General features: G+C 41.4%; 37 protein-coding genes and 1 non-coding gene across 38 annotated transcripts; 22 read left to right on the forward strand and 16 right to left on the reverse strand.

The window, feature by feature from the left end:
• Positions 1–22,306: 22,306 nt before the first annotated feature.
• Positions 22,307–23,443, reverse strand: KY384_004461 (uncharacterized protein; the record flags this gene model as incomplete). Its single annotated transcript, XM_044812967.1, has 3 exons — positions 22,307–22,700; positions 22,769–23,334; positions 23,387–23,443. 3 exons carry the CDS (start codon positions 23,441–23,443, stop codon positions 22,307–22,309), a joined length of 1,017 nt encoding a protein of 338 aa, XP_044670387.1.
• Positions 23,444–23,973: 530 nt separating this feature from the next.
• KY384_004462 (uncharacterized protein) lies at positions 23,974–24,530 on the forward strand (the record flags this gene model as incomplete). Its single annotated transcript, XM_044812968.1, has 4 exons — positions 23,974–24,013; positions 24,074–24,142; positions 24,194–24,309; positions 24,357–24,530. 4 exons carry the CDS (start codon positions 23,974–23,976, stop codon positions 24,528–24,530), a joined length of 399 nt encoding a protein of 132 aa, XP_044670388.1.
• A 304-nt stretch (positions 24,531–24,834) lies between these two features.
• Positions 24,835–26,674, forward strand: KY384_004463 (uncharacterized protein; the record flags this gene model as incomplete). Its single annotated transcript, XM_044812969.1, has 4 exons — positions 24,835–24,846; positions 24,908–25,056; positions 25,106–25,185; positions 25,245–26,674. 4 exons carry the CDS (start codon positions 24,835–24,837, stop codon positions 26,672–26,674), a joined length of 1,671 nt encoding a protein of 556 aa, XP_044670389.1.
• Positions 26,675–26,804: 130 nt separating this feature from the next.
• Positions 26,805–28,031, forward strand: KY384_004464 (uncharacterized protein; the record flags this gene model as incomplete). Its single annotated transcript, XM_044812970.1, has 2 exons — positions 26,805–27,272; positions 27,342–28,031. 2 exons carry the CDS (start codon positions 26,805–26,807, stop codon positions 28,029–28,031), a joined length of 1,158 nt encoding a protein of 385 aa, XP_044670390.1.
• A 651-nt stretch (positions 28,032–28,682) lies between these two features.
• KY384_004465 (uncharacterized protein) lies at positions 28,683–29,343 on the reverse strand (the record flags this gene model as incomplete). The annotated part of the gene is made up of 3 exons (XM_044812971.1): positions 28,683–28,840; positions 28,898–28,946; positions 29,095–29,343. 3 exons carry the CDS (start codon positions 29,341–29,343, stop codon positions 28,683–28,685), a joined length of 456 nt encoding a protein of 151 aa, XP_044670391.1.
• A 1,738-nt stretch (positions 29,344–31,081) lies between these two features.
• KY384_004466 (uncharacterized protein) lies at positions 31,082–33,346 on the reverse strand (the record flags this gene model as incomplete). The annotated part of the gene is made up of 1 exon (XM_044812972.1): positions 31,082–33,346. The coding sequence occupies one exon, from the start codon at positions 33,344–33,346 to the stop codon at positions 31,082–31,084; it is 2,265 nt and encodes a 754-aa protein (XP_044670392.1).
• Positions 33,347–34,624: 1,278 nt separating this feature from the next.
• KY384_004467 (uncharacterized protein) lies at positions 34,625–35,938 on the reverse strand (the record flags this gene model as incomplete). The annotated part of the gene is made up of 3 exons (XM_044812973.1): positions 34,625–35,020; positions 35,078–35,224; positions 35,807–35,938. 3 exons carry the CDS (start codon positions 35,936–35,938, stop codon positions 34,625–34,627), a joined length of 675 nt encoding a protein of 224 aa, XP_044670393.1.
• A 1,667-nt stretch (positions 35,939–37,605) lies between these two features.
• On the forward strand, positions 37,606–38,317 carry KY384_004468 (uncharacterized protein; the record flags this gene model as incomplete). Its single annotated transcript, XM_044812974.1, has 5 exons — positions 37,606–37,636; positions 37,842–37,873; positions 37,932–38,090; positions 38,145–38,239; positions 38,293–38,317. 5 exons carry the CDS (start codon positions 37,606–37,608, stop codon positions 38,315–38,317), a joined length of 342 nt encoding a protein of 113 aa, XP_044670394.1.
• Positions 38,318–39,015: 698 nt separating this feature from the next.
• Positions 39,016–40,820, forward strand: KY384_004469 (uncharacterized protein; the record flags this gene model as incomplete). The annotated part of the gene is made up of 2 exons (XM_044812975.1): positions 39,016–39,559; positions 39,610–40,820. 2 exons carry the CDS (start codon positions 39,016–39,018, stop codon positions 40,818–40,820), a joined length of 1,755 nt encoding a protein of 584 aa, XP_044670395.1.
• Positions 40,821–42,216: 1,396 nt separating this feature from the next.
• KY384_004470 (uncharacterized protein) lies at positions 42,217–44,393 on the reverse strand (the record flags this gene model as incomplete). The annotated part of the gene is made up of 3 exons (XM_044812976.1): positions 42,217–43,460; positions 43,510–43,612; positions 43,668–44,393. The coding sequence occupies 3 exons, from the start codon at positions 44,391–44,393 to the stop codon at positions 42,217–42,219; spliced, it is 2,073 nt and encodes a 690-aa protein (XP_044670396.1).
• A 924-nt stretch (positions 44,394–45,317) lies between these two features.
• Positions 45,318–47,019, reverse strand: KY384_004471 (uncharacterized protein; the record flags this gene model as incomplete). Its single annotated transcript, XM_044812977.1, has 7 exons — positions 45,318–45,639; positions 45,887–46,032; positions 46,083–46,240; positions 46,282–46,513; positions 46,569–46,809; positions 46,865–46,891; positions 46,946–47,019. 7 exons carry the CDS (start codon positions 47,017–47,019, stop codon positions 45,318–45,320), a joined length of 1,200 nt encoding a protein of 399 aa, XP_044670397.1.
• A 2,330-nt stretch (positions 47,020–49,349) lies between these two features.
• Positions 49,350–51,908, forward strand: KY384_004472 (uncharacterized protein; the record flags this gene model as incomplete). Its single annotated transcript, XM_044812978.1, has 3 exons — positions 49,350–49,523; positions 49,570–50,319; positions 50,367–51,908. The coding sequence occupies 3 exons, from the start codon at positions 49,350–49,352 to the stop codon at positions 51,906–51,908; spliced, it is 2,466 nt and encodes an 821-aa protein (XP_044670398.1).
• A 1,644-nt stretch (positions 51,909–53,552) lies between these two features.
• KY384_004473 (uncharacterized protein) lies at positions 53,553–55,364 on the reverse strand (the record flags this gene model as incomplete). The annotated part of the gene is made up of 1 exon (XM_044812979.1): positions 53,553–55,364. One exon carries the CDS (start codon positions 55,362–55,364, stop codon positions 53,553–53,555), a length of 1,812 nt encoding a protein of 603 aa, XP_044670399.1.
• Positions 55,365–57,092: 1,728 nt separating this feature from the next.
• KY384_004474 (uncharacterized protein) lies at positions 57,093–58,833 on the forward strand (the record flags this gene model as incomplete). Its single annotated transcript, XM_044812980.1, has 3 exons — positions 57,093–57,135; positions 57,196–58,520; positions 58,570–58,833. 3 exons carry the CDS (start codon positions 57,093–57,095, stop codon positions 58,831–58,833), a joined length of 1,632 nt encoding a protein of 543 aa, XP_044670400.1.
• Positions 58,834–61,650: 2,817 nt separating this feature from the next.
• KY384_004475 (uncharacterized protein) lies at positions 61,651–64,033 on the forward strand (the record flags this gene model as incomplete). Its single annotated transcript, XM_044812981.1, has 3 exons — positions 61,651–62,736; positions 62,787–63,077; positions 63,125–64,033. 3 exons carry the CDS (start codon positions 61,651–61,653, stop codon positions 64,031–64,033), a joined length of 2,286 nt encoding a protein of 761 aa, XP_044670401.1.
• A 554-nt stretch (positions 64,034–64,587) lies between these two features.
• On the forward strand, positions 64,588–66,499 carry VMA2 (Vacuolar ATP synthase subunit B; the record flags this gene model as incomplete). Its single annotated transcript, XM_044812982.1, has 8 exons — positions 64,588–64,689; positions 64,748–64,832; positions 64,889–64,908; positions 64,961–64,996; positions 65,046–65,207; positions 65,258–65,574; positions 65,622–65,896; positions 65,949–66,499. 8 exons carry the CDS (start codon positions 64,588–64,590, stop codon positions 66,497–66,499), a joined length of 1,548 nt encoding a protein of 515 aa, XP_044670402.1.
• Positions 66,500–66,762: 263 nt separating this feature from the next.
• Positions 66,763–67,540, reverse strand: KY384_004477 (uncharacterized protein; the record flags this gene model as incomplete). The annotated part of the gene is made up of 2 exons (XM_044812983.1): positions 66,763–67,065; positions 67,151–67,540. The coding sequence occupies 2 exons, from the start codon at positions 67,538–67,540 to the stop codon at positions 66,763–66,765; spliced, it is 693 nt and encodes a 230-aa protein (XP_044670403.1).
• Positions 67,541–67,864: 324 nt separating this feature from the next.
• On the reverse strand, positions 67,865–69,001 carry KY384_004478 (uncharacterized protein; the record flags this gene model as incomplete). The annotated part of the gene is made up of 3 exons (XM_044812984.1): positions 67,865–68,161; positions 68,222–68,546; positions 68,604–69,001. 3 exons carry the CDS (start codon positions 68,999–69,001, stop codon positions 67,865–67,867), a joined length of 1,020 nt encoding a protein of 339 aa, XP_044670404.1.
• Positions 69,002–70,665: 1,664 nt separating this feature from the next.
• On the forward strand, positions 70,666–73,155 carry KY384_004479 (uncharacterized protein; the record flags this gene model as incomplete). Its single annotated transcript, XM_044812985.1, has 3 exons — positions 70,666–70,712; positions 70,792–71,291; positions 71,339–73,155. The coding sequence occupies 3 exons, from the start codon at positions 70,666–70,668 to the stop codon at positions 73,153–73,155; spliced, it is 2,364 nt and encodes a 787-aa protein (XP_044670405.1).
• Positions 73,156–75,481: 2,326 nt separating this feature from the next.
• On the forward strand, positions 75,482–78,679 carry KY384_004480 (uncharacterized protein; the record flags this gene model as incomplete). Its single annotated transcript, XM_044812986.1, has 6 exons — positions 75,482–75,502; positions 75,525–75,934; positions 76,041–77,259; positions 77,304–77,648; positions 77,700–78,477; positions 78,534–78,679. The coding sequence occupies 6 exons, from the start codon at positions 75,482–75,484 to the stop codon at positions 78,677–78,679; spliced, it is 2,919 nt and encodes a 972-aa protein (XP_044670406.1).
• Positions 78,680–79,056: 377 nt separating this feature from the next.
• Positions 79,057–79,611, reverse strand: KY384_004481 (uncharacterized protein; the record flags this gene model as incomplete). The annotated part of the gene is made up of 1 exon (XM_044812987.1): positions 79,057–79,611. One exon carries the CDS (start codon positions 79,609–79,611, stop codon positions 79,057–79,059), a length of 555 nt encoding a protein of 184 aa, XP_044670407.1.
• An 879-nt stretch (positions 79,612–80,490) lies between these two features.
• On the forward strand, positions 80,491–81,564 carry KY384_004482 (uncharacterized protein; the record flags this gene model as incomplete). The annotated part of the gene is made up of 4 exons (XM_044812988.1): positions 80,491–81,047; positions 81,120–81,182; positions 81,251–81,417; positions 81,470–81,564. 4 exons carry the CDS (start codon positions 80,491–80,493, stop codon positions 81,562–81,564), a joined length of 882 nt encoding a protein of 293 aa, XP_044670408.1.
• A 306-nt stretch (positions 81,565–81,870) lies between these two features.
• Positions 81,871–82,869, forward strand: KY384_004483 (uncharacterized protein; the record flags this gene model as incomplete). The annotated part of the gene is made up of 1 exon (XM_044812989.1): positions 81,871–82,869. One exon carries the CDS (start codon positions 81,871–81,873, stop codon positions 82,867–82,869), a length of 999 nt encoding a protein of 332 aa, XP_044670409.1.
• Positions 82,870–83,661: 792 nt separating this feature from the next.
• Positions 83,662–86,199, forward strand: KY384_004484 (uncharacterized protein; the record flags this gene model as incomplete). The annotated part of the gene is made up of 1 exon (XM_044812990.1): positions 83,662–86,199. The coding sequence occupies one exon, from the start codon at positions 83,662–83,664 to the stop codon at positions 86,197–86,199; it is 2,538 nt and encodes an 845-aa protein (XP_044670410.1).
• A 181-nt stretch (positions 86,200–86,380) lies between these two features.
• KY384_004485 lies at positions 86,381–86,471 on the forward strand. The gene has a single exon. It is a non-coding gene; the product is annotated as a tRNA-Val (tRNA).
• A 1,979-nt stretch (positions 86,472–88,450) lies between these two features.
• Positions 88,451–89,044, reverse strand: KY384_004486 (uncharacterized protein; the record flags this gene model as incomplete). The annotated part of the gene is made up of 1 exon (XM_044812991.1): positions 88,451–89,044. The coding sequence occupies one exon, from the start codon at positions 89,042–89,044 to the stop codon at positions 88,451–88,453; it is 594 nt and encodes a 197-aa protein (XP_044670411.1).
• A 1,495-nt stretch (positions 89,045–90,539) lies between these two features.
• Positions 90,540–90,946, forward strand: KY384_004487 (uncharacterized protein; the record flags this gene model as incomplete). The annotated part of the gene is made up of 2 exons (XM_044812992.1): positions 90,540–90,740; positions 90,785–90,946. 2 exons carry the CDS (start codon positions 90,540–90,542, stop codon positions 90,944–90,946), a joined length of 363 nt encoding a protein of 120 aa, XP_044670412.1.
• Positions 90,947–91,607: 661 nt separating this feature from the next.
• Positions 91,608–92,245, forward strand: KY384_004488 (uncharacterized protein; the record flags this gene model as incomplete). The annotated part of the gene is made up of 2 exons (XM_044812993.1): positions 91,608–91,838; positions 92,024–92,245. 2 exons carry the CDS (start codon positions 91,608–91,610, stop codon positions 92,243–92,245), a joined length of 453 nt encoding a protein of 150 aa, XP_044670413.1.
• A 1,906-nt stretch (positions 92,246–94,151) lies between these two features.
• On the reverse strand, positions 94,152–95,261 carry KY384_004489 (uncharacterized protein; the record flags this gene model as incomplete). Its single annotated transcript, XM_044812994.1, has 3 exons — positions 94,152–94,643; positions 94,702–95,145; positions 95,199–95,261. The coding sequence occupies 3 exons, from the start codon at positions 95,259–95,261 to the stop codon at positions 94,152–94,154; spliced, it is 999 nt and encodes a 332-aa protein (XP_044670414.1).
• An 836-nt stretch (positions 95,262–96,097) lies between these two features.
• On the reverse strand, positions 96,098–97,780 carry KY384_004490 (uncharacterized protein; the record flags this gene model as incomplete). Its single annotated transcript, XM_044812995.1, has 1 exon — positions 96,098–97,780. One exon carries the CDS (start codon positions 97,778–97,780, stop codon positions 96,098–96,100), a length of 1,683 nt encoding a protein of 560 aa, XP_044670415.1.
• An 863-nt stretch (positions 97,781–98,643) lies between these two features.
• On the reverse strand, positions 98,644–101,456 carry KY384_004491 (uncharacterized protein; the record flags this gene model as incomplete). The annotated part of the gene is made up of 3 exons (XM_044812996.1): positions 98,644–99,636; positions 99,686–101,350; positions 101,403–101,456. 3 exons carry the CDS (start codon positions 101,454–101,456, stop codon positions 98,644–98,646), a joined length of 2,712 nt encoding a protein of 903 aa, XP_044670416.1.
• Positions 101,457–102,089: 633 nt separating this feature from the next.
• Positions 102,090–105,552, reverse strand: KY384_004492 (uncharacterized protein; the record flags this gene model as incomplete). The annotated part of the gene is made up of 2 exons (XM_044812997.1): positions 102,090–105,434; positions 105,493–105,552. The coding sequence occupies 2 exons, from the start codon at positions 105,550–105,552 to the stop codon at positions 102,090–102,092; spliced, it is 3,405 nt and encodes a 1,134-aa protein (XP_044670417.1).
• A 241-nt stretch (positions 105,553–105,793) lies between these two features.
• KY384_004493 (uncharacterized protein) lies at positions 105,794–106,302 on the forward strand (the record flags this gene model as incomplete). The annotated part of the gene is made up of 2 exons (XM_044812998.1): positions 105,794–106,147; positions 106,198–106,302. 2 exons carry the CDS (start codon positions 105,794–105,796, stop codon positions 106,300–106,302), a joined length of 459 nt encoding a protein of 152 aa, XP_044670418.1.
• Positions 106,303–107,465: 1,163 nt separating this feature from the next.
• Positions 107,466–107,900, forward strand: KY384_004494 (uncharacterized protein; the record flags this gene model as incomplete). The annotated part of the gene is made up of 2 exons (XM_044812999.1): positions 107,466–107,677; positions 107,726–107,900. The coding sequence occupies 2 exons, from the start codon at positions 107,466–107,468 to the stop codon at positions 107,898–107,900; spliced, it is 387 nt and encodes a 128-aa protein (XP_044670419.1).
• Positions 107,901–108,165: 265 nt separating this feature from the next.
• KY384_004495 (uncharacterized protein) lies at positions 108,166–108,702 on the forward strand (the record flags this gene model as incomplete). The annotated part of the gene is made up of 2 exons (XM_044813000.1): positions 108,166–108,386; positions 108,459–108,702. The coding sequence occupies 2 exons, from the start codon at positions 108,166–108,168 to the stop codon at positions 108,700–108,702; spliced, it is 465 nt and encodes a 154-aa protein (XP_044670420.1).
• Positions 108,703–109,023: 321 nt separating this feature from the next.
• Positions 109,024–111,045, reverse strand: KY384_004496 (uncharacterized protein; the record flags this gene model as incomplete). The annotated part of the gene is made up of 5 exons (XM_044813001.1): positions 109,024–109,227; positions 109,407–109,601; positions 109,650–110,085; positions 110,151–110,831; positions 110,885–111,045. The coding sequence occupies 5 exons, from the start codon at positions 111,043–111,045 to the stop codon at positions 109,024–109,026; spliced, it is 1,677 nt and encodes a 558-aa protein (XP_044670421.1).
• An 859-nt stretch (positions 111,046–111,904) lies between these two features.
• On the forward strand, positions 111,905–112,375 carry KY384_004497 (uncharacterized protein; the record flags this gene model as incomplete). Its single annotated transcript, XM_044813002.1, has 1 exon — positions 111,905–112,375. The coding sequence occupies one exon, from the start codon at positions 111,905–111,907 to the stop codon at positions 112,373–112,375; it is 471 nt and encodes a 156-aa protein (XP_044670422.1).
• Positions 112,376–112,665: 290 nt separating this feature from the next.
• On the forward strand, positions 112,666–117,720 carry KY384_004498 (uncharacterized protein; the record flags this gene model as incomplete). The annotated part of the gene is made up of 5 exons (XM_044813003.1): positions 112,666–113,265; positions 113,322–113,671; positions 113,966–114,932; positions 114,980–115,497; positions 115,605–117,720. The coding sequence occupies 5 exons, from the start codon at positions 112,666–112,668 to the stop codon at positions 117,718–117,720; spliced, it is 4,551 nt and encodes a 1,516-aa protein (XP_044670423.1).
• Between the last annotated feature and the right edge of the window lie 21,569 nt (positions 117,721–139,289).

Genomic DNA, 139,289 nt, shown 5'->3' on the forward strand with positions numbered 1-139,289 from the left:
GTTAGAATATAGTAATTAAACTTTTAAAATTATATTTAGGTTTATAATTACTATATACCTTAATACTTTTTAAAATAAATTTATAGAATATATAATTATTTCTTTTAATAATATAATAAATTCTAGTATTAATTTCTCTTTAAATAAAGTATAATATAAATATAAACTAAATAATAATAAATTACCTATATTAATTAAGTATATTAATATAATAGAAAACTATAAAAGAATTAAAAAAGAAGCCTTAGATACTATAAGCTTTATAGTAGCAGAAATAAAACTATACTATAATATATATTATAATTTTTTTATTATATAAGAAGGAGATTACACTTTTATTAAATTATATAAAGGTTATAAGCTACTAGGAATTAATAATAAAAAGTTGTATAATTAATATATAAGCTTTTTTAAAATTATTAAATATTATAGACTAAACACCTATAAGCTATAATTACTAGAAAATTAGAAAACATATTTTATTATATCTATAATAATACTAGAACTAGCTCTAAAAAGTAAAGACCTATATTAGAAACTATATAATAATAACTATTTAAAACCTATAAAAAAATATAAAAATAGGACTAGTAATTATTTTATAAAAAAGATCCTTAATTATAAGGTTTTTAGCCTTTTAGGTAATAGTAAATATAAAGAAATATAGTATTTTATTAAATAAAAAGGATAAGGTTATATATAAAATAAGTGATAGCTATTTTAAGGTATATTTAATATAAGTAATATAATATAAAATATAGTTAATAAATATAAGTTTACTTATAGCTAGCAATTGCAAGTTAAATATTACTATTATAAAAATATTATAACTTAAAGAAATAGTTTAACTTAGGACTTAAAACTAAATATAAACTACTATATATTTCTATTCGCTATAAGTTCTTATTTTATTATTTATATAGAAATTAATTTAACTAGGATATTAATATTTTAAAAAAATAAATTAATATTAAAAGCTTAGTAGTATAATACTCTAAATCCTTATTTTAACCCTTACTTTTTAAAGAATATATTAGTAATATTATATTATTTTTTAATTATTAAAAGATAAATAATATAGGTAGACAATATCCTAATACTTATTAAATATATATATAATATATAAGTAATACTATACAAGCTAACTAATATATTAAGAAACTACTTGCTATTTTATTAATATATATTTAAACTTAATAAAAGTAATCTATAGCTTATATTAAATAAATACTTTAAATAAAATAGTAAAACAATATTTATTATTAATAAATAAACTATAAATATATTATATTCTAAGCTTCTAGGGAAGTTAAAATAAGTATTTAATAATTATATTTTATATAGAGTATTCTTTTTAAAACTATCCTAGAAATAAAATATAACTATTTTAAATTAATTCGTTTAAAATTATAAATAATTATATAAAAAGTATTAATATATTATAATAATAATAAAATAAATTATATTAGGATAAAGCTTAAAATTAAAAGCTTAGAAACATTAGCTATAGTTAGAAACTTTTTTAAAGAAATAGCAAAGCTATATAAATTACCTATTACTAGTTCATAAATTAGCGGTTTATATCCTATTTTAAGTAAGATCTATAATATAATAAATAAATTTTTTTATATAAAAAAATCCTATATATAGAATATAAATAAAAATATATATTATTGCTTTTCCCTTTAATTAATAAATAGTATTAAATAAATATCTTTAAAATATTATTAAATAAGAATTAAAATTGTATTATTAGAATAAGTCTAGTTACCCTTTATAATTATAATTATTTTATTAGTATTTTTAGCTTTAAACTAGAATAACTATATCTTCTTCTTTATTAGGCTTTAAGTAATTAAGGCTATACTCCCTTTGCTAAGGAAATACACTTATAAAAAATAATAGAATAAGATAATAATAAATCTATAAAACTTCCTTCTATAGAAAGTTAACTTAAAAACTATAAAAAAAAGGATAATAAATATTCTATTACTAATTCTTTCTTAAGTACTAGGATAAAAAGTATTAATTTAGTATTAAAAAATTTATTATTAGAAAACTTAATAAATAAAAATAATAATTCCAATCTTAATATAAATTTAGAAATAGCTTAAAAATATATATTTAGAAAATATATTATTAATAATATATTTAAAATAAGATAATAAAAAAAAAAAAAAATTTTAATATAAAAAAAAAAGAAACTAAAACTAGTAAACTATAAGCTAATATAAAAATATAATTAAAAGGATATAGATACTTAGCCTCTATTATACTATTATTTATTACTTAAATAAGTAGTATATATATTAAGGAGTAAAACTTTTTAGTTTATACTATTAACCTACTAAGAACTAATATTCTCTACTAAAGGTAGCTAGCCTATATAGGCCTAGCTAGAAATATTTATATAAAAAAAATAAAGAAAGTTTAACTAAATATTATTACTACTATTTACCTAGGATTTTATTATATAGTTCTAAAATAAAATTAAAATTATATATAAATATAATAATTTTATTATTATATACTTATATATTAAGGCTAAAAATAATCTTTAAGTTATGGAATAAGCTTATAATAAAGAAAGTCTTAAATAGAATTTTAAAGTTTAAGATTTTAGCTAGTTAAAATTTATAAATATAAAAATAATAAATAAAAATAATAAAAATACCTTAATAGAAGGGGCAAAAACTTTAAAAAAGAATTAAATAAAATAAAAATATTTATATTTATATAAACTTAGTTTTTAGCTTAGCTACCTCTTAGAGGGAATCTATTATAGTAATTAAAAAATCTAAGTTTAGCTATATAAAATAAGCTATAAGTATTTTTAAAAAATAATATTATTACTTACTTTAAGTAATAATTTAAATAATAAAATAATTATATTATTAATAATATAATATAAAAGTAATAAAGGAATAAATATAAAGAAAAAGATAATTTCTTTTTTAAATTAATAATAAGTAAAATATCTTTTACTATTGCAGAATATAGTTTTAATTTATAGCAGTTACACTATTGTAAAGCAAAAAAAGACTAAAAGTAAAAATAAACTATATTAAAAGTAGTTCTTTATATTATTATTATATTGTCTTATAGAAAGTCTTTTTTAATTCTACTTTAGGTAAAAATTACTTTTATTATAAAGATTAATATATCTTTATAATCTGCCTTTAGTAATATTCTTTTATAATTAACTATTATTTATAATAACTTATATAATACCTTATTTTAAGCAATTATAACTAAGTAATAACTTTTTTAATTTCCTTTTTTTTAGTACTTTCTTTACTAGAGTTTTTCTCTTTTAATTCTTTTTTATTAAGTTAGTTTAAAATATTTATAGCCTATATTCCTTATTATATTATAAGCCCTACGCCTAGATTAAGCTTATTATCTATTATTATAATATTTTTTATAATTAAAAGTAGTATTTTCTAAACGCTAGCTTAGTTTATATCCTTAAATATATTTAGACTTTAGAATATACGTATTAATAAGTTTAATAATATTATCTTTTTTTTTATTTAGTTTTTTTCTATATTATTTAATTTTACTTAAAGCTTAAATTTATATAATATTAATTTTATTTAAAATTTAGGGTTTAGCTTAAGCTTTTTTATTATTGCTAGCTTATTTATATACTTATTTATATCTACTGGCCTTTTTAATATACTTTACTTTTTATTATTTTTAGTAGCTAAATAAATAGTATAAGTAAAAGTAGTTTTTATTTTTTACTAGTATTTATAATTTTTTATTATAATTTTTATTTCTATATCTATTTTAAATTTAATATTATTTATTATTATTCTTTATTTATATTTAATTTATTTCTTAGCTAAAGTATTTTCCCTATTAATTTTTCTTTAAGTTTTAATAAGTACTATAATACTAAAATATAGGCTAGATTTTAGTATTATTCTTTTTAATACTAGCTTTTAGGGTTTAAAATATAGTATATTAAAACTTAATTATAATATTAGTACTTTTTACTCTAAATTACCTCTAATACTTATGCTTTTATATATTATATATTTAAGAAGTTTTACTTTTTTAATTTAAGTAATTTTTAGTTTTTAGTTAATTAGCTACTAAGAATTCTTTACTAAGCTAAGTACTAACAATACTAAGACTACTTTAAATAAAATTTACTTTTTTTTTTTTAGCTTAGAAGCTAAATACTACCTTTTAAGTTTCTTTATTTATTGCCTTGCTATTATTTAAATTTTTTATCTTTTTAAAATATTATAATATTAATTTATTTTTATATTAGATTTTCTCCTAGGCTACTTACTTTTTATTCTTTATTATAAATAATTATAAATTATATTTAAACGCTATTATTCTTTATTAGTTAGTTATATTATAGGGTACTTTTACTTTATACTTAATTGTTTAATTATTAGTTATTAATAATTTAAGATTTTATATAAAATAGCTTTTATTAATTTATTCTATATTTTCTACAAAGAATTTTCCTTTAAAAAATTTTATTTTAATTATAAGCTTTATTTTAGCTTTTAGCTAATCCTAGTATTCTTATATATTTTTAAATTTTTAATTAATTAAGGTTAAAAGACTATAAATATTATTATTTTATAATAGATTTCTTAGCTTCCTTATTACTAATTAGATATATATCTTTTAAGTTCTTATTCTAGTTTAAGTTAATTATTCTTCTTTTATTATTTAAAACTTTATAGTTAGGTTAAAAGTTAATAAAGTTCCTATATTATACTTAGGTTTTTATTAAATCCTATATTATACTAAAATTTATATATATAATATTAAATACTTCTACTAAGCGTATAAATTAGCTTTTAGCTATTATAATAAATGCTACTAGTAAATATTTCTTTTATTCCTTTTTATTTACTTATAAAAATAAATAAATAATAATATAATTAGCTTTAAGCAAATTTATTTAAAAAAAACTAATCCTTAATTCTAGTAGTAGTTTCTAATTAATATAGTTTTAAAAATAATATTTTTTTTATTAAACTTTAATTAATTTTCTATAGAAGTAATAATAGTTCTTTTTTAAAAGCTATAAAAGCTAAGCTTTTACTACTTTTATTAATCTTTACTATAGGTAGCAATAGCTCCTTTTTAAAAGCTAAATTTATTATAAGTATATTTCCTATAAGTAGATCTATTTTTATTATTACTTTTATAAAGATATTAAAAGATATAGCCTCTATTTTATTTTATTTACTATTTAATTTAGTTTTAATATTTATTAGTAATTTTACTTTTTTTTTTTTATCTACTTTTAATTTATATATATTTACTTATAAAGTAGTATTATAAATATTATATACTAGATTATTTAAATTATTTAAATTAATAAAGTTATTTATTAATATTTTAGCTATATAATTTATATTATCTTTATAATATTAAATTTTATCTACCTTAGCTTTAGTATAATTATATAGACTATATTTTTTTAAAATTTTAAATCCTTAGCCTAGGATATATTTAAAATTTTAAGTTTTAGTTTTTATTAAGAAAAAGATATTTAGGGTAAACTTTTTATATAAAGTTCTATATATTATATATATACTATTTATTGTTGCGAACCTTATTAGTTTATTTTTTATTATCTAAGTAATATCCTAACTATATAGATAGTAATAAGCTTTTAGCCTTTTTTTTTATTTAAAAACTATTAAATACTAATTAAAAAGATTTATCTTATTAATATTATTTACTTAAAAAATTATTATTTATTATAATAAGAAGTAGAGGCTTTTAGGTAGTTATATCTCTTTATTCCCTAGGTTAAAGCTAGGGATATTATTGTTTTAATATTGTAAAATTTACTTTAATAAATCTTTATTAAATACTAGGTTGCCTAGGTTTCTTTTTATTTTATTATTTAAAAGGTAATATTTTATAAGCAAGTTATTTATATAATATAAATACTATTTAATAGTATTTTAAATTATATTTAAATATTAGTATAGTTTTCTTTCTATATTATAATTATTAGCTAAAATTTTATTAATAAACTACTTTAGGTTTTCTTTTTTAAACTAAATATTTTAAAAGTTTTTATTATCTAAGTTAAAGAATATAAAAATAATTTTAATATTTTTAACTATAGAAAATCTAGCTTAAGAAATACTTATTATTTACAATATATTATTTACTAATATTAAAAGCTAATAAGTTATAAGATAAAATAATATTTTAACTATAATATATAGAGTATTATATAGTAGGGGCCTTACTAACTTTTATATAAATTAAATATTATTACTATTAGTTAGTAGTAAATAAAATTCTAGGCAATTTATACTAACCTATTAAATATTAATAAATAGAAGCTAGATTAATAATATTAAATAAATAAATATTTATTTATAGTCCTAAACTTAATTATAAAAGTTAGTTTTTAATAATTAACTTAAAATTAGCTCTAAATTCTAACTATAATTACTTGCTAAATTTTTTAATATAGTTATTAATAAGATCTTTTACATTTTTTAGGTTACTTTTATTATATTATATATTATATATAAGGCTAAACCCTTTCTATTTTATAAAGTACTATATATATTTTTTATTTTTATTTTTTTTAGCTTCTAGATCTTATAATTTTTTAATTTAAAAGAACTTTAATTTTATTTTTTTTATTATTATCTTTATATTATATTAAGGGTAGAGGCTCTTTTTAAGTTTATTTAAATAGGTTTTTACTTAAAGGCGCTAGCTCTAGCATTGTTATTAAAATAACTAAGTATATCTTTTAAATTAAAAGTAGCTTTAGTTTATAAGTATTTTTATTTATAGTTTAAATAATTTTAAATAATCCTACTTACTAATTAGTAAATTTTTTATTTTTAACTTTTTTAAGATTATATCTAGAATATAATTTAATAAAAGCTTTTTTATTAATATTTATTTAAAGCAGCTTATAGTTTTTATTATAATAAAACTTAATTTATATAACTATAAATATAATTATATTTATTATTTTCTTATATATCCTAGCCCTAGTATTTATAATATTTATTTAGAATATATTATTATTTAAAATCTATAACCTTTTATTTAATTTTATACTATAAATAATTTTATTAAAAAATTTCCTTATTATAATACTTAAGAAGTTATTAGTTAAGCTAATTATTAATTTATAGTCTTAATTTTATTTAATATTGGGATTAATAGTTAAATAATAGTATAAAGCTATTTTTAATATTTAATTTATTTATTTAGACTAGTTATTAGTTTATAAATAATAGTTAGTTAAAGTAAATATCTTTATACTTAAGATTTTAAAAATTAACTTTTAAAATATAGTTATAAATTTAAAATTATAATTAAATATTATAGTAACTAGTATTCCTTAGTTAGTAAGGGATAGAAGCAATACTCTTACCTATTTTTCTATTATTTAAGTATTTTTTCTAAGTATACTTTTAATTACTTTTATAAATTTATAAGTTATAGATAAAAGTTAATTAAAACTATTTAATAGAATTAGTAGCTTTTATATAAAATTAATTATAATTATATAAAACATGCGTAGTAGTATTAATATAAACTATAATTAACTATATAGTATATACCTTTTAATTTAATTTAATTAATATTAAAGGTAATATATAATATATAGTTTTAGTTATTATAAAAAATACTTAATATAATATATTTTAATAATTTACTTATAGTTATAAGCGAACCTATAATAATAATATTAATTATAAGCCTAATTAAATATTTCTTTTTCTAAGCCCTAGGGAATATATAGTTTTAGTCTATTATTATCTAGGTCTTAATAATAAACTAGATTTTTCTTTATTTAAAACTATAATAACTTTTTATTAAGTTCTTTATTCTTTTCTAATTTAAGAAAATTATATATTTTGCTTTAGCTTAAGTCTTTCCTATATATTTTAATTAGTTTAGTTTTAAATTCTAGAGCTATTTCTATACAAGTTATTATATAAATAAAAATGTTATCTAGGACTCTATTTGCTTTATTATTTTTAAATATTAAACTCTTATTTTATACTAAGTATAAAAACATATTTAAAATAGTATTTAACCTACTAGGACGTTAGTATATATTTAATTTATATTATCTAAGATATTACCTAGCTTTTATAAGGTAAAGGTTAAGCTTATTTATAAATAATAAAGTTAAAGTAGTTGCTTAGTAAATTCCTAATATAGTTATATAGTCTATATAAATAATAGATAGCTTATTTTTCTTTTATTTTATAATATAGTTAATCTTTCTTAATATTTATACTAGGTAAGCGATTTTAAGTTCTATAGGCTAGTATTACTTCTCTACTTTATTAAAAAGCTTAGATAAAAATAATATAGGTTAAATATTAGCTTTAATAAAAGTATTACTATTTAGATCGCTTTTTATATAATATAATATTATTATAAATCTATACTATTTTAATATATTAATATCTATATATAATTAATATATATAATCTTTATACTATAGATATTCTTTTAAAGTTATAGCCTACTATAGTATTTTAAATAAAATTCATTTTTTCTTTATACTCTAGTATTTTATTTTCTTTAAGTAAGCTTTTTTTTTCTTTGCCCTCCTTTATAAAATATCTTTTAAATAGTTTAGTTTTATATTTAATAAGCGGTTTTATTATCTTAGAAAACTATATAATATTTTATTATAAAAAATTAATAAGGCTACAATATAATTTAAATAATTTTAAAGTATTAAGGAAAGCTATATTTTTAATAGCTTTAATATACTTCTTTATTATATATAGACTAAAACTATTAATTAATAGTTTTAAAAGTATTATAGAAAAGTATTTAATAAAAGATTTCTTAGGATTAAAAGATATATATAGCTTAGTAAATAAAGAAAATACTAATTTAAAGTATTTTAAATACTTTAATAAAGTTTTTAAGAAGATAATAATATTATTAATATAATATCTTATAATATTTTATTATAGTTATAGTTTATTATTTATCTTTTTTTAAATATATAGAATAGATTTTTTATAATTTATAAAAGCTATATTAAAATACTTTAATCTTTTATAAAAAATTATTATTATTTTATATTATTTAGAAATTTTAAATTAAAATAAATAGAATATATTATTACTATCTATTATAATAATATACTAATAGCTTTATAGCAAATATATAATTTCTTCTTATTATAAAAGAAGATAGCTATTAATAAAAGTAATTTTATTAAGCTTCTAAATATTTATAATAATTTTACTTTTCTAAGTTAGCTTCTTCTCTAGTTTTTTATAAACTATTTTCTATACTATAAAGATTAGAGAGCTAAAAAGTATAGGATATTTAGTTTAAGATATTTTACCTTCTTAATATATTTTATTATACTTTTTATTAATTAAAGCTTTAAACTCCATATTTTATAAGTAAACTTTATAGCCTATTTTAGCTAATAATACTTTTTAATTTTTAATAAAAAGTATTTTTATTTATTTATTTTTTAAGATATTAATAATATTATTTATATTTTTAAAAGTATATAAAAATATTTTAATTATTACTAATAACTACTTAGAAGTATTATTATCTCTATAAATAGTAATACTATTATTTAATTTTGTTTTAAGCTTAATATTTATTTCGCTTTTTATAACACTATTTTTTAGAATATTATAGTTATTTTTTCTACTTTCTATATTATTTTAAAACTTATTTTTTTAAAGTTTCTTTATTAACTAGATATACCTTTTAATCTTTATATTTAATTATATATTTAACCTTTTCTTAGATAGGAACAATTATAGGTTTATTTATATTATTATATACTATAATAAAGTTTACTTCTAAATCTATAAAATAATAGAAAGCTTTTTATATTATAAGTTTAAAAAAAAAATCTTAATCTAGGAAAGTAGCTTTTTTTTTCAAAGCTATTAAAATATAACCTATAGTATATAAGGGAATAATTTGCCTTTATTTTAAATATAGGGTTCTATATACTTTAATATTATCATAGGCTATAAAATATATATCTACTATTATTCTTTAATAAGTATTAAAAGTAATATACTATTTTAATATTTTAATTATAACTTATTTAGGACTTAAGAAATCTATCCTTAAGAGTATATTTATTTTAAAATTATTTATTAAATAGAAAATCTTTAAAAATTTTATATAGACTTTATTTTTTTCTAGCACTTTTTTAATAAAAAATAAGAGTAAAATATAATTACTAGTAGAATAGTAATTAGAACTAATACTTTTTAAAGTTACTAAATACTTATATATTAAAATTTTTAAGTTAAGTATATAAAGTTTAATAAAATAGTAGTTTATTAAGCTTATCCTATAATTTATATTAATATATACTTAGTTACTACTTTTATTAGGAATAAAATAAATAGTAGCTATAAAGTAGTATTAAATTTTGAAAGCTAGTTTATTACTATAGACTTAAGAGGCTATAAACTTTATAATTCTTAAAGCTAAGTTAAAGTTTACTTCTTTTCGCCTTTTTTTTATAAAAATTATTTATAATTAAGTTTTAATTTCCTTTAAATCTTAATTTTCTATTTTTATAAAGTTTAAACTAGATTTAAATTTTTTAATATATTTAGTTTTACGCTAATACCTTTTATTTTTAATATAAGTATATAAAATATTATTAGACTTGAATTTAAAGTTATATTATCTATATTTTAACTTATATCTAAATTTATTTATAGAAATATAATAGCTAATTACTATATTTCTAAAATATATTCTTACTTTTAATCCTTAATTAAAGTTAGAAACTTCTTTATTTTTCTAATTATATTAATATATAAAATTATCTTCTATATTTTTATAATTTACTATAGCTTAAAGTTAATTTTTATCTATATTTGCTTTAGTATTTATTTAATATAAGTTTAGAGCTATAAAATATATAGCTTTTTATATAGTATAATTAATTTAAAAATTATTAAAATAAGCTTCCTAAATTTAAAGCTATTAAGATTAATAGCTTATATTTCTATTTTAGTAATTTATATTTTAATAATATTAATTTCTATAATTATATTAATAGTTTTACTAATATAAGAAGCTATTTTATTAATTACTTATATAGCTACTATAATTATAAAAAGTAGTTTATTCGCTAGTAGCTCTTTTCTTACTAATTATAGCTACTATAAAGTAGGATTTAATATTAGCTATAGTAGGGCTAGCGCTAGTAAAAGTAGCTAGAAGCTACTTTAAATTTAATAGTTTAAATATAAATAAGCTAATAGTATATTAGGATAAAAAAAATAGGGGTTACTACTATAAGAAATTAGGTAATAGTTTATTATAATAGTAAAGTTTTATTAGTATATTCCTACTTCTATAATAAAGTAGCTTTAAATTAGGCTATCTATTAAAGGTAGTTATATTCCTTAATACTTACTAAAAACAAAATAATTAAAATAAACCTTAAATAAAATATTTACTATATTATAGTTTTCTTTTTTTTTCTTTTTTATAATTATCCCTTTAATATTCTTTTTATTATAAATTATATACCCCTTTATATTCCTACTTATATATTATTATAATATAGTAAAATCATTTTTTTATTATTAAGCTTGCTAGTAAAAGCTTTAATACTTAAGCTATTTTTTAATAAAGGAATTATTGTTTAAAGCTTAACTACTATATTAGTTTAAGCTTAAGTATATTAAGTAGATTTATCTATTATACTAGCTTACTCTATAAATTTAAAGACTAACTATATATATAATATAGCCTCTTTTTATTCTAATATATTTTCTAGGGTATAGTATTACTCTTATAATTTCATAAATACTAATAAAATAATTAGCTTAAATTTTTTTTTATAGTTTTATAAAGAATTATATTAGCTTTAAAGGTAGCTATATAAATTTTATATATTTATCTTTAAAAAAAATATTAAGCTAGAAATTGAGTACTAAGCTTTAAAAGTATAAAGCTATATTTTCTTTAATTAAGTTTTTACTTTTAACTTAAGCTTTGTCCTTAATATAGTGTAACTAAACGTAAATATCCTAGTATATTTGTTCCTTATAAGTATAGATAATATCTCTATTACTATATATTTCCTTATAATTAAGCTAAAGTAAGCCTATATTAGCTACTTTAAATAGTCCTTTAAAAGCTCTAGTTATAGGCGCTTTAGCTATAAAATTAAATTCCTTTTTATTATTACTTTCCTTATAAATATTTATATTAATTATATATTAATTTATAACATATTTAACTTAGTTTACTATTAAGGTATCCTAGTAAGCTTATACTATAATATAGCTAATTACTCTTTTTAAAGTTTTATTTAATATAATTAAAACCTCTAGTTATATATTTTAGCTTATAGGCTTTTAAATATTAATATTTTAGTTAGGGAACGCTATTTTCTAAGTATTTTATTAATTTTAATTAAATATTTTTGAATTTATTTAATTACATATTATTAATTAATATTATTAGATTATTTAGTTATATAAATAAAAAGTTATATAAAATTAATTTAATATTATTACTTAATATCTTAGTAATATAGCTTTCTTTTACTTATATTAAATTTTATTTTAAAGGAGAAATTTCTATAAACTAGAAAGATTCTAATTAAATAATAATATACTTTTATTATAAAGCTTTAAGCTATTTAAGCTATAAATAGTATACACTTTTATTAAATAACTTAAGTGTCTTTAATATTAATTTTTTAAAATAAATGATTATAAACCTTTAACTAAGCTCCTCTAAAGTTATAGGCTAAGTATTAAATTTAAAAATATTAAAATAATTTTTTAATAACTAATTTTAAAAGAAAATTATTCATAAGAATAATATAAATATTTTTTTATAATTAAAAACTACTTAAAGCAGTAGCGACTTTATAAAGTTACTTATAAGTTAACTCTATAAAAAGGTAATAGGTTTTTAGGTTTATTTACTTAAAAGAGATATTTTATTTAATATTAAAATAGATATAGACTTTATTTAATATACTAATAGCTAGTTAGCTTTAGGGATTTTTTTTAAAAATAGATAGGCTAAAACTACTAATTTTATAGTTATATAAAAATATAAAGTAATTTTTACTTAAAACTATTTATAATAATAATATTTTAAACTATTAAATTAATAGAAAAGTTCTACTATTTTCTAGAGTAGTTTTAGTTTTTTAATATTTAAATATAACTTTAATTCTATTATTAAAGGATAATAAATATAATTTTTAAAATAAATAAAATAAAGGTAATTATTATTAAAAAAAAGTAAATTATAAGTATAGTATTTTTTTTTTATATTTATAAGTATAAGTTATATAGTAATTTAGTCCTATTTAAGCTATATATATATAAAGTAATAATAAAGTATATTTACTTAAAAATATTAAGAGTTTTAATCTAAGAAATATAGGCTATATTTAATTTAATTATATATAACTCTTAGCTTTTTCTAATAAAAAATACTATTATTTATAGTATAGTATTAATATTTACTAATTATAGCTTATTTTTATACCCTACTTTTATATTAATTTTAAGAAGTAAGCAAAGGATATATAATTATTTTTAGCAATTATAGCTAAAAACTATAATATTTATTATCTAATAAGTTTAATAAAATACTAATAGGCGCTCCTAATATAGAAAAGTTAATTTAGTATTAATAGGCTTAGAGGAAATAAATCTAAGCTTTAAGAAAGGCTAATATACTAGTAAAAGCTAGGTATTACTATTAAATATAGCAGTTATATTATTATAAAGTAAAAAAAGACTAAAAGTAAAAATAGACTATATTAAAAGTAGTTCTTTATATAATTATTATATTATCTTATAGAAAATCTCTCTTAATTCTATCTTAGGCAAAGATTGCTCTTATTATATAATAAATATATTGCTACCAAATATAGCGGTTACGCTATTATAAAGTAAAAAAAGATTAAAAGCAAAAATAGACTATATTAAAAGTAGTTCTTTATATTATTATTATATTATTTTATAGAAAGTCTTTCTTAATTCTACCTTAGGCAAAGATTGCCCCTATTATATAATATAATTATAATATTTATATAAGTAAAAGTATATAATAGCCTTAAGTTATTTTAAAATAATTGGTTCTAAATACACTTCTATATTATATATAGTAAATTACTTAAATATAGATTAAAAGGGTAATAAAAATAAAAAATATAAAAATAATAGCTTTATAGTATTTAATAAGAAACTTTAAAAAATATTTATTTATATTATTATATTACTAAAAGCTAAATAAATTTAAATAAATAAGTAAGTTAAATAATTTAAAATAAAAGTAAAAAGTATAAATATATTAATACTAGTAGCTAAAAAAAATAAATAAAAATAACTTAAGTACTAGAAAGAATATATTATAATAATAAAATGACTTTAAAATTTATATTTAAATTACTAAAGAAAAGCTATATAAACTATAACTAAATAGAAAAAATACTAATAACTTTAAATAATTATTTTATTAAAATAATTAATATTATTAAAATAGTTATACCTAAATTATATTATTATATTACTACTTATATAGATAATAAAACTATTATATAATCTTTTAAGGATTAAGTTAATAACTAAAGTAATATTAGTAAACTATTAAAGAGTAATAATATTTAGTTAAACTAAAGAAATATAGAAGTTACTAAAAAAAATAAAAAATAAAAGTAGCTTAAAGTAAATATATACTATTAATAATATATTATTAATAACTTAATAATTCTTTTTTTTATTTAAATTAGCTTAATATAAATATATTTATTAGTAATATATTACTAGTAATTTAATTTAATAAATTCTTTTTTTTTCTATATTTTTTAATATAATTAATAACATATTAATTATTAATTTAATATTTTTTTTTTAATTAACAATTCCTAATTTGTGCTTTTTTATATTAATAGCTTATTACTTTTCCTTTAGCCCTAATTTAAATATATAATATATATACTTATAATATATTATTTATTAACTATATAATATTAGTTATAATTATTATTAATAATTTTTTATTTATAGTTCCTTATAAATAATTATTATATATAAATACTTATATTGATTTTAATTTAAGCTATATAGGAGTAGTAGTATTTAAAGGGAAAAGGCAACTAATATATAAATAATATATAATATATAGTATATAGACTTAAAGTATTTTATAGAACTTATTCTTAGCATATAATATAATAATAATTAATAATTACTAGTTCCTTATTTTCTATTTGCAATTGTACTTGCAATTGCTACCTATTAATAGTATTAGATATTTTAAAGAAGTTTAGTTTTAGTATAATAATCTTCTATATTAAAAATAACTTTAATTTAATTAATATTAAGGAAGTTAAGAAAACTAAATACTTTCTTTTATTAAAGGCTTTAATAGAGTTTATTCTCTTTTTATTATATCTTTTTAAATTATTAAAAATAAGATATTAGCTAACTAAACTAGAAGTTACTAGCTTAGTCTAAGTGCTAAAAAAAGTCTAGTATATAGTTAAAATACTATATTAAATAATTATTTATATTAATTATATTACTATTTTTAATATTATTAAATAAACTATATTTTCTAGCTCCTCTATTAATAAAATAAACTTATACTTAATATAGGCTTTTAAATATTTCTCCTACTTTAACTTTAATATTAAATATATATTAAAAATACTTATAATAAGATTAACTTTAAGTTCTAGAATATTAAAAGGAAATTAAATATTTAGCTTATATATATTACTTCTATAATATATATAAATAAAAATTTTATAAAAAAACTAATAAAAAGGTATAAAAAAGATAAAATATAGTAGTATATCCTTACTATTCTATATAATAAAAAAAAATAAAGATATTAATATATTATTAGTTTAGAAGAAACTATTATATAAATTTAAAGCTTTCCTACTAGAAGTTAAAAAGCTAATTAGCTAACTTATATATTATATTAATAGAGAAACAAGTTATTGCCACTTTTATATATTAAAAAAACTTTTTAAAAATATCTTTAATATTATTTATAATAAGTCTTACCTTAGCTTTTAATATATTTATAAATAAGTTTCTTTTAGCTAGTATGTATAATAGCTTTTAAAATATTTTAAATCTTACTTTAAGTATTATCTATAGTATCTTATTTACTAGACTTAATATTATTAGCTATATAGCTTACTTTAGTTAATTTTAACCTTTTTAATACTTTTTTATATAATTATAATTAATTTTATTCTAGCTTTACTCTTTATTAATAAAAGCTTTAATTATATTATATTTATTATTTATAAACTTAGTAAGTACTTTACCTTAATTATAAGCTCTATTAAATAAATAGTTATATAATAGATTATAACTTTTATTAAATAGTTATAAACTATTAATTAAAAATTTTATAGGTTATTATATTAAGTTATAATTAAAAATTCTTTTTTAAACTTTAGATATAACTTTTCTAGTACTTTAATATTAAGTTATTATACTTAATTATATATTACTTTTAAACTAATAGCTAAAGTAAATAATTAAACTAGTTTATTAAGATTATATTTCACTTTTTTTTTACTATACTTAAGAATTCCGCTAACTAGCCTTAAGTTCTATTAAAACTATAAGTTTTTTTTAATAATTTAATCTTTAAAGCTATTAGAAAAATATTAAATAAAAATATTTATAGATTTAGATTATTATAACTATTTAGGCTTCTAAATAATTTCCCTAGTAATATTAATTATATTAAAGCTAAAATTGAAACTAAAAACGCTATTAACTTTATAAATATAAATTATAAGTTCTATTATAATTATTAATATTAACCCCTTTATATATAGGAAAGAGATTTTACTTTTTTATATCTTTATTATAGTTATAATATTTTATTTATTATATTAAAAAAATATAGCTAGTAATATATTAAACTATTTAAAATTCTAAAAAAAGTTAGAATATTTATATACTAGCTTAATATTCTAGAATACTAGAATATATATAATATCTTTTTTATTATTTAACTTAAACCTACTCTTAATCTTTAGACTAATTCTTTTAAACACTTTAATTATATTATCTTAGTTCTATTTTTATTAAAAAAAATACTAATAAATATAAGTTATATAATATAGAATATTTAATTAATAAATATATTATTCTTTATAGCTAGAAACATATTCTTATTATATAGTACCTTATTTGCTAATATAGCTATAGTTTAGAAAACAATTAGTAGTATAGTATTAAAGACTTTAATAATATTACTAATCTTATAAAGGAGTATAAAAAAGCTATAAGGAACTAGCTTATCTTTTCTACTACTCTAGAAAAGACTATACTAGAATCTATTTATAATAAATAATAGGTTCTATCTTTACTTTATTAGTATATAAGTAGAAAAGTACTTTTAAACTATATAATATATAAATTCTAAAGTATTATTTAATAAAAGTATTAATTTTCTTTACTTTATTAATATAAACTATTATAATTCTAGAACGCTTTATACTTAATATATATAAGATAGGTATTAATATATATAGGACTTGCCTTATTTCTAGTATACTAGCAAATAGATTTTATAATTAATACTTATTCTAAACTTTGTCTTATTTTCCTATCTAGTTTATAATAAATAACTTTTTTAAATATTATTAATAATTTTTTCTTTTTTTTAAAAAAAATAGATTAGAAAAGTTTAATATTAAAGCTAAGGCTATTTTAATTAAGATTCTAATTATTAATTTAAATATCTTTTATTAAAAACTATATTATTAACTTAGTAATTATTTTAATAATTAATATTATTATAAACTAGTATTTTTAACTTAAATTTATAAAATTTATATAAATAAATTTCTTAATATTTATTTCTAAAACTTTAATAATTATAATTAAAAATAATAAATAAATTAAATTTAATATTATTATAATAAATAACTTATAATTAATATTATTTAATAAAGTATATACTTTTAATAAAGAAATAATACTAATAAATACTAAATTAGAAAGCTTTTAAATAATTTATTAAATATTAATTTAATTAATAATTTAATTAAAAAAATATAAATATTAAAAACTAAATAATATAATAAAGTTTATAAACTAATTATTAATATAAGTAATAACTAACTCTTAGTAATAGCTATTAAAAAGATAAGAAAACTATTATTTATAAGTTCTATATATTAGTATCTTAAAGACTAGAAATCTAAGAACTAAAGCACTCTTATACTTGTTTCGCTAGAGCATCATTGCTCTACGTTGATGTGCCACCATCACAAGCCGGTGCATCATTGCTCTGCATGCTTCGACCATTATCACGGGCAGATGCCAAGGTAAGGTCTTTTTCAAGGCTTGGAGATCTCTTGTCAGAAGCTGCTGAGTAGTCGAGCGTTATCAATACCTCTTCCAACTTTTCTTGGCTACCGCCCGCTGGTGGCATTCTGACAGAGAAGCTCCCAACTCTGATTAAATGGAAGTGGGCGTATAGCCCCTTACCCATTGGACTTGCAATGAAAGTCACAGTCGTTTCTCCTTCTCTGCCTCATCAATGCCCCAGCGGCACAATTGAGAGCCATAGCTACGACGCTTGTAATCAAGATGGCCGTGACACATTTCAAGTCGCAATTGGTCATTGCCATACACATTGTTGAAGAGACGTTTAAAGGTACGATAGCAGCCTGTGTAAGAACCCATGCAGCCTGGCATTCCGGATTGAGGTCCCGACGGACCAAGCCCAAGGCCTTTGCAGCCTCAGTTGCATCGTCTTGTGCTAATGATTCACGGTCAGCCTACCATGTCACTACCCTTGCTTCAGAAGCATGTATATCTGGCCAGCTTACGAATCCTGCCTAGGTATGGGGCCCCAAATTTCCGCTTATTCATGTAGGTGAAACTCCATGTAGTAAGTGCGACGACCTTTGTCGTTTTAGGACCTTCTAGCCTAGGAGCCTCCACGACCACAGTGCGCTAGTCTTCGGCACGGACGGGATCAAGATAGCGTGGCCACAACAATTCTCTCCATTTCGAGTTGACCACAGGGAATGCCTCTCGATGTTCTTCCACCCACCGTCCTGCAGGGTGATGGCAAGACCTGTGGATCTCCATCCAGGTCAGCGGAAGAGGCAAGGCGTAGAAGGCGTTTCGCTACCACGTCTCCACCGACATTTATACTTGTCACGTCACAGTTAGCCAATAAAGAATATGAGTATATCGAATGGAAATGCGCAGAGCATGTAGTTGGGAGGCTTTTGTGAAGCACCTAGGCTCAACCAACGGACAAGGCTGAGAAATGAAGCGGTCGGCTCTACGTCACACGCGTGCAAAGCGTAGTGAAGCGTTTCACTTGTTGCAGCACCTGCGACTCGACCTCATGGTCAAGCAGCATCGGGAGTTCTCTTGATCACCTCAGAGGTTCGGATTTCTCAGGTGATCCTTAACGACTTTGATAAGGTCCTCACTAAATTAAGCCCTCATATTTAATAAAACAGCGCTTTCGGGCTTGTAATCTGGCGTGAGAGTTCTTCGACGAACTAAAGAGTCACGACTCTTAAGCTGAATGTTTTCTTTCAATGAGTGCAAGCAATATGTTATGCCACCGATCTGCTCCAGTAAACGGTCTTCGACGCTAGTGAAACCACTCGACAGCAATTCAAGCTGTCATTGCTTTCAATGACGGATAATTGCAGCACCAACAATAATGGGTAATCAAGCATCCTTCCTCCCTGACTCAAGCAAACCCCAGTACAGATAGCGATTATCAGCGTGATCGTCCGCTAATGCCGCGAATGTCATCCACAAAGAAAATCGCGCTGATTCACAGAGATCAATTGGGTTCCCCAATACAACATCCATGCACCCGCCGAGAGACCAATTTGTACAATAAGACCGACAGCACACACGACACATCGTTTAATAAGAAGGGCTGGGATACAGTACCGCGTAACTCCGTAATAGTAGATGGACTATCACGGCTGCGGACTGTTCCTAGTCTACTCTGCCGCGATCCTAATCGCCGGGGAAGGACCCTCGGGCGATTGGACGAGGGCTGAATGGGTCGTTCCCTCAGTGGGTGATGACGCGCAAAGGCTGGCTATAATGGACCATGCAGAGAATCCACGATAAATTTACCCACCCCTCGGACTCACCCCTCGGGAAGAAGACGCCTCTCGAAAAGGCTAACAGGCCCGCAAACATCGTTTTGACGAAAGAAAAATGAAGAATGAAATTTGAACTTAAAATAAATGGGCATGCCCGCAGATTCGTATCTACGTTCAGATATTATCTTCCAAGTCGGTCTTAGTAAGCCATGCCAATGATATCACGAATTAAGGAACGCAAAATTGTCCTCACTTAGGCATGTTTTGGCTTACTACACGTACTGCCAATCATTGACTTCGTCCCGCTCTTGTTGTACGCTGATTTGCTGAATAGCGATCTCGTTCATACACTTCCTACTGGTCGTTAGTCCATCGTGTCCTTTTATAGCTGCCAAGCGACTAATGGACCTCGATGCTTCTGCTGATCCAAAGTATGCCAAGCCATAGGATCATGTGTGCATGCTTCTATGATTAAATATGCTGTGGAGCATGCCTGTGTGATTGCGATGGGGCTGAGTGCCGACCTCCAAGTTGAGTTCTGCGAGATTGGGAATTGACCACAGCCAGCGTCAGACACGCCAGCATTCATCCAATTGACATGGCTTTATCGTGCGGCATATATCGTTGCAAGCACGATTCTGGCCCCGGCTATTTGCGTCCCTCCTTAACGGCCGCAACGGCTCCACACGGGAAAGCCCGCTGCCGGTACTTTGCTAATATGGATGTAATCAGATTGTTATTCCTGCGTGAATGTTGAAGTTATGGCTGTTGCAGATACACCATGCAATATGGAGAGCTCAAGGAAGAGAGGAGCAAAAGTGCTTCCTTGCGGGTGACGTAGATTTCTTGATCTCCTCGTAATCCTGAAGATCTGTGAGCGATGCAGAGCCGGATCTTTGCCAGAGTATTAGTATGATCATGAAGGAGCGAGGACAGGGCCACGGCATTTGGGAAGTGTCGATAGCCGGACTATGTTTTTCAGATACCCGCAATGAGATCCTCAGCAGAAGCTCGCATTGTGAATTAAAGGAGGATCACTCGGCATCGAAAGGCGACACACATAACAGAAATGGGACTGTGTTTCTCGTGAAAATGTCCAGTGTAGTCACCGTGTTTGTCCATTCCCCTTTCAAGCAGGTGCAATCCAAATATCAGTTCACACTATGGCGCACTCTCCTGCAGAGGAGCCTCTATCCACCCTGGAGGTGCACGAGATATTCAGAAAGCATCTTCCGAATCCACTGCATGTCAATCCTTCCCACGGTGCAAGGGGAAGGAACCAAATCGATCAACAGGCCCTCAGAGACATTGAAAGACCCCTCGAAGCACCGTATTCAGCCAGTCGTCGCGAGAAGATGGACAGAAGGATGTTTCGTCTTCTCTCAGATCCACGCGAACAGCCCATTGTGAAACCTAGCCTCGATGTTTCGCGCATGGAGAAGGAAAGGAAGGAATGTGAAGACACGATCTACGACTTGAGCTCACAACACGGACGTCAACGTAGAGAGGGATCGACATCAGTGGGCCGCGACTGCCGTAGCACACCACAGCCAGGGCCTACGCAAGCAAAGGCCACAGGAAGTGTGCATTCTGACAACTCAGTTCGCACCCAAAATCGGAAGGGTCGATTTCCGCAAGTAGGATATAGGGCTTTGCCTAGAACCGACACGATTTTTGCGAGTTGTGCTTGGGATTCCTCGTGAGCTTGCAATGTGGTGATGCCTGTGAATTATCACCGAATAGATCAGATAGCAAAATCTGAAGCTGATAATGGCCGGCCATCTCGTGCTCCCACTGTACTTGGCCAGTCCACGTGGAATAATTTGCTGGTCTTCTCGTTCCTAGAAACACTCTCGATCCAATGGGCTCACACAGCACCTGATGCCGATACAACCCAACAGTCACGTCGGTATCTGTTTCTCTAAAGAGACATAATGTAAGGATGTAGGCATCAGAAATGAATTCGCGGCACGGCACGCGAACGTTGATAGCCTAATTGATATGCCATGCTGCCGAGCTGACAACTTCCGCCATCCAAGTAGCTTCTCAATGCTGTTTTGGTAGACAGGACCATCTAGAATCTTATATCGCGGTCGAATCCTTTTCTTGCACAATCTGAAGGAGCGGCTCATTTCGTGCAACGATAGTGGATACTACATTCCTGCTCCTTATATTCAAGGACATTGCAGAGTCTGTCCGTTAGAGGTTACACTCAACTTCCCCATCCAGATTGACCGTAAGGTGTCGCACCGTAGGGTGTCTGTCCACCCCCCAAGCGCTTGTAGCACCGCCGTTGAGATAAGGCGTAGTGTAGCCATGGTCTCCTCCGGCATCCGGACTTCGCGGGCCATTGTCATAGCCACCGGCGTCATTCATGTCACCATTAGTATTAGTGTCACCTCCATCTGACAAATCTTGTAGCACGGTAGCAAGTTTCTGCTGAAGGACTTTTATACCTTGTTGGACTATGCTGTCCGGTTCGAGATTGCCAACGCTTTCTATTGAATAATAGAATTGCGACGCCGTAGCATTGTAGTCAAAGGGCTGATCTTCCTGGGGAGGCTCCTCCCACTCAGCATTCTTCGATTTTGGCCTAATCTTAGTGTTAGATTTGCTTGCAGAGAACAGAGTAGGTTCTGAAGAGCATTGATACCGACGTACCATTCTTTCGCAGGATCTTCCTCATACCAGTAATCCAAGTGCCTCAATTTGTTCCACGGATCGTACTCAAAGCCGATTGCACTTGTTGGTGCCCACTTAGCATGCTCTTTGGCAATGCCTTTCTTTGCAACGCATTTGAAGTCTACTTCTTGGCCTTTTCTCAATTTGCAGATTACAACACCAAGTCCTGCACTGTCGGAGATCACGGGTTTACCGACCCACTCATTCGGTCGTGGCTCGGCAACAACTAAGTCCCTAGCATACACTCTCATGATATCATCACCTGTGCATTTCGCACGCAGACTAAGCGTGACAGAGCAATGCTCGCAATACTGATCGCAGTCGCAATCTCGGGTATAGAGGACGTCCTCGATAGACTTGCTGTTGAGCGGAATAAGGCCTAGGCGATGGGCGATGAACTCGTCGGGTAGCACTGATGTATTTCCATTAATTTCGACAAGGTCTATAGCCATGGTAGGGATTTCCGAAAGCATAGTTCGGCGTAGCGAGTTGGCAAAGGCGAGGGAAACATTGTTGAGAGTGAAGTCGACATTGGCGTTGCCCGCCTGCGTACATTTTCAGCATTTGTCAGGAAGTCGGGAATCAAACTTCGCTGACCTCTCGTACGGTCACCCGTGGACCGATCTCATCAAGGTCCATATTCTCATATTCCATGTCCAGCGATCACTTTCGGAAATGCGGCGTCAGTAGCGCAGGCGAATGAGCGCTTGGAGATACTCTTGAACCTTAGGAACTAGAAGCACAGCATGAAGCACGCTCCACTTTCAATAACCCCATAGTTATTGTATCAAATATTGTGGTTCCGAGGCGTCTGTAAGATGAATGTGAAATGTTGGGAAGAAGCCTCAGAAGGGCCCCCTCGGGCCTCGTGGAGTAGGCACTATAAATTCCGCCTTTAGGCTAGCGCGCCCGGGAAGGCCGCCTTGTGCCAGCTTCACGTGTGGCGACCCCTTCAGTCACCAACCGTGATGCTCAACTTATTTTCATTCTTGACTCCTTCCACGTTAAATCAAGGCATGGAATCTTCCAAGTGACACACGTGTATGGAGAACCTGCCACTACGCGACGCGACGCCAGGGGAGGTGCCAATCATGTGCAGCCCCCTCTGCCAGGAGGCCCTCAGCTACCGCCTCAAGTAAGCCGATCTGATGCAAAGTAAAACACTTCCAGAATTGACTGGTTAGATGTTCACCACCGCAGCGCAACTGCTAGACTTGACAGATAGTAGGCTACTTTGTGTCTAAGCAAGTGTTCAGAAGAGCGACTGATTAATTTCCCTGTCAGAAAAGCTCGTTCTTGTGCTGCGTGATGGGAGAAAAATCACCGGCATATTAAGGAGCTGGGATCAGTTCGGTCAGTCCGAAGATCTGAATACGCGTCCAATGTTGCTGAGAAGATCTTTAGCAAACTTAGTGCTCTCAGAATCACAAGAACGCATATATGCTCGTACTGTATACGCCGTCGTTCCTCGTGGCATTTTCCTGGTTAGAGGAGAAAACGTCCTTCTCCTCGGCGAAATTGTACGCTCATCTAATTAAGTGTGGGGTCGCCCTGACGCAACATCTAGGACCTCGATAAAGATGACCATGTCCCCGAATCTTATCGGCAGGTTAGCGAAGATGAAGCCAAAGAGTCACAAAAGCAAGAACAGGAGGACGGTAAACGAGAGGAGAAGTCGAAGGCTAGAAAATTGGCCAGACTGGGGTTTGAAGCAGAGCATGCGGGCGAGATGCTCCTTTAAGGCGACACAGTACATTGAAGCAGCAGAAACTGAACTGAGCCATCATTGTCAATTCAATTGTCAACTGGCCAATCATCAAAGCGCCACAAACGCATTTACATTCAGCTCAGACTATGACATGGAGTCGGAGTGGGAGAGCCAATATCCAGGGCTGGATGGTGCAATTTTTGGCGACCCCCGAGAGCTTCCGATCGAGGCTCTCCGCCGTCCCGCGGGCCGCACCTTCAATTACCTACCTCCAATTGTCCCTAATTCTCGTTCCCTGCAACAAAATATCTGACTCATTGGAAAACTACATCTTCTAATGTCTCCGTTGGTGAGTGAACTGGCCTCCTGAACTAACTAGGTATTTTAAGTCCAGCTAACCCTGCTTCAAGTCTAATGTAGAGCCAGCCATCGATGTTGTCTATCAAGTCTTGAAAGACGCACGGAGCATTCCCACTCCGCCGAATGTCGTTCCCATATGGACAACAATCCCAGCGGATATCCTGACACCAACTTCCGCATACCTCAAGCTTTCTTCAAAGTGTGTAAAGCCGCCTACTAGCCGAGCTTGACAGCTCACTATCTATTAGATGTGTATCGGAGTATTCCTTTTTATTCGAGAGCGCCGCGACATCAGAAACCCTTGGGAGATATAGCTTTGTTGGTGCAGGTGGGTGGAAAGAAGACCATTCGTTCGTTGCTGCACCGTGATACTGAAGGCCTCTTTAGATCCTCACAGCATTCTTCAAACCGGCCCTGGTTATGGGACTGCTGGCGACCCGTTGCCCGCTCTTGAGTCAAAGCTTGCTAGCTTTCGCGAAGCAATCGTACCCGGGGCGACGTTGCCTCCAATGCTGGGCGGGGCAATTGGATATGTTGGGTATGATTGCGTTCGCTATTTTGAACCGAAAACTGCGAGGAAGATGAAAGATGTTCTACAAATACCCGAGTCTTTATTCATGCTTTACAATACGATCATAGCTTTTGATCATTTCTACCAAGTCATCAAAGTCATCACATACATCGAAATCCCAGAGTTACCAATTGACAAAGCTACACTGCTTTCAGCCTACGAGCATGCAAAGCAGAAACTTGAAATCTACATAGAAATTCTTCAATCACCTGAGACGCCACTTCCACACCAACCGCCCATTACACCCAACAATACCTACACTTCAAACATCGGTCAATCTGGCTATGAAGCGCATGTCGGAACATTGAAAGGGGAAATTAAGAAGGGAAGCATAATACAGGCGGTTCCGTCCCACCGCATCTCGCGCCCGACAGACCTCCACCCTTTCAACATATATCGCCAGCTTCGCATGACGAACCCATCTCCATACTTATTCTATATTCAATGCAACGGCTTTCAGCTCGTTGGCGCGTCTCCAGAATTACTCATCAAGCGCGAGCCTAATACCGGCCGGATCATAACTCACCCCATTGCGGGCACTGTAACACGAGGCGCAAACCCTGCCGAGGACATAAAGCTTGCGAATGAGCTTCGAGCAAGTGTTAAAGACAGGGCGGAGCATGTAATGCTTGTTGATCTTGCGCGGAACGATATAAATCGTGTCTGCGAACCAACGTCCACAAGAACTGATCGCCTAATGGTTGTGGAACAGTTCAGTCATGTACAGCATCTGGTCTCTCAAGTCAGCGGCATATTACGGCCGGATAAAACCAGATTTGACGCTTTTCGCTCGATCTTCCCTGCCGGGACAGTGAGTGGAGCACCAAAGGTGCGGGCGATGGAATTGATTGCAGAGCTGGAAAAGGAAAAACGGGGTGTTTATGCTGGGGCTGTGGGCTATTTCGGGTATAACAAAGTTTGCGTACGAACAAATGAGCAGGGGAACGGGGAGACTGAAGAGATCGAGGGGGCAATGGATACGTGCATAGCTTTGCGGACGATGCTAGTGAAGGATGGTGTGGCGTATTTGCAGGCCGGAGGCGGAATCGTTTGGGATAGTGTTCCTGACGAGGAATGGATGGAAACCATGAATAAACTCGCTGCTAACATCAGATGCATTGGCAATGCGGAGAGCAAGTATTCTTCACAAAGCCAGGAGCGCATCCCAAAGATGGGAGAGGCAAACAATGTGGCTGATCATGGGAATCAGAACGGACATGCCCATATAGACCTAGTTGCCGGCTGAATCTAAGAGCTTTGAACAAATCTTGATATGTCCACTCGAATGACTTGCTACTATTCCTCAACTGTGGCCGCAAAATTTTCGTAGACGAGGTTTGAGATCTCGGCATGAACAATCTTCCGAACGCTTGAGCATGCCCTCTCAAACACCGACCGTCTTCTCCTCCACGGAACTTGCCTACCTGCACTCCTCACTTGCTGCTTCACCACCGATCCGGCCTGATGCTCGGGCCCCAACCACCTTCCGGCCGCTCATTGCGGAAACAGATCTCGTCCCTTTCGCTAATGGCAGTGCGCGTCTGTGCTTTGCCGATGGTACCGAAGGTATTGTTGGCGTGAAAGCCGAGATAGAGACGACTGTCACATACGGTAGCTTGAGAGGTGGCGATCGCATCGATCCGATCAAGCAGGATGATGCTGAGAGCCTACGGCTGGGCGAGCACGACTCTGTTGAGGTCACGATCGATATACCTGGCCAACGGGACGACGATCCCACAATCCATTTCCTTTGCCAAATGATCCAAGAAAGTTTCGTCACGGACAGACATCTACAGCGCCGTCTCTATATCAATGATCACTGGCATTGGAAGCTCTCTATTGACGTGCGTTTGCCCCCATATACGCTTCATGTTACGCTAGCTGCATACTAAATTACTGACATTTCAGTCCAGATCCTCCTCCTCTCTCAACCGCTCTCCTACCCTCTTCCCCTTCTTTCCCTCTCCACGCACCTCGCTCTGCTCTCCACACGTCTCCCGGCCCTGATATCACGAGGCGAAGAGGATCCGCTCTTCGACGATGACTGGGATGCCGCACTACCTCTCTATACTTCTCCCTCTCCTACCTCTACCCCTAGGATTACCAACACCATCTTGAGTCAACAAACAGCAACTACCAAAAACAGCCGCAACAAGCCCCCCGTACATCTGCTCGTGATCTCCGTAGCAGATAACATCTTTTTCGATCCTTCACCTGAGGAATTAGCTGTCGCTGACTCTGTTGTTGTGATTACGCTTACTACAAAGGCAAGAAAGAGGAATGAAAAGAGTAAAGCTGGAGAGGATGATGCGAAAGGCGGGGAAGGGGTCGAAGTGCTGGGCATACGCACGCTAGACCCTCCAGCAAGAGGAAGTGCGAGCTCATTTGCTGCCTTGGCGCAGCAGAGTGGGCAGCCTGGCGGTGAGGGGGGTGGGAATGAAGATGAGGAGGGTGTCTGGAGACCGAAGGTAGGGGGCATGAAGAGAGCGGTGTTGAAGAAGATGACCGAAATGTGCATCAAGCGGAGAGGCGTGGGGGAAGAAGTGATGGAGGGGTTGGAAAGTTTTGCTCGTCAGGGAAAGTATCAGATGCACGTGTTATGAGACATCAAAGAGCAGAGTCTATACGTTCTAAAGAGCTGCGTTTGCTCCCGTGTACTGCACAAACGGGGCGAGCATTGAGTGGAAAGGTGAAGAGGCCATACATAGTTGTAGCCGGCCCTAAGTTGGCCTCTTGAGAAGCAGATATCGAGTCTCTCGGTCTCGTTGGACTGTGGGAAGCTTTGTGGGTCTGAAGAGGACGACTAGCCGAGAATCATCTCCGGGTGGGTCGACAGATCTTGTGGTCACGCACGATAGATGAATCTTTGATATTCATTTGTATTGTGCTATTACGCACAATATCGAGATCTCTAACGAGTGAAAGAAGATTCTCAACATGGATTTGTATTTCTTTCCTACCATAACCTCAATCCTTCTGAAATCAAGATATGATCAAGAGGGGTGATAGACTGCTTCTCTAAGGCTTGTGTTTGCATGAGCGACCCTTTACAAGCACCCCAAGATTTTCTTGTTTCATTTCCATCTCGGCTGACCTACCTCTCAGTGATATGATGGCAGAGGACAACGTCTCGCTAATGAAGCATCTCCTGGCTTAAACAGACATCTATATTGGGCTCAGTTGTTCATTTCCAATTTAAGAACATCAATTGAGTGCAAGTATGACTAAGATTGAATGGATGCTGCCTATGGTTTTCAACCTTCAGTCTGCTCCTCTTCCTTTCCTTGATTGGCCTCGTGCTCGAGGACTAAGTCGTGAATAAGCCTAGTATCAAAATATTCTCTAATTGTCGCAATCTTCCCATTGGAGTCGAAGCGGACAAGATCGACGAGTTTTAAAGTATGCCATCGATCTGAGCATCACGGTCAGAACACTGCCCTCCCAAATGCGGCTCCTTTTCTTCACGAACCTTTACCATACTTGGATTCTGCCGTACTGGAGTATTCCACGGCCGCCCACTAAAAATACTAACGTCAGCAAGCAAGCCATCGAACAAGATCGCCCGTAATCAAGAGAAGTGCTTGTGGAAAGGGTGTAGAGAGCCCAATAGCGATCGCGCTTCTAAAATTCTAGCAAACGCAGATACTCAGAAATCACAAGGCTCACAGCACTTTCTCCTCCCCCGATGACACGCTTGATCTCAAGCCTGATGCTTTCCCGCTTTACAGTATCCGAGATCCGCGCAAAGACTTTCTCGTTGAATTCCTCCAGAGACTTGTAGTGGCCAGCGATTTCATGATCTTCCCCAACAACCTCCACGTCGACCGGGTCAGCCATATATTCATGGAATTTCTCTGGTTGCGTTCGGGTGGCAAATATTTCCTCAATTTGATATGCATTGGGGTATGGACCCATGACTGCGGTTTGGGTCGGGCTGCCTCTCCTGATCTAGATTTGAAATCACAATGTATTGTGTGGGAAATTCCGGATCTATTGTGGTATCAAATCCCCGTGAAATGGAAAATTGACGCTATTTGATCTGCCAGTCGCGGTCTAACGACCCATCATTGCGTGTTCTTGTCGACCGATGTTGATCTACTTGTTTGCGTTCGGTGGCTGCCGTTCGTGATGAAGACCTGCCTCATTTAATGTCGAAATTTAGTATTGGGAAGGCTATGCCGGCGTGACTGAAATGATCAACGCATGAGCTAGCCAAAGTCTCTCGACTGGCCAGCCTTAGGTGCAATATGTGGAAAAGATCTTCGCTATTACCGAGACGTTATAAGGGATCGGCCTCCACAGACGGCTACTGCAGCCATTGACGCGAGACACAGTGGTCCAACAAGACGGATATGATCGGTCTTTGTTCAAGTACCTAATTTAACCAGAAACGTGACAGCCTGGAGAAGAAAAGCTTAGCAAGTACCAGAAAGGATCATCGCCTGCGGACTGCGGACATGCTCGGCCTTCCTAGCGTGCAGAACCCCAACGAAGAGATTCCTGCATCTTGAGGGCTTGATTCTCCTTGCTGTTGTCTTATACCGAGAGGGGTTGTTTGGTAAGTTCCGCATTCAGGCCATGTTGAGCACTCGAAGCGCTAAGCGAGGGTCAGTAGTTGGTAAACAAGACTATTCAAAACAGACGAAAAAGCATTGCAGAGTAAAACACATGAGAATGGGTTTCAAGACTTGCATTACTCGAGCTACCTATCAGATCGGACAAGATAGCCCTCAGTCCCACCCCCTTTGCAACCCACCCACCGCATATCACAACTTTTCCATCACGCGCGTCCCACTTCGCCACAGGCCCAGGAGGGTAGAGCGATGTAGGTAGCAGCAGTGGTATACAGTTGTATCATTTCCTCACATCGAATAGGTAAAGCGCGCGATTAGTAGGCCCATCAATTTCTTGTAAGATATCATAAGTGTGCTGGGTCGGAGAGGTAGCAGCAGCTCTAAAGCGCGCGTCCTTTCGACGACCGAGATCAGGTACAAGCTATGGGCGAACAGGCAGCCAAAGACCGCCCGTGACGCTCATCTCTCTGATTAAATACTTGGATGGCCAAGGAAGACGTTCGTGCCATCCGCACATCAATATGAAGAGTTCATCTAGCAATTTCCGGAATATGCCAAAGATCTCCTCGCATTGTTTGTCGATATCCATAGGAAAGTAGAGGGCCAGGCAAGTAGCTGCAGAAAAATCCATTCAAATGCGTGGGATAATCCTCGTAGTCGTAGAGGACCTCTGTATTTCTCAATCCCCGACACATGAAATCCGCCCAAGAGGCTTCGGAAGGTGAGCTCTCAGTGTACAATGTAAATCTCTTAAAGAGAAGCTTCCCTCGACATAGCGCAATAAGCAGATATTCCTGCGATCATCCAACCATCCATCCTAAGACGCAAAATTATTATTATATTGTATGTATTCGTGCTCACGAGCATGTCGAGCCAAGCTCCAGACATGTTGCCCAGAAAGCACAAAATATTGCATAGAGATAGTGCAGACCTCGTGCATGTCGAACTTTGTTCGCGAATATCACAGCTCTCCCTCAAGGAGTGTTTGCTCGATCGATTATTTGTGTAGAAGGTGGATCACGTTCCAAGATTAACGACCTCAATTATTCAACTCGAATTCTATTCTTCGTACTTATTATTTATCCGGTCTTTCCAAATGTTGGGTAGACACTTCTTCTCAATGTCTCAACGTGTGAGTCTTCCATAGTAGGAGCTCGCTGTCCCGCGAAACCTAGCTTCTCGTCTTGCCAGCGGTGCTCACCAGAAATACTTGATCGACCTATGTGGCGGTGTGCAGCATGTACGGGATCATTTGCAGCATCAACGAATGGGTTAGATCCAACGTGTTCAGCACTCGCGGGTGGCTCATATGCCGGAGCTGGTCCATCCAATACTGTCATAGGTCGAAGCTCACGTGATACGCCATTAGAAGGAGCAGGTCCTCCCTCTGCACGGACTTTGTTGCCGCGGGAAGCGAGCCAAACTGCTCGACAAATGCCAAAAAGCAAGATGATGAACCAAACAAGCAGGATGCATGTCGAGATGATTGCTTCTGTACGGATGCCGTCAGCAAGATGCTGGACGACTTTTGCGACTGCACCGGTGATCTTGCTCGTTGTTTTGTCACCTGGGTTGGCTAGAAAGCTCTGGCTTTTTTCGTTATCTGGAGAGTCATCGCCCATGGCTTCGGCGGCGCCCAAGCTGAACGTATCATTCGGAAGTAAGGGAAAGGTGACCTTTGCGTTGTCAGAAACCCATGTAAGGCCCTTCTCGATGCCCTGAATTTTGTAGCCGATGAGGCAATTGAACACTTCAGTAATGGGGTCATAAAGCACGGTGCCGCCAAAGGTCTTGTTGAGCACATCGGTGGTGTGATCAACAAATGAATTAAGCGTTTTGTTGACAGCACCCGTCGTTGTATTGACCCATCCAAAGACATCGTGATTGATGCCATCGTTGACGTTCAAGATTGCGTGGTTGGTGTCATTCGACCAGGATGCTGAAGCGTTGTTCAAGGCGCCTACTACCTTATCTGAGAATGCACCAACCTCGTTTGCGAGCACAGGGACTTCCTTTTGAATTGCTTTGAGCAGTGCGTATTGACAAAGACAAGACAGCAGGCCTGTAATTGCCAGTGACAGTACAAGCAAGGCTGGTGTTGAAGTCGCGTACGCAACGACCCAACGGACTAAAACTTGGCGAGTAGTGTCCTTGACAGGACTCGAGAGTTTGATCCCAGCGCCTGCGGAATATGGTCGCGAAGCAATATAGATGACATCCATTGGGTCGAAAGAATGATCGCGAACTAGCCCAGAGCGTTCCTTTTGGATTCTGAAGCGACGCATTTCCCGATACGCCATTGGAATGCAGACAGCAATTGCAGCAATGACTAGAACAGCAATGAACACCTTACGGGCGTCGTATGCTAACTTGGCTAGACCGTCAAAGAACTTAGGTATCTCGCTATCGTCCGTGCAAAAGCTGAGTTTTTGCTTGTCTGGTACGGGGAGCATCGACCGGTTAAAGTTGAAATGTAAGGAGCCGTTGATGAGCTTCTTGACCTCTTCGAAAGGTAGTCGAATGATGTCATCAGTGAAGTCTTGAACCTCGTGAAAATCGGGGATTGATTTGTTGAGCTTCTGGAGGTCCGCGTCCAGTCCAGACGGGAGCTGGAGAGTGGTGAGTGCTTTCTGCTCGGCGTCCAAATTGATCTTCGGTATTTTTCCATCGCCGCCACCAAAAACCTTTGGGATACTGTTGAGGGCACCGGTGAATTTGTTGAAGTCGCCTTCGAACCCATCGACGGCCTTTCCAATGTCGTCGCTGATGCCTTTCAGCGTCTTGTTGACAAAGTCTGCGACATCTTCGATGACTTTCAACACAACATGCAGACTTCCACTAACTGCAAGAGTGATCAAGCACATGTATGTGGAGGTCAACATATTTACATAGAAGACTATCAACTCTTCGACGCCAGTTATGGTCAAGAGGAGGAGTGACATGAGGCCATGAACAGCCTTCTCTACGCCAGCAGCAGCCAGCTCATTTACCCCTCCTGAGAGGTAGTGAGGCATGGAAGCCATAGCACTGCCCATCGATTCATCTCCTGAGCAAGCAGACATCGCTTCGGTCTTGGCTGAAGCAAGGTCATGGTTAAGTCCAGAAATAGCAATAAGTACTCGAACGAGAATGAGAAATAAGAGTACGGTCCATCTGTTGATCCAGACTTGCGATAATCGAGAGCGTAATCCGAGGTACGGTGTGATGTTTTGAACTGTGTTCGGTGTTACGCGTGGTGCATTATCTTCGGCTGTGTAATAATCTCGCATCCCATGATCGCCAGCGGAGAGAGATGGAGGCACAACTGGGAATGTTGTGGCATGGTGATTCCCTGTGGAAGACATGGTGATAGTTTTGGTGTATTAGGAGTGCTAGATCTATCCCGCCGGGGGTACAATATAAGCCTATGTTATAGGTGAAACGAGCTGCACAACATATGTAGTATGAAATTAGAAACAGAGACAGTACTTGCTGCGCAGCAGCGGTGTTGAGTTGAACAAAGAGTGGATGTTAAATCATGGTTTTGGTAGAATGAAAGGGAAAGAGAGTGAGTACAAAGAGAGATGAAAGAAACAAAGCAGCTACGGTAACCGCACAAAGAGCGCCCAGGACCGGCAAAGTAAGAATAGAAACTCACAACACTCTAGGTCTCCACCACCAAGCCATGAAGAATATCGTGAGTGTGAAACAATAGCTTGCCATTTGCTCCGAGTGTTTCAAATCTGTCGCGTTCACGATTCTTCACAGGCCAGTCATTTGGCAGCCTTCCATTGGCCGAGAGCGCCTCCTCGTACGCGCGCCCTCAAGTCTATGCCGAAAATACTGGGCCACCTATGTATGGACTTGATGCCCAAGTTGAAGAGATGACCAGTTCTTGACTTCGTTTTGAGATCTTCTGTCGGCCAAAGAGAAGACCTGCGCGGTACTTTGACAGTACTGGCTTGCGACTCGAGGGCATCGGGATGCGGCTTTTGCGCCAGGCGCATTGATTGTCAAGTCACCATGGCGGTTTGAGATCAAAGCCTCGCCACAGGACCGTCGCGCATCACCATGACTGCCCCCGAGTCGTAAGGAGGCATCACGCTCGATGTTGTGTTCGGCGGCGCAAGCTGGTGATGATGCCTGAGGAGAACTTTAGAAATCAAGATTTGCGACCGAGTAATAAGGGTCGTGGCTGGGTCTGACGCTAAGTTCTAACGCTAATGCACGGCCTAGATCTTAGGCTAATGGAATATAGATAGATGCATGCTTGTCTAGAAGTAATAAATAAGTCCGTCGTGAAGGCACAGGTGCTCATTCTTTCTCCCGTAAATCGCCCGCGAAGCCATTCTGCCTTCTGACACTAGAGCCGGAACCCTTACTTTCTGACTTCCTATGTCGCTGTCACCGTAGGGATCATTTAGCGGCCTTTCTGCGACCATACCGCGACTATGTCTAGGTGTGATGCCATGCGCCTTGATCTTGTTGCCGTCAATGTCTCTAAAACCGACTGTCCAGCACTGTGAGCCTTGTGCACGGAAAGCGTAGCACTAGCATTGGCAGAGAAGTGGCGACGTGCCTCTCTCGGTCCTTTGGATGTTAGATCGAGCCTGTTTGGCAGACATCCCTTTCGCGCCATCTTTTCACCAAATCCCAAACCATTTCTTTGGTTGAGGCCTAACACCATTGTTCGGCAGCGTGCTTGCATCTACCAGCCTCCCACTCCTCTCATCGATGACACAGTGGCCATACTTTTTCTCGAAAGGTGGCCAATACTCCACTCCTTGATCATCCGGGTCACCTCCATGTGCCTTACGATAGCTAGCTCTTTTCTGTACGTCGTCTACCCCACGTTGGTTCTTTGTGTAGGATGGCATACTCTGCTCATCGGCCGACGCCCGCCATGCAAAGATGAATTGATAAAAACTGTCGAGCGGGTGCAGTAGTACCTGGCCTCGTGTGGGAAGCCCATTCTTGAAGGTTGTTGAGCGCTTCCAATTTTCCCACATAGTGAACGAAGCGAGCAGTGTAAGAGTTCCCTGTACCCCACATGTTAGATCCGAGCAGAAAGAGCGATGCATAGACTGTAGACATACCAAGGTGATCCACAAGTGTATCCATGTATTGGTGAGAAACCAGTGCAAGAATGTCCCCTTTGGGGGCATCATGTTGGGGTAGTATTTGGTGTTCTGTCTGGCAACTTGCTCATGGGTGAGTTCCGGGCCATAATTGCGTGGTACATTCTGCTTCAGCCGTCTGCCATGGGAAGGAGGATTAAATCGAATTGGTTTCTCGAGGGTTCTTGGTTTCGTTCGATTGGTAGAAGCATTGCGACATAGCAGACAGATTTGCGGAGTGGTTCGCAATGAGCCTAGTTGGATAGATGGCCGGGAAAACAAAGGCAACATTCTTAAGAACGATAGACGGCTAGGAGTTCTTAAAGCCATGTCGGCCGTGTATTGCTTGACATCAATCGAATCTCTTGAAGATCTTGATTCGCTCAAAAAGACCTCAATGCCCCCGACTGAGAGGGTGCACCCAATGCCACGTTGTGAATCTTTTCATATAAAGCTGCCTTCCTCCTTTCTATCCGCAAATTTAACCATTGTCGTTGGCATCATTCTATCTACAAAACTACCGTGGGTCTTCCTCAAACAAGAAATTTATGCCGCCGCGCCATCGCTTTTTCAATTCCTGTAGCCACGCAGAGAGATCTACCTACATCGATTCCTAGTGTTTCCATAAATTGCGCCGTCTACCAGGGATGCATCTACTTTTGTGTCAATATGTTGACATGATTTCGGCCTTGTTCGAGATCTACTTACTTTCCCCTCCCAAGTCCAAAAGGTAGCAGTGTGCCGCATATCTTTGGTTTCAATAACTCTCAGCATACCCGATACAGACTCTTCGGGGCTGATAATGCCGTCGACATCCATTCCTCCGGTTGCACTTGCCATATCTCTGAGATGAGTTAGCCTTTTCAATGAATCCTGAACAAAAATCACGTACATCGATACTTCGCCTGGATGCATTGCTAATATTGTTGTTAAGATTTTCTTGTTTTGCAATTCTGCGGCCAGATGCTGCAAGTCAATTATTAGTAAAAACCACCAGAGGTTTTTCTTCACCTTACTCGTAACATTTGATTCAATGCTGCCTTGGAAGCTGCAAAAGCAGCAAAGCTGTTGAAAATCAGTGAGCGAGACATTACCACGGTAGGCATTCCCATACCCGTCTTGGAATTGCCAGCTATTCGACGCTGTGGCGAGATCGCTGGACATGAAGACAATGGTCTTGATTGGTATCCGTGTACTCAGTAACTTTTGTGACGTGATAATGGGGCCAATCGTATTAGTGTGCAGATGCTCAGCGAATTGGCCGAATGATCTTAGACGCATTAGTTGTTATATGTTCCAAAGACAATCTCATCGTACAGCTCGCATGCCCGCTAAGGCGTCATTAGATGGGTTCTGACTCCGGATCCATGACATACATTCGGGTATCTCATTATGCCGGCGCTCAGGACGACGTAATCAATTCGGTCAAGGTTTTTCCTAGCAGCTAGATCTTGTGCAAATGACTAAGAAAGATCAGACCATGAGCCAAGAAAAGAGCAAAACGGTTTGTACGGTGATGCTTGCTTCATTGGATATGTCACATTCCAGAAGCTCGCAAGTGGCTCTAGGCGCTGAGCCGGCGAGTGACCACAGTTGAGAGGCACTTGCAGGATCTCGAATGACGGCATAGACCCTGTCTCCACGAAAAAGAAGCTGCCGAACAAATTCCAGCCCGATGCCCCTACTGGCACCAACAATGATCCAGACCAAGGAGGCTGAAGTATGAGCTGTATTGCTTAAGCTTGGCGAGAGCGAGGCGCTGTTACGCAGTGGGGGAGGAGAAAGCCCATGAGGGCTCTCTGATTTATAGAAAGCCACACTTGATTTATGAAGGTTTTTTCAAAGTGAAAGGCGAGAATTTACCAAGCAGCTGACCATGAAAACAGTCCACTTAAAACCCAGTTTGGTACGTCGATGGCATAGTCAGAAGTGAGTCGTTGGCTCAATTTGTGGACTAAGTCGCTACTAACTCACCGAAGCAGTACACTTGGCAGGTCAAATAGCTTGCTAAAATGACAGTAACGAGTACGTATCTGATGGACGAAGGCAGGCTCCACATGGCCGGGGGCATACCAAAAGTCTTGGCAAGAATTTGGGTTCCGAAGCCTCCCTATATTGCTTTAACCCCTGGATTAGACCAACCACTTAGTTGAATAATTGAATGCTTTGCCTATATGGCTGGCGGTCCATCTGATGGTTGGCTAAATCAAATCCCAAATATCCGAATTGAGGGCTTTCGGCTGCTTCCTGGTGTGTCTTCCGGGATTTCACGGAACCACCGGCGTATGAGAATTACAATATGACTATTGTGATTGGCTGACGATGCTGACAGAGGTGTGGCTGAACGACGGGATCTAGCTCTGTGCATTTCCCAGATCGTCATTGAAAAGAATATTTGTTTGCAACTTGCCCAACCCTCGTTCGTGATCTTAATCGCTCAATCCAACACACGACACTCCCTTCTCTCTGCCCATACATATACACACCTTCGCCGCGCACTCTTTGTCATGGCTCCAAAAAACGATTCTTTTAAAGATGGTAGGTGCCTTTGCCTCATCCGCGTTCGCCGAAAAGCTCTCGCTCCATCTACTCGTGGCAATGGGAGGAGCCAGCGTAGCAGATCAGCATCCCGCAGCACCGACTTTGGGATTGCATATACTGCCGACGCGAACATAGCTGCGCACTGTCTTTGCTTCTTTCAATTCCGCTTGTCGAGGCATTGACTGACAGTTGTCGACTTTAGGCGATGCAAAGAAAGGTGCAGGGCTATTCAAGGTAAAGCTTATAAGGCCTTCTTTATGTCTTCTTCAGGGCCTTCCTGACATTCCCACAGACGCGATGCGCGCAATGTCACACCCTAGAAGAGGGCGCCGGTAACAAAATCGGGCCAAATCTACACGGTCTTTTTGGGCGCAAGACAGGTCAGGTTGAGGGCTTTTCGTACACGGATGCGAATGTTCACAAGGGCATCACATGGAAAGAGGACACTTTGGTATGGGACGCTCGATACATTTATTCTCCGTCCGAAGCTCATGAATCCCGATAGTTTGAATACCTAGAGAACCCGAAGAAATATATACCCGGCACGAAGATGGCTTTCGGCGGCTTGAAGAAAGGAAAGGACAGGAACGATCTGATCACGTATGTATCCATGATCCCAAGTATCGCTTTCGCATTTGCTAAGTCTACAACAGACATCTCCGGGAAGCCACGAAGTAGATCAACTTCACCTTATCCATCACTCCACTCCGATACCCTGGAAAGTCAACTGTCCTTCTCGAAAGATGTATTCTAGGCGCTAGATTCGATTAGACAGGTGGTTGACTATCAACGAATAGACGTTGATCGCCTTTTTCCGCTCTTGAGATACTTCATCGCGACGTTGTACATTATCATCTACCCAATCTACCACTTCTTTATTACGGCATTGATTGTCTTGTCGAGTTTGGTGCACGAGAGACTGCTCTGGGTTCAGAGAAGAGAGCCCAGCAATAAGTTCGCCCTAGACTGATACAAATTTTGTAAGACGAATGTACGATATAGTTGAGAGCAATCGTAGAAGCCTCTCTAGACCATCATTCCCTATCCATTAAGCCAACCTGGTATAGCGTGATTGACTTCCCCTGCATGACAGGGGCATTCGGCACGATCATTGGATCAAATCAGCTGCAGGGCGGGGGTTGCCTCAAACACCAGCCATCGCTTTTCAAGACGCGACCGCCTTTCAGACCATGCTAGCATGCCCGACTGCCTGCCTGAGTCACTGACAATCTTTAATCCTCCATAGTGCGCCATCATCGAAACCATGTGCGAGGTCACATAGGCAACACTGACTGCGATCTTGAAGAGGCAATTGTCCTCCACAATTTCATCCCAAGAAACCCCTCCCTTTACGTGCTACAAGTCTTGACACAGCAATGGCGAGCTCACATTACACATCGCCACCTTCATTTGATGATCGCACAAGCCTTACCGGCTCTTTGAACGATTTTTCAGATTCTGACAAACAGCAGTCTCCAGTGTTTGGCCTCCCATCTCAACACTCAGGTTTCCGCGCAGGCGAACGGTCAGCTTCTGAACATGAAGAGGACCCGGAAGAGGATGTTGCTTCAGACGAATCACCGTGGTCACCTCCAGCATGGCGTCAACCCGCTTCTGCTGGTGGATGGTACAGACACCAGCCATATTCCCAAGACGTGGAGAGATTGAAGAGCAAAAGCGCCAGTAGAAGTAGGACAGGAAGCAGAGGGTTTAGCAACGAGCCAGATGACGACGAAGATATTACGCTGGCTGCAAAAACTCCATTACCGAGAGGCAGTACGAGTCCCGTGAGGGAGAGTTTGGCACGAGAGGCCGTCAGGAATTCCAGAGTAAATACTCCGCTGAGTACGCTACCTGCCCAACGAGAGGATATTGCAGAAGAGAATGTGGAGCCTGTCTCGAATGAGGGCCATCCAAACAGTTGTTCGCTGCTTTCTTCCTGTCTCTTCTGCTAATACTGACTGCCGAAGTTATTCGCTTCTCCTTGCGAGCAGATGTCCAGCAAAGAACGGAGCCCATCGATGCTGCAATCACATGGCTCCGAAATTACTATACTTCCGCACTGAGGTCATGGGCCTCCCTGATATCAAACGTCCTGATCATCACTCTTGCAATCTCAACCCTGCGCTTCCTCTTCAGAACACCCATCCTACCAGCAACCCCCGACTTAGTGAAAGTAGCGGGTCTCGCCCGCTCCTTTGAACCCCTAGTCTTTTACTCAGAAACTGGAGTACGCCAGATTGGTGATCTTCAAGAAACCGGCGTTGCAGTATGGGACCTAGGCGAAAGCGTTCGCTCCACTAATATGACTTCCGGGCCAATCATTGTGGATGAACTTGACGAACTCAGCGAATCCCTCAAAGGACTCTCCATCGAGCTCACTAAATTCTTCGCAAATGTCGACGGCGACATCGATGGCATCCTCATTGTTATGGACTGGGCGAAACGGGAGCTCGTAGCCCTTGACTCCCTCCCCAGCAATTCCCTCTCTTATGCCTTCGCAAACATCCACTCCCTCCTCTCTAACGCCGGAATTTTTGAATCTCGCTCTACGGGCCTGCAAACCCCCCTTGGCAAAATCTTCACTACCATCTTCGGCACTACTAGCTCTCAGCGCACGCATCAAACTTTACACCATACCTTCAACGAATTTCTTGAAGTGCTAGAACAAAGCATCAACTCCGAGCTCATCTACAGCACCGCCCTCTTCGCCCTCTTCGAGAACATCGACCGCCAATTCCTCAACCTTCAGCGCACGGTGATCCGCGAATTCGACACCCAAGAACGGCTAGAATCCGAATTCCTCTCCTCGCTATGGACGAGAATCATCGGTGCCAACACCCGCGCGCTCCGCAAATACGAGAAAAATAAGAACCTCCTCGCAAGCGTGCGGGCTAAGACTACGCAGAATAAAAGCTTGCTGGTCGAGCACAATGGGAAGCTGCAGGCGCTGAAGGGGAATCTGGAGGCGTTGAGAAGGAAGCTGATGAGTCCGCTTGTCAGTCGCGTGGAAGGTGGGGGGAGGATGTTGGGTGTGGAGGAGCAGATAAAGGGGTTGGATGGGACGTATGAGCACTTAAGGCGCGTGAGAGAAAAGCAGAAGGAGAGGGTCTTGGAGGTGTGGTATGGAGGGAGTAGGAGGGGTGCATCGGTGGTGGGGAGGGAGGAGATTGATGGATGACGGTCTTCAGTTCGCGGGACTTGAGTGCCTTGTTTGATTGTAAAGCGTATGCGTTGGATAGACGGACCGCTTTTGACGACATTATGAGATGAAGACGGTGAGACAGGAGTTGGTGAGTATTGATAAGGTACAATACTATCCCTTTTTGCCATTCACGCTCTTCAGTCATCCGGTCCCTTGATTTCTATTTCTGAAATTCCCTTTTTCTTTATCTGCCACGTTTCCTAAGCCCCACTTTCTTTTTGCACATGAATAATCAGCCTCATATTTTTCATGTGCTAGAAACTCCCCATCGATTATTGTCAAGGCACTCCTTTCCTTTTCTCGCTTCCTACTACCCGAACACGCCGCCAACAGTATAGAAAGGGCCTCTTTCCTAGGTTATAAACCCACCGCCTCCCAAGGGTGCAAAAAAGACCACCTTCCTGCCACACAGCTGAGCAGATGGATGATTTCCTGTCACAAACCAGACCTAGAGCAGTGGTGGAGAGGCATCAAATGCTCTCTATACGTCTGCTCGCTATGTACAAGTACGCTTATCACAACCCTGGCCCCCAGCATTGCATCCACCTATCTAGAGCAAGAGCTAGAACGGCCGGCAGAGAGCAGAGCTCTTCATTGCTTAGTTCCTAATACATAGCCTGCGTGTTGTCCCTGGTAAGAGGCGTTGCTAAGCCTTGAGAAGAGGAGTTAGTCTGGAGCATGACAGGCTCAAAGCGATGGCGACTGCGATTTAAGGGCAGGTGGAGCGTCGTTTGTGCTGAAACGCAGGGAGTTGTTTCGAAGAAATTCGGGAGTCTGCAGGTGCTTTGTGGGGGCAAGTGTGAGGGGAGGGGGGTTGGCGACGAGGCCTAGGTAAAGGTGAATGCTGATGATTGACGAAATCGGGCTGGGAAAGGCTAGATTCTCTGCGCAGAGGAGTCATCCTGAAGATAAAGATCTGTTGTTGTCATGTGAGAGGCGGAAGCCGCTCATGTTCGCATACAAAAGGATGGAGATGCTGAAGCAAGGACCTTTAAGGATTTTGAAGGACAAGGGCTTTGCGGGGAGAAGGATGCAAAGAGGAAAAGATATGGAGAGAATCCTTATGGCCCACATGAATGATTACGACGTCAAAATGCAAATTCGGCTCAATGCGCAATGTATTAACTCAATCATCCTCAGATGCCAGCTCCGATCAAAAAGATCCAGTAACGAGTGTTCGCCACACTTCGACCGACGCCCTCAAAGCACCTAAAAAAATTTGTGCCGTGTTCTCCCAAACTCCCCTAGCCTCTCTAGCAAAATGAAGACAAGTAGAAAAAGAATGAGGTATAATGAATGGTATCCTTTCCTCACTCTCAACAACTCCATCGCTGACATCGCAAGCTGACCCAATCCATCCTATTGCTTCTCCTTACCGATACACGGGTGCATACGATTCCCTATGCGTATCCTCGTATCGCTTATCCCTCCTGCCATAGTCGCCTTCGTACATTGAATCCCCACGTCTGGGAAGGCGGTCATCATAGTCTCGCCTTGGACTGGCACCGTAATTGCGGCTGTCATCTTCTGCCTTCTTACGTGCGCGTTCTCGTGCTTGATTATCGAAGTAGGCTTTAGTGTCTGACTCGTCCAAAACAGGCGCCGAGGCAGGCTCATATCCCTGCCCATAGCCTCTCACATCGGGCTCTGACCGTCTGAAATCTGCAGTGGTGCCACGGCTAAATGACGGAGAGCGCCGGCGACGATTGTTCCCAGCATTTGATCCAGCACGGTAGTGTTGGTGGATTTCAGGCTTGGGAAGCTGCTGATTGCCGGTGTTGATATTAATAGGTCGAGTACGATTGGCAGTTGAATCTGATCTGGCTGGTTTGCCGTTCATGAGAGAGTCAGCCCTTGGCTTCGAGGTCTCGCGTGGTCGAATCTCCTCGGGCTCATACTGTCGCCCACCTCCAACTTGGGACACATAAGGCTTTCGTTCACGCTCTATTGGCTTGGAGACTGGCGGCTCCGGCGGATTCATGTCATCTACCACCGCGGACTCAGGGACATTGGCATAAGGCGCACGCTCGCGCTCAATCTGAGAGTTGGGGTGAGAGGGTGTTGGAGATGCGAAGACCTCCGGTTCTGCAAAGCTAACGCTCGGACGAGGATTCTGGGGAGTGGGGGTCTCCTGAACGCTCGGCCTGTGCTGTGACGGAATGTAGGACTCCGCAACGTTTGGCTTAGGCTGTAGCGGAATGAACGAATCAGTAGTGTTGGTCTTCTGTGCGGATGGATCTTGACGAGGTTGCAGATCTTCTTGGCTTCGCTGCCGTGGAATTTGGATTGATGCGTGCTCAATCATCGAATCTTCAACCATATAACGCGTTTTCATGTCCTCGTGTTTTGGGAAGAGTCGTCTTGTGATCTCTTTCGGAAAGCGCTCCTTCTTGTCATCTGGATTGTTGATCGGCATCTCCAACACTGCTTTCTTGAGCCGCTCGAACTCTGCCTCAGGATGTGCAAGGATTAGCAAGGTCATCCATCTTTCGAAGCCAACCGGCGTAAGGCCGGGAATGTCGGGTCGCTCATCGTGTCTTTCTTGTACGAGATGATGCTGGCAGGAAAGATCTCGATACATGCGAGAGATAGACGACCGCTCGTCGTCAAATACAACTGAATAAGGTAAGCTACCGCGAATGAGATGTTTGGAAGGAGCACGTACCGGACCAAGGATACAGCTCAGTCTCGAGTTTGACATCGTCATAGTATTTCACCATCTTATCAGGCGTAATAACAATACTATGCTGCGGCTTGTAATCCTCAATCTACCCTACGTTAGATATCTGCAAAATCGTTGAGCACGCTATAATTGATACTCACAATGTGTACAGCTAACCCACGTAAAAACTGGCCAAGCCTGGCCGTCGCCTTGCATTCTTCGTCAAACAAGGGACCCCATATTTTTTCCAGTGTGGTTTCTTCTTTGCCAGAGTGCAGCCTTGATGGACCCTTGGGCCTCGAATACTGCTTTTCACTTGTGTCGCTGCCCTGGCTAAAGGGCGAAGGAGACCTATTGGGACTGAAGTGTGCTGCTCTGTAGCCTTTCGATGGGCTCATGGGTGGTTCAAATGGTTGGGCTGATTGTGGAGGGGGCGAAATTTGGTCGATGGGGTCGGAATGACGGTGTGGCGAAGGAGGGGTGAAGACACGGTTTGGCATGTTAGGAGAGGTGCCAGAGGTGGTGGTCGACGGCGATTGGGGAGGAAGTGGTTGTTCTTGTGTGGGCTGAGAGGCTAAAGGTGGAGGTGGGAAAGAGCTTTGCTGCGGTGGGACTGGGGTGCTGCCATCGAGTCCAGTGCTTTGGAGCTGCTTGATTACGCTTTGGGTGATTTGCGCAATCAGTTCTGGTGGCATGTAATTTGAGGTCTCGGCCTTATCAAAGGCACTTGAAACGGCCTCATCCACGTGCTTCTGTTGTGAGGCACGACGACTGTGATCTGTGGCCGTCATCGTAGGATTTTGTCGAAGAATGGTCGTCTCTGGCCTGCGCTGGGTAGCTTCATACGCCTCGAGGTTATGATTGTAATTCTGGTCGTGGCTGGCCATGCCTACACCATTGCAAAACCCTGCGGCCTCCGCGAGCTCAGATGTGTCCAGTCCGTGAGAAAGTGTTGGCTCGTCGACAGTTCCCCTAAAGTCTAGTGTTTACTTATTTCCTGAGGTACAGCCTTAGGTTCTTTGTAGTAGTCTGTAGATGTAGGATAGTTTGTGGAAGTCGAATCAGCAGTGCAGAAGAAGCCGGACGAAAAGCAAGGCTGGGAAAGCTGTTTGGTTGGAGGTGTCTGTCTGCTGTCTGATTCACAAGCCAAAGAAAGCCGACGTAGATGCGCAATCCTGCGGCTGGGCGATGATGTAATATTTGTTTTAAGGTTGTGTCGTACAGATTACAGTGGACGGACCAGATGTTGAAGAGTGGAAATGATGGTAGAGTGCAGTGGGGAGTGTTGAAATGACAGTTGTAGTGAGAGGAAAGGCTTGCCGTCCTCTTCTGCTGTGCTTCTTGAGCTTTCTGTCAAGCTCAGCCTTGAATCCTGTTTCCGGTTGGGCTAAAGTTGGCTTATGGGGGGGGATACGACTACTACTGCAACAGCAGCTGTGCATTATTTTGGCCGCATCAACTAGCCTCCTACTAGAGCTTTAGTAGCAGGCAATGAACAACTGCCCGTTAAGCCCCTGCTGGACGGCCTTTGGGTGACGCTTCTGCACATGGTGTCTGGCGATAATGGCTACTACCTTGGCCTGCAGAATCACAAGAGCCTTCTCCTTATCAACGTATTGGTAAGAAGATAGACAAAGTCCCCTGCCTTTGCGACGAAAGAGCCTGAAACGTCTCCTTCCTGACGAGGGCTATAAACATCCTCGGCCTGCCACCATGGAGCCTTATCTGCGAGAACGACAGGTTCGCCCGCCTGGCAGCAACGAGTCTGACTGGAGTGCGAATGATACATTTCAAATGCAAGTCACTGAAAGTTACTCTACCTCGTCGCCATGAGGACCCGTGCCGTAGATCCATCGATCCGTACCGTGTTGGAGGCCGCAGCCTCGATACAAAGCCCGTACACGCTCTGCTACACCTGTTCTGATGTGAAACTCCTGCCATCCCAGTCTGCCGACTGTTGTGCTCACAAGACCACGAGGCTGAGGCTGCTGCTTCGAGCGTCTATACCTCCATCGTTTCATGTGCTTAGCTGTCTGGCCTCCCTCCACTGTTCGCTGCGCCCCATACTTGTGATTCCTCTCCGTTTTATCCTCTGTCGTTCCGCGCTTCTTCCTTTGCTTGAGACACGCGAGGCTGCATAGGGCCCCCAGGCACCGTCAGTATTACTTTCGTTTGATGATAGTGATAGAGTCTTTTGAGAGCTCCTGTCTAAATAAAGGGTTTGGCTGTTTACGACACACTGTATGTCTAGGGATTCAGTCTAGCATACAAGGTGCAGATTGTCAGAGTCTTCAAAGACACACTACAAGCCTCCCGTCCCCCATAGGCTTCCCTTGCTTCTCTCAACCATCCTGGACTTGCCAGTCATCCTCAACCTCACAGCCAATTGCCATCTTCGACCTCCTCGCCATCACTCTCCGGCTCATAAGTGACGTTCCGACCAGCGTCATATGCAGGCACCGGCATAAGCCGACGGGGTCTCTTCTCCTCTCGGCTCGAAGCAAACGCCATTGCCGCTTTGGTTTTCTAGATTTTGGCAATTAGCTTGGATGTAGAGTACGTTGGGGCTATTTTACCTTCTTATTCTCATGCGGGCTCTTGTACACATACGGATTGTTTGCATTTTCTGCACCAGTAGACACGTAATAGGAAGAGTCTGCGTCGGGATCGAATACTGAAGAGTTGCTTTTCGCTGTGGCTCTGCTCACACCCCCTTGCTCGTGCCCTTGATAGTCTGATAGCTACTCGTATTTGACATAGCCGTGGATGGCCGACTCGTTGGATTGCTGATACTGAGGTTCTCCAAAGGAAGGCGAACACCCGAATTCCTAGAGTCCGAAGTTTCATCGAAGCGATTTGTAATTATACTATCGGTGTCTTCCGTGTAGTCAATGCTTTCGGAACCATCTTCATCAGAGTCTGAGAGCAGTTCATCCGCAATTGCTCTGATGGCGTTCTCAGGGACCGGCTCATCGTTCTCAAACTCAGCGACACACGTGAGACATGCCTATTAAGACGGTTACCATTTCAGTATGAGATGACACCCACGAAGGATGACGTACCTTGTCGTCACCCATTGTTCTCTGACGCTTTGAAAATCCCTCGATGCCCTTCCAAAGACTGCAGTAGCCACATTGAAGCTCGTCCGCTTGGCCGTGACACTGCTGGCATTTGATCCACTCGGCTTTAGCATGATTAAGGTCACGGATTCGGCCGGTTGCGAGGCCAGAGCGAAGGATCTCTTGTTGTTTCTTCGAATATGCATTGATATTCTTCAAACGATGACACATATCACACTTTGTCCTTCAAACGAGTGTCAGGAAGATTCACTAAGGCAGGACATTAAGCAAAGACGCACTTTTCAGGCAGCTGTTGGTTCTTGAGCCTGGTAGGAGTAAGCACTGTTCATGGAGTCGGACGATCGGCATCATTTACTTACTTTTGAGCTTTGTCATAGGAATAGCCTCCAGCATGGATATGCTTCATGCCTGCACTATGGTTTTGATTCGACATCTCGAAGGTGATGAGCGGAGTTGGGAAACTAGATGGAGAGAAAAGACAAGTAGAGAGAGGAATAATGAGGACGCGATGTTGAGGGAGTGTGAACAGCCGGGGAGGGAAGTGTCGAGAGACGAAGTGTCAAAAGATTGATGTTTACACCATGTGGCGAAATTCGCCGAAATCATTCACTTCACGAATCTCTTCACTCTCCCATACAATCACCACGAAATGCAAAATTAACCAAATCTTTGAGCACAAGCATGCTGCGAACAAATCACCATTGAAATTCATGATGTTTCTTCATTGTCATTGCACAGTTTAGTTCGCAGTAACGTATGCGCGTGCTGCCACTGATGTGAATTACATCTGACGAGTTGACATCGATCTCAAAATACGTGAACTCTTTTTTACTTGAAGAAAGCGCGAGATCACTCCGCCGCAGAATTACACGGTAAAATCATTATCATCAGGCCCTCAGTTCGAGGTTTTATAAACCGGCGACCAAACATTGGAAAAATTGTGATGGGAGGCCCCACATGTTTCATGCATGGGACGAACGAGGCGGTGAGATCTAGAGTTCCCAGCATCAGGCATCGCATTGACGATTTCCATCGGTGACAAGTACTACATGGAGATATCATGACTTTTGGCCTGCGAAGTTCGTTTGACTCTCATCGCCATCATTTGAAGGCTAATTACACTTTGACACGTTCTTGCCAAAAGATTCAGGTGGCTCCTCTCCCCCGGTCTCCCGCCGTCCCCGGTCATGCACGATGGACCACTAAAGTCCCTTAGCCCATCCCACCAATGGGATGTAGTCAGGAACAGCGAAACTTACAGGGATACTTTGGTGCCGGCAGGCTGTTGGCCGTGGCTATCGAGCGTTACTCGATCTGCAATGGTCGGAAAGAAAGCCGGCCCCGGCATGCTGGGTTGATTCATGATTGACATTATCGGGCGATCGCAGGGGCAGGAAAAGGAGAGAGCGATTCGTATTTATTGCTGATTCTGGGAATTCTAGGTGAGAACGCTAAATACACAGCATGCATTGCAGCCAGCGCGGGCTGCTGGATAAGCAGAGCTGCTGCAGGAACGTCATCCCTACGCACAACAGGCTGCACGAGAGGTGGGCGCATCTGCGGCATTTTCACCTCGCAATAATGTTGCTGAACAGGTACAAGGGCGGGAATGCACATAGCCGTGATACTCTAGTGAAAGGCCCTCGGTAGTCATCTTGGTTTTGATGTTGAGAAAGGGGATTTACGGGTGATCCCAGACCGTTGTGATCGCTGGTGATTATTTCATAGTCCTCCACGCCAGGAACAGTAAAGTTGTGTGCTCCACGCGAATTCCCCGTTGAAAGGGCCCATGCGGGATGAGTTGCCTGTGGGACCTGTGGTGCTGGTGCTAGATTGGGAGCTCTAGCATGAATCTACCTTTCCACTAAGTGAGCACATCGCAGGACTATTCTGGACTAGAACTGCTGGAAGGCCTTTAGCTTCCCTTGGGTCCCTGTGATCCTCTACCACGTTTTTCGGCCTGCAGCGGGGGCTGTTAATCTTCCAATACTTTTGAAGCCAAATTATTATTAGCTGGTTTCATCACACACCACCGCCCTAGCAGTCCACCTAGCTCACCTACCGGTAGTCCCAATCTCTTCACCTCCTCTCCTTGGACCATGGGGTGACGAAGGCTTGCCATCACCATCGCCCTCTCTCTCTTATTCATATCATGTCTTGACTATCTCTCGTCTCGCTCTTCACACCGCCGCGTTCGCTCTTTCCCTACACGCCCATTGAGTAAGTCGCAATCTCCGGTTTGCCAACTTCGCTTGCATGCTGACCCGGTTCTTTGTGCTTCCCAGTAAACGCCAACAATTATCTGACAGCTTCGTCCAGCCCAACCTATGCACTCATTTCGACGTATACGACACTCTCTGAAAGACCAAAAGCTCTGAGGAACACGTGCGAAGAAGTATATGGCACGAGGCGCAAGCGAGCATTCCTCAGCATTTCGCGCGTTGCCAACAAAGCACCAGGGTCTGGGATAAAAACCCACCCCGCGCTTGAAAACTACGGGACAATCAGAATTCAAAGAAGACAATAAGATTGGACACCGAGCACTTGCCAGGGTTAGGATCCATGCTTGGAAACCAATTGCTGTTTGATCAACGCTTCACCCTCTCGCTTCATTGAGAACGCCGGATGATCGTTGCAGGCATCGCACGTCTATTTGTTCAGCTCAACTCGGGACTGCCTGAAGCAATATTGCTCTTGCTCTATTGGAACATTCATTGACGCGGGAACAACGCACTTCAACCAGTCGAGTGGTTTATCTCCAAGATGCCACTCTCGCAAGACTTCTCGCCGCGAGGCTCATCATATGGTGGCGTATCATCCTCATGTCTCGAAGATCGCTTCGAGCTTCTCAAGGACATTGGCGACGGGAGTTTCGGAAGCGTAGCGTTGGCCAGGGTCAGGACAGCTGGAGCACAGATTGCTCGACGAGGAACACTCGTAAATATCGCACGAAGCCTACAATGATCGTTGCTAACAATAGTAGGTGGCTATAAAAACCATGAAAAAGACCTTTGAGTCTTTTTCACCATGTCTGGAGCTCCGTGAGGTGATCTTTCTACGATCTGTACCAACCCATGCGCACCTTGTTCCAGCTCTCGATATGTTTCTCGATCCAATCTCAAAGAAATTGCACATTTGTATGGAAAACATGGACGGCAACCTCTATCAATTAATGAAGTCCCGCGAACATAAGTGTCTCGACGGATCAAGCGTGAAAAGTATTCTATTCCAAATTTTATCAGGTCTCGGACATATTCATCAGCACCAATTTTTCCACAGAGACATCAAACCAGAGAATATACTTGTGTCAACCTCTGCACCTCAAGATGTTTCCACATCCTTTCGACGATACTCCGCCATGATCACACCTCCAAGTACGCCGCCATCTTATTCCATCAAAATCGCTGACTTTGGCCTTGCACGGGAGACTAATTCACCTCACCCGTATACTACTTATGTCTCTACAAGGTGGTATCGTGCACCCGAAGTCTTGCTACGAGCTGGCGAGTACTCAGCACCGGTAGATATCTGGGCCCTTGGCGCCATGGCTGTCGAAATCGCTAACTTGAAGCCCCTCTTCCCTGGTGCGAATGAGGTTGATCAAGTCTGGAGGGTGTGTGAGATCATGGGCTCGCCTGGAAATTGGTACGATAAAGCTGGTAATCGGGTTGGTGGAGGTGACTGGAGGGAAGGTACTCGGCTGGCGCACAAGCTAGGGTTCTCATTCCCTAAGGTATGTCTCCTATTCGATCCTCAATTACATTCGCTGAATTCTCACAGATGGCCCCCCATTCCATGGAAACTATACTGCGGCCTCCGCAGTGGCCTCCCGCTTTTGCTAGTTTCGTGACGTGGTGCTTGATGTGGGACCCTCGAAATCGACCTACTTCTTTAGAAGCAATGCGTCACGAGTTCTTCACTGATGCCAGTGACCCACTTCGACCTAGGTCATCAACATCGCGTATATTGGGCAAAAAACATGCGAGTATTGACGGGAAATCTTACCGAGACTCAACGGACGGCACAGCTGCAGCAAGCAAGCCGTCTTGGTTTCGAAAGTCACTGATTCGAGATCACACGCCTGTCGTACCATCACAGACACTAGAGCAACCGTGTGCCCCCGCTGAAGTACAACATTCAACGGCAACACGTCCGCCAGTAGTACAGAACAAAACAGACCCCGTACAGGAGTCTTCGCACACGAACAGATTTCGACCTTTCGCTGGAAAGCGCAGTACTTGGACGAATGGAACTGCGCCGCCTAATGCGGCACCAATGCCTATTCTACCGTCCATCAGACCAATCTCTCCTTTCTCGGCAGCTGTGAATGCAGAGGCGCAGAATAACCCTCCACTGCAGGCTACTCAGTCCAACATACCAGCAGCAGGAGCCAAGACAGGGAAGAAGATCGGACGTCAACTTTCCATTCAGTCACAGAGTAATCATTACGCCGACCTTCACTGTCGAGATTCAGAACGAGCGCTCAGCGGCTCGAACAATCCTCAATCGCCTTCCGAACAAAGGGGCTTCTTTTCGCACCTCCGCAAGAAAGCACGAAGATTTTCCGGCAAACCATCTGTGTCCTCATCTTCCGCTATCGAAGACGTGCCATCCAAAACGGGCAGCCCTCGACAGAGCCAACGAAACACCATGATCGTTGACTCTAACATGGATAGCATCCTGGAGAACAATTTTGGTGATGTGGACAAAGCTTTACATTCAGCAGCTTACGGAACAACGCCGCTTTCCCCATCACCAGAGCCTGTCCCATCCCATCAGTATCTGCCCAGCGCTAGCACTACCGACTTGACACCGCAAAGACATCCATCCTTATCAAAGAGCATTAGTACACCTGCCTTTGAGTCTTCAACTACGCCAATATCCACTCGAACACGCAGAGCATTACAAAAGTCGACGCATCCTAGTCACATTTACGACACTCCAAATGAAGAGGACGAACTCCTACATGAAGCTCTGACCAGTGCTCAAAACGCAAGAAAAAACATGGAGCGGAGAAGTCAAATAGAAGCACAGCACGACCAGGGATTGCTAAAGACAAAGCATGATGTTCATGCTGTGCAACCATCCTTCAAACCCGCGCCGTATCTCAACCCGTATCCGACGCCTTCTCCACCCTCGAAGAGAAACGGTATGCTCTTTGAACAGAACATCATGACTGAGCCCGTCACGAAGCTCAGACTACACGAGGCGCAACGAAAGGAGAATATTAAACCGCGCTGGCCCACTCCACCATCGGAGGAAAATGAATGGGCTGCTTCAGCCGCTGCCAGCATTTTCGCCGCTGGTTCTATCTACCAGTGACGAAAGATTAATGTTTGCTCACACCGCTATCACCGGCGAATCTTACAGCACCTAAATCTGCCAAAAGCTCTTACCGTGTCAAAATCGCAATCTATGGACGATCATGCCGCACGGGCGTTCAACATCACATGAATAAAAAGATATCATAGATTAAACAACGAGAGGGTTTCGGCTTTCGCCCTCGCTTTCGCGCCAATGTACTATCAAAAGCCATCGCGGACATAATATTTCACATTTTTATCTAATGTATTTACAACGGACGCTCGCTCAGGCTCGCATCCAGCATCTTGGGAAGGCATATTTCAATAACAGCTCAGATACTCTATCACTCGTTATTTGCTGCATTTACAGGCATTGCTCTTCTTGTGGCTAGAAGGGACATTTGTATCATAGGGGCTACGCAGCTCGTTGTGGATAAGAACCACAGTCAAATGACATGTAAATAGACGGCAGGTCCAGAAAAATAATCATTTGAATATGCTCATAATCCTCATATCATTTCAGCAGCATCATCCTGGCGCACCGTTGATCTGGCCTTCAAGGTCCCTCCCTGAAGCAGACTTTGAGCATTACCCCACAATTTCCCCCACGTAGCACGCGTGTTTGAAAGCACAGACTTTACTCCTCGCTCTGCGTCAACATGTAACCTAATGGCTTCCTCATCTTCCCACAGCCATGATAGATCTTCTCCTCACACCCATTCACACTCATTCAATGCCGCCGAACATGGTCATACGCACGAAATCTTCGGTGGTCCCGGCGCCTACTCGACCCGCGAGTTGCCTCTTACAGCAGGTCGCGACTGGACCGAACGAGCCTTCACCATAGGAATCGGTGGGTAAGCCAATCAATCTCCTATTTACCCTCAATTACTTCATCCTCTCCTCCATTCCCCAAGCCCTCCGCCTCCCCCCCCCCCACAACTCCTCCACCAGACAAGCTAACCGAGCCCTAATTACTCAGGCCCGTTGGCTCAGGCAAAACCGCCCTCCTCCTTGCTCTCCTTCTGCGCCTCCGCTCCGAGTATTCCCTCGCCACAGTCACAAATGACATCTTCACCCGCGAAGATGCCGAGTTCCTACATCGGCACTCTGCTCTCCCAGCCCCGCGTATCGTGGCCATAGAAACAGGAGGGTGCCCGCACGCCGCAGTCCGTGAGGATATTTCCGCGAACTTGCACGCTCTAGAGTCCCTGCATCGAAAATTCGGCGGCGTGGATTTGCTGCTCATTGAGAGTGGGGGGATAATCTCGCCGCCAACTATTCGAGGGAATTAGCGGATTTCATTATCTACGTGATTGATGTTGCGGGTGGAGATAAGGTGCCTAGAAAAGGAGGGCCGGGGATTACAGGGAGTGATTTGTTGGTTGTGAATAAATGTGATTTGGCCGGGGCGGTGGGGGCGGATTTGGGGGTGATGGAGAGGGATGCGGGAAAGATGAGGCAGGGAGGTCCGACGGTGTTTGCGGAGGTTAAGAATGGGAAAGGGGTCGAGGATATTGTCGGGTTGATCATGAGTGCGTGGAAAGCAAGCGGGGCGGAGGAAGTTGCTAGAGAGCGGTGGGAGAGGGAAGGAGGCAGGAAAGGGAGTTTGTAGATGGACGATATGTGATTGAGGTATGTAGATAGTATCGGCATGGTGGTATTAAGGAGTCTCTTTTCGCCTTTTATCAAACCATCGCCAACTACCGTCGGTCTCTTCGCCGCCTGCGAACTTCCGCTCTTCCTGTTCCCACTTTTCCCTCTCCACCTGCTCTCGTGCTCTCAGAGCTCTCACAAATCGCCAGGCTTCCGTGTCCGCAAGGTTCCAAGCTTCGACCATCGCTTTCACGTCACTTTCTCCTTTCTTTGGCTTGCGCCGAGCAATCTCCCTTGCTGCGTCAAGTAGCTCTTGCTGGCGCTGCAGGTCTCTCTCTTCAGCCTTCTTCTCCTTCTTCGAGATTTCCTCGCTTCCAATAGCTGGTGAAGGAGTTGTCAACACCGTTCTATCCGTCTCGTTATAGGTGGGCAGCGCAAATCCGAAGTGGTACTCTACATCTTTTCGTGAGGGAGGAGACTCGTCGACCATCCAAAAGCTACTACCAACTTGTTTCTCTCCAGCGACGTTTTCCTTAAAGCCAGGCAACCGACCCGGTCCACCAAGTTCCCCACCCAACGTTTTCTGCGTTACAGCGCCCAGCCACCGATCCCTTGCCGTATCTCTCCGAATATGCCGCACCGTGATCTCTTTCGTCTTTGAGAGCAGGGAAGCGAAAGTGTACGGGTGGGGCAAGGTGCCTATCGTATAGATAGTGGAAGAGTTGAGATAGTTCCCTGGTGTAGAGATCGGGGGAAGAGTTTCAGGAGCGCATGGTTTGCATGTAGGCATGTTTGGTGGACACGACTCAGGTATGGGAGTTTTGGGGCACGTCCGAAGAGCATTGGCAAGGACATGAGCTGGCTGGGTCATTAGATGAGCCCTATCGGCGAAAGGAGCAAGAACTGCAAGGCTGTCTGTGAAGGTGCCTAGGAATGCTGACTGAAGGTGGTAAAGAATCAGCTCTCCAAGCGAGGTAAGTGCTTGAGCTTTGTTCTCCGTCAACTTTGTGTTTATTGGCTTGTATTGCTGTGCAATCGTGTTGGCGTCATAGAACGCGATAGCGGACGGTTTCCCATCCGTACTAATTGTCGCAGGCTGGACGGCATCGATGAGAGCTTTCTTGTCTTTGAGTGAGTCTGATGCAAGCGCCTCTTTAATGGCCGTATCAACGTGCTCGCCTTGACCTGAAAACAGGCCGCTGTCAAGACCCTCGTATCGAGCAAGCTTGGGATATGAGCCACGTCGAAGATAGGAGAGTAGATTATCATCGTGGGCGCCCATGGGAAGACACAGCCAGTTTGTAAGGATACCAGTACCCATCCGACCAAAAGCTAGCCAGCGCATAAAATCTGCTTGCAGTTGTTTTGGAAGTCTCTTGGTCTGGAAGGATTCGTACAGAGGATGGCTCATTGCTTCTGACCGCCCAAGCACTACTGGACGAAACCCTTGAGCCCACCAAGCCCGACGCCAAATCAGCAAGAGCTTGTTTTCGGCATTTCTAATCTTTTCGTCCCTCTCCTCTTCCGTGTCGTAAAAGGTGTAGACAGTTGGGCGCGTATGCAGTGGAGGGAGAACGGATCTACCATCATCTAGGGTAACTGATGCAGAGAATGGATTTAACCACTTCCAATCGTTGAACCACCGGACGTCCCCACTCGTACTATTCTTCTGTATTGGTGGTTGATGGGTTGGCGTATGGTGGAACAGGCGTAGATCTGTGACGACCTCTTTGCTACGTGAGGGAAAGAGCAAGAATGTTCCCGCAAATAGCACAATTGCTAGGACTGCCCATCGCAGCCAGGAGGATGTCAAGGGTTGTCGGATTTGAGGGACATCTCCTGTTATTGAAGGTTTCCGCCGAGGTTGCAATGGTCTCATCGTGGCTGAGAGAAGTTGCAGCGCCTATGAGGACATACAGGCTTCATCCTGATTACATCAGAGGCTATCGTCTTTTCTGATCTTCATTCTTGGAATATTGGAGACGCGTAACATTTTATCGTCTGTCCCTCTCCTGAATGGAGTAGCAGCATTAATGACATTAAGGGCGATAAGATAAGGCTGTGCCCGGCAACCCCCATGCTAGGAACATTCTTCGCTCTGTAATATCACTGGAATCAGAAAGTAGATGGAGACTTTGTGGCCGACAGGTTGCTCTACGTACGCATAATGGTTCTGCGGTATACTGGAACACTGCAAGTTACAGCGCTCAAAGTATACGAGAGCGCTTCGCTACTAACTATCAGATCTTACGACGACTGCTTGATGTGAACGGGACGTCTTAAGTGAAGTGGATGTTGTAGATTGATTTGTGCATGTTGGATGGTCGAGATGAATGGATTGTTCCAACATGTGACAATATTGATAAATAAATTTTCTTGTACCTGTAGGAAAACTATGTATTCACACTGCCTCTGTTCCTTTCGCTCACTGAATCAGTCATGACCTTCTAAGTCATTTGATTCCAAGAAGCCAGGGTGCCGTCCGTCAAGCAAATCGCTTTACCTAGCATTTGAAATTATAGGACTCTGGCGTAATGTGCCCCCAAAGTATGAGTGGAATCGACAAGCAAGTCCCCATGATTGTTCAGTCGTCTGACCTCCAGATGACAACCGACTGAAACAGCAGCGTAGAGTTCGACCTCGTTGCTACACCGTAGTTGCACCGTCATTGAATCTCGATGAACTGGAAACTTGATTCCAGACAAGGATACAAGATAGTCAAATATCTTGAAGTATGCACAAAGGTAGAGGCGTCTTCTGGGGAACGCTGTGGAACTCTTCATGCTTGAAGAGATAGTAATACCGAAGAAGAAAACTCACGTGAAAGAAATCTCTGCAAACTGCATTGCTGTAAAGACATTGCAAAGAGACGCCAAAGTTTCCCGCACCAAGCTATTGCGTGTGGTTCTATCGAAAAGATCATCAAAGCTCTGTGATGGCCTTGCTTTGAGACCATAGGAAGGGTCAAGAACCTAAATTTTATCTAGTAGGACGAGGATCGCACGTCAATAACCTCAAACGAGGCAACGCATGATCATGAATGTAGGAAGAGTGAAATGAAATGGCCGCTCAAAAGAGCTGGTATGATCCATTCACCCATGAGCTTCTCGCAGGCACGTGTGCGAGATGCAGATTCTAGACCAAATGGAACCGAGATGCAGCACAAGAGTAAATTCGAATCAAGGCTGAAGTAAAGCAGTTGCCGCTTGTCAAGTTTTCAATATTGTAGACTTGGGACTGGATCGATTGCGGCCTACACCAGACCCATACGAGCGTCCCAAAAGACATATCAGGCTGAGCGAATTGACATCTCGGCTTTCAATTGTGTCTACACGGAGACGCTTGCAGTTGACAGACAAGATTACGGCAAACTCAGACGGTATGGCGATTTAGCCGCAGTAAGCGCGGTTCAAAATCCTTTTAAAATGAGCTGTCCTTGTTGTTCCTAAGTTCAGACCCAAGACTCTGGACGTTTATCAAATGCGACGAAAATCCGACTGATGAATAAGATCGGTCTCATGCATTACTGACCACTGAGTATTTGCAAGATTGCAGGACTTGTATTTGCGTGTTGGTATTTTCTGTGCGAAGTAGCTGTGTTACAATCATGGCAGGGCAGCCCAACATCTCCTCCATCCTAGCTAATCTAGGTATGTTTGATTCTGTTGTCTAGTCGCTGGTCTTGGACTCACTAAGTGACCCATTGATAGGTGGACAGCAGCCGAATGCTCGACCAATTTATCCCCCAATGCCACAACAGCCCCAATCCCAGCCATTTCTGCCTCAATATCCTCCTCACCCTCAACCGCAGCCGTCATATCCTCCACCATATCAGGTTCCGCAGCCATCTGTTATGCCCCAACCCAAAGGCTCGGGAATGATAAATCTTTATGATATAAAGCCCGTCAGTTCGGGTTCGGTGAACCTTGAGAGCGTGCCTGCCGCAAGACCATCGTATCATGCTGTTAACCCCCAATCCGGGTATGCTCCAAGAAGATCGCGATCTAGATCTCCATTACGATCAAGCATAGATCACTACCACAGTGGCCAAGACTCATACCGTGCAGACCGCTGGATTGATCCGCAAGTAGCTCGCGTGCGTGATATGTCTCCAGTCCTGCGAGATTCCTCCAAGCAGCGGCAATCGCCTTTGACAGGTAGACGCATCTCTGGCCCTGGTTCGTCATCTGGCAATGATACTCATACGGAGGCTGTGATGATAGACTCATCCTCGGTGGGCTTGGTCATTGGACGGCAAGGTGAAAATATGAGAAAGCTCGAAGCTAATACGCGAACAAGAATCCAATTTGCTCCAGCTGCTGAAAGCAAGGGCCTGATGCGTCGATGCACAATCACCGGCAGCAGAGAGGCAATTGAGAATGCTATCAATGAAATCAACCGCACGATGGAAGAGCATGACCATGCAGCCAATGTCAGTTCAAGTAGAGCACCTCCCCCGCCTGGCCGGAATCTCGAGGCTTCTCTGAACGGGGCGCGAAACTCTCCTGCTGCCAAAGAAGGAAATACCCTCGTTATCATGGTCCCAAGCAAGACCGTCGGATTGATTATTGGCAAGGGCGGCGAAAGCATCAAAAGTATCCAGGATCGGAGCCATTGCCATGTGAACATCATGCCCGAAGATCAAAATGTCAATGGAATGAGACCAATTCATCTGATTGGTACTTCACAACAGGCCGGCATAGCTCGCAACATTATCATGGATATTGTTCATAACGATTCCAAAGCTCTTCCGCAGGAAACAGCCGCCTCCAGAGAAGGCGTGAACGCAATGGCTTTAGGGATCCGTGGCGGCAACGAGAAGACAACCGTCAACATCCTTGTGCCATCCGAAGCTGTTGGCATGATCATCGGCAAAGGTGGGGAGTCTGTGCGTGATATGCAAGATGTGACGAGCTGTAAAATCAATGTTTCACAACCATCTGGACGAGATGTCCAACGTGACATTGAGCTGATAGGCTCACGTACATCGATTGAGCAGGCAAAAGCCGCCATAATGGAGAAAGTTCGCGCTGTGGTTTGTTGTGATCCAGTTCATTGTCAGTTCTGTAGCTAATTCGTTACAGAAGGAGAAGAACAACAGCCGTAATGGAGGCCAAGCGCCTCGTATTGACTCACCCCACATCTCAAACATTCCTAGGGAGGTTCCAATTCCACAATCACAACCGCTTCTCGAAGAAAGCGAGCCTCCTGGTGGGCACGAGGCATATGCCGCTTACGGAGGCTATCAGAACTATGTTGCATTGTGGTACGCAAGTACTCAGGGCAAGCAAGCCCAACAGAATCCGTCTGCTCCGTCCTATGGCGCTCCTGGGCCTTCTTACTCGTGATGCGTTCTCTGCCCGCTGTTGTCAGTGGTTACGGGTGACCGTTGCTGCGAATGCTCTGTTATGATTCGATGTCGTCTTATCTCTCAAAATCTGGCTGTGCTCTTGGCTATCCACGCAACTCTCAGAATGCTAATCGCATGCGCGCTTCACACCTGATCAGGGCCACTGAGAGATCGGCATTGTTGGGGTCGTCCGTATTTGCGTGACAATCATATGATACCATCGAAATTGTTCGCTCTTCACCGCAAGCATTTGTCCAAATGAGAAATATGTGATTCGTTGCGCATTTTGGAGAGGTCTCCGTCAACGTTAGGAGGGCATCGGCATACTACAAATGCAAGACTAGTAAGATTCTGCCCTGCGTCCAAGTTGTGATAAAACAAGATCGCACCTTCCAGTAACAAGATGACTGCGTTGGACCGACATGTGCATATGCTGAGGTTGCTGTCATTTGAGCTCTATGGTGCGTAGTTGCAACATTGCTCTGGAATGTTGCTCTGCTTCGGAACGTATGTACTCTTGCAGGAGATGCGATTACGTTTGAGGGAAGTCTACAAAGGGTTCTTGTGGTGGATCGTCTTTTCTAATTGATAACTATGTACAACACAGCTTGAGACCTAGCGCGGGATAAAAAGATGGCTTCACATTGCAACTTGCGGATGGTGCTACAGGTGGGGATGGTATTGTGCTTGCACAAATTGTGGACATTCCATAGGAGCCTTAATCACGTTGCTTAAACAATGGCATATTATTTGACTGACCTTTTGGTGAGCACTTTGTATCAAGGCTGCTTGCGTGGAAAAGCCTGTTTCCAGCCCTTCAATCTGTAGACATGAATATCAGCAACTTGTACAAAGGGTGAAAGCTGCCAAACAAGACTGATAGCTGATTAATAAGATAGAACTATCTCTCAATCAGACTTCCAAGGAAAGCATAATTGAATGCGCACATGATAGACTGGCGACTTATTAGGTTCGTGCGCCATCTCGCGTGGAAACTGCGAATGTATGGAGTATTTCATCATGAGAGAGAGAGAGTATCAGGTAGAACGCTGCAAGTCGAGGCAGAATTTTGGGGAGGCTCACCTCTTTGTTTCCAAATCATCATTTGCGTGCTAGCATTCAGGATTCCATAGAGGTGGCCCAATCCAAAAGAAACCTATGTCCTGATTACGTCGTCAGCACATAATTATGGAGTGTGACTAGCAAGATGTTCAAAGGTAGATAGAATAAGTGTAGGTCAGACAAAGGCACTGGCAAGTGACAGACGACCGGGGAACGGTCGTCCAGAGAAAGTCTCAATCAAGGTCGAGTCAGCTGGGAAAAGAAGACTTGTTGAAGGTTGTCATCGTTCCAAAGATGTGTGTTGGAGGGCAAGAGAAGACTGCTACGTACCTTGAGGTCCAAGCAAGAGGTGAGATGATCTGGTTAATTGTAGAGGAGGGAGATTCTGTAAATTTTATAGAGTGGGACCGAAGAGATTGTGTGGTGGGGGCTAATTCAGCCCTACGGACGTTACTCAACCGTGATTGGCCTGTCCCCATCGCTTTGGGTCAAACCGACGACCCATGCGTGTGAGAAGACTGGCCTTTCCCTCTTACCATGATTCACAGCGCCTTCCAAAGCATCCGACGCAATACGAACCCTATCAAAAGGGATTTTGCGATCTTCCAAGGACCAGAATCCCCTGCCTGCGATCGTCAAGTCTTATACCCAGCCCCCCCACTCGTCTTAGTGTCGCAAAGTCGAAGGACGACCGATACCTGGCAATAGAAAGAAAAGACGAGGAGAGAATACGATAGGCCCCATTCAAACAGCCCTCAAATCGTAGTTCGCTACTTCAAGACCCTTTTAGCTGCCTGAAGACGAATTCGCGGCTTCGATAGGTCTTGCCTCACCATTATACTAGGGCCAAGCATATAGGCTTCCTGCTCATAATTGTACGCACTCTGGACATAAGGACGGACCATTCAACAATGATTTAGGTTTGTGTCACATCACGCACTGGAAGGATTGTGCTCTCCACACTCGGGGCATTTGGGGGGAATTTCCACGAGAGTAATATTGCGAGAGCACCAAATGTCAAAGCTTTAGGTGGGCCGCGACACAGAGAAGACCTGCAGAAGGCAAGCAATCCTGCCGCATGCTGTGTATCGGGAGGCATCCGCTATACCCTCCACCACCTTGGGAGGGATCCGAATCTCTTATCGCAAGGGCAACGTGATCCTTAGACGAGCGGACTGCCATGATGGCAAGCATGACACAGCCCTTCACTCCCGGGATGGCTGGCATCCCTCCTGGAGGACAGCCGATGGCCCACCACCCCTCAAACCAAGGCATACCAGCTGGAGGGCAGCCAGGAGTTACAATGGGACAGCCAATGCACCCCGGGATGGCGGGACCGGGCATGCCTCAAGTCACCCAAGCCGGACCTATGATGGGAATGGTGCCAGGAGGAGCACCACCAGGAGCTCCTACCGGCCATCCTAATGCGCATGCCATGCAGCATTTAAATCCGAACCAGAATGGGATTTTTCCAGGCCAACAGATGGGGAGTACGTGTAATCCATCTATTCTGTCTTGTTTGCTTCGAACATATACTCCAAAGCTTGCTTTCTACTATCTGTCTAAGTGGCGGGGCGCGGTACTTACCCTATGTTTGACCTGTATTTGCATCTTTTCCAAATAGTCAAAGACTGGGAATGTCACTTTGTTTCCATTTCGGTGAAAACTTGACAGATTCTGGGCGCTGACAGTTGTTTCTCTTCAATTGCGAGCGTTTTGCTTTTCATCCATAGCTCGAATCGCTTGGGGTTGAATGAAAGCTGACATCCTATTTATAGTGAATCCTCAAGTAGATGCACAGCGTCGTCAGCAGCATCTTCTGCAGCAACGCCAATTGCAGCAACAGCAACAGCAACAGCAGTTGATGCAGCAACAGCAACAGAACGGCGGAATGCCCACCAACCAGATGGGTCATCAATTCTTTCAAGCAAACCCCGCAATGCCAAATCTTCCACCTCATCTCCGACAGCAGGCGCAGCAGGCGACACATTTACAACAACAACAAGCAGCCGCTGCCCAAATGCGTGCACATCACCAGCAGCAACAAGCTGCTCAGATACATGCTCAGCAACAGCAGCAACAAGCTGCCCAGCAGCAGGCAGCTCAACAGCAACAGCAAGCTCAACAGCAGCAGCAAGCTCAACAGCAGCAGCAAGCTCAACAGCAGCAGCAAGCTCAACAGCAGCAGCAAGCTCAACAGCAGCAGCAGCAGCAGCAGCAGCAGCAGCAGCAGCAGCAACAACAGCAAAATGCCCAGCAAAACGCCCAGCAGCAACAGCAGCAACATCAAGCACAGCAGCAACAGCAACAGCAACAACAAGCCCAGCGTCAGCAAGCTCTTGCTGCTCAACAGGCTCAACAGGCTGCCTTGCAACAACAAGCTGTCACCCAAGCAGGTACTCCGCAGCCGACGCCCCAGCCACAAATGCCCACACCGCAGAGCCAAGGAGGACAAGATACCCAAGCTCGGGAGCATGCCCAGCAGCAAGTGCAGTTGGCTCAACAGCAACAAAACCAAGGACATCCGCAAATACAACAGCAACAGGCTCAGCAGCAGCAGCAAGCTACGCAACAGCAACCGCAACCCCAGGGCCAGCAAGCAAATGTCCAGCCAAATCAGTCCCAGCAACACCAGCAATCTCAGCAAGGCCAACAACAACCCCAAAACCAGCAGCAGACGCAGCAGCAGCGACAAGCGCAACAAGCTCAGCAACAGCAAGTGCAGCAGCAGCAGGTGGCGGCAATGAATCAACGAATAATGCAAAACAGGATGCAACAAAACAGACCCCACTGCAGCACATTGCTTCGCAACTTTGGTGATCTCCTCAGCCAAGCATATGTGAGTAAATCACGGAACATATTATATCAGGTTTCTAACAGTTTACACAGGACCAAGGCAGGACGAAGGATATCACCTACTGGCAGGCTTTCACCGATCAATTCTTCGCGGACGAGGGGACATTCCGTATGGGTTATTGGGGGTCCCTTATACAAGAACATAAACATTTCGAGCTGCCATACGCCACGATCCCTCGTTACCTCTTGACACACTTCACGAGTGGTATCAGCCATATACAGCTGCATTTCGAGTCGCCGCGAGAGAGAGGATCCCAGAACGGTGGTCGCGTGGCTGAGAGTCAAAGAGCCTCTATGACTTATTACTTCGATAACGGACATCAGGTAGGTCACATAGACTCGAGATCTGAGCCAGAGCTGATGAGCTACAGCTTGTTTCCAATGGAATGCTACGCGCGCAGTTCAACAGCGAAGATCAACTTGACATGCTCGAAATGGTCGTAAGCGAATATTCCGAATATGTGCCGCGCTCAGGACTCGAGCAAAATCAGACTGAACCGCCCGACATCAAGCAGTCACCATCAATGAGCAAGACCGCAGGCAAACGAGCACAGCAAAAGCAGCAAGCTGCTGCCAGCCGACCTCAGCAGCCGGTCGCTCCAGTGCCCAAATCGGCTGTCAACGATTACGGCACTTTAAATTCTGTTATCGAAGTCTGTGAGCTCGTTGACACTATGTCCACTATGAACGATGTCTTCAAGTTCTCGCAGAAGAACGGCGCCAACATCCCAGCGTCAGACGCCCTACGCATCGTTTGTACAAATTCGCAATTTGCCAATCCACAGATGCCTCAGCAAGTGCAACAGCAGCCATTTAATCCTAATTTGCCTCCGCACATGCAAGGCCAAGGACCACCTCAATTTGGCGGTGCGCCACCCAACCATTTCCTATCTCCTGCACATCCTAATCACCCCAATCTTCCAGGCACCCAAACGGCATCGCCTGCGACTCTCTCGAATCACAACACCCCCGCGATGCAAAACATGCATCTTCAGAGCCAGCAGGGACAACCCGGCCCTGGTGTAATGGCTGCTCCTACAGGCATACCAATGTCGCATCAAGCATCACTTCAGGGCACCAACCCAAGCGCAGCAGGTACGCCATCTGCTCCTGCAGGTTCCGCCAATGCTAGTCCGAATGTCGCCGCCGGCAAGCGAAGGCGACCAAGTGGTGTCAATGAGGATGAGATCAACGCTCCAACGGTGAACGGTGTTGGAACGGCTAAAGTCAAGCAAAGCCCCAGGCCTGGCGGTGGAAAGAAGGGAAGGCCTAATGGTTAGAGCGGCCCACCAACACGCTTTGGACTTGGGGTAAATATTGCGATTCAGCGAAGGCGTCAATGTTGGACATAATCGGCGAGGAGTGCTTTTATTACTACTTATGACGAAGCTGAGGCTCACGATTGCATTTCGGGAGGCATCTTGTATATTTGTTTTGGGACCTGCCTGGACAGAAAAGCCGCTCCTATGGTCTCATGTTGAGACATCTACTCTGACGCTGTATTATATGAGAATAGTGTGTATTTATAAATGAGCTGTCAAAGAATGACAACCTTTACATCCGCCCTCTTTGGACTGCACAATGTAGAGCCAAAAGATGTCATACAAAAGCGTAAAGGCCCATCAAATTCATGCTCAGATAAACCAACTCCGAGGAACTGCCAAGACTTGATAGAGCTAGAATTAGCGGCAAAGATCTAGATCACGACGAGCTCCGCCATGTTTTCCCCATTGTAAGGGCGCTGCAGTAATTTCTTAGTTGCTTGTGTGCGGATATCCATCTCATTGCTCAGTAAATCTTTACTACCTCTGAGCGCTAAATCCAGTCTGCGAATATGGCGAAAGGCGACGTAAAGGATCCTCGCATGGCCTTGCATCCTCGAATTCGATACAACACAGTTGGAGGCGTTAACGGACCACTAGTCATTCTTGACAATGTAAGAACCCTGTGATATTCATTCAATATGTGACTTGTCCTGATTTGGTTGTGGCTAGGTCAAATTCCCAAGATATAATGAAATCGTGTCCTTGACATTACCTGATGGCACCGAAAGATCTGGACAGGTCCTTGAGGCTCGAGGTATGAGAAACCAGTTACACGCAGTCTACGAGGCCGTCTGCTGACTGCGATTACAGGAAGTCGCGCCGTCGTCCAGGTCTGCACATCCTCCAGGCCGCCCTGGCCACCTTAGCGCTGAAGAGTACTAGGTTTTTGAAGGGACATCAGGCATCGATGTCAAGAAGGTGCAATGCCTGCATAAGTCATATCATCGATTTGGCTCATATGTGGTAGACAAAAGTCGAGTTCACTGGACACAATCTCAAGATCGGCGTTTCTGAAGATATGCTTGGCCGAGTGTTCAATGGATCGGGACAGGCTATCGACAAAGGGCCAAAGGTCCTAGCAGAAGACTACCTAGATATCAATGGTAGTCCCATTAATCCTTACTCTCGAGTAGGTACAACAGCTTCAAGTGTCCTTTGGCAAGCTGAATTTGGTGCTAGGTGTATCCGGAAGAGATGATTGCCACAGGCATATCAGCCATAGACACAATGAATTCCATTGCTCGCGGGCAAAAGATTCCCATATTCTCAGCTGCTGGTCTACCGCACAACGAAATCGCTGCTCAGATATGTCGACAAGCTGGTCTGGTCAAGCAACCGAACAAAGGAGTGCACGACGGTCATGAGGAGAACTTTTCTATTGTTTTTGCTGCTATGGGTGTCAATATGGAGACAAGTCGATTTTTTACACGAGACTTTGAGGAAAATGGCAGCATGGAGCGAGTCACACTCTTCCTGAATCAGGCCAACGACCCAACGTATGCAGATCTACCCCGTTCTTTCACTGCTTTACTGAAAACACCAGGATTGAACGTATTATTACACCACGCCTCGCACTTACCACGGCCGAATACTTCGCCTATCAACTAGAAAAGCATGTCCTCGTCATCCTGACTGATCTTTCTTCATACTGTGACGCTCTCCGAGAAGTTTCTGCTGCTCGAGAAGAAGTTCCAGGACGTCGAGGGTATCCAGGTTACATGTACACAGATTTATCAACGATCTACGAGCGGGCTGGTCGTGTAGAGGGTCGAAACGGCTCGATTACCCAAATTCCAATTTTGTCTATGCCTAATGATGGTACGTCTTTCTTCGTGGTTCGACAGTTCTGCCCCGCTGATTGAAATACTAGATATTACCCATCCTATCCCCGACTTGACTGGCTATATCACCGAAGGACAGATATTTGTCGACCGACAACTGCACAACAAAGGTATATACCCACCCATCAACGTCTTGCCCTCACTCTCCCGCCTCATGAAATCCGCTATTGGCGAAGGTCTTACCCGAAAAGACCATGGCGATGTCTCCAACCAACTCTATGCTAAATACGCTATTGGGAAAGACGCAGCAAGCATGAAAGCAGTCGTTGGCGAGGAAGCACTCTCAAGTGAGGACAAGCTTTCCTTGGAGTTTTTGGAGAAATTCGAGAAGCAATTCATCTCTCAGAGCGCGTATGAAAGTCGGACGATATTTGAAAGTATAGATCTCGCTTGGAGCTTGCTCAGAATCTATCCCAAAGAACTACTAAACCGGATTCCAAAGAAGGTGCTAGATGAGTTCTATCAAAGAAGTGGAAAGGGGAAGAGGGGAAACAAGGATACGAGAGATGGCGAGGATCGGGAGGACGGGAAACAGGCCAATGGTGAAGCGCAAAATGGGGGGAGCAGAACGAGGATCTGATAGAGACATAGGGTACTTTGCCAACGGACAATGTTTCAAGCCGCTCGAAATGCTGACTGGGACCGTTGCGGCTGTCATACTTTTAGTGTTCACAGGCGGCAGCAACGACTGGAGGAGCACTAGATGTTTAAGTCCGAGGAAATCTTCTGTACGATGCTGATAGTCTGTAGCATGGGTATATATGCTCGCTTGAACGCTTTCCAAAGATCCCTGCCTGATCCCACCTGTACCACTCTCCAAACCCTGTCCCATCTCTTTCTCCTTCAGTCTTCACTTGCCCGGCACCCCCCTCCGCCAACTACCACATCTACCTCCTTCTCCCAAATCTGATCCAGCGTGCTCCCATCTCGCAAGTAGACCCATCTTCCCTCATCTCCGCTTTCTTCCTTCGCGACCCAATCGTACCTCTTGGGCCCACTGACGGGACTACTCAGCCATATCTGCTTGTTCGGCGGTTGCTTGTTCAGGACATAGGTCCCTAGTGGGGGAAAGAGGAAGGTTAGGACGCCGGCCTGGTTGACTGGCGTTAGCACAGTACGAGTCAAATGGGTACGTAGATCTTGCTTCTGAGGCGTTGGGGCAGGTAAGGGCGAGGGAAGGAGGGGACAGAAATATAGGGGGGAGAGGCTAAGAAGGATTGGAGGAACGAACAGAGTATTCGACATCGATATCCTCGCGCTCTTCTTGCAGTTCTTCTAATTCTGAGAGTAGGCTTTCAATGTAGGCGTCGCTAAGGGCGTGGTATTTCTCGATTGAGAGAGGGAAGGCTGAGAGTTTGTCTGTCAATGGCGTACGGGCGGGGTAGGCGTCTGGATGAGAGTCGATGCTGGAGAGCCGGCTTGGGGTCGGAGAAATTCTTTGGCAGGAAGTTGGTTTGGTGGGGGATCTGTAGAGAGATGGGACGGATCGAGGAGAGGTGATGGTGGAGAGTGCTCGTGACCACGCTTGTGGCGGGTGGATCAAACTTTTTGAGCAGCTTTTGCAGATCCATGGGATAGATGACGAAGGACTGGGTAGTATTCGTGGGGCTGTTGGAGGCATTGCGGTACATAGAATACGATTAACAGGGTTTCACCGTTTCGATACTGAAAATGGAACGGAAGCGGCGGTGGCGGGCCGCCCTTCCGATTTGGGAGTCTCGAATTTCATCGTCCCCCCCTGAATGAGGTGGCTTTTCCTCACATATATTGTTAATCTTCCATTTTGAACTCGAAAATGAACAGGAATGTGACAGATGAGTATGAAATTGTATTTAATTCATTTAATGATGGTATCATGTTCATTATATTAGCATTACACGTGTCGTCATGCACGTCTTGTTGCTATTTGGTCGACCTCATCTAATGATCGACTCATTCCAATATACTACAGATAGATCACGAGCGCGCCAACTCCGATCGAGCCCACGATCCAGGCCACAAGCCACCCGTCCGCTCTCCCCAAAGTGTTGGCTGCTGCTACGAAAGGCGTGACTGGTCCAGTCGGTACGGGTTGAAGTCCGCCAGTCCCACTTCCAGCAAACGTAGTGCCGTTGTACACGGGCAAGCCGATGGGATTGGCGCTTGGTGTGATTGTTGTGTTTCCAATTACAATGTTGGGCACGCCAACTGATGGGAACGTTACGTTTGCCGTCACGCTTGCAGACGCAGAGGCCGGCGTTGACTGAGCCAAAAAATATTAGCGCAAGTCGCAAACGATGCTATTGGAGCAGGCGACACTTACCGACGCAATGGACAAGCTCACACTCTGAGCTGCCATGATACCCGAAAAGGTAGTCGTTGACGTCGCCGTCGTGTTCGAGACTTGGAGCAGCGCCGTCGGCTGAATATTCTCACCGCCCCCAGAGCAAGTGACAAAGCCGAGGAAACTGAGGAAATCCGACTGTCCGTTGACATCTAAGATTACCCTGCCATTTGCTGAAGAGAGAATCTCCGAGTATGCACTTGCTAGTGAGCTCGATTGGCTCGTCGTCACGCATTGACCATCGGAAAGGAAAGCAGAGGTGATTGTATAACCGGTGAATACATTATAAGCCGTAGGTGAGGTTCTGAGTTCATGTCATCAGCATTTCCTTCTTTTGGTAGCAAGAATTGTCGGAGCATACAGAACTGCTCCCGCCACCGTCACGCTTGGTTCATAGTTGAGTTGTGTCAACGCTTGCCCTCCATTCGCGTCACCGCCTGGGGCGTATGTGAATTCTCCTTCATTTTGAATGATTGACGTCCGGGTCGTTCGAGAAGCGTTGTTCACACCGACTTGGACTACGTTCGTTGCTGCGGTGTTGAGAAATACTTGCGAGTACCACACGAGCCCGGCGACATCAGCGACTAGCTGGCATTCATTGCATCCATTACCTGATACAGGCGCGTTGGCTTGTTGTGCCGGTGGCAAGAAAGTGGATGACTGCGTGGCTGCTTCGAGAGGAGCTTGTGGTACAGCGAAGACAATATGATACAAAGTGGCACTCAAGGTCAGAAGTCGGACGAACGAGAGTGATGCCATGGTGTCTTAGTGATACTGTGGCTGATTACAAACTGTGAACGACAGCAGGGACAAGACAGATCAGCTACGATGTGGAAGAGGAAGCTACGAGATATTTGGGGGAAGCTCTCTTAAACTGGTGGCCGCAAACACGGCCGAAGCTCACAGCTACGTGCAGAGATCGTCAGAGGCTTTCAGGTACTTGGGGCGCCACCCCGAAAAGCCATGCAGCCTGTCGATGGCCAAATTGAGATCCTGGATAGTTCCAAAGTGAATAGGATCCTTTAGCAGGGTTCGCCAAAAGGCTCCTAGGTCGGACCCTTGACAGCTGGACCACTTGGCCTTGAAAGTCTTCCGTGCGACCACTCCCAGCGCCTATGGTTCAACGTCATCGGCCCGCTTATGAAGAGCGAGGGCAGTTTGGTGGCCATTCACCTTCCTATTGCGCGTTAGGATGCCGGCAGCCGAGAGGTTTTGCGGTGAGTGAATCCATCCCAGCAGGCTGAGTAGTGTTTGCGAATAGGTGAAAGGGACTAATGCAGGCCACAGTATTCGCAAACACCGTTCATTGGCACGTGAATTGCACCAGACTCTCAGCGTGGGTAGTGCTTGGTCAGAGCAACCGACGTGCAGAGCGAAGGATGATAGCGTCTAGTTGGCACAATCCTTAGACCAGAAGTTGGGCAGATGCTGCGTCGATAGTCGTTGACGGTGGGGTAAGCGGGGTCATCCTTAGCGCTTACTCACCCTTCCGCTGCATGGCTGGTAACTGCTGCTAACCTCCATTCTCAGCCTTCTCGCTCGTCTGGACCTGCAACTTCACCCATTTCCACCCCGATTTATTGACTTTCACCTCTTCTTTGACTTTTCCATGGTCGGTCATCCAACTCAGGCAGCCCATCCTACACCTCCTTCGGCCTCACTGGTGGAAAGTCAAGAGACCTTTCTTATCTCGGCAGCAGATCTCAAGCCACATGCAAGATAGCTCTCCCTAGCAAGCAACCATGCGACGCAAACCACCCGGCGGACTGGCACACTTGCGAAGATCGCAAGGTCTGGACGACTGCTGGGACAAGTGCGACGAAGACGTATCTGATTTTGATCGGAAATGGAAATGAGAAAATCAAATGGCTCTGCTGCAAACAGCGGAGGTGCTGTGCCAGTCGCAACAGTACATCGGCAGGTATTTATATGCGAGCGACCTGACATGCATCGACGCCATCCGCTTTGTGCTTAGTTGCGGAAACCACCCACGGATTATTGGGCGAGTGTGTCAATGCCGCAGCTCCAGACTGTTCGATTCTTCTACGCCCGCGTGGATGGCCTTCTGAGTCTCATCGGCTTTACCCATCAGAGCACCACATCGAGATGGACGCCTCATCCGCTGACTGCCGTGCCTTCTACTGTCTTGTTTTCCTCATGCTCTCGAGATCTTATTAATATCTAAAACTTAGCGCGGAGACATTATTATGCATGTAAAGGACCATAACCTTTTAATGCTATAGCCCTGCGGGTCCCACGTCTGTGCTTCACCGCTGCTGCCCTACCTCTTGCAGTGGACTCTTCCACTCGGGGTTTCTGCAATTTTCTTTTCTTGCTTGAACAACGTCTCTCCCACGGTCGCAATAGTCACATTATCAACGTGCGGGGACTTTGGATTGTAATCGTCGTTTTGTGGGGTGAAGATGCCTACTGAACCAGCGCCCATCGTGGTGGAACCGAGCGGGCAATTGTAAGCTGAACTCGCTCGTTGAGAACTTGTCAATCTACAGTCACCGGTCGCATCTACTGATTTCGCTGTTGCAATGTAGTCTTGGGAATGATGGTCCATGGGCAGCCTTCGCCGTTGATGTCGGCACGCCACCGCAAACACTCCAATTCGTCCCTTCTACCCAACAGCCCTCGTCGTGGGCAATTTCGACAAACGGCTGCACCGACGATGACGTTGCAAACTGTACTGAGGCGAGAGGAGGTCTTTACGATAGCGAGAAATCATCGAGTTGGTTCAGGAAAGATTTGTACCAGTTGAATGAGGCCGCCAATCTCGGCTACGGTGGGAATGAAAACAATGGCACATATGGTTTTGACACAGTGGTACTCAAGGGAGCAGCAGGTGACAACGTGACAATGGATCATCAAGTCATCGCTGCTACCGGTACTCACGACTTCTACCTCGGAGTCCTCGGACTCAATCCTCAGACCGTCAACTTCACGAACTCAGATGATTCGTCTTCATCACTGCTGAGTTCCTTGAAGGAGAAGGACATGATCCCGAGCCTGTCGTGGGGCTATACTGCCGGTGCACCATACCGTAGGTGTTCCAATTCTCAGGGGTCTAACGTCGCTAATGTGGAGTAGAAAAAGAGGCCGGAAAGGCTAGCTTGACCCTTGGAGGCCATGATACTTCAAGGTACAAACCAAACGATGTGTCATTCACCTTCGCTTCAACGGCTAGCCGTCAGCTAGTTGTTGGCTTGCAAGCAATATCATACTCAGATGGGACAAGCGAAACATCGTTGCTTAAGGAAGGTGTCCTTGCTCTGATAGATTCGACGGTTCCCTATCTCTGGCTACCAAAATCTTCCTGTGACGCTTTTGAGAAAGCTTTTGGCATATCATGGGACCCAATCCGTAACCTTTACTTGGTGAATGACACCCTACATGACAATTTAGTGAAGGCCAACCCATCCGTCACATTCTCTCTGGCGAACTCGGCTACCGGTGGTGGGTCAGCCGCTAATGTGACGCTGCCTTATGCAGCTTTCGACCTGACTGCTCAACCTCCTTTGGTAAAGAATAATTCGCGATATTTTCCATTACAAAGGGCGCCGGACGACAGCTCATTTACCCTTGGCCGTACATTCTTCCAGGAGGCGTATATGGTGACGAATTACGAGCAGTCAACTTTCACCGTCTCGCAAGCGGTATTTGATTCAAATGCTCCGAGTCATATCGTCTCGATCAACGCAAATAATACGGGAGGAAACCCGGCCGCGCCAACGGGAGTTACTAAGACTAAGAGCGGCGGCTCAAATAAGATTGGGACAGGCGCTATTGCAGGTCTCGCCATCGCCATAGCTATTGTCGGTATCATCATAGTTGTAGTAGCCTGGCTCTGCTTGCGCAGACGGAGCCGTCGCAGAAGGGAGGCTGCCCACGAACACGTGGAAGTCCCTCAAGAAGATATCAAAGAGACCTCCGATTCCACGGCACGTACTTCGTATGAGGATAGCCCTGAGCATAAGAAGCCTCCGTACAGCATAGGCGTCAATGAAGGGCCAATGACACCACCCAACAACATGCAAGAGATGGGCGAAGAGGCAGGTCCATCTCGAAGACACGAGCTTCCTGGCCATCCGTTTCCAAGATCAGAGCTATCAACTCCTGAGCCACGGTCAGAGCTGCCATCTCCCGGTCTCTCCAATTTTCGATCAGAGCTATCCTCCCCAGAGCATTTCCACAAGCCAGAGCTTCCAACTCCAGATCCAAGTGCAGAGCTACCTTCTCCAAGTCTTCGTGGTATCGCCAACCCATCACCTGAGCCCGCTAAAGAAAGGCCTCAGTCCTACCGCATGGATTCTTCTGAATCCGAGTCCGGCTTCTCCCGCGATGGATTAGGAATCGGGAACTTTCACAAACGCTACAATTCTGATGACTCACGACCCCAGTCTTATCGCAAAGGAAGTGACGACTCGATTGAAAGTCCCGTCTTACCGCATATGTCTCCGACCGATACGAATATGGCGAGCCCAACTTTTACGGACAGCCCGGTTTCCACGTTGCCTGCACGGAGTTGGTCAGGCGGCAATCGCCCGTTAGTGAAAAGGCAGGATAGTGACACCTGGCAGACGCGATTTCAAGAAGCAACAAGCGACGAGTCAGCGCCTCTCAGTCGTTTTAATACTGTAAGGGAAGCAAAAGATTTCGCACAAGCGGTCCCAATGAGTCTGCCATCAGACAGCCCAAAAGAGGTAGAAAAGGCCTCCGAGACTGGCGAGATTCCAATTGTCACTCAAATTGACCCGGCAAACGACGTTGCAGATGCCGAGAAGGCGTCTGGCATTGAAGCTAAGCCGGATGCTACCGAAGGCCCAGTCCTGAGGAAGCCTGTTCCTATCAAAGCCTCGCCAGATGGCCAGAAGAGACCTGAAGAAGAGGAGAAGAAAATGGAGTGATCTCCAAATCAGAAGAAGTCCTCCGCCTGGAGGCTCTACATACATTCAATTCCTCACTTCTTCAAATTTGCGTACCCAAAGTACCGTGGTATGTGCAAACCAAGTATAAGGAGCTCGAAACAGCACCGTCATTCGCACTTATGCCGTCTCATGTGTCTACTCGAAAAAGCCGACAGACCTAACCTTCGCAGGAGTGAAAACAGTCACCAAATCGGTCTTCCGACGGCTATACTCTCCCTTAGGGACGAACCTGTTGGTGATGCTTGCTAGTGGTTTTTGCGAAACACTGACTTGCGAGAGGAGATGTCACCAATTACCATGTACGAGAACGAAAAGCATCAGCGAATCACCGTTGATCTGCGCATTCTTCAGAATGTTCGCTTCCTCCTGAGTTATTAACAGGATTTCGAAACCTAACACTCACGTCACCTTCTTTTGCGACATTGTCACCTCACCTCACAAATTTTCCGTCCTAGCAACGTTTATATTCACTCTTCGGATTCAGCATTCTCTATTACGGTCCGGAGTAAACGCTGAAGATTCTGTTATGCATGGCACGTTGCGAAAAAGCCCAGGAAAGGCAGCATTTGTATATACGAATTACTGGATACGGGTTATGCATTATGGGCTTCACATAATTTATTTTTGGACATATGTAAAATGCTTATGGTAAATCTAATCGATCAATCGATCAATTGTTCAAGGTCTAGTGCAATTGTCAATCCACACTCTTATGCTGTTGATTCCATTCACCTTAGATACGGCAGTCAACCAGCCTCCTCTGCCTTGACTACATCGGTGCGGCTGTATCATGTATGCACGCGCGTTCTCGCAACCTGCCTGCATAATGCACCCTGCATGCCTCCTCCACTTGTCTCCGCAAACGTCTCCGGCCCGTTTAGGTTGACGAATATGCACAGGCTGCAGAATGTGGAGCCCGAACGGGCTTGCATGCGTGAGCCTTTTTCTGTTTTCGTGCTATATGGACCCTGGAATCCAACCCCCACCCCCCCCAGCAGAAGTACTAAGACTTGATAATTTGTCCCTAGATGGTATCATTGTGCGACAAGAAAGTGGCGTGATGAGTCCCGGCGCAATGACGATGTTTGGTATTGATTTTGCTCTTGTTTGAAGAGTTCGATCAGGTGGGAAAACTATTGAGAATGAAGAACGAACTTGCTGGCATAGATGAGGGTTGAATAGATATCTTAGTTCACTGAGGTAAAATAGCAGAAGAACTTCTCCAAAGATCAGAGCCGTAACTCGACGATCCATTCATTGCACACATGTGTAATGAGAGGATCGTATAATAAGTGCAATGATCAAACAAGAGTGTAATCAGGATCCTCAGGTAAGCAAGGCTTGCAAATCATTTCTCCACGCCAGGTGCCAAACTTTCGGACCAAGCTTTCAAAATACATCCCGATGCTTGGACATATTGCTAGTGAGCATCATCGAACAATCTGAACTGATGAAGTTGCGAAGAGATCATATCCCTTCATGGATATTCGTTTCATCAAACATTAACATTCACTTTCCTGAACACCTGCCTCTACCTCCACCTCGAGATTCCCCCTAACCCTCCCCCAAGCCCAGCCCCAACCACATCAGCAAAACTGGTCCCTGTCCCCACTCCCCCAACATCCCGTCTCTTCGCCACCTTTCCCTGCTCCCTCACCCCTCTGACCACCTTATCCAGATTCGTCTCCACCACAATTCCGCCCACTATCATTTCCCCCAGTGCTGCATGCAGCGTCTCGAAATTGAAGATCAGATCCAACTCGCACACGTTCTCGAAGAGGCGGTCGAGCGACTCGACGAAGACTTGGATGAGGTCGAGAAGCGCAAGGGGAGATTCGGTGGAGGTGCTGATCATGATGAAGTAGAGGGTCGCATAGTGTCGGTATGTGACGAGGGAGGGGGTGTCATTGTGGGGTTCCGAGGGAGACTGGGCCGCTGAGGGAGGTGGTTGGAGGAGTGGGGGAAGACTGGATGTTTATTTAGCTAAGAGGGACAATGAGCGGTTGAGTAGGAAAATGTTGTCCACGAACGGGAGAAAATTGCAGGCGGAGACTGGACGATTGGCGACGAGGGCGAAGATCTCGGAGATGAGGCGTTGCTGGACGCTGGTATCCTATGAGTACTCATAAGATTGGGCTTCGGCCGGCAAGAAGTAATGATCGAAAATACCAGCTGGGTGTAGAATTTTGTTAGGCGTGGCTGCCCAGAGTTGTTGAAGACAAGGACGGCGTTGATCATGATGGTGAGAAGGTCAGGTCTGGTCTATCAAACATGGTTCATCCAGATATTATGGTCCCTCCGTATTATGGATCCTTTAGGTCAGATAGTGAGGACATTATTTGCATGAGGATGTTGAGGATTACTCTAAGTCGACTCGAGACCTTGAGCGTCTTATCGATAGGGCTAGGGCTGTGGCTGTGGTGGCTGAAGCCCGACCAATCAAATTTAGCTTTGGTGCATGTGGCAGACGGACTCAGAACTATCGGACGCACGTAACTCGGATCCTTTACGGTTGCTGCCGATTCTCACATGATGATAATGAGACACTCAAGACGGCCTCCGTAGAGCTTGTGCCGCTCCGTGGCCATAAGCTACACCCTCACAATGGAACTCGGAGCATAAGGCACAGCCAGAGAGCTGAGCGTGTGCTCCTCAGTCTTGAACGCGGTGAAAACATGAAGTTCTCTCACAGTATTCAATTCAATGCTGTCCCTGATTGGAGTGGTAATTACATCAACTATAGCAATCTTAAGAAATTGTAAGAAACTTCACAATACTAGGCTCGGGTTGACTCTTCCCTGGGATTATGCGGCTCCTGTTACGAACCAAAGAAAAGCAGGAGGGCTTGGCTTACACTTGCGTAGAATATACCAGCTTGAAAAGTCAATCAATCAATCTTCCACCCAAGCCCCCGATGCCGAGATCTCGCCTCTGCTTGATCAGGATGATCCTGATACGGTCTTCAGACGCTCCCTCGATCAAGACTTGGAAAAGATCTGTTCGTTCTATCAGTTGAAAGAGTTGGAGATTTATGGCGAAGTTGGCGGGCTGGTCAAAGATGGGGAAACGTTCGAAGCGGAATCAGATGGTATTGACGTTAATCAGTATGATGGACAAGCAGAATCAATTGGTAGGCCTCGTCGTGGAAGTATCTTTGGAAGATTTAGCATGAGTGGCAGAAAAAGGCGGACCAGCACCATGAGCGCATCGACTATAGAAGAGCGAGAGGAAGATAGTGATGAGGACCCAAATGAAAGGACGGCAATGAACGATAGTGCACTTTTCAAAGACCGCCGAAAAACATACGATGTGAACATGGGACAGAGCGTGGACGACTTGAGATCTTCAAGAGAGCTGCCACTTACGAGAAGGAAAACTGTGCAGGCTGCCGACGACATCGAATACCATGATCAGCCATACAGTGGCATTGTTGCTTCTGGGGTCACCTTGAAAAAGCGCACCATCAATCTGTATGTGTCTTTGTGCGAGTTGAAATCATTCATACAATTGAATAAGACCGGCTTTACTAAAGTGCTGAAAAAATACGACAAGATACTCGACCGAAGTCTTAAGCAGCAATACTTGAAAGATAGCGTGTCACCGGCCTATCCTTTTCGCATGAAGACCATGGAGCACGTCGACGAAAATATTCAGCGAGTGGAACAAATCTACGCAGACATAGCTGCTAATGGCGACGTGTCCAAGGCAAGGCGAGAATTACGATTGAATCTACGAGAGCATGTCGTTTATGAACGCAACACTGTGTGGCGAGAGATGATCGGTATAGAAAGGAAAGCGCAAGCTGCCAACTTTGGCGTGCGCAGAACCTTACTCGGTGGTGATCAAGATCCAGCAAAAGTCAGGCTGCAGGGTGACGAGCATGACGAGCTGAGCACCAAGGAATTTGTCACGCCAATTGGGAAATATAGATGCCCGACATGGCTCTTCAATCCGACGTTCTTCTATCTGGTCGTCATCCTCGCAGTCTTTGTAGTCCTCTTGATCGTGCCAATCATGAAGAAGCCAGAGCAGCAGAATTGCCTTGCAATGTTGATATTTGTCAGTTTGATGTGGGCGACAGAGGTAATTCAGTCCTTCGGATTCTCATTCTTTCTGACAAGGGCTAGGTCATCCCTCTTTTCGTCACGTCAATGCTCGTTCCTTTCCTTTGCGTCGTCCTCCAAGTTGTCCGAGAAGATCGAAAGCCTCACGCTAGACTGGACCCTCCGGCCGCCGCCAAATATGTATTTGCTTCGATGTGGACGCCAGTCATCATGCTCCTTCTTGGAGGCTTTACTATTGCAGCTGCTCTCTCGAAATTTCATATAGCTAAATTCCTAGCCACGTTTGTTCTTAGCAAAGCAGGCACTCGACCCCGGACTGTTCTGCTCACAAACATGTTTGTTGCTCTGATCCTCAGTATGTGGATCAGCAATGTAGCATCACCTGTTCTATGCTTCTCGATCATACAGGTAAGACGTTGAACCCTCTCTGGTTTCTCACATGCTTACAATCAATTGAAGCCACTTCTTCGAAATCTCCCTACGGACTCTAATTTCAGCAAAGCACTCATCCTAGGCATTGCTCTTGCCTGCAATCTTGGAGGTGCAGCATCTCCTATTGCAAGCCCACAGAACATCATTGCCTTGCAAAATATGCGTCCTCAACCCTCCTGGGGAATCTGGTTCTTCATCGCCCTGCCTGTCTGCATTGTCTCCCTCATCATGATCTGGATTCTCCTCTTGATCACATTTCAGCCCGGAAAAGGAACTAATATTGTGCCAATTCGACCAATGAAAGACAAATTCAGCGGCGTGCAATGGTTCATCTCGGGCGTCACCATCCTGACGATTATATTATGGTGCGTGACGCATCAACTAGAAGGTGTATTCGGAGATATGGGAATCGTTGCCATCATTCCCATCGTCCTCTTTTTCGGCACTGGAATCTTGACAAAAGAAGACTTCAACAACTTCCTCTGGACCATCATAATCCTGGCAGCTGGTGGTCTATCTCTTGGTAAAGCCGTGTCTTCTTCTGGTTTGTTGCATACCATTGCCGGCGGCATAACAGAGAAAGTGGCGGATATGAGTCTTTATGGTGTTCTAGTCGTGTTTGCGGCTCTAATTATGGTTGTTGCAACATTCATATCCCACACGGTTGCTGCTCTCATCATCCTGCCATTGGTGCACCAAGTTGGAGCTGGGATGGCGGAACCGCATCCGAATTTGCTTGTGATGGGGAGCGCCCTAATGTGCTCATTTGCTATGGCCTTGCCTACGAGTGGGTTTCCTAACATGAGTAAGTCTCCTCTCTTCCACGATTCTGGACCATGTTGGTTGACGAAAACTTCACAGCTGCTATCATGATGGAAGACTCGCAAACAGGACAACGCTATCTAATGGTCAAACATTTCATCTCAAGAGGTGTACCGGGTAGTCTGATCTGCTTCGCTGTTGTGATTAGTCTTGGATATGGGCTATTACTTGTAGCAGGATTGTAATAGAAACGCTTCAACAAGGTAGCTTAGGACACCATGTGATAATTTAGGAAATTGACACCGCTATGCATAATATAGGCATGAAATATTAAGTACAAGCTGACCACAGATCGCATGATTGATATCGAATTATCTTTTGGCTGCGCTTCATATATCTGCTGTCAAAAGGAAATGTTTCCATTGCTGAACACTAATGTCCAAAAACACCCTTCAGTATTCGGCTAGCCAGCGAAGGGTATCAACTTCAGACTCGCCAAAATCCACATACTGGGACGAAAATCCATACCATGATCAGGCCCTAGGATCTTATCAGCACCTATTAGAATAAGCCCTGAAGCCCCAAAACGCCAACTCCACGGGGGAAAAAGAAGGACATGTACTCACAAAAGCGCCAGAGTCAAATCTCCATAAATCTTCGCCTTCAATTCCAGCTCGATATCCAAATTCAGCTCCAGCCTCAACTTCAAGCCTTCCTGCTTCATCAAGTCGCTCTCCCCCGCGTTCCCCTGCTGCGCCATCTGCCCCACCTGACTCGCGGGCTGCATATCCCCCGCGCCCGCGCCCGCTGGATTCCCCGTCTTCAGCGCCGTGTTCGGATTGCCTTCCCTCATGGGGATCTCGCCCCTCTGCGCCCGCGAGTACGTGACTGGTCCGTCCATGGATGTGCTGTCGGGCCCGATGTGCTCGAAGGGCTGCATTGCGCCCGCTGTTGCTTCTGCTTCTTCCGCCTCCGGGTCCTCTTCTGGGGGTGGCATCTCCGCTTGCTTTTCTTTCTGCGAGGCTTTGGCAGACTTTTGGGCCTTTTGCCGGCGTTGGCGGCGCGCGGCGGAGCGAGAGCGGGAGCGGGGTTTTGCGTCTGAGTCTGGGGCGTCTGTGTCGGTGGATTCGGGCGGGGGTGGGCCTTTCTTTGGGGTAGTAGGTTCGCTGTCAGACATGTTGGGTGAAGGTTCTGGGGGGTAAGGTGAGGGACAATTTGGGTGATGATTCAGGGGTTTGTGCGGTGAGTGTGGAAGGATGAGTTCACGAAGTGGTAAGACAGCCGTCAGATGAGTTGACGATAAAGTGGCTGTTAAGGGGAGTGTCGAACTTGCTATGGTACGATTGTCAGTTCCATCACCAAAGGCGCTCACTGCGTCATTGCGCAGCGAAACTGTCCAGGGCCTGCCCGGTTCGGGTCAAACTGCCAAAGTCCCAGCGCTGTGGAGACTTCCGCCACACCCTGTCTGTCCCCAGATTCTGGCCCTGTGGCGACTGTCATGCCCAGAAAATCCACATGGGTACCACGGTGCTGGTAAAGTCCATGGTCTCCTCCTTTGAAGACTCATGGATACTCTGGAAGCCCATCAACACCCTAAATTGAATGCTATCAAATGTATGTGAGATCGAATGTGTCTAAGATGATCTACGATAGTGCGAAGCTTGCAGCATCCTTGCGCCCGGCATCCAATCCCGACGCCCCCATGACATGCCCCTAAACTGCTTCCAATTACCGCTATGCCGCCCCTGTTCAGGTCAGACCCTCCGCGGCCCAAATGGAGGGGCCTGCAGCAAGACGACCCGAACCAGGCAATCTGGAAATTCGTGGGCAGGAAACATGACGCAGTCGTACCATTTCCTTCCTTGCTGAGGTGCAACACAAAAACCCCAAGCAAACACACGCCCCTTGATCATCACCGTGTTATAGCCCAGTCAATACCCCAACAACGTTCGTGCCTTCAACAACACTCTTATCTTTGCAAAATCCTTAGTGAAAGTGAATGCAACAACCCACCCCACCATCCACGCCCCAAAAGAAACCCTCCAAAGACGCAAATATGGCAGAAGAACAGACTGCAACGTCCGAATCCCAAATGCAAGCCGGCGCCTCCGGCTCCGGCTCAGCAGCAGCATCCGGTGGCATCGGTGGCAGCGCCTCCTCAAAACAAACGCAGCAACAAAAACGCACGCCGCAGAAACTCGGTCCGCGCAAAGGCGGCTCGAACGCGCAGAAAGTGTCACAGAACGCAGAGGACAGTAAATCTGCCGAGGACGAGCCGCCCGCCGAGAAGCCCAAGGAAATTGAAGGTGGGGAAGGGGGAGGGGAGGGGGAGGGGGAAGGGGGCGAGGAAGTGCAAGCCACCGCCGGTGCTCAGCAGCGCTCTCAGAGTAAGAGTAAGCGACGGCAGAGCAGGGGACGGGGTAGGAGTCAGAATCCCGCGAGTGATACCGAGCAGAGTGAGTTGAGTCAGCCGCCTCCTCAGGGTGGGAGGCGGAATAGGAATAGGAAGCGGGGGAGCAAGCCGCCGCAGACGATGGAGAAGGAGGAGGGTGGGGAGCAAGGAGGTGGTGGGCCGTTAGATGCTGTTGATGAGGTTGGAGAGACTGCTGGGGGGTGAGTTTGCGTTTTCTTCTCTTTTTTGCGAGAGGAAACTGCGCGGGCACCATGCTGACGACTGCTGTTTAGGGCTGTCGATAAAGTGCAGGATACGGTTGGTGGAGTGACCGATACTGCTGGTGATGCTGTTGGGTAAGCTTTACCGACCCTTCTGAAAAACGACGTTTAGATGACGAGTGCTAATGGGTGGCCATGTGCAGTGGCGCGACAGATAAAGTCGGCAAGACCCTCGGTGGACTCACTGGCGGTGGGAAGAAAGGCGAAGGTGAGGGTGAAGAAGGAGATGATGGGGGCAGTGACGAGCAATTAAGACTCAGGCTGGAACTGAATCTCGATGTCGAGATTCAGCTAAAGGCGAAGATCCATGGTGACTTGACCATAGGTTTATTAAACTAGAAACCTCTGCTTGGTGCAGGTAGCTGGGGCCGGGCCTCCCTTTTGGGGAGAGGCCATTAACCATCTGATTGTTGCGAGAAAGGCATTCCCACTTGAAGAGATCTCGAAGATGGCGTAGGATATGGTGAACTAAGTCCTCTGAATGTTGATATTGGCAGTCATAGCGGATAGCATAATAAATATGGTTTAAAGGATTGAAAGCATTGACTAGCTAATGTGTCTTTTTATACAAGGAACGTCAACGGCTAAGACACAGATGCACGCTCTGACTGACGAGCACAATTCTTTTCCAACAGAAAATTTGTTCTAGGCCGAAGAGGAAAGCCGATGCAAACCGCTATGCAGAATATATTTCTAGTTTAAAAACCCGTTCAGTAACGACGCAGAACATCATTGTCAAATCAAACAACATCAATGTTTTAAAATGGCGTCCCTAGTCACTCAGCTTCACCCTCAATCCAGTAAGATTCCTCATTATACGACGACATATCCATTTATCGCACCTTCTAAATTCCATGACTCGCTGGAAGGCAAGGTTGTCTTGATCACAGGCGCAGGTAAAGGTATCGGAAGGGCATCCGCTCTAGCTTTCGCAGCAGCTGGAGCGCGTGTTGCTTGCGTTGCTCGCACAAAGTCAGACCTTGATAGTCTAGTGGCGCAAATCGAAAAGCAATCCTCTCATGATGCTGCAGCTAGCGGTGCCCAAGAGAACGAAACCTTCAAACTTGCTCCCAGGGCTATTGCAATCCCAGGAGACGTGACAGATCCATGGGTTGCTCCTTTTGCAGTCAATAAAACAAGGGAGCAACTAGGGCCGGTGGATATCTTGATCAATAGTGCAGGGATATCGCATATCTCCGATCTTGAACATGAAGTTGATATCGAGGAGCATTGGAAAGTGATGGAGACGACTATGCTCGGTACAATGGCTTTTACCCAGGCTGTACTCAAGGACGGTAGCTCTACCAAAGGCATGCTGACTCGCCTTTCCGGCACCATCATCAACGTCGTCTCGGCGATTGGAGGCACCTTGACGCTGCCATATTTCTCAGCTTATAGCGCCGCAAAAGCGGCGCAGTCGCAATATTCCAAGTGTATTCACCTTGAATTGAAGGACAAGGACATTAAAGTGTTTGCGGTCCATCCCTGCATGAGTCATGAGACTAGTATCGGGGTCGGTGCGGTGAACGAGAAGGCAGTGAAAAAGAATCCCGAGCTGCAAAAATGGCTACAGGAAGATTTTCTGCCCGTCAATTCTGATAGAGCGGTGTTGCCCGCAGACACATTTGTTGCACTCGCGAGCCTGTCAGAGGCGAAAATTCTGTGCGGAAGGTTTTTGGATGCAACTTATGATTTGGAGAAGCAAATCAGTCTTGCCAGTGCAGAATCAGAGACCGTTGGTGCTGCAGAGTATGAGGAGTAGAAGATAGTCATCAAAGGGTTGGCCCTGGAGGACTTCGTGCTCTGCATCCCATCGCTGTAGGACGTCGAATGGTGATATGATGTAAGCGGTGGTCTGTTCTCCATGCATGTTATCGTCTTTCGTTAATCTCGGTTGTAATATGACTTCCATAATCAATTTTGAATGTCCCACACGTTGCCGTTCCCCTAAAAGCTTTTCTTTCAGGGTTTCCATATGCTCCACCTACAGCCCTGTCGTTTCCTCGAGCCGAGAACGCTCATTTTTTTTTTGAAAACGGAGGCCGCATAAATTGGTTAAGCTTGCCTTACTCAAATGGCTACAACAACCGGCGCTGACTGGGCTTGTCCATCTCCTTCCTTGGGTAGATCATCCTAACATATTTTTAGCCACGTCTAGAAGGAAATCTCTTAGCCTTCTATCATACCAAATCGTATATAACCTTGATCTGTAGACTGCAGCTAGGACACACAGCAACCTCTTCCCCGTCCCTTAGATCATCAAGGGAGATCTCGAACTGATCACCGCATGGACATGGATAGGTATACAGTGTAGTTGCCTCATCATAAGTCATATCTTCGATCTCGATTTCATCGTAGAAAGACATTTTAATCAATATATTGGAAAGTCATCAGTCGTAGAGACAAGATGAGGAGGTAAGATGAGTTTCTCCACCGAGGACCATATTTGCGGAGAAATTGCGGAAGCGGTGCCGCACTCGCTACAAATTCCAGTCCACAATTCAGGATACTGCAGAACGGGCATTTTACTATCTCACGTCCTCATAATATCGACATGACGGTCTCATCTTCATCCCTCGCGTACCGCTTCAAAGCCGGCTCGTCAAGTATGGCCTCTGAGCCATTTCACCACAGACGCTCTTCTCAAAATACCCACAAACCATTCAAGTCCCGCTATGCAACGAAATCTTTGATCAAAGAAATTGCCAAAGGGAAGATAGACGGAACGAAGGTAAAGGGAGCGCGGAAGACGCCACATCAACAGGCCATGTCCAAATTAGACCGAAGAAACCATGCGAAACAAATCCGTCATGTTAAGCAGCAGCAGAAGGATAAATCTATTTCTGTTTTTGCTGGACCTCACTTCGCACCGCGGATCGTGGCAGTGGTACCACTTGACTCCCAGGTGGACACGACGGAAGCAATTGCGCGATTGAGTGAAAGCGCAGATGCAACGGCGCAGTGGCCTATCAGTGAAGGACAGATTCGAGTCAGGGTGGAAAGATTTAAGCAGAACCTGTTGTTTATACCTGTGAAGAAGCATTTGCTGGAATCAATGGATGTGTGCAGAGCGGCTGACTTTGTAGTCTTGCTCTTGTCAGCAGAACAAGAGCCCAATGAGGAGTCCGAGATGATTCTAAAGGTAATTGAGGGACAGGGCATAAGTAACTCAATGAGCATGATCCAAGGCCTTGAACATATCGAACAACCAAAGAGAAAAGCGCAAATACAAAAAGGCGTGACGAGCTGGATCTCGATGTATTTCCCGGAGCAGGAAAAGGTACTCAGTTTAGATTCTGATAGCGAGTGTTCGAACGCAATCAGATCTTTATGCACGACTACGCCAAAGGGTATTAGGTGGAGGGAGGATAGGAGTTGGATGCTCGCCGAGAGTGTGCGATGGTTGGATGCCCAAGCCAATCAATCGCCAGATTTTGCTGAATTGGTGGTGACCGGTGTGGTAAGAGGGAAAGGCCTGAAAGCGGACAGACTGGTCCAGGTGGGCGATCTTGGTCATTTTCAGATAGAAAAGATCGTGGATGCGACTTTGCCTGTTGCGAAGAAGCGGAAAGCTGAGCAGATGGCTGTGGACGAAACCCAAAGCCCTCAAGAGATTTTGCAAGTACCGGGGCCTGAGCAAGATGATACCAACGAGCTTGCGCCTTATGAAGCGCCAATGGACGATGCTGATGCTCTCTCTGTGTCTGAAGTGACCTCCACAAGAAGAGGTGTGCTACTCGATGATCACCACTACTTCTCAGAAGACGAGGATCAACATACTGCGCCGCCTAAGAGATTACCCAAAGGAACGTCCAACTATCAGTCTGCATGGTTTCTAGGCGATATATCAGACTCTGGCTCCGATTTTGAGTCCGTGGACGGGGGAAGTGAAATAGACATTGCTTCGTCGGGTCAAGCACTACCAGAAGACGGCACCGAAGGTCTCGATCAAGCTCCCCAGCTTGAGCATACGGAGATCACATCCGAGTATCCACAATCAGAGATGTTTATCGATCCTTCTCCTGAGCAAGAAGCCACACAAATTGAGGAGTATCGACGGTCGCGTAAAGACGAGGCAGAGGAGGATCGGGAATTTCCTGACGAGATCGAACTTCATCCAAACGTTGCTGCTCGTGAACGATTGTCCAAATATCGGGGCCTAAAATCTTTGAAGACGAGTCCTTGGGACAACAGTGAAGACAGAGCTTACGAGCCGAATGATTGGAATCGTCTCCTGCCTGTCTCAGACTTCAAGCGAGCAAGAAAGCAAGCAGTCAATGACGCTTTGATTGGTGGTGTTCAACCAGGCAAAAGAGTCCACGTTCATCTATCCTCTATACCTCTGTCTCTTCGTGGGTCACTCGATCCTTCAAAACCCCTCTCTCTCTACTCATTCCTTCGCCATGAACACAAACGTAGCGTTGTGAACGTCAGCATCTCTCTCCCATCAACCCATCCGGCTCCTCTGAAATCCAAAGACGAGCTAGTCGTTCAAATTGGTCCTCGTCGCTTCATCATCAACCCTCTCTTCTCGCAACTCGGCAACACCCCCAATGACGTACATAAATTCATCCGCTACCATCATCCAGGCCAGACCGCCGTGGCTACATTTTTGGCACCTGTAAGCTGGGGTGCCGTTCCTGCTCTCTTCTTCCAAACTACCAATTCCGCCGCTTCTTCCACCCCTGACACAAGTAATGGACTCACCCTCATCGCCAAAGGCACAGTCCTCCCACCATCCACAACACGTGTCATAGCCAAACGCGTCATCCTAACCGGTCACCCCTATAAAATTCACAAGAAGCTCGTCACGATCCGATACATGTTCTTTAACAAAGAAGACGTGAGCTGGTTTAAGGCGTTGCAATTGTGGACGAAACGAGGGAGGAGCGGGTTCATCAAGGAGAGTCTGGGCACACATGGATATTTCAAGGCGACGTTTGATGGGAAAATCAATCCGATGGATGCGGTGGGGGTGAGTCTTTATAAAAGGGTTTGGCCGAGGTTGGCGAGGCCATGGAGGGAAGAGAGCTCAGACAATGGAGAGGGCAAGGTTGGAGAGGAGCGGGAGGAGAAGATGATAGAGGGCTAAATTCCAACTGACGAAAGAATTTGACTTGAGGATGGAGAAAGATTTTCTTGATCTGGTTTTTCCTCCCTTCGAGGCTTTTGCGACGATGCACACTCTAATTGCTTGTTTCTTGCGGTCCTGATCTTCAATGTCTAGCCTTGAAAACAATTATATATCGTTGCATCAGCGCCCATCATATGAGGTTCAGATGGTGCAGATGGATAGCATATCGGACTAACAGAATCGGTTCCCGGGTTTTTCTGAAGACGGTCGTTCGACTCGACCTCTGGACGGCAGGCTTATTTTTGTTGAATCATTGAACCAACCTCCCATGACTTGGATCGTGTCTCTAAAGGTGCTTTTCGGAGATGATTGGAATATTATCTTGCTGGATTTTGGATCTGACAACCCACAGCTGAAATGAGACAGTCCAATGAAAGTCTTCGTGAAGACTGATTGCTCGTTGGCTCCAGCAAAGCATTCACTCTCTGGCGGCAAACCAATCAAGTGACCCTCCATTCCTGATTGGCATTTAGCTGACCTCCCATGTTTACGTTGGACCAACGCAAGCAGGAGATGTTACCAAGACTTTGACAAAGGATCTTGCCTGAAAATGCTGCGATAAGGTAAATCGCAAGAAGGAGGGAGGGGAGAGCAGAATGCAATGTCAGACTCAGATCTCGAGAGGTTGGTTGATATATTAAGCCATTGGTTGAATCATGCTGCGTCTGCATCCATGACGATCAAAGGGGCCACCACCAATAGACGGCTTCCAGCGAAGACCCGCTTTCTTGCTACGAGAAAAAGCATTCGCATATGTATGGGCATCGTATTATTAGTTTGGGCATTGAGAACGATATCCTGCACCTGATGAGCACGTGGTCATAAGGATGAGAATGCGCGGAAAGTAATGTCTGGTACAAGAGATCCAAATGGACAGCCTCTTCGAATATCAGTTTCCATGGAGTCTCGCGAATGTAAAGGGCGCACTAGGGCGTGTCGAAGACGGTGCATATCCGGGAGCTGATGCAGGTTTAATCTATCAAGGGTGAAACTTTGCACATGCCCTCGTGCTTAGACTTGAGCATGAACAGACGGTCAAGGTCAAAGTGGGTGAGTATGAAAGCATGGGCTGGAAAATCTTAATCAATTAGAGCAATTGGCCGGCTGTTAATTCTAATGGATGGGTCCTGTCGTTAAAGCTTCGTCCTGTATACAAGATTTGTCTCTACGGTTAAGGTTGCCAAGCCTTCAGATGAGCCAATTAAGATGCTGTGCGATAAGTCAATCTGACTTCTCATCTCACTTGCCACCTCCTTTCAATGGCCCGAGAAGCCGCTTGCAGCTCAGCTGAAAGTGACAATATGGCAATCGCAATGCAGTAGTCACATTTGTAGGGGCGATCATTGCCTGGACAACCGGAAATGCATCACAACTTACATTTCGAACTCCAGCTCTTCACTCTCATAGATTGCAATGAAATCACTAGTAGGAGAACGTGGATCTTGCTGAGACAAACATGGGCCAGCAAATGATGTTGAAGGACAACGAACGGACTGATTGCGTGCAAAACAAGAACAAAGGACTCCGGACAGCTCGGAATAATACCCTTCGATTTCCTATGTGAAAATACTGCAATGTCATCAGTCCATTACCAATCCTCCTCCAATTGTCCTCCTGAAAATGCGGTACAAGGCTCTTCACTTCTTACGCTCTTGCTACTTACGATAAGCTGTTGCTTCTTATGTGCAATATCATTTGCTCAGCGTAAGTCTCACTCAGCTCAATTCTCTCCCCCACATTTCCACTTTCCCTTCTTCTGCTGACATTCTCAACAAGCTCAGAGGTCGCAAGTAGTGAGACGAATGAAACGATGTTTAGTGAAATGTTAGAACGAAATATTGCTGTGCTGCTCCGCGGTCCCTCACTCGAATGCAGGACCGATCGAGACGTGCCTAATCTCTGGCAAAGAAGCAGCATGTCGATAAAAGTAATGCTATCTCCGACAGCACCATTCGGAGAGTGTGGGCTCCTTGTTGTGTCGAAAATTGCAGATCCAGCAAAATCCCGAGAATTGAAAACGAGCAGTCCCCAGTGCTGATTGAATTCGACAATATGCTTTCACGTGCGAAGCTGATGCGGTAGGTGTGAAGTCAAATATTCGAATTCGTCAGCCATTCCTCTCGTGGAGAGAAAGACACCAAAATCAGGAAGTCATTCGAGCTGAGGGAGCCCCCGTATTCAAGTCAATGCTTTCCGGTCGCCAATGAGTTCAAGAATCAATCGCCTCCAACAAATCTTCACCCAAAAGAGACTCCATGAGCTCCCTTGTCTCATCATCGATCTCCTCTCTGCTACGTTCATAGCTCTCCTTGTCCGGTAAATGCCAGATATTATCGAACTCCAAAGGTAGCAGGTGTTTCTTTTGCTTCCAGTTCACGGTCTCATTTCCGGGATGCCTAGGCAAGCCCAGAAATCTGCCAAATCTTGAGGTGTTCCTTTCATCCCCCTCTTCTCTCATTTCCTCTTTGCAAGGCCACGGCGCTGTTGGATATTCTAGAAGGCTCGGCTTATCAGGTCGCGACCAGATCGTCTTCTCTGCCAAGACCAGGCTTCGCCCGTCATTGAAAGTCTTACCCTTCATCACTGGCAAGATCTTGACGGGCTCAATGCCGGACAGAACGTAGCGATTGTCTTTTTGCCTGCGAGCCAGCTTTTCGTTCCCTTCTTTCAGAACGTCACCGGCTCTAGCGGATTTGAAATGCATCCATCCCTGAAAAGTATGCGGGACGTATGGAGAGCGATGGATTAATTCCATCTTGTGAAGATTGCGCTTCACGTAATCCCATTTATCCCTCTCATTCATCTTTGGATTCGTCCATGTCCTAGACTGAGTGTGCGACACGGTATGGTTTGAGATAGCGCGTGAATGGTTCGGAATAGAGCTTTGCGCACCACGCATACCAGCTATAGACGAAGAATGTCTTGGATGATGGCTATGATGGGCAGTTGAAGGCAACGAGCTTGTTTGTGGTCTTTGAGGTCCTTTGGGAATTTCGACACGCAGTTGTGGCCGGAACTCAGGGGTGGCTCCTACGCCTGGTCAGCTTTATCAATGGACGAGAAAGGAGGCAATACCTGATCCGATACCTGAATCAGTACGACGTTTGAGCAATGCTGATGGTGCAGTGTGAAGGGGCCGCGAGGTAAGTATTGCTGCGAGCGTCAGACAGATGCGGCTTCACGATCATGGAGGTATGTACACAGAGGGGAAACCTCGTCTTCGTGCTCTTCGTCTTCTGGGTGGTGGTCCATGGAATACCTTTCTTATACGTAACAATCCTGGCTTGAAGATTGACCGCTCTGAATTGAGTCACTGGAGGCGTGACTACCGACTTTCGTAAGGCACAGATCAACGGTGCTTGATTCAAAGACGATGATCTCGGCAATTTCGCTCGGAAATAGCTTGTTTTGTTGCCAATAGCTTTCTGTTTACTGTCTTTGTTGTTTTTGGTTTGCGGCTTGTATGTTTGATCCTATCAAGCTGAACGATGCAAAGGTGGATACTAGAAAGGGTGAAGAGCGTTGCTGAAATACGAGAAGACTACTTTAAGTTAGCGGGGCTGTGAAGCAGAGCTCGGGAATGACAGGCGGTGAATTCACCGTCACGGTTGAAACAAAAAACATCAGGGTCGACGCATGCATGACCCTCTCGTACCTTCTAATCTTGCGATGCAACGAGGAAGAAATCAAAAGGCGATCACTTTACGACCGTCCGTCATCGAAAGACAAGGATCTTGTCAAGCATATCGAAATGCCTCTGTTGCTCATCAAGCTGCAGTGAAGATACCGCGGACAGCATGTGCAAAGTGATGACCCAAGTACGGTTCGATTCGAATTGTGGAACTGCTGTGAATCGTGGACAGGATATGACACGAGCTTGAACACTTAAGAGAACCGTTTGAGCTATACCAGGGTGTCAAGGCGGCGAGAACTCAATGATCCACAAACTCAAGCCAATCAACGTTCTACAAAGACGGTCATTGGACTGGCTACGCGTGTAACTGCCTCATTCGTTTGCTTACCGCTTCTTGCACTACATCGCCTTCCAACGTTGTGTGATACCGAAAAGGGGAAATACATTGCCAAGCCGACAACAATAGGAATACATTCGAAATTAGACCTGACTTCTTATTTATAGATATGTGCTGAAAGGATGTAGTAGAGGGTAGCGATATACTATGTAGCTATACCAATAGTTTTATTGGCACAGACTGAAGTCTTTCACTAGCGGCTTTTCCTAAATAGTCCATCCCGTGCACTTGGCTCTTCATCACCACTATAAAATCGACGCATTCACAATGCCGACGATTCCACTCCATCTTTCAACTTCACAGACGAAATCATTGCCACAGAACCCACTACCACAAGTACTTCAGACGCCATCAGGTCTGGCGATAGTCGAAATCCAGGGAACATTAAATCTTCCGCCCCCCTGGAAGGAGCAACAGCAACGCCAGTCGGCCGGCTCGTCTTTCCAGGGTACAACAAAGACGAGCCAAGTGAGAGTACATGGCAGAAGACCGTCTATCTCTACGTTGGTAAGCACCAGCGTATGACTGGAGAAGTGAAGAAGCTTCCAAAACCCATTGCGGTCATCCGAAAACGCGACAAGTCCGACGACGCAGCTAAGGACGAATTGGAGATTTCAGAGATTATTCATTACAAGATATTGTTTTCAAATCGTCCTGAGCCTGTTGGAGATTGACTCAACTTCCTGGCGAGCCGCCCGATGTTGTGGGAGAGGAATTCCGCTCATGCGCAACACATTGTCAACTTCACCATGTATTTTCCCTATCATCCAAAAAACCAGTGCTGGGTAGTATTGCTCAAGTGACCGAGAAACATTGGTGTAGCACCAATAGTAAACTTATTAGTGATTGGCGAAAAGTTTTGACGCTCTCATTCCGTATCCTCGATCTACGAAGCGAAAGACGAATTGCTCGTGTCTACGAGGACGCTAGCCTGTCAAATTGCGAATATCGGATGTCTGAGACTAATCAATCGATTTCCGTACTACTGGTGGATAGTATGTCTAGTTCTTGAAAAGGTAGCCTAGAATAAAAATAGGCAATTTATCAATTTTGAGCTCGCTCTCCAATTAGCTAAGAACGGTCTTTAGGAACCTTGCACCCATACCCGCACATGCTGTGAGACCAAAAAATTGAACTCGGATCCATTGTACCACCAGGGAAGAAAAACATTCACGGCCAATGTTACCTGAGGTATGAAATTCAGCCGGCCAATGAAATGGCTATTGCATTGTCCTTTGCAAATTTTTGTTCGATACTTTCCTACTTGTTATCCTCAAATTTGGTACCAGAAAGCTTAGACATCATGCCTCAACATCACTCAAGACAGAGACCTCCATGTCAAATGAATCACCATTCTTTTGGACTACTCAACGCTTTATGAAAACACTGACTGCAATAGACGCTCCGAAAACCACCAGGACCTTCGATCAGCCTACCCTATTAATCAAAGTTTTGCATACAATTGTCGAAGGACATTTGATCGTGTATGTGAGGAGAAGACGAAGCGCATCAACAGTTGCCGACAGCGACACCGTGTCTGGCAATGGCAAGACTTCTGTAGCTTTTGTAAGGACTGATACGAAGGCTTCGCCTTACAGGAGTTCATGGATTTGTATGCTCGTCATAACAGATCCTTGCGAGATTTCAGGCTTGAGAAACCATGGAAGCACCCAGATGATGCTATCGCAAATGCATTGAGGGCGGAAGTAAGTCAAGCGTTTTCCAATAGAAGCCTCTCATATACTGATCAGGTGCAGCGGCGCGATCCTGGTTGCACTCGTCTGGTCGCAAGTGCCAGGCGTGATCAGAATACAGCACAACGGGAGACTGTTGGACCTCGTAGGCGCGATACTGATGGGATTTCAAGCCCACCTCCGCCTTATTCTGCCCGCGTTGCCTCTATGTCCGCTGACCGACCACCAACATACAGCCAAATCGATCTAATTCGTGGACATTCATCGCATCGACACTAGGAAGTTTGGACCATCAGGTTGGTGAACATGAACCTCGATTGAAAGGATGAGGATAGGCGGGAATGAGGCCCATGAATGATTTGCTTTCCATGCAAATAGTACGTATTTTGATAAGCGTGCTCATGGCATGCTTGATGTGGTTGAATACTGAATTGGCCATAAAAAACATTTGTGTTTTAAGTTTTCTCTTCTGAATACAATTATCTTGCAGCACAAATTTTTTGTCGTGCGCTCATTCCTTTGAAAGAATATACTTGGCTCTGTTCGTGGCTGAATAAAAGGCATTAAGAGAAGTCACAGTATGGGAGTTTCATTAAGATCGCATTTATTCCTACGCACAGCTCGTTTAGCTCGCACAAAACCTTGCGTCAGGTCTACTTCTCCCCTGTTTCTCTTGTTGGCTCAATAAGAGGATACGTAGCAAGAAGACACGACTTCTGGTTTCTTAGTCTTCAACAGTCATCAAATTCACAAAATGCCCCGATTGAGCTCGAATTACTTTTCATCGACAACATAAGTTCCTAGCAAGGCCGAGACACACTCACTGAAAAACCTCCTTCAACGCCTCCCTCCCCTGAATGCGTTCCACCCACCCCTTCACATTCCCATAGTCCCCCATCTCAATCCCCACAATCCCAAGATAACTCACAAAAGCCCAAACATGCGTATCCACCAACCCATACTCCTCCCCCAACAAGTAGCTCTTCCCCTCCAACGCCCCCTCTAGCACCTTCAACCCTTTCACAACACCTTCCCTCGCCTTCCCCTCCGCCTCCACCCTCGCTTTCTCCTCAAAGCTCACCTCATCCTGACTCCCCTCCTCCACACCCCCCGCCGTCCCCTTCGGCAACGATGCCGCCAACGCCGCCCCCGCGGGAGCAAACGTCACGTTCGTCCACACGATGTACTTCATCGCCTCCCCCTCTTCGGGCCCAGAGGTGGGTAGAGACCTGCGTCTACCCCGAAGAGTTCGCCCAGGTACATGCAAATTGCTGCGCTCTCCCAGATGGGGACGCCGTCATGGACGAGGGCGGGAACGCGCCCGTTCGGGTTGATGGTCGAGAGGTAGGTGGGCGTGCGGGTGTCGCCGGAGCGGAGGGTGAGGGTGATGCGTTCCGCGAGGGGGCGGTGGAGGGCGTGCTCGAGTTCGGCGAAGATGGCGACTGTGAAGGTCGCGGTGGAGTTGGGGGCGAGGTAGAATTTTAGGGACATTTTTGCAGGGGTTTCTGGGGGGAAAGGGGAATTGGGAATGAAGGATTGGTGATGGGGTTGAGGATGATAGATCAGAGTCAGGGAGGAAAAGGGACTATTTGTTTTGACGAAATGTAAAAGGGGGTGGTGAGAGCGGGTTCTTATCTTGCATATTGTGACTCACAAGTTGCCGAAGGACTTGCCCAGATTGGTGACTGGCGGTGTGGTTGCAGTATGCGGGGTAAAATTATGCCGTCTTCGTATCTAACGCGTCGATCCGATTGAGGCATCAACGCGCGACGCACTGTCACGTGGTCCTATCTATTAGTAACTTCTAGCCCTCTTGCATCTATGTCTGTCTGGACTAAGCACAACTTTCGGCATCTTGGGAAGCACCCAAAGCATTTCAGGACCCTCTCGACTGCATGGACACATAACAAAGGCATACTCCCTCACTTAGACATTACTGCTCAATATGAGGCTGTCATTTCTTGTCATGTCGATGATGACACAGACGGCTGAAGGGGTTAGATCGACTGGAAACTACAACCATGATCTACCAATAAGGCTTACCATCTTTCCGGCGGGCTCCCAGTGACCTTCTCTATGGCTAGATCCATATGTTTATGTGGTGGAGTGAAAGGGCAGTCGCATCTAAAGTATAGTCATGTCTACATTAGAGCAAGAGTTGCTTCTGATGCTGCATCAATTTGACTTACAACTCGGTTCCCAGGATGTCCTCCACGAGTCTCCATATCCTTCTGCGATTTCGAAGACCTAGTGGTATGTGAAATACTTTGCCTCGTTCGTGGATGGATGTTTGAGCAAGCTGTTCAGCTAGAAGCTCCCAATCCCATCCGTCTGCTGTTTTGTCAAATCCCACAGCGGTCCCGTCTTCCTCTGAGATTTCGGTTTCGGAAATGTCCCAGAGATAGGGAAGAAGCGTGCCGCTGAAAAGGCTAGCATGCCAGTAGCTGGGCTCAAGAATGTAATTTGGCGTCAGTGACGGATTATTGAGGGGAGTGACCTGGTCAGTAATGTTGGCAATGATCTCGGGGGGCAATGATGATATTGCCTGTGATAGGCCCTTAATCGTGGGCTCGTCCGGATCATCATTTGATGAGGGGTTTGCCGACAGAAGCGGGTTTAGGTGCGAAAGTACTGCACGATTCAGACTCGGAATCTCGACAGGGTTAGATTCGAATAGCTATACCAACGTTCGTCATTCGAGATTATCTCGCAGGCACAGGCCCGGGGCTGCTTACCTTCGCCTCTCCCTCCTTGCCATTCTCAGGTGTCCAATCCATTTCTTGAAACTTATACGCGCCGTAGTAACCACTTGACACGTGGAGCTTGTGAGGAGCCCGGCCCAAGGGATCAAGTTGCTTCCATCGAGCCTCAAGCACCTGCCACAAATGGCGCATCAAGCTTCTCTGCCCTCTCTCACTGCTATCGTGGGAAGCAATGACCTCCTCTGCGATCACCATACACTTCACGTGGGATGGAAAATACAAGGGCGGCTTGTCTTTGACGAACGGGCTCCATACATTTGGGTTGCAAGCAACAACGGCCTCGCTGGTTGAGTGTATGAAAAAGTTTGTACCTCCTAGGTTCTCAGCATCGACGTATCGGATGTCAGATAGAATGCCGTTATGATTACGCTTGCCAGTAAGTAGAACGCAGTCACAGAACCAGTTTCTAGTCTTGATCTACGCTACTCTTAGTGTTTAACTCTGAACATCGAGTAGGGCTACGTTGATACCCTTTCAAAACCGGAGATGGGACCACCGCAAATGGTGCCAAACATTGTTCTGTCGTCAGTCATTGCGAGTATCTCTCTGCTCCGAGGTCACAGAAGATTAATTTTCGTCTCTTCAATCTGATTAATGTTTCGGCTAGCGAGTACTTTAGAAGAGCAAGACGCCAAAAGACTTAATTTGCAGCTCGCGTTGAAATTATCAGTCATATAAGTTGCGAATCAAGTACTCTGGAAAGGCTCTTGTGGAAATACTGAACTTTGGCGAAGAATCAAGTGAATAATCGGAGGGAATAGGGAACGCGAGCTAGAAGAGGTGTCGGAAGGAGTATTTCATGAATGGAAAGGTAATGACCTAAGTCGCAAGGGACTTTAAAGACTCACAGCAAGATATCTAAATTTGAAGGGATCTTGTGGCCAGGAAAGAGCTTCGTAGTAGTGGAGGTTGAAGTAAGACGCTAACTCCTTTGCGGGGAAGCTTAGAATCATGACTTCAAGGTGTCCCATACAAAGCCTCCAACCAAGCGTATCGGAAGGAGAACACATCAATCATGTCGTACAATGATATGTTTTTCACACTTCGCTCTTCGTCGCAAGACCACCGTCGCCTCTAGCCACCGGATTTTCCAGCTTTCCGGTGTCTAATGACACAGTCAGGACAACAATTAGCGTAGTTGTTGACTGGGGAATGCTTGCTGTTTATCTCCTCGTCCTCTGCGTCTAACCATGAAAGAAGTAGAAACTCTCTGTCATGTCTGGTAGCTATCGCTTTCCCGCGTTGAGAGCCTTAAGCAAGACCGCGGCTGAAGTTAGGCACTTGGGTACAAGATAGGGCGTCATCGTGTGATCGCAATGGCTGTGATCAAGGGTTGCGTTTAAGATCTTGCAACATGTATCGCACGCTTTCAGCCACCCTTCCTCGCAAATCTGGCAAGTGCAGGACCCAGTTCCTCTTCATGCCTTTTGGGCGGCCTTGCCTTTTTATTAGTTTCCATCCTCAAAGCATCGACTTGAAGCCTTGTCTCGTCGATGACATTCTTCTTGCCTTTCTTCCTCAAATACTTGCGAAGACTGCTATTCTTTCCTCGTCCTCTATTTTTGAGCTTCGATACCGGGTCTTCGGGCTTTTGGTCAAGATCTGCCTCTTTTCTTCGCTCGGCAGCTGAAACAAGATCTAAATTTCCTACATAATCGGGGTTCAAAGAAATCATCTCTGGCTGCAGCTTGTTCAAAAGGCTCTTCACCTCTCCCTCCTGCCGCTGCTTGACTGACTCGTATGGGTTGATTTCTAGGGCATCAAAATTCGGCTCTCCAGCACCCGGAACGATGATGCTAGAAAACCCATGGTTGTGGGAAATACCCAGTGAATCCTCGAACGGACACCAGCGCAATCTCTCCATGTTTCGACCCTCACCTCCCCATCCCATGTATGGAGATTGCACTTTGTCCTGGTCCCTTTTCGATTTATCAAACAGCCCTTTCCAAATCGAGGTTTGCGTGCCCCATCCCACAGCAGTCAAACCACTGTCACTAATGGCGACTGATGCTCCCGGACGTCGCAGGAAATACTCATTGACAGGCTTGTACATTCTTACATCCCAGACACTCATCTTCATGTCTTGTCCCGTAGCCACCATGTACCTGCCCTCTCTATCAACAGCCATCGATCTCACGGGCCCACGGTGCGCGAGCATCTTCACCAAAGGTGTAGTTGAGTTTGGCGACCAAAGTGTCACGGTTCCATTCTGATGTCCGACATGGAGTATTGCATTCCAAGGATTTTGGGCTAGTGACGTCGGAGTGCCCTGCTTAGTGGGCATCTCAATAACCATCCGTCCCGTCGATGTATCTGTGTACTTCAGATAGCCTGCATTCCCGACACTGGCCAGGAGAAAGTGCCATTTGAGAAATTCCATAGCCCGCGGCTCGATGTGCTGGCGTAGACAGTGCAATTCCACACCAGCACGGTCATAAATGTAGACGTATTTCTTCTGTGCAGTGGCGAAGTATTGGTCATTGTGCAGCCATCGCGCTTCCCTCACGGTTTCTCCAAGCTGTAACTCGCATCCCAATGTGCCTGAACGCCAATCAGGGATAGCTGCTACATGGCCCTTTCTCCCGGCCAAGAGCAGGCCTCGGCCATTTGGTGTATAATCACAGATATACGGACCCAAAGAATCCCCCAACTTTAGATCGAAGCCTTGCTTCGCTATCTCGACAGGTAGTTCCGCCTTGAGCTCGTCCTGTCGCAACTTATACGTCCGTTCCAGTTCATGTTCTGGCTCCAGAAAGCCCCCTTCATTCTCAAGTAGGATCTCAGCATCTTTCGCTTTTAGTGTCGCATCTTTGTACTTGGACTCTAGGTTCTTCAAATTCGAGCGAAGTTTCTTATCTTTGACCGATTGATGTCGTATCTTCCGACCTCGGCCGTATGTCTTCTGTGCGTCGACATTGCGGGCAGCAAGGGCAGCTCCTTCCGTGTCTGGTGCGCGCTTGATTAAAGCTCTATCCTCCTTGTCATGGGTACTGTTCAAGAATGGACTTGACGATTTTGGCTCATCCAGTACTATCTCCACCTCCGACTCCATTTGCTTGGCTAAGTCACCGCAACAATCGCACAGGCACTTGATGCTTCCCAAAAATCATTTCTTGAGGTGAGGCATTTAAATGATTTTGGATAAGATAAGATTAGAAGAGGCTCTATCAGAGATCTCTTGGCACCCCCTTTCTTCATATTGGTAGTTGGAGAAGCCATATCTACTTCGGTATTCGAACGTGACAGGACTCTTCTTTGGGCTGTGATGGCTTGTACCTCACCGGAAATCAGACTTTCCTAAGTCTCGCCTTGCGCAGTATCTTGTAGGCAAGGGTCGTAGTGAGTACACCAGCGGCTGATTAGTGGCAATGTGAGCTAGAGTCCTTATTTTTTCAATGCTTTGAAGGGCTTTGTGGCTGCCGTATGAAGGACTGTAGGTTGAAGAGGTTCAACTGAATGCTCCTTACTGGTCGATGTCGCAGATACAAGAAGACGCATTACGAGGTTTTTCGATTTCTCTCTCACTATCCCTCTATTTCTATACACAAAACCCAATAGTGAAGCTCCTTATCACATTGATACACAGACGATGCAGTCAAATCAAAAGGGGTATACTTGCTAATGCATCAGATGCGCGCTCGTGTACTTGAATCCCTTCCCCACACGGCTCTATGAAATCCCCTGACACCTCCCAAGATATGCGGAATACTTCCAATCCGTCACCAGCGCCGTCTTGATAAATGTTGTTTCGGAGATTTGCCTTTCTTTACTCACTTGAATATGCTGCGTTAATACGAAACCGCCGTCCTATATCAGAAACGATGTGATTTAGGCCTCGATAGCCTTTCGCAGATCACTCCATTTTTGCTTCAGACTCTCATGCTCGGAATTCAGCTACAGATCAATCAACAAAAATCACTCATCAGGTGCAAATGCTGGAAAGCTCTGCCCCTGACGTAAAAGATCACATACCTCCGCAAACTGCATCTTCGTCTCCACCAAAACCTTCTCCATTTCAGCCATGTGTTCCTCCAATCCACGGTTTTCGTTCTGTACTTCCAAATTTCGCTGCATGCTTGTTTCCATCTCGCCCTTGAGTCTCTGTTCAACTTCTTCGGTCTGCTTGTCCACCAATACTCTGAGCTCCTCCGTTTGGCCCTTGAGACTTTCGACGTTATCGCTAAGTTCTTGGTTCTCGACTTTGGTGCGCACGAGCTGCGAAGCCATCTGGACGTGCTCGGTGTCGGATTTTTCTGCTCGTTCCTCCAGATTACGAACCTTGTTTGTCAGAGTTGCGTTAGCAGTACGGAGACCTTCGAGCTCTGCTTCTTGCTCCTTCTCAATGCGCTGTTTTTCCTCCCATTCGGCCGTGTACGACTTGAGCATCTCAGGTGTGATCTTCACCGCACACGCGTCCTGCACCAATGTATCTGCTCGGTATATTTCCTTGTCGCCTGAAGTACCGAAGAAGCCCGATTCGAGAATGGAGCTGCTTGTTGGGGCTTGATCGATGTAGACGTCGAATAGTTTATCCTTGAGAAAATTGGTTAGCTGGGCCATGTCGTTCATGTCGAGAAGCGTCTCTGCATTCTTTTGCATAAGGACTATCCCAAATTTGAGAATTGCACCCTCAAGCCCTTCACTCAGGATTAAGTCGTATATCCTGAGAACCAATTGGAGCGGAAATCGGTATGCAAACAGGGTGAGAAACCACTGTGTGGCGTAAAGTCGTGGCTGGACCCCCTTTCGGTGAAGGTGGCAATAAAGGGCAGGTTCAAGGTCCTCGAGTAACCTTTCGAACTGATAAAGATGGAGATGGAGGCCCGGCATGTCTTTTATGAACATTTCTCGAAGATGATAGTGATTCATCAGCCGTACTAGAAGACAAAACGCTTCCTCTTCAGGAACCTGCAAACATTAGATCGTGAAATATTAGATATCAAAATGGGAACTCTACGCTGAATAGAAGGGGCATGACCAGGAAATTCATTCCCTGCGCGTAGCCGACACCTTCATCGAAAAGAGCGTATGCTTTGCACAGCCCGAATAAACCGTCTTGTAGACCTGCAGCTGCAGCGTACTTGGAATAGCTCGTTCGCGCCCCCAAATCTCTTTTTATGACCTTTTCGAGCTTGTGGATTGCGCTTTTGTCTTCTTGTGCCTTCTTTTTTCTCTCGACGATCATTGCTGCTTGTAATTTGGCTGTGTTTTCACCTTCTTTCTCTTGTGATGACGTGGGTGAGTGTAGGCCGTTAGTTGCTGAGGTTGCTGGAGTCGAATGATCCGAGTGCATTGACGAAGCCGATGAAGTGACAGATTTATATTCCTTAAGATTACTATTTGCAAGACTTTGTGACGGTGCATGGCCCTGTAGACTTGCTGTCAAATCATGGTCTTTATCTGTACCTCGGACAACTAGCTCCTTATATACACCTTCCAGCTCTTCATTCTTACTCTGAGCAAGAACTTGCCAGACGACGCCCCTTATGGCACTGGGAATACCTGTGGCTATCGCTCTGTTTAGCTCTTCCGCGCTAGTCCTTGCTACTGCTGCTGGGCCTTCGTAGACTACAGCTTGCCACAAGTCCCAGTCGACTGGTGCCGCGGGATCAGTCATTGCAGATGGCCCTGCTGTCATGCCTGCTGCAGTCCCAGGAGCTAAATTCGGATCTGATGGAGCAGGACCGACTCCAGGCGATCTGACTGCTGGCGAGGTTATCGGACTAGTAGCAGGTGGAGGCTCCGAATCTGCTTCGTCCGCAACGCTAGTCGGGCTTCCAACCCCTACACCAAGGCTCGTACTTCGACCGATGAGTCCAGCAAGGACTCCACCGCTCTCGTTCGACGCATCTGTTGCTTGCCCCTCAAGCGTCTGAATCCCGGCCTCTTCTCTCATCCGCAGCAGCTTGAAGCGATCTCTCAGACTATCTCCTTGTTTCTTCTTTGGATCAGATCCGTCGGAGTCGTTCGCTTCATCCAATTTATTCAGCATAAGTTCAGGATTCGAGGCGAGAGAATTCACGGACGCTGCAGTATTTCGCCGCTCTCTCAAATTTGTGGGTTTTCCTTGGGAGATTGTGCTCGTATCTATATTGGCGGACGGCTTTCTGCTGAACCACGAGAAACCTATGCCAGACTTTTTTGCATTTGGGGTGACCGAGGGTTTCGCCTCGTGCGGCTTAGTAGACGGCGGTGGCCCCCAAGGGACAGATGGAATGCTCCCGGAAAGTCCCTTCATCCTTGACGGCAGCTTTGTTGGAGAATTTGGCTTTTGAGGTGTATCCCCGGCTGTTGTGGACGGATTTCCTGCTTGATCGTCCGTTGCATCTCCTCCGACATGCAATTTGTGCGCTTCAGAATTTGAGGCGGAATGAGCTGTCAGTAAAGGCGACTTGGCAGGTATATGACCTTCTTTTGACTCGGGCACCTCTTGGGAGGAAGTATTGTCTACGCTCCCATTCATGTCATTACTATTTATGTTTAAAACTCTTGAGGACCTAGGGGTTGAGGTAGCGGAAGAGGGTTCCCCCTCTTTTACCGACGGAGGGATAGAGGTACTTGAAAGGTGAGATTGCTGAGAATGGGAGCGAGAATGCATATCTGGGGCGTCTTCGAAAGTATCCTGGCATGTGTCAGCAAGGCATCGATATTGGGGGGCAGAGAGGTAGGTTAACCCCGTCTTTGTCCGAATCCTCAACGCTCAACAGCTTTGTATCAGCATCAGCCATTGTAAGTGAAGTGTAGGATGTTCCAGCTAGATGTTACGTCCAACGATCGTTTAAGAAGACGATCTCGGGCATGTACCAAATCGCTCAGCCAGACATGGTAGAATTATATGCCATAACGAGTGACGGGGGTCCGAGGTTCACTTGACTTCAATGGCTTGACCTTAGGTATTCACATGATTTTGAGTGCTGATTTGAATGAAGAGATAGTATACCGGTAGTCCGTAGGGGTAGGGAGGCTCATGAGCTTATTGCAGCTCGCCAGCCATTGGTGGATTCGTGTTGGTGTTGCTGAAAAGTTTAAGAGATACGGACTTCTTGGCATGAGGTCAATTGAATGAAGAGAAGTCGCGCTCGAGACCCCCGCTAAAGTAATGTCAGGGGATCCGCTACGCATCTTTAGGCTCTAGGGTTCTAGTCTAGGGCTCCAGGGCCCCTAATAACTCCAAGCCCCTTTGTACGGCTTGCAAAGGCGTATACGAAGGGGCGAGAGACAAATAAAACTCGCTTCAGACCTCTATGATGAACTTGTCTGGCGCATAACCACGTCTTTTAAACTCTATTTTCGGCATTTCGGGGGTAGCCACCCAAAAGGCCCTTCAGATCATATTTCTACATTTTTTCGGAGCCATTCAATCAAATATTCACAAAGTGAAAACTCGGGCTACCTGGCACTGCACTTCCAGCACTCTGCGGTAGGCCTTCTCTGCTTTCCCCTTCGCCATCTCCGGCACTTACCACTCCCTTCTTGACTTCCTCGTCCCCGCTGTGCACCTCCACAACCTCCACACTCTTACATCCAGTAGTCCTCCTTAATCCTTTCACCATTTGTCGCAACACTCCCTTCTCATCGAACGGCAATTTCCTCTCAAATACCTTCTCCTTCTCTTCCCCAGCATATAACCTTTTCTTCAGCCCCTGGACGAATGGCATCGCACGCTTCGTTTCCTTCCCGCCCTTCGCTTTAACGGCCTCTCCAACTTTCTTGTCATCAACGGAAAGGCTGGTGGCGGAAAAGTTCTGCCGCACGAGCTCGATGTACTCATCTTGCCACGCTGGGTATTTCGCCGCGTAGAAGATGGTGAGCTTCTTTGGTTTCTTGGGGTCGAAAGACGTGGCTTTGCCCTTGTCTTTGCGTTTCTGTTGTGCGGCTTCTGCTGAGGTGATGGAAGATGATGTAGCGCGGACGTATTCGCGGGCTGCTGTCAATGAGGGATCTGCAGGGTCGACCTTTGGCCATAGAGCGTTTTGGATTGTGCCCTTATTTGTTTGCAAGACTTCTTGCCAAATGTAGTCGGCCCAATGGGGAGCGATAGGCGTTATGATGAGAGCTTGGAGTTCGATATATTGCCGGATTAGGGAAGCATGCATGCCAATTCCAGCAGCGGTGGTGGCTTCGCGGTAGAAATCTCGGGAGGAAGTGAAGTCATAGAGAGCGGGTTTGAGGGCGGCTTTGAAGTCGAGGTTAGAATAGTGGTAGTGGGCATCATGGACGAGAGTACGCATTTCATTTTGAAAAAGGGTGTCCCAGAATGTGTCGGCTGGGCCAGTGCGAAGGCTGCTAGATTCGGCGGAGGAAAGGACTTCTTCACACCATTCTTTGAGAGTGTGCATGCGGAGGATGATTTGATTTGCGACGGTCTCTTCGAAGTTGGCGTCTTCGACTCCGTCGCCAGCATCTGCTAGGGCAATGCGGCACGCGTCGGCACCATACTTTTTGATAGCTTCAGAGAGGGTTAGGAAATTGCCTGTTGATTTGGACATTTTATCACCATTGAGAAGGAGATGACCGTTGGCCCGAACGCTGCGTGGCCAGTACTCTGGTGGGAAGAGTGCGAGGTGGATGTAGAGAAAGAATGTCAAATGATTAGGTATGAGGTCTTTTCCAGAAGAGCTAAGGTCGAGAGGATACCAATATTCAAACTCGGCACGTAGACGGTTGAGATGTTCTTGACTGATTCCCGAGGATTCATTAAGAGTTGGGGAGTATGAACGGCGGCAGAATATGTAATCCCAGATCTCATCCGTCATTTGCGATGCTTTGATTGGCAGAACACCCGGCTGCGTGCCAAATACATCGCTGTGAAGAAGATAGGATATCGTGTAATATGCCATATATATGGTGCTGTCACTCAAACTTTCAACAAGGAACTTTGGATCCCAAGGGAGTTTCGAGCCTAGACCATACGTTCTCGCACAAGCCCACCGGTTGAGCCACTCCAGGTTTTTCTCGAAGCCGTTTTGTGTCTCTGAAGAGTACGTCTCTAAGTCGTTCTTGACATGATCGAAAGTTGTGTTCCGCCAATGAGGATCATTTTCACCATAATTCAAGAACCATTGGCCTAAGAAAGCTGTAACGCACTCGTCTGCGCTACGACTGACAACGTGACCGTTCGGTTCAGCGTACTCAAAAGCGTCCCCATTTTTTATCAAGGCAGCTTTGACTTTCGATTTTGCTGACTCTACTGGCTGGCCTTTGAATTCGCCTACGAGCATTGTGCCTTTGTAGTGGCCTTCTTTGTATGCAGCTTCCTTCGCCTCCGCAAGTTGCTTCGTGTCTTTTGGCGAGTTGATCTTCAACTTTTCGACGAGAAATTTGGCAGTCAGGTTACCGTATGAGGGCGTTTGAATTAGAGGGAGAATCTCAAGGTCTACCCATTCTCGCTGAATGCCATAGTACTCGGCTTTTTTTGTCAGATCCATGACAGTTGCATAATCATCTGGACTATCAGATGGTACGCATGTGACGACACCAGTGCCTTTTGACGGTAGAACAGATTCCATGGGTAGAATGCGTACTCCTTGGGTGTGTACAGACAAGGGTGCATTGACAAGAGTGCCAACTACATCTGAGCCAGTTAGCTCCGCCACCAGTGGGAGTTCACTTATATCTTTCGGAAAATTTTCGCTGCCGAAAAAGGTCCCTTGGAAGGCCATATTCCACGCAGCACGTTTTGTCACTACGTAATACTCTTTTTCTGATACTTTGAATAATCCATATGTGATCTTCGGCCCCACAAAACAACAAGTCTGGCCATACATAGTTTCTGGCCGTAGTGTTGCAGGGACGAAGTAGACACTTGCTGATTGAGGGATTTTGTCTCTAAATACTTCTGCAGCTTTCGGAGCCCATTCCTTGACCTTGAGTTTCAACGCCGTGTACTCCTGTGGCCCGACTCCCTCGCCCTCTGTCCGGTCATGATCCATACAAGGTTGGCCGTCCTTTGGAGAGTAGATTGTATATCTCTCACCGTATTGAATCTTCTTCAATCCATGTAGGCGGTTGGTCTGCCATCGAACGAAAGCGTCGTAATAGGGATTGGCATCGGTCGTAACCATCTGACGTCTCCAGTCTATCCGTGCTCCTAAATCATTGAGATCTAATTTGCATAATGGTGGAAAATATTTTAGCCAGTATTGAGCATCTGAAAATTCATGTATCTCCGCATTTGCTATGCCAATGGCGCGCATTATCTGGAATTGATATTTCATCTTGACAGCTTTGGCAGCGGCTTTTCCCTTCTTCGAGGAGAACTTAGTGACATCGTCCTTCGTTTGGGCTTGCGTTGGAGCTGGTGGCTGGCCGATTTGGAGATTTGCTTCATCCTCCTCTTCCTTATAATTCTCGAAATTCTTTCCGAACTTCTGAACGTCACTCACAAGCTTATCTGCACAAGCTTTTATCGGCATGCCCGTGCAGTGGAAGCCTAGGGGGAACAAAACACGTTTTCCTTCCATTCTGTTGAAACCGCACGTAAATTCGACTTTGCTGATGGTGAAACTATGTCCAGCATGGAGTCTACCATTCATGTAAGGGTATGCGAAGATTGCAAAATATTTGGGGAACTTCTTCCGGATTTCTGATGGAGAGAGGTCGACGGTCTCTGAGCTTGAGGGAGGAGTTGCGTTGAAAACGCCCGCGTCTTGCCATGCTTTTTGATACTTTTTCTCAATGGCTATCAAGGTGTCACGTTTCTCAGTCTATGAGTGTTAGTCGTTTGTACCATGGCCTAAATGCACAGATGATAACATGACCTACATTTTCCAGTTTCAAAGTCTTCGCTTGGTGATCAGTAGTCGAAGCATTGACAGTCGCCATGGTGCGTGCTCCGATGGGAATGTGATTGCGCTGAGCGCACCACAGCCAACGTACAGACTTCGTCTTGAGAAGAATGCAAGCTCAACGCCCGTTCAATGACGAGTCGCGAGGAGGAGGTGTGCCAATGCTCAACTTGAGTCATGTTCAAGAATGATATATAAGGAGATAAGTGTCGGCGTTAAGGCTGGGCTTATCACCCATCCTTGCACTCGTCAATTCGGACGACTACAAATCATGAGACATGGGCTGGATACAAAATCTCTTTAAGCGCCGTGTGGACGTGAAATATACTATCACTGGAAAGAACAATCCTTACCAAGCTCGGAAGAAATGGCCTCCCGACTTCGAAAAGCTCCCATTTACCCAACAATTCAACTTTGAAAAGAGGTATCGAAGGAGGTCGAAATTGAAATATCAAAACGAGAATTGGATAAGAGGTGTCAAGATAACACAGTGGACGGGATCTGTTGGTGAGGTTTCTGCCTCTACTGTCTCCTCAAGTCAACTGATTGTACCAGCAATTGGAGTCTACGCATTCTTGATACATGACTGGCAAACTCCAGAAGGATTTGACGACGAGCCTCCTTTCTGGACCGTACGTAAGATACTCAACATCAGAAAATAAATACTGATATTGATCGACAGTTACGACACTGGATCTTTGGCGAGTACGCCGCAATCTGGACCACGCCGCCCGCCACCTATTCAGCACAGTCTAGGAAAGACCAGGCGGCTACGGCATCAGAATGAGTACTTTGTTCCCCTCGCTTGGAAGTTTTGCGACAAAATGATTTAGAGAGCTTTGGACCTTGCTTGCGATTGCTGTGATGTCGATGATGAAGCTTTTATCGCTGGCAGCAAGTAGTGATTTCCTTCTGGGGCTATACGGTTCCACGTTCGAGCTTTAAGTGACCTCGAACATCGCCATAGTCAATCATACGGATGACCTCAATTAAAAAAGCAGCACACTGGACATGCGATCTGGCGTTACTCATGCCAATGCCAAGAGCAGTAGTCTCAGCACGCCTCACAAAGACTAGAGTCACTCGCACCCTAAAATGCAATTTAGCCACCGCGAGTGTGCTGTTTCAAAAGCAACCTTAGACTTCAAATTCCAGGAATTTGTTCGGATCAAAGCGCGCTCAACGTATAGTTCCATGGCTGCGAAAGAGCCAACCATGATTCCCACATTGAACCTACGAGGCTGTCTTTCGACGTCTTGCGCCCCAAATAAGGCACAATAAGATGGCTATAGCCTTACAGACGACTAGGACTAGTGCAACGGGTGAAAGGAAGTCGTTTTATCATTCGAAGCTGAGGTCAGTCAAAGCTGAGAGCAATGAACTGTATGTTCGAAACCGCCCTTTTCAGGTTCTGACTTCCGTAGCCGTTTATCCTCTGAGTTACGAGCGTAAAATTGCCGCTTATCGGATTTCGGAAGCGACTTATCAAGCTTTCTTCTGGAATGGAATTGACACGTGTCGAGTAGGTCACTGTAGTGTACCTGGCTTCGCTGAAAAGTAGGAACGTCTTGTTAGGCTCTACATTCCGGTGATGTCTGGCATGGCATTGATTCGTGCGAAGTGTATAACAGAATTTTGACTACATTGGGATCATCCAGTTCCAATCCAATTGAGTTTGATGGTAAAAAACCCTTGTACAACATTTGTATGGTGGCAAACGGCTTCAATTGTTTGTGGCAAATCACGGCGCGCTATTCCCAAGACAGGGGTATGGACACAGGCAAGACTTGTTATCTTGCTTCGACAATACTACTCTCAAATTGTCACGATCGACAAGAGATGAAGATCATTACTTGTGCTTGAGCTCAAGCCTGACTTTCGACCTGGCAGCATCATATCTCAAGACAGAGAAATTTCACCTCGACACAAGCTTGTAATACCTAAGGCATCATGCCGCAAGTCGAGGCTCGCTTGCTCCGCGCTGGTAAAACACGATCTAATTTCCTGGGAAGATATCAATTGTCCTCTGCTTGTCCCAACGGTATTCCAATTAATTCTCTTGAAGCTATGCAAGATATAGTGCAGTCGTCAACAAACCATGCTTCTGACGCTTTGGAGTTTCTTGACGGACTGCTTGGAGGTGGGAGCTCCTGGCATGGATGGTGAGATGACCTTCCCCTATACAAAAGATTCTTGTCTCATGTCTGAAGGAAATTGCACAAATTAGGGCCACCGAAGAAGGACAAAAATGATTGTGAGAATTTCGACTTTATAGTCGTGCGCGAAAAGGATGTTTTGCCTAATTATGAAGAAGCCAACAGCAGTACGAGAGCTGCGTCGACTATGGCAAGCGACGTTGCTGGTAAATCAGTTGCAGATAAATGACTCTGAACGTTGTGGTCGGCATTCGCGTCACCATTATTGCGACAGACCAAAGCAAGAGGAAACCTACAAGACTTGTAACAAGCCATCTTGAATTTAGGTGGAATTATGACTCCGTGGCTGATTTCTTTCTCCACATTTTTGACTATTTTAAATTTGGTTGTCCGCTCTCATCAGTCGCACTTCAACGTGCGTCTTCATTCTTGCCACACTACTTACACCCTTTCAGCGGCCTCTGAAAATTTCCATAAAGCCGCTCAAACTCGTCATGACTGCAATTTCTACCATACAGTCGTTCGAGTACAAGCTTTTGCGGGCACATCTTGACTGCGACAAGAGGTGGCGTCTGACAAACGACTTTACTGGCTTGCCTATCTTCCTGGCAGACTCACATCCAGTGAATTTACTAGCTGTTCTAAATGCAGTAGAACCGAGTGTCTACACCTTTCTTACTAGCCTCTTTAATTGGAAAGGGTTCTACCGCGAATGGTAAGTAGCACAAGAGGACAGCAAATTTTCTCACTCATAGACTTTAGGGACCTCCACTCTGTTGGCGGGAAGGTGTCAGACAACGAACATCGCTGGTTTTTCTGTTTCATCATTTGCCGAGATAAAGCATCGGTCAAAGCTAATGCGGGCCATTCGCCCCACAAGGACGAAGATTCCTCAAGGCAGAATGGAGAAGAGGGCGACAACGAGGAACAAGACGAATGTATTGAAGCTGGTTGGTGTTACGGGGGAGAAGAGAACGACAAATGGAATGACGCCATTCATAAGGGGATGGTGTGGCAAAATGGTCGAGTAGGATGCAGGGTATAACTCCACCGCTCTTGCTTCCATGGCATCAGCGAGGTCACACTCTGCCGGATCAGGTATATCGCAAGTCTGGGTTTCATGATCAATTAGGGCTAAAGACAGTCCATTAGGACTAAAATTTGACTAATGCTAGCGACTTTCCTTACTGCACTCCAGACTTGAAAATTTCCTTTGACGTTGCCGTATTGATCTATCACATTTCGTCGTTACGCTTGCTTACCCATTCCGTTGCAAATACCTTGCGCTGCCCGAAACCAAATTGACTGTTGAATGACCGTAAAAGTGGAATGAAAGGCAGTCGCTCCGATTGTCAAGTATCTGGCTCGTTGAGACGCACGTCGTATTGTTTTTGGTGTTTCCTGTCAGTTTTCAGCTCTATCCACTGCCATACCCCCCATATGAGCACCACAATGCTCGTGATGGGCAACGTTGTGTATACATATGCATTCAAAGCCCCACTCTGGTACTCGCGCTTGTTATTGTTCCAGTGGACTATATCGGTGCTCATGATGGTCTATACAGTCATTTCGCAGGATCAGCATAGTCATTCAAGCAACGACGGCCTGCTCAAAGAGCTGCAGCATGACTGAAGGAATGGAAACACCTTTTGCACTCCGCAGATGACTCATGCCACAACAGAGTTTGCTGGCGCTGTCACCGAACCTAAATGGGAAGAAAGCATCAGAGACCTACCGAGACGAAGGTTCCTGGTAAGAAAATCAGTGCCACGAGCGTGATGATCTTCATCGATACGGTTTCTGTTTTCGTTTTGCGCGCAAGTTGATTCATGTCCCTTGTCATGTCCAACATGTTCTCGTTAGCCCTCTTTGTGTGCAAGGCGAGCAGCTTGTTGACCTGAGTATTTTCGAATTCAAGAAGAGCAGAGAGCTAGCAAACCGTAAGCCAAACTCGAAGGTAGGCTCCTTGTATACTCACTAGAGCCTTGCGATCGACTATCTTGCGTGAGAGCGCTTGCACTCTTAGGATATGGAGCTTGATGTCGCTTTGTGTCTGCTCGATTCGGCTTCTGAAATGGTCCAGGTCGTGCGTGCAGTGTTCTTTGAGCGATTTGAGACTTGCATGGACGGACGAATTGCTGAAAACGTCTAAATAGTATTCTTTCAATTGTGTCATGACATTGAGATTGAGCTTCAGCACAGCAATCGTCTCGTTCGCCTTTTCCTCCAGGTGATGAACGTCTTGAATGTCAGAGAACGAAAATTCTTGCTGGCCCCAACTATTCTGGCGAACGTCTTTTTCTGGCCGGTCCGAAGCTGTCACCTTCATCCCTGGTGGCAAGGGCTGTTTTTTGCCAGTTAGAGTTGTGAACGTCTTTTTTGAGGGGAAGGAAGAGAAGCCATTGGTATTGTATCTGTAGCCTGTGTTCCGGCTCTTGATAAAGTTTTAGGAAAGGATAATGCCCTAGGAAGTGCGAACGGTCTGTTTCTTTGAGAATTCAGAGAGACTTGCGTGTCTCTGCGGGTCAGCGCAGCGATAATGTCGTTACCTACTTTGGGTTTGACAGGTATGTCTGCATTTTTCGTGATGACTCCTTGGGTCAGGCGGTCGAGTTCGTTCTCCAAGAACTTGATATATAGTCGCCAATTTGCCGCTGACCAGTCGCAGAGAAGCAAATGCACGTCGAGTGCCGCAACAAAAGCGCTATTCAGGTGGTCGAATGTATCTTGTAAGTTGGACTCACTGGCATGTGTGGCAGTGCGAATTCGATGCTCTATATCTTTATTGCCTTTGATCAGGATCCAATTGGCTCTAATAAATACTATGTCGAATGTATGGTGTACTACATAGTGACGAATTGACCAGGACGAGAGTTTCTGACTGGTGGAAGATTCTACCGATTTCAGGCCGTAACAGAGTTGCAGCTCGAAGCCCGACCAAGACCATTCAGGTATCTCCAGACCTTGTTCTCGCCTAAGTAGGCGAGAACTTTGCCGAAAGGCACTGAAGTAAAGGTCGGTTGCTTGTTCTTGATGGCCAAACAGGACCAAGAAGTCCAGAAATTCAGGGTTGACTTGGAGAAAATAGAACGCGAGCAACAACATTTCCCGAGTCGTATCTAGACATTCTCGGGAATTTTGGCCTAGCGAGTGAACAAAACTATCCCGCCAGTCAGACTGTGTACAGATTTTGAGTCTGATATGCTTGATTACAGAAACCTGCATGCCGGATTCGGTTCCACCTTCACTGGAATGACGCCTAAGTGAACGTTCAATTGCTCAAGCGTCTCTACAGTCGCGAGTTCGAAAGCTGTGTCTTGGTCAATGCATGATTCGAATCTACGGACTTCATATGCAGAGCCTACTTTGAGCATTACGGCTGAAGTCCCGGAAGGTCAACCCTTCTCTGCATCGCGCGCAGAATAGTCGCGACCCATCGTCGACGATCTGCAAATTGAACGCATTGAGAGTGTGTTCCGACTGCTTGCTGCATGGAAGATTCTTGGGAAAGCTCAGCGGATCCTCGCAAATGGTTGCGACATGGTCCATGGGACACAATTGATCGGATGAGTTGAATAAAAATGGTTGCTATCCCATGGGAAATCTTGAAGTATTCGTCTTTGCGGAAGATCTACGACAATTTAAAGAGACAAGCCGTTGAAGCACTCTGCATGGCACAAGGCAGAAACAGTAAAAGCCTTACTACATTACGGTACGACTATATACATATTACGGTACCCTGGACATGCACCTCTCGCCAAGGTGCAGGAAATGTGCGCCAAACCGTCCCATTTCAGTCTCAGCCTTGTTTGAAATTGCTCCACGCCTTCAAGAACGCCCTTTTATTTCGTATACATGCATCGCCAGACCATCGATTTGCTACATAAGAGCCATCGTAAGAACCCAGTCTCCACCTTTGGGCATGTCGTGCCTCCTTCTCCAGATAGGTTGGGCAGGAAAGGTCTGCTACCCAGTGCTGTACCGTCGCGCTAGGAGGCAGTCTTTTTGGTACTGTGCAGACTATCGTCAATCTCAGACGAACCTTGACTTCGACGAGACGCCAACTATACACAGAGACCTACTTTGGTGAGTGGTTCTGGCACGAAAAATCGGTAGACATTGCCACGGAGCTGGAGAGGCTAGCGTTAGGTGGGGTTATCAGGCACCGGACTTGGGACAGCGGACCTCAATGAAAAATTCATAGCCGCCGGGCCAGATGTCCGATAGAAAGCTATGGATGATCTTTTCATTCAGGCGATAGTGAGGGATTGTGTCGTACACCCAGTCGCAGCTCTCCAGATCGAGCTCAGCCATGACGGAGAAGCTGACAGGCAGCTGGTTGCAACGCTAGGGTTGCCGGCTTATATGCCTTATATGGCGCCCTGCTGCAGCAAGGGAATTACGCCACAGGAGCTGCAGATGGCCTGCCAGAACATGCTTGATGAGCCACATTCCAAGAGCGAGCCAATGCTTGGCCGCCCAGAGCCACCGGAGCTACAGCTTACAAACCCCTCTCCTGAATTGGAAGGTTGGATTTCCCTTGGTACCCTCGCAATCTTCGAGCTCGAAATGAAAACTAGCGTATCGGTTGCGAGCTTTGAGCTTGGCTTCGGACCCAGATATGATGGCACATTTCTAGAGGACGAAACCACAGATCGATGTCTTGAAGGAATACCATGGCTCTACACCTGGCAAAATTATTGAGGTGCCTAGGGACCAACGCCCGTGGTATAGTACTAGTATAGTCATGTTCGGCCAGATCGACACGCGCATAGTGTGAAGCCAGCGACAAGGCTAGGCCTACGATTGTTAGCTGCATGGAACCCTCAATGTGAGTAGTTGATGACGGATCTCTTCGACCTTCTTCTCAACTCCATTATCTCAGACCTGTCGTTTTCGAGGTATCATATTTGCGTTCAGCGCATGCTAACGCATCAAGCGTCCAGTATCACCACCAGTCAGACCGGGCAGCGCCCACGCCCCAAGAGTCCGCCATGCCCGGTATGGAGCAGCTGCAGCCCGACGACGACCCGGACATTCAAGAGTTTCTGAACGAATTTGGAAGGCAAAGAGCTCCACCGACTTGGCGATCAGGGCGAGTTGGCCCCGCCAATGATCGTGAAGTCCCTTATGTATCGGAGAAAACTCTGCGTACAAAGCTTGACGTAGGCAGAGTGCAAAAACTCCTTAATGCTCTATACAAAACTTGGGAAAAACCAACCCCAAAGGCCGATTTCATTCGGAAACACTGTCTTCGAACATTTGCGATACTTCTCACCATTGGACATGGACGGATGATATATGTTTTCGCAAAGCATCCCAATCTCCAAGATCAACATCTCCCATACCTTAAAGAGCCTCTAAACTTCCCTACCTCTACCCATGTCAACCTTTTTTCCCGATTTTACGAAGCGCAATGGGCATTCTGCGTGCAAACTATGAGGTACGACATGGGCTACCGTATATCACAAGACACAATACTACCAATTCTTGCAATGAATGCGGTCTATGAAGAGGGAGGAAGTGCAACAATGTACAAGATCCAGGTTGATGAGGACTGCAACGAGTTACAGCCGGCAGATGATTTTGACCGGGTAAGCCATCACAGTCAAGTGACCTCTGCTCCAAGCCTGTCTGACACACTACGAAGCAAACCAATCATCGACACCGTCATACCTTTGCCCTGAAAACATACCGTACGGATGATGCGAGGAAGTATTATGAGACCGAAAGTGACGCTTTCAAGCATCTCAGATTTAATAACAGGCCTCCTCAAAACATCATCGCATTCTACGGCGGGTTTGAAAGAGACAATATGTACAACATCATTCTAGAATACGCAGACGGGGGCACTTTAGAAGATTTCATTGCTCGCACTCCCAGTCCACCCAATGCAGAACAATTGTGGGTGTTCTGGAATCAGTTTTTCAACGTCTTAAATGGCTTAGCCACTATCCACGGGGAAAGGTCGGAGGACGGTAATGGCTCAATGTTACTTGGGTAGGCTCTCCTAGTGGATCATGTTGCAAACGTTGGCTTATTCTATAGTTGGCATCAAGACATTAACCCAACTAACATACTTGTTAAAACTAAACCCAACGCCTCATGTCCTTATGATGTCCATTTTAAGATCGCTGACTTGGGCCTCAGTCACTTCAGGAGGTACACTGGCCTTGACAGTGCAACAGATAGGGACACTCTTGGCACAAGGGCTTACGGTACTTCGACCTTACTGAGTCCAATTCGATGGTTTCATGACTGATCACGTATCTTAGGAGCTCCTGAAAGCCACAGAACTGATTCCAATGTGGAGAACAGTACGCTTCAAGTGAAGCAGGATGTTGATATTTGGTCCATCGGCTGCGTTATCAGTGAAGTCGTGACCTGGGGAAGCCAAGGTTGGGACAAAGTCGTCGACTATCGACGTCGACGCAGTGAAGAGCTATTTCGACTTTCCGGCCGGCGTGAAGATTGTTTCCACAATGACGGGGCAGGGCTTTTACAGACAGTCCGCGATGTACATGATGAAGATGTAGCACGGTGCCCTCTACATGACGAGCTGACTGAACCGATCATCGATCGCCTTGTCAATGAAATGCTAATTAGCACGGACGAACATCGGCCAAACGCGAAGCAGCTCTACAAGAAGTCAAAACGAACAATCAAGCGGGTCTACGGCATCTCTGATGACGTGACACCTAGACCATCCCCCTACCTTTCCCCTCAATCTCCACCGCCAAGAAGGCCTCCACCCGGCTACGGTAGGAAATCTAGCGGATCAAAACATCACTTGCAGCCAGAAGGTTCCAGTCAGATGAGAGATAGCATGACCTCTTTAGATATCACGGGCGAGATGTCGCGGGATCGAAGAAGCTCTTTCCACAATGTCCAATCCAACCTGAATAATTATTATCGGCGAGAATATTCCGAGTCAGAACAACAGTCTCCATCTAGTCCGGATGGCGGTACTTATTTTGTCCAACAGCCAGTCTATACTGTTCCAAATGAATACCGCCAAGCGCAAGTAGCTCGTCCTTCATGGAGGGCAGACACTCGGGACACTTTTTCGACTGATTATTCGTCAAGTTTAAGTGGTCGCACCCTGTCCGCTACCAGCGAAACCACCACCTATATAGCCCAGAGAGCTGAGGATTGGACGCCGCCTCCAGAGCTTACTGTCGAGGACGGACTGCATACGGTTAGAGACAACATTTCTTGTCCAGATGACGATTTGATGGAACAAGTGAGAGGGCGCGACCACGTAGGTGGCAAATCCCAAGCCTTCAGCTGCACTAACAAAAGATACAGGCATTTATCATCGATAATTCAACATCCTCGAGGATCTTTAAGGTGCAAATGGCCAGAGTCTTGGAAGTGCTCGCGAAGAAGCTTGAGAATGCTGGTTGCGAACGCCTTGATCTTTATTCCTTAGCGCCATATAAGAAGCTGAAGCGTCTGAATGCGACCACCATATTAAGCCATTTTAATTCTATGGATGTTCGGGACATGCCCGATATAAGGAGTGGTCTGGCTACAATTTTCGATGACTACCAGAAAAAACTTGGAGTGATTAGACCGGTGGGATTTGTCAAGCATCCTAGAACCCAACCCATTGTGGGTTGTCGCAAACTCAGTCTCTACATTTTGACTGATGGAAATTGGCGGCCTGGTGTCAATCTTCTACGAGAGATCGGGACATTGGCTGATCACCTCGCTGAAAAAAAGCTTACCAACACACAAGTTGGTATCCAATTCATTCGTTTTGGCCAGAGTGCACAAGCTATTGAGAAAATGAAGAGACTCGATTCAGGGGCAGACTTCAAACTGTAAGCGTTCTTGTAATAATTTCTTCGCATTCGTTCAAGATTTGATAAATATCGCTATCAAGTCTTCAACGCTGCCTCCCACTGAGCTGACTTTTGCGTTCGTGTAGTAATCTCGTCGACGCAACCCCGGCGAACGGTAATGTTTGGAAAATGCTCCTTGGTTCCATCGACTCTTGGTTTGACGCCGCTGACGGTTTCGATAATTCTGATTCTGCTTTCAAACCCGAAAAATATGTTCAAAACGTCGAAACATTTTCGAGCAGATATCTTATAACATGGCAACTTCAAGAATATTACCAACAAGATTGCAAAGGGTATGGAACGCTGAACGACGTCTTGATTTTGTTTGGTGACGAGATGAATGCTCGATGTTTAACGTGCGAGGAATACTGCAAGTATAAAATCCCAGAATTTTCTGATATCTCGAAGGGTATACTGGAGATCATCAATTTCGCTGCTACTATTACTGGCTCGGGGGAACATCGCACGACATTCCACCCATTCCCTGGAACATGGATTGAGTTCTTGGTGAAGGTTTTCGACAAGAAATCCACAGAGGAGTCTATGAAAGACCTTGACTCTCTTTCCAATACGACAGTCCATTTATCCATAACTACAAATTTGTCTTCGCTACTGGACACGGGAATCGACAGTCTATTGGTCTCATTGGCAGCAGCACTCAGACCTATAACAGACCATGGGCTAGCAATATCCAAGGCTCAAATGCAACGAGTTAGTGACGCGATCAAGATTTCTTTGCTGCCCCTGCATATTGTGACACGAAAGGCGTGCTGGCATCCCCTCTTCCCCCAGAAAGCCATCTTCAGAGAAACTTTGGCAAGAGAGAAAGACTTTGTGGGACTTCAGATATCGTTCAATTTGATGATTGCGCTCTGTGGCACCGACATCGCTATGCTTGAGCAAGGAGGATTATGTCTAGAAGGCGTATATACTTCTCTCATCCCAATAAAAACCAAGGAGCGTCGCCACATGCAATGGCATCTAATTTGCGTAGATCAAGACAAGAGAGAGTCTGTCGATTTCAGGCGCGAGCTCTGGAGCGTACAGATGCCGAAAAACTGGTACAAGACAGATGACCTGGAGAATCTTCAAGGGGGACCAAATACAATGCATTACATTGGCTGGTGCGGAACTTGTGCAATAACTGTTGGTACGCTCATACAAAATGGTTTTAGGGTCGAAGAGTCTACAGCACCTTTAAGGAAGGTCGAGAGGATCCATTCTAGTACTGCATTTACCGCGAATGCTTTGATCCACGGTGTAGGCATCAGTCTAAGCAGAATTACAACACAAGCCTCCTCAGCCCGTAGCCCCTTTGAGAATCGGGAACGATCATTCACCCACTGGCTTACCGGATCAATGTCAGAGCAAGTCCTGCTCTATGCACCGTCAAAGCAGCAGGCATGGATGGTCTCAAAAACGTCGATCCTCTTACAGTTAGTTCGCGAACATATCAAATGCGTTAGCGAAGCCGATCGCACTCTGCGTTTCAATCTCCCAGATTGCGCCGATGAATCTGCGACACCCCTGAATGCTTACAGCCTTCTTAAAGAACATTTAGGCACTGAGTTGCCCGTGCTTGGTGCGCAGCGCCCGTTCACGATAGAGAATTTGCTGCTTGTATTTCTGCACTTATTAGACAAGCTCAGCCGTAGACGTACGGCTGCATCTTGGAGTCAGAAGTTTTGTGGGTTTGAATTGGCTGATGTGATTCATCAGCCACGGGACTTTCAATTAAAGAAGGCTGACATTTCACACATTCCTATCGGCAGCAGAGGTGGTTGGACCAAATTGATAGACAAGATTACCCTTGTATTCTTTTTTGAGGGGTTAGAAGATCCTATTTTACCCTCCCCGCGACCTGGTGAGTTACGAGAAGGAACGATTTGCTGTTGTAGTCGCATGCCTATGAAGAAAAACTTCCTGGCTGCAACACTGTCTAGTTTACGCACTCTCACTAAGGATTTCGAGCATTTGGAAACTGGCAGGCTGACGGAGACAACTTTTTGGCACTCTCCTAATCCGACGCATTTGTTTCGAAACTGCGAGTGCGATGACAATACCCGAAACGAAGGACGTCTGCAAGCCATCTGGCCCGGGAAAACTGCACAACGCCCAGAAATTGGTGAGATTGAGCAACACCCTAATGGCGCTGTCATCTTTGCGTCCGGCCTTGGTATTTTTGACAGAATTGCGCAATAGCATATGATGCAAAGTATCCAGGGGACATTCTACCTTTCTGCGATTGAAATGGTGCTCATTGAAAAGGCCATATATTAGGACCTAAGAGCTTGGAGTACCTACCTCGAAAATGGAATACACGTATCACATTCCCGCACAAAGCTACCTTGCACCTTACAGCACTCAAGTGTGGTCAATTTTGCAGTAGAAGACTTTTCTCCTAAGTAAGCAATTACGATATATTGTCAAGTGTGCAGCGTTTAGGGCCTACAATGGCTACAACAACGCAAAATGTACAGTATGACTACCGCCTCTTACGTGCAACAAGCTTTCCTGAAGGTTGGGAGATTAATGACGACTAAGGTGGATTGCCTATATGGCAGGTAAAGGCAAGTGAGGAATTGTATGCATTTTTCGCCACGCTCCAGTTGCATATGAATTTCTGGCTGAACCACTTCAAAAAGGCGGGAAATTCCCTGGATGGTAAGATCAAATAGGGAGAACCTGTTGCTAGCGTTAACACCTGCAGCATACTTCTCAGTCTTGGTCCCCTATTTGAGGACTCCCCTGCCTTAAGTAACTTCTATTTCATATTCGCCCAGAGAAGTCACCCTAGCTGCGAGCCGACTGTGCAGCATGGTGGAAGGCGAATTCAACAATATGTAATGCAAGATTGAGCAGGCGGGAGAGCAATTCATGGAACGTCGCCTCTACCTATCGAAGTGCCTTAGGTATAGAGATTTACGTGGTGTGTCTGGTGACCTATTTTGTAATGTATCACCTGTGGGGCAAACACTCCAGCAAGCTTCTCTACTCGATCCAGAACTTTGCCTTTTCATTATCATGACTATCGTCACGAGTGACTGATTAAGACCATTTTGCTCTCTGGGTCACTCCTGGAAATCGCATTCACTGCCGATTATGATAGGTTGCTCTACTCGGTCGGCGAAACGGTGAAGGATATTTAAGACGTCCCGAATACCTGTTTTATCCTCTCCAAAGCGAATGTTGAAGACGAAAAGGATCTGGCTACAGAGCATGCGATTTTCTGTAGGTGCAAAGATTGCAGCACAACAAGACAGCCGACCTCGAAAATTTCAAACCAATCATGTTCGAAAGGAATCTCATCTGGTCCATGCTGGTGCTCTAGATGTTTGGTGGAACGGAAGTGTATCAAAGGGACTGGTCTGTTCGGTTCCGCTGGATGCAAATGTCCAAATTGTGATGATGGAGGACATAGCATCAATGCAGCAGCAGATAATCAAGAACACAAGCCGACTGATGATAAAGATTCACTCTCCTGTGAAAGTCTCGAGTGTAAAACAAAATGATTTTGCCCTTTATTTTCTGGACCGTCAAATCGACAAGCAGATCATCAATATTCTATGTCCTGCTCCTGTCAGACCTGCGAAAAGCAGACAGCTCGAAGACCTGACCTTTTCGCCAATTTATCTCACTTCCTCAAACCTACGCCTCCCTCGTTACTTTCTAGGGTCGCACCGGTCGCAAGGAAGAAGAAGAAGCGAACAAAGACTCAGCAAAGAATCGCGACAAGACTACCCCATGGATCCCGGGGGGACCTTCATTTTGTGCTGGTCCAGATTGGAGTGATAACAGCAAGCAACAGACATCCAAAGAGGATTCAAAGAGCGGTTGTTGTCCGGGTAGTCAAATATCCTTTCCGCTAAGCTCCCATCCTACATTATTCAAAGGCTTTGGTCTTTAGAAGTTGCGAATGTTAGTCATGGAGACGTGAGAGAAGCGTAGTACAATAAGGACGTGAAGATTGGATGGGCCAAAAGGATGGTTGATGGATTCTGCTCAGGCCATCTTCTCTATAGCAGGTAGAATCTATGGTTATAAAAGGACTTCTGACTTAGAACGTGTCCATGTACGATGATATCTGTCCGTTGTGCTCGTAGACTCTATAGTTCATTGCCCTTTTCATAGAGCCATTTCTGAATTATCGTCTTTTACTGCAGACTTATCCTGCCTCTCCTGCCCCATGTAAGTCGTGCAAGCCCCAGATATAGGACATGACCTTGCAAGACGGTTCAACTCTTCTGTAAAATGTGCGATGATTAAAGGTTCTCTGCCTGTTGAAGGCTGCGTGTTGCAAGTGAAGGGCGCTGCGCTGAAGAGAATTCACTTTTAGTACAACATGATTCACTTTTGCCACTTTGCTTCTGATTAGATTAAACCAATGACACACTTACTGCCGTCGCCGGTTGTAATCTCATTCAAGCGTACATTCTTCTATCAAGACCCTTCGTCTCCACAATTCGGCCCTGAGTACCCAATCTCCATCTCGTCATGGCAGACTCTATGGACTTTTGTATGCTACGTGTCCAGCAGCAATCCTCATACAAATGATCAAATACCCCAAGCACTGACATGAGCGTGCCAGTAAAGGTGAGCATGGATGGAGGAGATCTTCTTACTGCCATGAAAAGTCTTCCCATGAAAGCTTATGATGTTATCTGCTAGATTTTTAAATAGGGTGAAGAATGGCAAAGGGTGGTATGACAATAAACCTTTGGGAGATTTATGTGCATAGGCTAACGAAGCTAGGAGTCTCATCGGCGTAGGCTCTATGACGAAGGACAGATATGAATACGAGAGTTGCTGTTTCATCATCGGCAAAGAGAAAGAAACTAAAAAGCCAGAACCCGTGTCACCAAATACGCCAACAATCAATCCAGATCGACCCATCAGTGCCCATAACGTGCCCCACCCCAAAACCTCACACGGGCCAGATGCATTTTCGTTACTTATCCAAGGATCCAATCAATCAGCAAGCAATACCGGAAGCGGAGGACGTGGAGGACGTGGAGGACGTGGAGATGGACGAGGTGGACGTGGTGGCCACACGCGACTGCACGTGCAACTAGAAGAGGCTCCTGAAGCACTCAACACCTCTGCAAGCGGCGTCTCTACTTTGCGCTTTTCACCAGGAGGTTGTGAGAGCTGCTGGAACCAAGATTGCGAAATGTGCCGCGACCGGCATTCATCAGCGTGATCGGCGGGCTGGAGTAGCGATGATTGCAAGGCATGCCACCCATAGCGCGGGACCCCGGGTGGTTGGTAGAAGTGAGTGATGTATGCCAGGAAGGAAGAAAGGTTCTCAGGGCTGATCTCCAGGAGATTGTGGCAAGGGTTGATCATGCGGAGAACAATTTTTCTATCACGCGCTTTCAACAAATAGCTTCTCTAGTCCAAAAGATTGAGACTGAAGCGTAATTTAGGGATGAACAGTTGATGTAGAGTTAGTAGGTCTATCACTTCAAAAAGGACTCAATGTGTCGTTCTGGGTCCGCTATGTTGTCGCGAACTAGCCAAGCAAGTCATGAATTTGTAAGATCTGTCTCTTTGTGGAGATAGCAATTCGTTTCTTATCGCCGTTCAGCCCACCTCCCCATGAACACCTCCTGAATCAGCATCTCAACAACTACGATAGCAATTATTATCAGCATAGCTGCATTTTAATCGGCTTATTATAAGCATTCAAATAATACCTACTTTAGGGCATAGCTTATTATAGTTGCCTTTTACTAGCTTAATAAATAGAAATTATTATAGGATAGCTAGCTAACTACTATAAAAATAGCAACTATAATAATAATAATAATAATTAATAGTAATAAGCCTATAGGGCTTAGCCTAGCTTAAAAGATTATTAATATTATTTAAAAGTATCTAGATAAAAGTATATTAACTAGCTTATATATATATTAAAGATTTATAGAAAATATTATTACCTTTACTAGTTAAATAGCTAATACCTATAGTATATTTAATATATTTAATAATATTAAATCTTTATTATAGTTTTTAATTATTAGAACCTTTTTTTAATAAAAAGTATAATATATTAAAACTATTAAATATATTAATAAACTATAAGCTATAAAAATATAAGCTATAACTACTATTATAGCTATTATACTACCTATTTTTCCTTTATTTATATATATAATTATTATAGCTAAATTCCCTTTTAATATAAATATAATAACTATAGCTTCTTTTAAAAAGTATTATTAAAAGTAGGAAATTATAATTAATATAAAAAACTCTATATATAGCGGAGCAGCGATAAAAGCAAAGCGATAATAGAATATAAAGTCTAGAACTAAAAAGTCTAGAATTCGTTAGTAATTGCTTAATTGATTAGAACTAGAAAAAAGTTTAAAACTACTACTGCTATAAAACCTTTATTTGCTATATAATATTTCCCCCTATAAGGAAAGATTAGTGCTTTTGCCTAGTAGTAATATTCCGGAATAGGTTTTTTACTGCATAATTATATACAACGCTAGACAATTTATTATATATTGCTATTATATACAACGCTAGATAACTATTATATATACTATCTCCCTTTAGAAATCTTATATCTAGATACTTAGTTAATTATAAAAATATAAAAAATCTAAAACTATTAAATAATAATAATAAAAAGCGGCATTGCGCTTCTAGCTAAAGAATAGACTTTAAGACTTTTAATCCTAAGCTATTATAGATTTTGCTAGCTAAAATAGAAACTTTATTTACTATAGGGTTATTATTAAAACTTGTTATAGTTTATTATCTAGCTTTTTTTATACTATACGTTTTTTTATACTATTTATTGCTATATATTAGTAGTATTCCCTACGTTTTAGTATAAAAAGTTCTTCTCTAGTACTTTATAATAGTATATATAATAGGTTAAAAGGCTATATTAATTTAGTTTAAAATAGTTATAGTAAACCTATATTTAAGGCTTTATATTTTTATAGATTAAGATCCAGTTCTAGTTTTATCCTAGTATATAGTTTAGCTATTTTATTATATAATTTAATATTAAGCTATAACTTATATAACTTCTTTAAATATTTTTTCGCATTTTTTAATTATTAGATTTTTTGTTTAATCCGCTAACGTTCTATATCCTAGTTTTGTTTATTAATTTAATATTTTACTTCTAATTATCTATTATCTATATATTCTAATATATTAAATATACAATTCTAGTTACTAAAGCTAGATACTTCTTTATATACTATTTCTTATTAAGTCGCTATTTCCTAGGCTTTCGCTATTTTAAGCTATTTAGTAGTTAGAATATATCTAAAGAAATATTTAATAATAATTTCGCTATTATATAAACGGAATTAGAAAATGCTATCTATATTTTTTCTATCTTTTTTATTCTTAGCGACTAGTAATAAATTTATTTTCCCTTTAACTTAAAAACGTATAATTTAGCTTACCTAAGCTAAAAATTCTAGAAATATAATTTAGTTATTATAGTCTATAATAAGAAATTTATATAGTATTAATTTCCGGAATTTATAATCTATTTTTTTTAGCTACTTACTAAAGGCAGTATACTTATCCTTATTAGAAAATATATTAGCTTCTTAGTTTTTCTATAATATTTTTAGCGATAGCCTCAGTTTATTAACGTTATAGGTCTATTAATAAAACTAAATACAATTAACTATTAGAGATTCCTTAGCTATACTATAGTAATGTTCCGCTAATATAATATTCTATATTACTATATTTTCTATTAATATAAAAGACTATAATAGAGTATTCTTTTTATTTATTAGTTTATTAACTTAATACTAATAGAAATTTGTTTAAAAATTATAATTTAAAATATATATATTAATTTCTTTAAATGCTGCTAGCGTTCTAGTTAGCTTATTTCTTAAGTTTTTAAATTTTTCTTTTACTTTAAATATTATTATTAATAAACTTTTATTTAGTTCTTTGCTTTTATTTAATACTAGAGTCTTTTTGCCTTCGCTATTATTTTAAAGTTTATTATTAATAACTCTAGAATTTAGTGCTACTGTATTTTTTAGTTTTTCTAATATATATTCCTTTTTATTATTTAGCTTTTAGATTTTATATTTAATTTATATTTGATCGATATAACTTTCAATAAAACCTAGAGCTATTATCTACTTAGTAGTATAGTTTAAAAGCTTATCTATAGCGCGGTTTGCATCTTTAAAAATGTTAGTAGGCGTTAAACTAGATATTATAATTTTTTTTTTTAGTTTTTTCTTTTATGCCTATAGTTTTTTATTCTATTTTATAGCCCTAGAGGGTAAGGTTTTCTTTTCTATAGATATATTATATTGCAATAATATTGACTTTCTTTTTTAATATTTAACTTTAATATATTTTTTTTATTTATATTTTTTCTAATTAGTAAAGTCTTTATTATTACTAATATTATAAATTGCAATATTATTTAAATTCTTATTTTTTCTACTTTTTTATATATAGCTTTAGCCTTCTAAATATTTAACTTTTTTAGTATAGTTTCCGATATTTTTAGCTAACGTTTGCCGCTACTAGCCTTATTAATTTTCTTTCTAGTTTTAATTTTTTTTTAGTAGTTTTTTTTTTCTTTTTACTAATAACGTACTACTATTATTAATAATAGCTACTAGTATATTAAAACCTTTCGTTTTATATTATACTAGTTTATTTTATATAGCTTTCTTTTAGTTATAATTAGGCTAGCTTTCTTTAAAAACTAGACTATTAAATTTTATAACTTTTTTTAATACTTTTTTAAAGCTAATTCTATTTATTTTATTATTAGCTACGATATTTTATACCTTATATAAAAAACCGTATAATATAAATTTTTTATTAACTATTTTAAATTATTTTTTTCTTTTTATTTTTTTATCTATACTAATATAGGGCTTACTTCTCGGTATATATATCTTTTTTAGTTTTTTATTTAGCCTAAAATTAAAAAGCTAATATATAAAAAGCTTTTTTTTTAAAAATCCGGATTTATTTTTCTAAACTGCTACTATCTAGCTAGAGTTAAAATAGTAGCTAAGCATTAGCTATATAGTTTTATTAGTTTTCTTTACTTCTAATAAAAGTAGTTCTTTATATAATAGTAAAACCTATCCTAGTAAATTAATATTAAAAGGTAGATCTGCTTTATAGATTTTAATATAAGGTAAAAACCTACTTATAAGCAGATTTATAAGCGTATATCTATGCTTCCCTATAGAATTAGCTATTTATAAAATTTCAAATTAAGCTCTTTTTTTTTAGTATAATTAGTTAATCTTTTTTTATATACTGTTTAGAATTTTAATTCTTGCTTTTTCTCTTTAGTATAATTAGTTAATTTCTTTTTATATATTATCTAGAATTTCAATTCTTACTCTCTCTTCCTAGCTTAGTTAGTCTAATTTCTTTAACAACTTATTCCTTTTTTCTTTTTATTATTTTTATTTAGCTTTTTTCTAGCTTAGTTTAAAATAGTTAGGAAAGTTTAGATTAGTAAAGTTAAAAGGCTATAAATTAAAAATATTAAAAATATAATTATAAGCTTTATTTTTAGATTCCTTTCTTTTTATTAGCCTAGGTATAAAAGCTATACTATAATCTATTAAAGCGTATATATAAGAAGAGCAGTTTAAAAATAATTCTCTAAATAATAACAATATTATTGTAATTGTTAAACTAAAGCTTAAAGGTTTAAAAGCAAATATTGACCTAAAGTATTATAATACTAAGTAAATTATATTACTAGCCTATAATATTAAAGTAAGAAATTAAAAAGGTTTTACTGATATTTCTATATATAATAAAATTAATTGATTAGTTTAGTTTTAGAGTCTTTTTAGGTTAGATTTATATTCTACCTAAAAACAAGCGCTATACTTTTTAAAATAATTTTTAATAAAGTTTAGTATACTTTAAAGATCTTTTTCCTTATACTAGATATTATACATTAGACTAAAGCCTTTCTATTTTATTAAATATTATATATTGCTTTTATTTTTATTTTTTCTGCCTCTTAGCTTTATAACCTTTCGATTTAAAAGAACTTTAATTTCGTTTTCTTTATCTTTATTATTATACTAGATTAGAGGCAATAGTTTATTTTTATAAAGTTAGTTAAAAGGGTCGTCCCTTAGTAGGGTAAGCTCTAGTATTGTAACTAAAATAACTAGATAAATTTGCTAAGCAGTAAGCAATTTAAGCATATATATATTTATACTTACTAGTTTTATAACTTTAAAAAGGCTAGTATATTAGTTAGAAAACTTTTTATTTTCTATTTTTTTTAGATTATATCTAATATAGAGCTTAATAAATACTTAGTCCCCTAGTTTTATTTCTAGTAGTTTATAGTTTTTATTATACCTAATTTTATTCTATACTGCTGCAAAGACAAGGGTATTTATAGCCTTGCAGCGAATCTAATTTTTAGCTTTTATAATATCTATTTGCTATTAATAGTTTTTTTAGATTAGTAGCTTTTTATTTAATTTTGTCCTATAGATAATTTTATTAAAAACTTTTCTAGTAGTTGTATTAGATAAATTATTTGCAGAACTAATAATAAAGATAGAGTTATTTTCCTAGTCTATATTTAAGTTAGCTATTAAATAGTACTACAGTACTATTTCTAGGAATTAATTGCTTCGTTCTAACTACTTATTAGTCTATAAATAATAAGCTATAAATACTAAAAGTTTTATTCCTAATATTTTAAAAATTGCTTACTATAAGTTAAATAGAAATTTAAAATCTTAGTTAGAGATAATTACTATTAGAATTCCCTAATTAGAGATCTTTTTTAAAAAGGCTATAGCTTATTATTTAGTTTTTTAGGTATCTTTTCCTAGTACTTTCTTTAAAGCTTTTAAGAATTTATATATAATAGATATTATTATATTATTACCATTAGGCAGTATTAGTAATCTTAGAATAAAATCAATTATTAAAGTATAGAAAATATAAGGAAGCATTATAATTAGCTAGAGTTTTCTATAAAATATATATCTTTTTATCTAATTTAATTAGTAATCTAGATAATAAGCAATATATAATTTAAGCTAGCATATAAGATAACGAAAATAATATCCTTCTATTAAATGTTTATAGGCGCAACTTACGCTGCAATAGCTATTTTTATTATATACTTAACTGAAAATCTCCTTTTCTAAGCTTTAAAGTATATAGAGTTGCAATCTATTGTTCTTTAGATTTTAGTAATAGATTAGTTTATTTTATAAAAGGAATTACAAGATTTTCTTTTTCTTTTCTTTCCTTTTTTCTAACTTTAAAGTTTTATAAATCTTATTCTAAGGTTTATTATTCTAGTAACCCTAGATAAGATCTATATAAAAGTTAGGTAATATTTCTATAAATATTATAATATAAATAAAAATATTGTTTAATACGCCTTTTTTTCTATTGTTTTTAGTAGTAGAATCCGTAGTTGCAAGCTAGGATAAGGCGTTTAGAACTATGTTTAAGCGGCTAGGCTGCTAGCGTATATCTAGCTTATACTAGCTAATATATTATACTACATAGATAAGCCTCAAATTTAGCTTATCTAAAGAAAAGGAAGTTAAAGTAGTTAAATTATAGATACTAACTATTGCAATATAATCTATATAAATAATAGGACATTTTCCTCTATATTGCATTATAATATAGTTGGTTTTTCGCAATATTTAGACTAGATAAGCTACTTTTAGCTCTATAGGCTAGTAGTACTTTTCCGCTTAATTAAGCAGTTTTAAAAAGAAAAGAATTAGCTAAATATTAGTTTTTAGAAAGTTATTTTTAAAAAGATCCCCCTTAATATAATAAAGTATTACTTTGAAACTAAACTTCTTTAAAGCGTCGATATCTATATAAAGCTATTTTGCAAAATTTTTATAGAATAAATAGTTTTTAGAAGTTAAAGCCTTTTATAGCAGACTAAAAGACAGCTTTTCCTTTTTAGTCTAGTTAAACTTTACTTTTTTTAAATACGTTTTACGTTTTTATCTACTTTTTATAGAATATCTTTTTAATAATTCGGTTTTCTAGTTAGTTAAAGGTTTAGCAATCTTAATAAACTAAGCAATATTATGCTAGAAAAAGTTTACTAGTCTAATATAAAACTCTAGTAGCTTAAGTATTTCTAGAAAAGTAATATTCTATATAACTTTAACTTGCTTTTCTATTGTTTTAAAACTAAGACTATTTACTAATATCCTAAGCAAAATTACTAATAGATATTTAATAAAAGATTTCTTAAAACTTAAAAAAATCTAAAGTTTAGTAAAAAGTATAAAAACTTTCTCTAAATAATTTAAATAATCGGTAAGTAACTTTAAAAAAATTATAATATTATTTATATAGTATCTAATATAGTTTTAATAAAAGTATAGAAAATTATCTATTTTGCGCTATATATAAGGGACTAATCCTTTATATCCTATTAGTATAATATTAAAATATTTAAATCTATAGTATAAGACTACTATTATCTTATATTGCTTTTTTATCTTTAATCTAAAAAGATAAAATATTGTATTACTATCCATTATATTAATATAATAATAGCTTTATAATAACTATATAATTTTTTCCTAGCAAGGCAAAAGATAACTATTAGTAAGTGCAATTTTATTTAACCCCTAAATATTTATAATAACTTAACCTTTTCTAACTAGTCTTTTATTAAATTCCTTATATACTATTTTTTAGACAATAAAAACTAGCGAACTAAATAGTGTAAGGTATTTAGACTAAGATATTTTCCTTTCTTAATATATTTTATTATGCTTTTTATTAATTAAACCTTTTGATTTAGTATTTTATAGATATATTTTATATTTAATTTTTTTTGCTAATAATTCCTAGTCTTTAACTAGCAGCATTTCTATCTATTTATTTTCTAACAATTTAACTATATCTTTTATATTTTTAAAAATATATAAAAATCTATTAACTAATTTTGCTAACTACAAAGCTACTAGGGATTCCCTATAGAGTATTATTCTGTTAGGTAATTTAGTTTTAAGTTGTAGGTTAATTTTACTTTTTCTAATATTTTTTTTAAAAATATTATAGTTATCTAAGAGAGGAATTAGCTCTTTTTTTATTACTTTTTCTGCTATATCTATATTAGCTAAGTATACCTTTTATCCCTTATATTCAACGATATATCTAACTTTTCTATAGGTATAAAAAACTATAAGTATAATTATATTATTCTAAACAATTATAAAATAGATATTTATATCTATGAAATAGTATAAAGCTCCTTTAATAATAGGTTTAAAAATAAAGTCTTTATCTAAAAAAGCTTTTTTACTTTTTAAAGCTATTATAATATCCGATATAGTATATAGCAGCACTATTTATCTTTAGTCTAAACGCAATATTCTTTTAATACGAACATTATTATAGGCTATTAAATATGCTTTAATTACAGCGTCCTAGTATATTCTAAAAAAGATTTATTACTTAGGTATATTAATTTTAGCCTATTTTAGACTAAGGAAATTTATTTTAAGAAGTATATTAGCTTTAAAACTCTCTACTAAATGCAGAATTTTATTAAATTTTAAGAAAATATCTCCTTCTTAGATATAACCCTTTATATAGAAAAAGAAATATATATATTTATTAGTAATATACTAGTTAGTACTAATCCCTTTAAAAGTAATAAAATAATTATAATATAGGACTTTAAGCTCTAAAATATAGGATTATATAAATTTCTAGTTAACGAAACTTATACTATACCTAGTATTTAAATATATTTACTTTTTAGCTTCTTTTATATCTATATAAATAGTAGCTATTAAATAGTACTACGTCTTAAAAGCTAGATTATCTGCATATACTAAGGAAGCTATAAAAGTAATAATCTTTACTATTAGCTGTTTTTCAGTTTTATTTTCTATTTTATTTAGGATTTTTAGAACTATAATAATTTTTTTAGCTAGTTTTTTAGGCTAAACAATAACTTTATTATTCTTTTAATACTTATTCGCTATAAGCCTTTTGCCTAAGTCTTTATTTCTTTTTTTGCTATATTTTTTTTCTTTTATATATTTATATAGAGTATTATTTAAGCGAAATTCTATAAAATAGTACTAGCAAACTAGTTTAGGTCTAGTTTTACTAATTAATATATAATATATTATAGCAATATTACTAAAGTATATATTAACTTCGGGGAAAAGCTCTAACTAAGCAGATTCGTTATCCTTGTTTTCTAATATATTATAAAAACTCTTATTATTATTAATGTAATTTGCTCCCAATATTAGGTAATCTTCCTCCTCCTAGAAAGGTTAGCCTCTTTTATACAAATCTAATAATGCGAAATACGCTAGCTCCTAGCATAAATAGTTAGGGTTAGCTTTAGCAAAATACGTATTATAGACTATAGATTCTCCCTAAGTATTTATAAAATATACTAGGATATTAAGCGTCGTAGGTCTATAAGTAGCTATAAGCTAGATTATTAAACTATAAATATTTATAGGCTGCCCTATAACTACTAGTCTCTAGTAATTCTAGAAACAATTATTGCTATATTTTTAGTATAGTTAAATATTTCTAATAATAATTATTAATAGAAAGCGCAACGCTAGCAACTGTTTTCTAACACTTTATAGAGCTAGATTTAAGCTATAAGCTTAATTTGTATTTAGCAGTAGCGCTAAAAGTAGCGCTAGATATAGCTAAGGTAGTACTTATTAATAAGCGTTAAATACTTATATAATTAGGTATTAGTAAGCTTAAAGCTAAAATTAAAGTTGAAATTGCCTTAGTATATATCCTAATAAATATTTTTTATATAAATACTAAAAATAAATTCGAGGATTAAATAGTTAGTTGCCTAAATAAAGCGGCCTTTTAATTACTTTAGTACTCTTTATCTACTACTTTTTAGGAAAATTTAATAAACTTTAATTTTATTATAATTTATTTTTTAAATAATCCTTATAAGTTAGCTTATTATTATAGGACTCCCTTTTCTTATTTTATATAACTTGCTATTCTTAGTTCTAACCTTAATATTAGCTTTACGCAATTTAATTAAATAATTCTTTTTTTCCCTCTAGTTCGGCAATAAAAGTCTAAATATTTACTTTAGCCTTTAGTAGCAGGATAATAGATTATAGTTCTATTGCTAAGTTATTCTAAGCTTAAATATACTATATATACTTATCTATAATACTTGCTTATTTAGCAAACTTTAAAACTAACTAAATATAAAATGCTGCTTCTTAGCTTTCTTTTATATTTAATAGACTAAAATTCTATTTGTTTAACTTAGCTACTGCTATCGATATAAGTAGTTTAAATTGTTTTTTTAATTACTTAAGAAATCGCTTAAGTCTAATAGAGATATTAGTAAAAAAAATATATTTATCTTCTAAAAAAGTTTATAGCTACTATAATAATACTAACCTTTTAAAATAGAAAGTAATATTATATTATATAAATTTGTTGCCCTTTAGGCGGGTTTTGTCTTTAATTCTCTGCAACTAGGCGTAAACGTTATAGTAGATTATTTTTTTATAAAAATAAATAATATCCCTTATTCTATAGGTATCTTTATAGTTTAGCTATAAAAAGCCGATATCTAAAGCTTAAAAAGCTTTTTTCAAACTATTCTATACTAACAGCATAAGTTAAAGGTTAATACTTTTATTAAAGTTATTATTTTTATAATTATTCTAGCTACTTATATATTAGTTAATAAAGTTTTCTACTTATTCTACTATTAATATGCCCTAACGCAATTGCGCTATTGCCTTAGTAATTGCCTATTCTAGAACTTCTAGAAAAATTATAAGAACTAATAGCTACGCTGCCTAATTAGTTATAGGTTATATACTTAATAATTAGTCATAAGCTTAGTTGCTTAATTAGTTATTTTAAAAAAAAGCGCAATAATTTTATATATTTTATCTAAAAGTTCTACTTCTTTAATTAAATAGTATATATCTAAGACTTAAACTTTAATTAGTAGTTTAGCTAAATAATAGCCTATTAAAAGACTCTGCAGCTCCTACTCCGGATATTCTATTTAGCAATTCCTAGTTTAGAGTTTTTAAAAATAGTTTTACTAGTATAGCTCTAGTAGAAGGTAACGAATCTAGTAAAGGAGTATAGTTTGTCTGCAATAGCGAGATTCTTTCTTCTTTTTATTTATATCGAAAATATATATCTAGAAAAGTTAACTTGCAAAATAACTAAAAGTTAGCCTCTAAAAACTTAAAGTCTTTAGTCTCTAGTTCCTTATTTTAGGATATTAAGAGTTCTAGAACCTACTTTTCTATTAGCGTAGTCTAGATATTTAGTTTAAAGATAGTTAGATAATGTTTTTTGGACTAGTTTTAAAAAAACTAGCTTAAGAGAAATAGACTTATAAGCTTTTAGTATTTAATAATTGCTTAGAGCAGAGGGTGTCTAGCAGAATCTTTTATAAGCTAACTAACTAAAAAGCTAATTAGATCTAGATTTATTAGGTTAATAAATAAAATATAATCTATACTAATAGATCTGCCCTTTTATAGTTTTAGTTATTTATTCCGTTATATATTTGTTAGTAGTTTATAGTTAGAAGTAATCAATTCGACTGCTAAACAAAGGTATATAGTAATATGTATATAAAAACGGCTTTTATTATAGACTTATAGCGCTTTAAACTAGAATAAAAGTTCTAGTACTTTTTTAAGAAGTTTTAGTTATTCTTATTTACTAGTCTAATTTATAAGGAGCGCAAGTAGTTAATTACCGGCTTCTAAGCTTATATAAATATTCTAAAAAATTAACTAATAGTTTTGTAAGCGTTTATTAGATAGCTAAGTTGCTAGATAACTAGGTTATTAAAGCGATTATTATAATAGAATTTTAAAGCTCCTTCCTAATAAATATTGTTCTTTCCTCTTTCTAAATTTTATATTTATATTAGCAACTTATAGGTAATGTTGCATTAATAGCGGTGCAGAGCTTTAGAGATTAAAGACTAACTATTATATAGTAGAGAGTTAGTAAAATGCTAGTAGCGGACGTTTCTAATACAGAAGTAGTTGTTTCAATAGTATAAGGTTATACGTAGTTGTATAACGGTCGTTTGCCTATACAAGGGCCGTGCAAGGGCTAGCTTGGGTCGTATACAAGCTAGGTTGGCTTAGCAGGTAGTAACGAGCTATAGACGCAAGAGAAGGTAAGCTCTAAACAGCGAGCCTAAACACTGCGATAGTAATGCGATTTATTTGTAGAGCTCCGTTAGGGTATTTAGTAATGAATGTATTAACAACTAAGGAGTAAACTATCTATCGCGAAAAGAGTAACATTATATATCCAAAGGTGCTCGCACTGTGCAGGCTGCTCGCAGTTGGCAGAACTGCAAGCACTGCGTTCGCTGCAAGCGCTGCAAGCGATGCGTAGTTAGTTGCCTAACCGAGCTAGTAACGAGTGTCTGTGCGCTGTAAGTCCTACGGGGCGTAATACTACCCCCCTATGTTACTTCCTAAACTTCCTTAAGGCGGTTTGGGCGTTTTTAAGGTTAGAACGTAGCTCCTACGTATTTTCCGAACTTGGACATCCCTTTTATTTTACTAGGAATTGTCCGCTATCGGACTCCTCCAGTATTTTTTCTACTTTAAACTCCTCTTTGTTAGCATAGTTCTATAATGTTGCTAGCTTTGCTCTAGGTGGTGTAACCCTTAGCAGCGAAGCATAGAACTTCGGAAACGTCTTTGTTTATAGTAAGCTTAGCGTTACTACTGCATCCTTAACTTTCTTGACTTCGAACGCCCCTATATATAGCCTTTCGAGTTTGTTATCTGTTAGGTTCTCGGTGCTGAGGTATACAAGATTGCCTAGCTTTAAGATTATAGGTTTTTGTCCTTTATTTTTTTTCTTTTCTATAAGCGTTCTTCCTCTATTGAGTCGTTCCTTCAACTTCTTCTAGTACTTGGCTCTATCGTTAACGAAGCTGTTGACCGCTGGTGCTCTAGTGTCGGTTTTTCCTATCCTAACGCTCGTTCCCTAGAGTACCTTGTTCAAGGTACTCTTTAAGTCTTTGTTCTATAAAGAGTTTATTGCTATCTGCGCTATAGGCAGCAACTCTACCTAATTATATTGTTTATCCGCATAAAATGTTCTTAGGTATCCTTCCAGGGTTTAGTTCATTCGTTCTGTCTGTCCGTCGGATTAGGGATAAAACAATATCAACATTCCCGTTCCTATTTCCAAGGCCTCTTGCAGCCCTTTGAAGAACGCAGACATAAAGAGTTTGTCCCGATCTGTTATTATTTTTAAAGGAAGTCCTTTATCGCAGAACTATTCCCTTATAAGGAGTCTTGCTAGGTCCGGTGCATCTATTGTTGTACAGCAAGGTACGAACTTAGCGAATTTAGAGAATTTGTCAATAATTATAGCTATTATATCGTACGGAACCCCTGTAATCGGATCTGCGGACTCCGGAAATCCAGTAACAAAATCTATAGCTATTGTATCGAAGGGCTTTTCGGGCACTTCTACCGCATAGTATTCTGTTACTACCCTTTTTCCTCGTTTCTTAGAGATCTGGCAAATTTCGCAACCGGCGATGAATTTTTCTACGTCGTTTCTTATGCCTTTCTAATTTGTTTTTTCTTAGATCCTTTTGCATATCTTGAGTACTCCCTGGTATCCCGCTATTCTCGAGCTGTAATTCTCCGCAATAATCCCTTACGTATCTTCTAAGAGTTCTGCTGCCTCTAGCCCTTTTGTTGTCTGCCGAAGCATTAGTCTATTTTCCCTAGGCATTATGTTATAATCGCTTCTGCGACTTAATGCATCCGCTACAGTGTTTTCTATTCTTTTGATATATTCGATATAGAAGTCGAACCTAGCTATCGTTTCTATCTATTTGCTCTGCCTTTGGTTTAACTCTTTGTTGTCCAGTAATAGCAGGAGATTCTTGTAGTCCGTTATTACCCTAACAGGGTGCTTATAGCCTTCTGTATATATTCTCTAGTGTTGTAATAATGCTATTATAGCCAATATTTCCTTGTCTGTTGTTGTATAATTTACTTCTAGTAGTGTCAATTTCCTAGAATAGTAGGCTATTAGTTTCCTATCCTGCGATATGCAGGCTCCGATTGCTCTATCTAACGCGTCGGCATGAATTATAGATTCCCTATCTGGGTCGTAAAGTCCCAGCGCTTCTTCTGAAGCAAACGCATCTTTCAGCTTTTTAAAGGCTTGCCTTAGTATGTAATTCCAGTAGAATCCGACCTCCTTTTTCAGCATATCTAATAATGGTGCAACTATTCCAGCGTATCCTCCTACTATGTGTTAGTAAAACCCTGTAAAACCAAGGAACGACTGCAAGTCTTTAAAGGACTTAGGTTCCGGGTAGTCCCTAATAGCTTCCAACTTGTCGTATTGCATCGCGACTTTCCCTAGTGTAATTGTAAACCTAAAGAAGTCTACTTTTTTGGTATAAAATGTTGATTTTTTGTACTTAACTCTTAAGTTCTTTTCTTTGAAGATTTGGAGAACTTTTCGTACGTATTTTACGTATAATTCTATGTCTTCCGAATATATCAGGATATCGTCTATGTAAGCGACGACGTTTCTGTCCAGCAACCGGTACAACGCTCTGTTGACAATCCTTTGCAGCGTTGCTGGGGCGTTCGTAAGCCCGAAGGGCATTACGTTATATTCGTACAACCCAAACTTTGTTTTGAATGCGGTTTTCTACTCGTCCCCTTTCTTTACCTTTACTAGGTTGAAAGCATCCCTCAGGTTAAGATAAGTAAACACTTTTGCCTTTGCGAATTTGTCTTTTAGTTCGTAAATAAGGGGTAGGGGGTACCGATCCCTTTTTATAAGTTTGTTGATCCTTCTGTAATTTATGCAAAGTCGCAAACTTCTATCCTTCTTTTTACGAAAATAATCGGCTGCCCGATGTTCGATTTTGATTCTAATATATACCCTCTTTTCAGGTTCTTGTCTAAATATTCTTTCAATACTCTAGACTCTTTATATGTCAACCTATATATAGGTCCAGCCTTTAGCTAGCTTGGATTATCGATTATAATTTCGTAATTGTCTTCCGTATGCTCAGGGAAAGGCAACCTTCCTTCGGGTTCCTTTAGTATATCTAAGAAGTTATTGTATTCGGTCAGGATTCTCTTGTATGCTGCTGCTTCCCGCCTTATTCTTATCTAGTATTTCCGGGCAGGGAATCCTATTTTTGTTCTATTTGCGCCAACCGAACTCTCAGGTCTTCTAAGTAGTCGGCTTTTTATCTTTACGGTTATAGCTTTCCAATTCAGTATTAGATTCCATTTTTTGAACTAAAGTGTACTTAGGTAAACGTCTCTTGATCCTTGATAGATGTCGAACCTTATTCTTTCCTTGTGCTTGTTACTTATTATTAATATTTCCTTGGTTTCCTACTCGACCGAGAGCGCTTCCCCTTGCTTAATTGAACCTATTATGTACGGATGCGTTTTCCTAGTTAAAAGCACGCCTATCCGTGTAGCATAATCTTAGGACATTATATTTATAGTAGCTCCTAAGTCCAGTAACGCCCTGGTTAGCGACCTATCCAGGGTAATATCGACGAAAATTCGTTTTTCGTCTATAACGGAGTTGTTAAAGTGTAACGGTCGTTTACCTATGCAAAGGCTGTACAAGGGCTAGCTTGGGTCGTATACAAGCTAGGTTGGCTTAGCAGGTAGTGACGAGCTATAGACGTAAAAGAAAGTAAGCTCTAAACAGCGAGCCTAAATACTGCGACAGTAATGCGATTTATTCGTAAAGCTCCGTTAGGGTATTCAGTAATGAATATATTAACAACTAAGGAGCAAACTATCTATCGCGAAAGGAGTAACATTATATATCCAAAGGTGCTTGCACTGTGCGGGCTGCTCGCAGTTAGCAGAACTGCGAGCACTACGTTCGCTGCGAGCGCTGCAAGCGATGCGTGGTTGGTTGCCTAACCGAGCCAGTAACGAGTGTCTGTACGCTGTGAGTCCTGCGGGGCGTAACAAGTTGTAAGCCTATATATAAGCGTAGTTGGAAGACTTGGTTAGATCTAGGCCTCAAAAGAGGCTAGTATACTAGTAAAACTAGTATTGCTACTAAATTGTAGCAGAGCAGCAATAAAAGCAAAGCAATAATAGAATACAAAGTTTGGAACTAAAAAGTCTAGAATTTGTTAGTAATTGCTTAATTAATTGGAACTAGAAAAAAGTCCAGAACTACTACTGCTATAAAACTCTTACTTACTATATAGTACTATAGACTAATTAGTATATTCCGCCTATAAAAAGCCTAATTATATATATAAATAAAAATATATTAAATGCTTAGAAAAGAAAACTAGTATTAATATCTATATAAAAAAATACTTATTAAAAAATAAGTTAAAATATATATTTAGCTTAGCTATAGTTTGAATATTAATATTAGTTAATCTTAAGCTAGTTAAGCTACTCTTTAGTAGCAATATATATTTAATAATATATATTACTAAAAATAGCAAAATTATAAAAAAAAATATAAAGTAGTTAAAAGCTTTTATACTTAAGGGCAAAGCTATAATTATAGTCCCTATATATAGTATAATTATTAATAAAATCTATATTAAAAGTATAAATATAAATAACTTTATAGCTATAATTAAGGAGCTATAGCGCTAAAATATAGCTATTTTAAAAAGAAAATAGATTAAAAAAATTTATTAGCTTTAAAAACTTTAAAAGCTATAGATATATATACTTTTAATACTTAAATTTATATCCCCTATAGACTATAATATAATAATTAATAGTTATAATATATTTTAAAATAATTAAAGCTATAAAGTATATTAATATATTAGCTAATATATAATAAATTAATACTATAAATACTATAAATATAGATATAAAGCTACTTTATATAAAAATTTAATTAAATATAATATATATTTAGAAAATTATTTTTTAAAAGATTGCTTTTATTTAAAAAATACTTCTAAATTTAAATATATATAATATAGAAGATTATATAAGTTTTAATCTAGTAACTATAAGTAATAAAAAAAGGAGATAAAATATATTAAATAAAGAATTACTATTATAAAAATTTTTTAACTAAAGCTTATATTAGCTAAGTTAATTAGCTTAAAGCTTTTATTTATTTCTATATTTATTTTTAATAAATTAGTTTTAAAAAAAGCTATAAAAAAAGGGAAGTAACTATAGCTTTTAAGCTAAAAACTAATAATTAGCTAAATATAATAAAAAAAATAAAGTAAAAAAACCGCTAACTAAATAGAAACTAATTAGTAGGCTTACTATTAACTTTACTTATAAGGAATTTAAAGCTAATAAAGAAAATAAAGTTGATAATAAAAAAAAGATTTAAACTTATTCTTAAATAGCTTAAAGCTATAGTAATTAAGCTATACTCTAAAGAAGCTTTAGCTTTTTACTAAAGAGTAGATCTATAAAGACTTAGCTATATAAGAATAAATTATACTTAATATTTATTAATATTATAGTATAATATAAAGAAAGATAAAATAGGAGTTATAGCTAAAGTATTTAAGAATAAACAAGTATTAGCCTACTATATTATTTATATATTAAAGCTTTAAAGCAATTTATTTTAAGTAATTACTTATTATTTATAGAAATAGAAATATTATTTCTTCTAGCCTATAGATAAAGTTTTTAATAAAATAAGCTAAAAGCTAGCTTAAATCTATATATATATAAGTAAAAATATTAACCCTAGCTTTATATAAATTATTAATTATTTTAGTATATTCTAAATACTAATTCTAAAATTTATTTAGTTTTACTTTATACTATTAAAAAGATAATAACTAATAACAATACTTTAGTACTAGTTAAAAAGAAACTATTCTTTTATAATAATTATTAATAGCTTATTATAAAAGATTTTAATACCTAGTATTTAGACTAGTTTAAAAGATTAACTATAATTAAAAGATAAGCTTAACGCTTTTAAAAGATAATAATAATATATAGCCTTTAGCTAGTTATTCTACTTAAAATAATAATAAAATTTTTAAATAATTTTAATTTAAAAAAATCTATAATTAACCTAGCTTAAACTATTTAAAATATAATATAATATATCCTCTATTATAAGTCTTTAAAATAACTTGCCTTTAGATCTAATTATAACCTAATTAGAATAATACTTAAATATAAAACTTTAATAATAGTAGTACTTAACTACTAGAACTTTAAGAAAATAAATATAAAAATTTTTTTAAACTATTTAACTAATACTATTTAGAACTAAAGAACTTTTAGGATAATAAGCTAACTTAGATAATATTATTAAATACTTAATTAAATCTATTACCTAAGCTTTAGAAGCTTTTACTCTAAAGATTAAATAGTTTATAAAAATAAAATTAAACTAAAATAAAAATTATATAAAAGCTATTAATAACTAGAAAAAAGCTAAGTATAAATATATAATTATATATAATCTTAAAGACTAAGTAGTAAAAGAAATAGTTAATAGCTAGAGGAAGAAAGTTATTTAAAAAGCTTAAGCTAATAATTATAAATAAAAAGTTTTTAAAGCTATTAATATAAATTAACTATTTATTTTAAATAAATAGCTAAAAATATAAAAAGCCTTTTGCTTTGCTTTTTTTCTATAAATTAGAAGTTAAGATAGAACTTTATAAATAAATAATATAAAGAAAACTAAAACTTTCTAAGCCTTTTTTTTATTTAAAACTATTGCTAATAAATCTTTTTAATATATAC

This window comes from Bacidia gigantensis (genome assembly GCF_019456465.1).
Source record: "Bacidia gigantensis strain McMullin 20006 chromosome Unknown contig_231, whole genome shotgun sequence".
In the NCBI taxonomy this organism is placed as follows: domain Eukaryota; kingdom Fungi; phylum Ascomycota; class Lecanoromycetes; order Lecanorales; family Ramalinaceae; genus Bacidia; species Bacidia gigantensis.